Consider the following 144,179-nt stretch of genomic DNA (forward strand, 5'->3'; position numbering starts at 1 on the left):
GGCCATTCTGATGGGTGTAAGGTGAAATCTCAGGGTTGTTTTGATTTACATTTCCCTAATGGCTAGTGAAGTTGAGCATTTCTTTAAGTGCTTCTCTGCCATTCGGTATTACTCTACAGAGAATTCTCTGTTTAGCTCTGTTCCCCATTTTTTAAGTGGATTACTTGGTTTGCTGCTTTTCAGCTTCTTTAGTTCTTTATATATACTGGATATGAGTCCTCTGTCAGATAAAGGGTTAGTGAAGATTCTTTCCCAATCTGTAGGCAGTCGCTTTGTTTTGATGACGGTGTCCTTTGCTTTACAGAAACTTTTCAGTTTCATGAGGTCCCATTTATTGATTGTTGCTCTTAGAGCCTGTGCTGTTGGTGTTCTGTTCAGGAAGTTTTCCCCTGTACCAATGAGTTCTAGGGTATTCCCCACTTTTTTTCAAGCCGATTTAATGTGTCTGGTTTTATGTTGAGGTCTTTGATCCACTTGGACTTCAGTTTTGTGCAGGGTGACATGTATGGATCTATTTTCATTTTTCTACATGTAGACATCCAGTTAGACCAGCACCATTTGTTGAAGATGCTATCTTTTTTCCATTGTATGGTTTTGGGGTCTCTGTCAAAGATCAGGTGTCCATAAGTGTGTGGGTTTATTTCTGGGTCCTCTGTTCAGTTCCATTGATCCACCATTCTGTTTCTATGTGGGGCAGGGTTTTGATTTAATCTGTTCAGGAGAATAAAATCATCCAACTAGAGAATATGGAGACCACTGGACAGGTGAAAGTTCTGAAGAAAATGACAGACCACCAAAAGAAAATGTCACAAGAGAAGGAGTAAACTGGCCAACTGGTATTACTCACCTTCATGTTGCATCTTCTGCCTTCTACAGACATAAGTGAAAATTGTCTTCATGTGATTGCTAAAGAACAATCCAAAATCCCTATCTCATATAAGAAAAGCCAACTGGTAAGAAACAGAGGAAAACAGAAAAATAAGGGATGATTCTATTGTCACAAATCTCATAATCTTCTGGCATGATGTGACTTCTGTACTTACCACAAATTTCAATAATCAAGAATGTGTACAGTGTTTATAAAAGAATGAGAGGGTGAGAAAAAAAGCCAAAAAACATAAGTCTAAAATATAACCAAGTTTACATGAAAAGACCTAAGGAAAGTCTAGCATGAAAAATGTGCACTGGATCAGAGATACCTTTGATTTTCTAATTGATACAAATTAAATAAACACAGAGGTCACAACTGCTACAAGACAAACACTAAGTGACACCTAAACTGTTATATTTCTGGCCCTCCAGCTACTACTAACCTCCTTTACAGAGAGTTCTTTTGCTCTGGAAGTCTCTTGGAAAATGGAGGTGATCATAAAGATGAGCTACAGCTTGCAGTTGCTCATGTCCCCCTGTGGTTTCAGGCACAGCCCAGCCCTTTCCAACACTCACACACAAAAAATGTTGGAGAATAATTTAGTATCTGTTTTCTGTTGCATGAATTATGTCACAGGATGTGGAATCTGCCCTATCCACTTATTTAAAACCAGGCACACCTGACAAAATTCTGCATCTCAGAAATTCCTCTTGTACCCTGGAATTGAATTTCTCTAAATCATGACATTGTGACTGGTGGTAGTTGAAAGCTTAAAAATACATAAGCAAGTATTGCTGAAAGGTGACCAACACCACCTCTTTTCTTCCAGTTTCAAAACAATTTGTAAAATTTGGTACACAGAGTGTATATGAAATACAACACTCATCATTTCTAGAAATGAGACCTTCAGTTTTCCAATCTGTCCACTGCAAAACAATGCCTGTGTGTGCACACTAGATACTGATATTATAAGCACCACAACTTTCTACTGCCCAGACTGCAAAATCCTCACTTCTCTGGACAATCAACACTCAGGAAGGGTTGGAGGCCAAGGGTCTCTGCTGAGATCACCACATGGAGACCAACAGAACCACAGCCTGAACCAAAGTCTTAACTACAGTCCATCTCGTTCAAAGCAAATGAGGCTCTGTTAGCTCAGCAGCCTGCTCTTCCTGGCCTGGAGAAAATGGCCCCACACTCAGCATGACATGGCCTCTGGACTCTCTCACAGCTCTTTAGAGCTACATCAGAGGAAAATCCCAGAACAAACCCGTAAACTACCTCCCACTGTTGCTCCTGACTGCTAGGCCTGGCCAGAGTACATCATTAGCTTGAACAATAGAGCTGAGTCTCATATCAGTGGTAGCTCCTCTACCAGTGGATCAAAGATAAAATGATGAAGATATCAGAGGTATTCTAGCTTTGCCCCAGCCCCAGCCCCTAGGGGCACACAGAACCCTAGTGTTGTTTGTTACAAAATAATGGAAATCCCAATTATTCGATTTTAAAACCTGCTAGCACAGAGAGGCAGAGAAAGCACCCATCTGACCCTGATACTCACCTCACCTCCAAGAGGAAAAAGCCCCAAAAGCTCACCAGTTCAGATGACAACTCAGAGGGGATAGTCCAAAGGAACCCAAGGACAAAGGCTTTCTAGCTCAAAGCTCAAAAAGTCCAAAATCTACCACACTAAAACTCCTTCCACTTTTACACTCTATCTTAAATACATTTCAGCTGAAAGTTCCACTTAACCTTTAATTCCTGTCAGCTGGTTTCTTGCTTTGCCTCTTGACCTAGGGTTAACATTATTTAATCCTGTGCACAGAGAGCTTTTGAATTAAAGGTATGTTCTAGGGCTGACAGAACCAAACCGTAATCACCTGTTTACAATAAATTGTAAGTTCGTGGAATTAAGGATTGTGTTAGGGCTCACCCACACCAAACAAAGCACATGTTTTACAGTTCACAATCTAAGGGATCACAATGGGATCAAGTATCCTGCAATATCTTGGAAATGTTTTAAAATACAATCTTCCACTTTCCCAGGCCACCTGCTCATCTTCCAAGATACAGGTCATTTATGTTGCACATTCCATTACATGATCAGTGTCCAGTGCAGTCATCTCTACCTCATAGTTGTCCTTCAGCCAACCTTCAGTCAAAGCCAAACAGTAACAACCATTAAAGAAACAAATGACCATGAATTTGAAAACAAGAAGTAATTAATGGGAGCTAAATGAAAATGACAAATAAAACAAAAAGCATGTAGCAGGTCCTAAGTATGTTGGAGTAGAAATTTTAATACAGATGGAGGAGAGAACATAGTCAGACACAGGAACATCTGGAACAATCTAGAGTTGACATGACCTTGGGCCATGTGATAAGAGAGGATAGAGGGAAGTGGAGATCCAGAACAAAAGGTCAGGAGGGTAAATGATAAATGAAAAAGACCAGATAACCAAAATGGTTGGAATACATAAGGAAGGACAGCTGGGAGGAGTGCAGCTCAGCTCCTGGGCTAGAGACCTGGATATGATACCCATAACTTGTTACCGGTAAGGACTGAGGGATGCTGGGAGAACCTGACAGCCATGTCTGCTTTGATTGTTATGTATGCACCTTAACCATTCATCCAACATTTGAGATGTAAGAGTAAAGAGGAATGAAAAGGTTAAAATGATTTCACTATAACCTTAAAGTTATTTTTAAAAGTTGAAAATGGCCTTATGGTCCAATATTCTTCAAAGACTTCAAATAAGTATTACTCACAAATTTTTCTCAGGTTGTGCACTTTCTTTTTTTTTTTTTTACTCTTTCACAACTGAGATTTTATTGGCTTAGGAGCAGAGTACACAAGACACTTCAATTCTTAACACAAGTACCCAAACTTTGAAGTCACACGTTGTGTTCACGTACTCAAATGAAGAGCCATATACTGTGTTCACGTACCTAAATGAAGAGCCACGTATAGTCTCTTTGAACTTATTACAGTGAGGTTCAGGACTCAAATTTGACAAGTTTTCCTTAAGACCTCACATAACAATCAAATATTCATAATCCTCAATTCCACCGACCCACAATTTTATGCCACATATAGTACCTACAGCATTTTCATCTTTCACAGCACATTATCACCACTGTTAGGAAAATGGACGGCCATGACCAAAGACATTACGTTCTGACAGGGCAAGGGCCAGGGAGTGGTTTTCTTAGGAAACACGAACGAGACCGGATATAACTGAAAATATTCCAGACACAAATGCAAGACGGAGACTCCAAATTGCCGTTTAGTATGCTTTGTATTGTAGGATATAAAACTAGCCCCTCTACGGAATGTTATGGTGACCCCCGAGACAGTCACAGCCTCTCCTGATTCAGTATCCTGCTATTTTCTGGTTGTACAAAAAATAAACAACCAGCAAATGATTTAACCTCTTAAAAAATTATTTACACTTAAAAAATGGGATGAGGTGGGACTCCCCCACCTCTTAAAAATGTTTCTAGAGCTACTAAAAAGCTCGCATTTACAAAATAGCTGATAAAAATATTCCTCTGGATTATACAAGAAGGGAGGCAAGGACCACTGACAGACACGATGGATGGTTAGTCGGACTTGGTTTCTTTCTCTTCTCCTTCAGAGGCTGGACTCTGGTTCTCCGTCTCTCCATTTTCTGCAGGCAGATCTGCAGCTTGCTGGTCAGTCACTTCAGCCTGTTTGCCCTTTGCTCCCGTCTTCCCTTTTGTTTGCACTTTTTTGTCTGATGATTTATCCTTCCCCGCGGCCTTCTTCGGCTTGGCGTCCACCTTGGCTCGTGCGGGCTTGGCCGACAGCCTCGCCGAGCGGCGCTTGGGCTCCGCCTTCGCCGCTCCGTCCGCGCTCACCTTCCTCTTGGGCATCGTGGCTGTGCGGGATGGGGGACGCGCGACGCCGAGCCTGCCGCCGAGTGCTGCGCTGCCTGGCCGTCGCCGCAAGGACTGCCGCGACCCGCCGCGGGGGCGGTGGGAGACAGGTTGTGTACTTTCAAATGGGGGGAGGGAAAACATGACTGTTAGTCACTACCACAGCAATTTATCCAGAACTTCTGTGTTGTTTGAACTTGTGCAACTATAGAAATTTGCTTTCCAGAAACAAGTTCAGCAACTAATCCATATTCTTGATTCCCTTTGTGTATGACTCCCCCAAATGTTCAGTTTTCACTTTTATTGACCATCTGAAATTGATTACCTGACTCATTGCCATCTTTCCTCCTCCCCCTCCCTTTCTGTGTTGTGACTACACCAGCTTCAAAGTAGGTCAGTGAACTCAATTCTTACACAGGTCCCTCTTTATTTGTAATTGCTCACCTCCAAAAAATATCAGAGTGCTCAGTGGACATTCATTCACTGGTCTCTTTTACTTCACACTCACCAGTCAGGGTCCCCCTAAAAAGAGCTGCAGGACAATGTTCTAGGCACTGGGCAGTAGAAATAGCATTCAGTGCCCAAAGAAAGTTTCAATTACATAATTACATAACATGTGAAAAGTTGATCTATAGAAGACTTTGCTTTAAACAAAAACAAATATCAAACCACTAGAGAAAAAGGAATGAAATTCTTAATAACTGGGGATTATCAGAGAATATTAACTAATAGGAGACTAGAGCAGTGATGCATCAGCAAAGTAAAGTTTAATAATACCAAGAACTGGAATTTTTTTAAAATTTATTTATTTATTATCTATACAATGTTCTGTGTGTATCTACACTTGTATGCCAGAAGAAGGTACCAGATCTCATTATAGATGGTTGTGCCCCACCATGTGGTTTTTGGGATTGAACTCATGACCTCTGGAATAGCAGCCAGTGCTCTTCAACTCACAGTTGAAAAACCACATAGGCATACTTACTTTGAAAAAGAATAGGCCATTCTGTGGTAGAGGGAAATCCATTAATAAGATACTGTTTGACTTTGCTCCTGTATACAATGTTAGCTGCTGAGACCTGTAACCTGACAGTCACAGATTTAGCTAAATTTGAACTGACATAACAGTGTCAATGAGGATTGTACAAATGGACAGAGGACAGTCCTTTAATTAAAAATTCAATATTCACTGGATCAAGCTACCTGACCCAAATTGTACACCCACCAATGTGGTCTGTTTTCATTCACATTAATGAATTAATAAATACATATTAGGAAATTACAAATAAAAAAAACTTCACCTTGTCTCAATTTGGTGCTTCTTCATAATGCTACCCTTTCCGGCAGACTGCCTTAAACTTTAGTCTGATCAAGCAGGGAGTGGGGGTGTGTACTTTAGTCCCAGCACTTTGGAGGCAGAAGTAGGTGGACTCCATGAGTTCCAGGCCAGCCTGGTCTACAAAGTGAGTCCAGGATAGCCAAGACTACATAGACATTCCCAGTGTCAAAAAGAAATACAAAAAAAAAAAAATCAACAACAAAAAAACTCAACACCAACAGCAAAACACTCTAGTCTGTTATCTAGCTATTGCCTATCCTGTTTCTTCCTGAAGTGTACATAATAACTGTTCCTCCTATTCTGGTCTGAATACAGAAGCTCCACATGGAAATCCTTTTCCTGTTATGAAATGGAGAGTTCATTAAATGATCTATATGAGTAATTTTAAAACTGTGTTGTGCTACAGCCCTTTAAAGAATTTAGGAAGTTTCATGAAGAAGAAATATGTTCAATGCCTTGAGGAAAGACAAACTGGGATCAAGGTGACCTGAGTCAGCGTAGTTTGTCTCAGAAACATTTTTCTATGAGGCTGAAGATTCAGCTGTTCTAGAATTAATATGTATTTCCAAAAAGAAATCACTGCACACACAATTAAAAGATTAATAAAGAAAATTCCCTTTAATGACAGCATACTTTCATCACTGAATAATGCTCAAAAGGAGCCAGATGAGAACAGACTTTACATTTCACATACCCTGTCACCCTAAGTCACTCTCAGATTCAGGCCCCAGGTTATGTTTGGAACAACATATGGAACATTTGGAACAACAAATGTGGATTGGAGACTAAGTGGTCTAGCCACTTAGAGAGATGATTTACTCAGGGAGATTTACAATGCAAAAATATACCCAGGATTATTTCTTAAGTAGAAACAGCATGTGACAATGTCTTAAATGGAATACCTCAGAGAATGAGAAAGATAGGAAGAGTAGGTCAAAAAGATAAAAGCTGCAGTGGGAGGTCTGTCATTTTTACAACATCTCAAATCATTTAATTTTACCAATGAAGACTCTGGATCTTAATAATAGGATGAAAGCCAGATAGTTCAAAGAGGCAGACAAATCACCCAGTTGACAGTCTAAGGCCTAGGTCCCAGGATGAATCCCTTTCTCACAGGCCATCTAAAACAACCTCCTCATGACTAAATTTTCTCCCTTCCACTTCCAGGGTCTCTCTCTATCCTTCCTCCCAACTCCTTCTTACCATCTATGATTTTTTTCTTTATAATCTTATGTTCACTTCCAATCAACTGGATTTTTGCTCTGCATCTTGGCCTATGGTATTCTGCTTACAATATTGGAACAGAAAGCTCGTGGATTAAAGGTGTTTGTTATGGCTCAAACACACCACAACTAATTTTTTTTTCAGTAAATAACACAATCTTTGGGTTCACAGTGAGCAAATATCCTGCAACAGAGGTCTTTTACAAGCTATGTCTCATGCCAAGTAATCTTATTCAAAAGAAGAGCATCCTGTATACTTACAGGGGAAAAATAGAATGGGGAAAAAAATGAAATGGCTTCTATGAAGTCAACACTAACTATCACACAATGGGATAAACTTAGGAGGAGTCTAATACAACAATGCTGTAAGATGGGAACATAGGGTATCTCAAGAACATTACTGACCAAGCCTACAACAGCTTTGGGACTGAAAACTATAGCTCTATGGCTGGGAAGAGTTGGATTGCCAAGTTCTAAAGCAATGCCTTCCTAAAGACCCTGGTCCCTGGACCATTACCAGGACTCACAAGTAATACTTGCTTTAGAGAAGGACATCTGTGTTGTTCTCTATACATTAGGACCTTATGGAAAGTTCCCAAGACCCTAGGCTGGCTCTATCAAACTTGTTGTTGGGTTTGGAGAGATCTATGTCATTCTCCATACATGAGGGCCTCAGGTAAATCCTTGCTTGATCAGGCCAACCATCAACACAACAGAGTTTTTCCTTTTCAAAGAGTTGTCACCCTGTGTAATCTCACCTATGAGGCAGAACTATGCTATTCTTAAGTAGAAAACTGGACCTTTATGGGACAACAGGCCTTAATGTTGGTTATGACCCTGTAATGTACCCTTGAGCAGATTGTTAGAAGCCTATTCTTTGATGAGGATGCATCTTGTGGCTGGTTTTAAGTCAGTTTTCCTTTGCTATGGTTTGGAGCCACATTTCTGGATAATCCTGGTGAGCAAACATGTATGTTCCAGGATCCTAATCTCTAACAGGCCTGGTAGCATACTACTTATCTGTGGAGTGTTTTACAGGTAGTCTTCCCTCACCTAAATTCTAACTGGTGCCACTAGTTTCTCAGCAATGGTAAATCCTTTACATCATCTATTCTACTCTTCTATATCTCAGCTTATACTGGAGTGCTATCTGTCACAAGACATACCATTTACTACTATCTCAAAATTCCAAATGGATCTTACAACTGAGAACCAGACCTGACACCCCCAAAGGTTACCAGAAACTTGCCCTGAAAAAGGCCATCTAAAGGTCACCAGACCAGTGACTCCACACCAAAGTCACCAGGAACTAGGTAGGCCATGGCTCACCAATTCCAGAAACAAAGTCAGAAGATTACCTATCCAAAGAACAGCCTGAAGATAACCACAAGAAATGGGAAGGTATCTTATCTCAGGGTAGGGCATTTGTTCTGAGCAGCCCAGCAACCTTGTAATAGAACATTCAATGGCACAGAAAATACCTAACAATCCTGAAGCCTATAGATATCTCGCTCATTGTTAATTATGTTAGTTAGCCAATCACCTTGTAAAAAGTTTGCCCTTGCTGAATGTCACCCAATCCTGTAAGTGTTAAACCAGAACTTCCCGGTACTTCCTCAAACCCAAATCAAAACCCTACCATGTAGCTGCTTGCGGCTCTCCTCTCTGATTTACTGTGTTGGTGATGGTGGAGAGACCAAGCTTAAGCCCAAATAAAGTAAGTAGCACTGTTGTTGTATCTGTAATTTCTATCTTGTTTGGAAGGTAGAACCAGGAAGACTGTTAACACCTTCATTTAAGGTAGAGCATCTGCATAAAGAAACACAGTGCTTTGCTTCTCCTGATCCTTTTATTTCTTCACCTCTTCCTCCTCCTTCTTTACCTTGTATATGTGAAGCAAATGTCCTACTGCCTAGCTATATTCCTAGCTTCTGTGCCAAACAGGTAGATACAGATAGTCTTTGCACATGATAAAGACAGATGCTAAATCTCACTAAAGCTTCAAGGAAGTATCTTGTTATGGGATAAATGAAAGAGAACACAGAGAAGGCAACAGGCATAGAGGAGGCTGTCCTAGTAACAGCAGTAACAGAACAGGATAAAAAGACTTCAGGAGAAGTTTATTACAGGTGGTACAATGGCTGGCATTAACAAATAAAATGCTACATGCTCCCATCCTCTAGGTGGAAATTCTGTATTACTATCAGATTATGAAGACTTTGTTCAAGGCATTTACTCTTTAAAAGGTTATTTGCCCTTCCCCAGATAGTTTCTGCTTGTGAATTAGGTACCCAGTACTGGGCTAATTCCTGAACACACAAAAATGATTCATGCAAACACTATTCTTTCTCTATAAGCTTACAGTCTTGTGGGGTAATCCACCATAAACAAACCCATAGACCATGCATAGAAATGTATACATCACTATAAATTCCACTATGAAACCTAAAGAAAAGCAAGAGGGACCTAACCCCCCGGAACGGATAAAGAACATATGTATTCAAAGGCAGAGAGTTGAGAACATTTTAGTTCAGTAGGTGAAATGAAAGAAGGTGAATTTGTTTGGAATATACCAGGGAAGAAGAAAGGAATTATAATAATAAAAACAATAATAAAGATTAAAGAGGAAGCCAGAGGAGCTGAAGATATGGCTCAGTGATGAAAATTACCTCCTGTGGGGCTGCAGAGATGACTCAGCTGCCACAGGTCATGAGTTCAATTCCCAGCAACCACATGGTGGCTCACAAACATCTATAAGGAAATCCGGTGCCCTCTTCTGGCATTCAGGTGTACGTACAGATGGAACATTGTATATGCAATAAAAATAATTCTTAAAACAAATCAAATCATTCTCTGCTTCTTTTTTGCAGAGTTTCTAGCATGTCCATGGTGGCTGACTATCTTCTGTACCTCCTGTTTTAGGGAATGTGATGCCATATGACCTCCTGGAATATAAGGCACTCATGTGGTATGCTTATATACATGCAAGTAAAGTATCTATGCAAAAGATAAAAATACCCCCCCCCCCCCAAAAAAAAGAAGAAGAGGTCAAACACACCAGATCTCTGTGAGTTCGAGGCCATCCTGGTCTACAGAGTCAAAGTTACACAGGGAAACCCTGTCTTGAAAAGCAAAACAAAACAAACAAACAAACAAGATCATAAATCAAGTATGGTGACACATGCCTGTAAATGGAGCATCAGGAAGGTCAGGAATGATGGTCAACCTGGACTATATGAAACTGTCTCAGAAACAAAACAGCAGCAACAACAACAAAACCTCACAAGAATCTGAGTGCCTGGGATGATTTGGGACATTGACATTTTTTTTATCTTAATTCTTGGCTACATAGGAAGCTATTGAGGAGTGAGCTGTTTGAATGAAAATGACCCCTACAGTCTCATATGTTTGAAAATGTGATCCCCAGTTGATGGAACTGTTTTAGAAAAATTAGGAAGTGTGATCTTGTTGAAGAGGTGTGTCACTGTGGATGGGCTTGAGGTTTTAAAATCCCACACCGTTCTCAGTTAGCTCTTTGCCTCATACTTGTAGATCAGGATGTAAGATCACAGCCACTGCTCTCTCTGGTGCTCTGCCTGCCATTCCTGTCTGCCCACCACGGTCCCTTCCATGATGGTCATGGACTTATCCTCTGAAACCCTAGGTACCTAACCAACTGTTTCTTCTATAAGCTGTCTTGGTCATGATATCTTAGCACAGTGATAGAAAAGTAGCTAAGACAAGGGGTTTGAGAACAGGAGAGAAATGCTTTGATGTACACTTATCTCAAAGATCCTTTTGTCCTGTAAAATTAATAGAAAGATTTCAGAAACTTCAGGCCTTAGAGCGCCCCGACCCAGAAGGTCTAGCCCTCTAGGGTGGGGCGGGGGAGGGGCTTGCGCGAGGCGCGGCACAGGCTGGGTGAGCACCTCCATTGTCAAGCGCGACAGAAGCGCCGTTGCTATGGCTACAGACGCTGAAGTGAAAACGCTGAGTTCTTCCCAGGCCTGGTGGGCGGCGGTGGCTAGGGAAATGACGGGAACCCGCTTCCCCAGCGCTGTGGCGGCGGTCGTGGCACAGCTTCATTGTGGTAGGCTGAGACCAGGAGAAGCCAGGTAAGGGTGTGGGGCGGGCACTGCCTGGACTCCGCCTCCGTCCCCGGGCTCCGCCTCCCCCCTCCGCTCTGCCTCCCTACGGGCTCCCCCTCCGCCTCTCCCCCCCCCCGGCTCCGCCTCCAGCCCTGCAGCCTTCCAGTAGGCTGGGCGGGGTGTGGCTTCGAGGCTGGGTGGCGGGGAGGCTAGAAGGTTGATTCCCACGGTGGAGGAACAGCGGGTCAGGTGTCCAAGCCTGGCTAGCTATGGGCACGTGTGAGGGACCACCCGGCAGGTGGTCGCAGGGTTAGGTCTCAGCATTGCAGCAAGGGGCTGGAGGGCTAGGCGGGTCGGGAGTGCCTGCCTTTGTTCAGACAATGGCTTCTGTGCTGACTACTGGTACCCGGACCGCCCCCTTTGGCCACCAGTGATGGGAGGGCGGGAGCATACTGTGCGGAGTTCCTAGGGATACACTTGTGCCCTGCATCCTGAGGAAGAGTGATTCAGGGCCAGTCCTCCTGGAAAGGAAATACAGAGAGTCCAGTTCTGCCTCCTGCCTGCCCTGGGGCTTGTGGGGTGGGGGAGCTGGGACATTCGGGTCGAAAGAAAGCAGGGTACTTGGAAAGTCCACAGAATCCATGCACATTTCTAGGAACATTGTTTGTGGACCTATGTGCAGGCATTCCAGAATGAAGTGACTCTTCTTAAGTAAAGACAGCCACTGCAGGTGCTCTCTCTCTCTCACTTAGCTTTCACATGATTTGATTGTTCTCTTTATTCGTCAGAAAATTCTTCATAAGGGACAGTTTGGCAGATACATTGCTGTTTATACTTTGATGGACTTGCACAACCAGGAGTATGAAGGGTTCATGCCGGCTTATTTTCCTATTTGTATTTCTTTGTGTTGCTATGTGTAGATAATCAGGATGTAATAACAAGGTTACTGTAGAGCTGGGAAAGCTCTTTTATTTCAGGTTTAATCCAGTTTTACACTTGCAAGGAATTTTAGCTACCAGCCCAGCATCCTCTTGTCTCAGGAGGTGCTTAGGTTGTTTTTGGATGATTGTTAGTTTTTGGTAGCACTAGTGTACTAATGTTCTACTCTTCTCTTTTTTCATTGTTTATTCATCCCTAAGAATGGAGAAGGAACCCTTCACATTTTTTTTCTCATTATTACCTACTTGAGGTCATTTAAGAGAATCGCTTGCAGGTCGGTAGGATGGCTTAGCAGATAAAGGCTCTTGCTGGGCAAGCCTGGAGACCTGAGTTTGATCCCTGAATTCCTGAAAAGGTGGAAGGCACAGAGTTGTCATCTGACCTTCCCATGTGTTCACTAGTATTCATCCTTTACCTACATCATGAACACTCCTCCTACTCACACATACACAATAAAAAAAATAAGACTGTGGGCTGTATTTAGAGAATCTTCTTGCGGCTCCAAAATGTCATGACATTTCATTTTTCAATCTCTTACATAGTCTTATCCAGACTGCCAGTGTGGAGAATCAGCTTTGTTTTTAATCTTGTTCAGTTTTCAGTTACATTGTTCTCCTTACAACAATTTTATTTAGTTTGTTTTTTTGAAACAAATTCTCTCTACAGAGACCTGGTTGTCCTGGGCTTCCCTATGTAGACCAGGCTGGTGTTGAACCTACAGAGATCTGCCTTCCTCTGCCTCCCAAGTGCTAGAGTTAAAGACCACGTGCAGCTTTCCCAGAACAATTTTGAAACAATAACAAACTTGAAGATAGTTCCAAGTATGTACAGTTAATTGCTCTTTCACTTTGGACATTTTGAGAGGAAGCTGCTGACCTTTTGCCCTGTCACTCAGAATGGTTTAGTGTTGATTTTATACAAACAAGAACTTTGTCTTACATAATGACAGTGCATTTATCAAAATTGGTAATTCACACTGACACATTATTGCATTTAATTTGGGCTATGTTGACTATGTTATTACTCACATAATTGTCGAGGAAGTTGGTACATTTAAGTGTTGTAGTGTTTCCTTATCTCTTTAGTCTCTTTCAATATGGAATAGTTCCATCATCTTTTTCATGATCCTGTCACTTTTGATGACTGTGGGTCAGTTGGATTTTGTCTTCATTAATTTATTTATTTGTTCATTTTACATCCCACTCACAACCCCACTCCCTCCTCTCCTCCCAGTCCCACCCTAATCCCACTCACCCATTTTCCCCAGATAGCCCCCAACCAACCCACCCTGGCACATCAAGTTACATCAGTATTAAGTACCTCCTCTTTCACTGAGGCAAGACAAGGCAGCCCTGCTAGGAAAATGGGATCCAGAGGGAGGAACAGAGATAGGAGCCCAAGACAGAGAGAGCCTCTGATCTAGTTGTTAAGGGACCCACTTGAGGACAAACAGCCCATCAATTTCATATGTGAAGGGGTCCTAGGACTAGTCCAGGCATGTTCTTTTATTGGTGGTTCAGTCTCTATGAGGCCCCATGGTCCCAGGTAAGCTGACTATGTAAGTCTTGTGGTGTACTACCCCCTCCCAGCTCCCTAAATCTTTCCTCTAACTCTTCCACAAGACTCTTCAAATTCTGCCTAATGTTTGTTTGGCTGTGGGTCTCTGCAACTGTTTCCATTATCTGTTGGATGAAGCCTCTCAGATGATAGTTATGCTAGTGCCCTGTCTACAAGCATAGCAGAGTATTATTAATAGTGTCAGAAGTTGAGTCTTTTCTATGGGTTGGGTCTCAAGTTGTGCCAGTCACTGGTTGGCCATTTCCTCAATCTCTGTTCCATTTTTTATTCCTGCATATCTTGTAGGTGACAAATTTGGGTCAAGGAATTTGTGAGTTGGTTGGTGTCCCCCTCCCTCCTCTGGCTACAGAATCTGTCTACTTCAGTTTCAATATCCCTGCTGCTAGGAGTCTCAGCCAGGGTCAACCTCATATCTTCCCAGGCACCTCCAAAATTCCAGGTCTTCATCTTGTCTCAGAGATGCCTCAACACCAATTTCCCTTCTCTCTTAGCCCTCTTACACCCCATCTCCACTTTACCCACACATGATCCCCCCTCCTGTTCCTCTCTTCACCCCCCTCTCCCACCCACTTCCTCTCTCACTCCACTTCCCATGTCTGTCCCCTTCTTAGTGGGATTCAATTATGCTCTCTTCTACCCTCCATGTTACCTAGTTTCTTTAGGTCTGTGGGCTGTACCATGGTTATCTTGTGCTATATGGCTAATATCATTTGTCATTTTTATAGACTCTCTCTAAGCTCTTTGTGTTCTCATAGATCAATACATAAACTGGGACAAGGGTATCACAAAAGGATAACACACTGTGTCCTATCAGGTGGTACATATTTTGACTTTGATTACTTGTAATCAGTGTTTTCCAGGATTTTCTACTACAGATATAATACCCTGCACTCCCATGAGTGCCTTGACACTTTGTGTCTTGGTCTTCATCAGAATGTTAATGCATTTGCCATACACTTACATCAATATAAATTCATTATTTATGTATTTATGTGCCTTCTGTAGTGGACTGGACTGTTACTGTTTATTTCAGTCTGCTGGACCTAATGACAAATGATTTATAAACACAGGCTTTACTTTTCACAGTTGTGAAATCTGGAAAGTCTAAAGTTAAATTATAAGGTCTAGTTGGGGGCATGCTTGTCTACAGTCCTGTTCTCACTTTAAACTCAGTGTTTTAAAGGGCCACATGATTTTATAGGATCTCTTCAATAAGGTTATGAACCTATTTACATGGGCTTCACCTCCCAGACCTGAGCACCTCCCAAAGATCACATGCAGTTCTGTTGCTTTGGGTCTCAGGACTTCAACGTAGGAATTTTCGGAGGACATAGATATGCAGATCATTATGATGTTTAAATTGTTTTGTCATTTGACCAATGAGACTTATATATCTGGCTTCTGTATCTTTTTTCTTTTCATTTTTTAAATATTTTTATTAATTACACTTCATTCACTTTGAATCCCTCCATGCCCCCTTCCTTCTCCTCTCCCAATCCCATCCTCCCTCATCCTTCTCCACACATGTGCCTCCCCAAATCTTCTGATAGTGGAGGTCCTCCTCTTCCTCCTTCTGATCATTGTCTATCAGGGCTCATCAGGAATAGCTTCACTGTCTTCCTCTGTGGTCTGGTAAGGTTGCTTTCCTCTCAGGAGGAGGTGATCAAAGAGCAGGGCAATCAGTTCATGTCAAAGACAGTCCCTATTCCCATTACAATGGAACCCATTTGGGCACTGAACTGCCATGGGCAACATCTGTGCAGGGTTTTAGTTTATCTCCATCAATGGTCCTTTGTTGGAGTATCAGTCTCAGAAAAGACCCCTGTGCCCAGATTTTTTTTTTTTTGGTTCTCTTGCTCCCCTTGTGGAGCACCTGTCCTCTCTAGGGCTTATTATTTCCTACTTCTGTCATGAAGTGCTCTGCACTCTGTCCTAAATTTGGCTACAAGTCTCAGCATCTTCTCTGATACCCTGCAGGGTTGAGCCTTTCAGATTCCCTCTGTGGTAGGCTCCTGTCCTGTTCCCTGTTTTCTCCCTCTTCTGATGTCCATACTCTTTGTGTTTCTGAATGAGGATTCAGCATCTTAGCCAGAGTCCTCCTCCTTCATAAGTTTCTTTAGTTGTACAGATATTAGTATATTTATCCTATATTATATAGCTAATATCCACTTATGAGTGAGTATATACCCTGTGTTTCTTTCTGCTTCTGGGATACCTCAATCAGAATGATCTTTTCCAGTTTCCATCATTTGCCTGCAATTTTTATGATTTCTTTTTTTATTGATGAGTAATATTCCACTATGTATATGTACCACAATTTCTGTATCCATTCCTCAGTTGAGGGGCATCTGGGTTGTTTCCAACTTCTGACTATTACAAATAAAGCTGTTACAAACATGGTGGGACAAATGTCTTTGTTGTATACTTGAGCCTCTTTAGGATATAAGCTTAGGAGTGGTATAGCTGAATCTTGAGCAAGCACTGTTTCTAATTTTTTGTGCCACATTGATTTCCAAAGTGATTGTACAAGTTTACATTCCCACCAGGAGTGGAGGAGGGTTCCCCTTTCTCAAAATCCTCTTCAGCATGTATTGACACTTGAACTTTAGATCTTAGCTATTCTGATGGGTGTAAGGTGAAATCTCAAATTTGTTTTGATTTGAATTTCCCTGATGACTAAGGGCGTTGAGCATTTCTTTAAGTGTTTCTCTGCCATTCCTCTATTGAGAATTCTCTGTTTAACTCTGTATCCCATTTTTTAATTGGATTACTTCATCTGTTTATATATATTCTGAATATTAGCCCTCTTGTCAGATATAGTGAACATCCTTTCCCAATCTGTAGGCAGTGTCCTTTGCTTTACAGAAGCTTTTCAGCTTCATGAAGTCCAATTTATTAATTTTTGCCCTTAGAGCCTGTGCTGTTGGTGTTTTGTTACACAGCCAAGACAAAAGACCGGAGAAAGATATTTTCCTGACACAGGCAAAAAGAGCATAAGTGTCCTTTCCAAAGCAATGTTTTTCTTGAACAAAGCAAGCACCAGGATTTAACTTAGGGCATATGGATATGTTCAAATGTGGGTTCCCTACTCAGAGCCATGCTAAATTAAGTCTTATACTGAATGTTATCATAATGTAAAATCAGAGATATAAATGCACTCTTGGCTCAAAGTCATGGGGAAATATATGTAAAATTTTTAAAATGGACAGAAATGCCCCTGAGATGTTTAATTGTGACCACAAGTTCTTAACTGAAAATGAGGTAAATGAGGCCATGAAACTAGATTGCTCAGGAGGCAATGCCATCTGGTAATTATTATGTCTGATCTATGAGATGTTTCAATGCTACAGTTCTCACTTACACAAAGGACAGAGAGCACAAATACAGAAACTTCTAACATCCCTGTGTACACTATCCCTCAGGGAAAAAATCTATAACTTGAAATATAGTCTCCATTTTGAAATCATTTTGATACATATTTCTACATAGCCATGACTGTTTTAGAACTGTCTGTGGAGTTGGGCATGGTGGCAGGCACCTGTAATCCCAGAACTCAAGGAAGAAGAGGCAAACAGATTTATGTGATTTTGAGGATGGCTGGGTCTACAAAGTAAGTCCAGAACAGCCAAAGCTACACAAGAAAATTGTGTTAAAAAAACAAACAAAGAAACAGAGAACACACTCTGTGGAACGATCTGGCCTCAGTCTCAGAGAGATTAGCCTGCCACTGAATCCTAGGTTTAGGATGACAGGGATGCACTTCTTAGCCAAGCTATGATTTTTTAAATGGTCTATTCTTGAATCAATGAATTAAAGGATAAAATAAGATGTACAAAGGAACCATCTTCCTTTTAATGAGCAGCAATAATTCTTCAAATTCTACAAATAATTTCTGTCTTCTACATGTGGCTGCATTGCTTTTTTAATTTCATAATTTATAACTGGATATTAGACATATAATATAGGATAATCATACTAAAATCTGTACAGCTAAAGAAGCTAATCAAGAAGGAGCACCCTGGGTAAGACGCTCAATCTCCACTCAGAAAGGCAAACGGGATGGACATCAGAAAAGGGAGAAAACAGGGAACTGGACAGGAGCCTACTACAGAGGGCCTCTGAAAGACTGTCCAGCAGGGTATTAAAACAGATGCTGAAACTCATAACCAACCTTTGTGCAGAGTGCAGGCAATCATATGAAGGAAGGGGGAGATAGAAAGACCTGAGGGGACAGGACCTCCACAAGGAGAGTAATAGAACCAAAAACTATGGGCACAGGGATTTTTGGAGACTCGTATTCCAAACAAGGACCACGAATGGAGATAATGTAGTACCCCTGAAAGATTTAGCCCATTGCAGCTCAGTGTCCAAAAGGGTACCCTAGTAATGGGAACAAGGACTGTCTCTGACATGAACTCAGTGCCTGGCTCTTTGATCACATCTGCCTGTGGGGGGAACCAGTCCACAGAGGAAGACAATGAAGACAGTCCGGATGAGACCTGATAGACTAGGTTCAGATGGAAGGAGAGAAGTACCTCCCCTATCAGTGGACTGGGAGAGGAGCATAGAAGAGGGAGAGAGGATAGGATTGGGAGGGGATGAGGAAGGGTCTATTGCAGGGATACAAAGTGAATAAACTGTAATCAATAAAAATAAAACATTTTAAAAATGCTGGAGTGTGTTTGTGTGTACATACATGTTATGGTGTATACATGCTAGTGAGAATACAACTTACTGCTATTTATTATCTACATCGCTTATTTAAGTTCTTGACATGGAACACAAAGAGTCTTTTGGCCAGTGAACACACTGGCCCTTATTTAGGCTGAAAAATTAGTTACGTATCTGCTGGTATGTGAGTTTGCATATACAGCAGCCCGACTATAGAAACATTAGAAAAATCTGTAGCAGTAATATGGACTACTCAGGGATTGAGCTCAAATCATCAGGCTTAGCAATAACTAAATTTACCCACTGAGACAATTCTCTGACATTCACTTGCAGGTTTGAGAAAGTCTTAAGAACAAGTCTTTACTCCTAAGAAAGAACTAACACATTCTAAAACAAGACAGGAGTGTATAATTTCCATTTGCAAGTAGCATTTATTATTCAAATCATTTCATTTTCTTCCATCCTCAGATGACAATATATTCATAATCGGAATGGAAGACAATATTGTTCTGCTGTAATTTTTCAAGTAAGTTTTATGAGTCTTAATGAGCTTAGTGGGGAGGGTTTCTGGTATGCAAGAGTCAACATAAACTTGAAGATCACATAACCATGACCAAAATAGATCCTATAGAGTATCACACACTCTTCATATAACTGTCATAGCCTAAGAATGAATAGTGCATCACACACACAACATGCCTTTTTGAAATAAATCTTGTTGCTGTTACATTAACTATCACTTCTAGATAAATCTCTAAGAAGGCAATGCTTCAAGATGATGTGTCATATACTGAATATGGGAACATGTAGAAGCATGAAACTTCAAACAATATATACATACATACATACACATACTGTTAAGCATTAATTATTGATATCCAGGCAAGGCTTAAAAACAAACATCTTAAATTAATTTGTGAAAACATAAAAAAATACAAGTTCTCATAGATCCTTCCTTGAAAACTATGATCTTACACTGCCTGATATAAATAAGCAATGGACCACATAGAAGATGGGGATTCCATTCTATACATTGCAGCAGCAAAATAACTATTGCGAAGTGGAAATGCATTAGAAGATGAACAGCTGCCACAGAGGGAATATCAGAACAACCTAATAAACTTCTGTGAATGGATTTGCTACACACACAGCAAATTCAATAGCTACTCCAATGTTTCAAAATTCAGACCACAACCACAATTGGTGATCTCCTCCATTATAATGAAGTGAACATGGTAAATAATTACTTCCTCTGAGGCTCTTTTAAAAACAGATTCAAAATAGTTTCTATTCTTGGAAATGAATACATTTTTATGTCCAAAGTAATAACGCTTTTGCATAAATAAGATTGCTCTCTTCTATGAATTCTTTTCTACTTCCTGACATAAAGGTGATATATTAAGATTTAAGATATTTACAGTACTAGATACATGGCTTTGCAGTTAAGACAAGTTCATTCCCAGGACCTAGTTCAGGTTTTGGACAACTTTCTATAATTCCTGGTATGAGAAAATCAGTGGGTCTAGTCTACATGGAAACTAGAATGGACAGGCACATAAACACACAAAGAAAAACTATTATCACATAAGGGAAATTAAAACAAATTCTTAAGTATATGTTTACTCATGAATGTTTTACTTCTATAAGCATTCATTACTGAATTCAGGTGTTGGGGCAACTACAGGCTTATCTACAAATGTCTTCATCATGAATTCCTTCATGTAAGAGAAATCAAACATGTAGGTTTGAAATCAGAGAAAGGAATCATTTTCAGTTGGTGGTATCATTTGGGAATGTTTAAAAAATGTATCCCTGCTGGAGAAAGTAGGTTAATTGGGGTGGGCTTCATATTTTTCAGCTGCATACCTTCTGTAGTTCCCACTTGCTGCTTCATGCTGCAGGTGGTGGTTGTGAGCTCCAATCATCCTACTTTAGCTGCCATGTAGGACACTTGTGTTACCAAATTTATAGTGATCCCATATCCTCTCAGGTCATAAGGCAAAGTAAACACATTTGCAAGTTGCCTTAGACATTGTGTTTAGTCACAGAAAATGCACTAATACCCACACATAAATTTTATTACTGGGTGATTTATTTCATGGAATTGAACTGAATTGTCAAATGGATTATCTTATTGTTTCAATCCATATGCCTTTGGTCCATGAGATTTCAATTGGAAACAAAATAAGGATGGATGTCACAAACACATGCATACATCTTTGACAGTTGTTAGAATTTTCCTCCAAAATAATCTAGTGTAATTGAATGCAAGCTGGTGGGTCAAAGATCTTAACAAATTTTTTATTCTAATAGATGTTCTTCCGAATGCATTCTTTTAGGTTCTCAAAGACTACTGTGATATACAAAGGCTTTAAGATGTAGCCCACACAGTAAAGCTTTTACTCTTATAGAATGGTAGCATGAAGCAGAAAACCTTACCATACTGACTACATTCATGGGGTTTCCCTGCAGCATGACTTTTTCTCATGATTTCAAAGAAAACCCTATGAAAAGGATTTACCACATTGCTTATTCAGAGGGTTTCACTGTAGTGTGTGTTCTTTTATGTATTTGGAGACAACTGTATTAAGAAAAGGCTTTATCACATGAAGACATGTGTAAGGTTTCTCTATACTATCTGACCATTTGTATACTTGAAGATGACTTTGATATGCAATACTTGTAAAAGCAAATTGTATGTGGGAACATGCAAAAGCAATTTGTCCTAAGTATTTCCTTTTAGTTACCAGCCTTCAATGATTTATAAGGTGAACATTAGTTTAAGTTCATAGTCCCTAGGAAAGCTGTAAACTTCCCAATAGCTGACCGAATTTAATTACTTAACTTTTGATGCCTAAAAAATGACTGTTCCATACCATGATTTCTGGTCTCCTTACATAATGACTGACCCAAAACACAGATTCTCTTTCCTAAAACATAATAAATTTTCCTAACCACAAAAGAACAAATGGATATGATTGTTTTCATTGTAAAACCTACATTTTGCATCAGGTAACTTCCTCAATGACGTAAACAAATCCCATATCCCAAAACCATGACTGATGGAAATAATTCAGTTGCAAAACAGTAAAGATGTTCATGGTTTTCAAGCTCAGAACCTCTGTAACTTTCTGGCTCATTGGATGGGTAGGCATCACAGTTCAACATTATGTGGTCCCTAATCAAACAGAATGACAATAATTTTTTTTTCATCTGTATTGACCTCTTTGAGTTGTATTAGATTCAGTGGACAGAAGAACACAAAAGCCTTACAATATTGATTATATTCAGATTTTCTCTCCATTGTGAAACTTTAATGATGAAACTGTATGATGATGTAGAATATAGATATGTGCAAAGATCTTCCATTTTAACACATTCATAAAATTTCTCACTGTATGAATTCTTTCATGATGATGAAGATAATACAAATGTGGAATAGCTTCACCATGTAAATACACTCATAGTCTTTCTTTCTGATATGAATTCTTTCATGACGTTGAAGATGATTGTGAACAGCACGTTTTTATTAGGAGATGACAGTTATGTGAAAAGGCTTTACCACAAAGGAAACATTAATAAGTTTTCTCTCAAGTGTGAGCTCTTTTATGTATTAGGAGATGACTGTTACATACAAAGGCTTTCACACATTGATTACATCCATAAGAGTTCTCTCCAGTGTGAGTTCTTTTGTTTGTATTAGGAGACTACTGTTACATGCAAAGGCTTTACCACCTTAGTTACATTCATAAGATTTCTCTCTAGTATGTGTTCTTCATGTCATAGGAGAATACTATTATGTCAAAATGCTTTATCACATTGGTTACATTCATAAAGTTTCTATCCAGTGTGCTTCTTCTATGTACATAGAGATTATTAAGGCATGCAAACTTTTGAACACATTGTTTATATTTACAGGGTTTCACTCCAATATGTGTTCTTCTTCAAGATAAGTCTTACATGAAAAGACTTCATGACATTAGCTATATTCATAAGAATTTTCTGCAACATAGATTTTTATGCCTTCGGAGAACATTGTTATCTGCAAAGGCTTTACCACATTGGTTACATTCAAAAGGTTTCTCTCCAGTGTGAGCTCTTTTATGAACAATGAGATTAATGTTCTGTGCAAAGGCTTTACCACATTGGTTACATTCATAAGGTTTTTCTCCAGTGTGAGTTCTTTTATGTCGCAGGAGCTTATTTTTAAATGCAAAGGCTTTACCACATTGGTTACATTCATAAGGTTTCTCTCCAGTGTGCGTTCTTTTATGTATTAGACTACTGTTACGTGCAAAGTCTTTACCGCATTGGTTACATTCATAATGTTTTTCTTCAGTGTGAGTTCCTCCTTTATGTCTTAGGAGACTACTGTTAGATGCATAGGCTTTACCAAATCGGTTACATTCATGAGGTTTCTCTCCTATATGTATACTTTTATGTCTTAGGATATGACTTTTATGTGCAAAGGCATTACCATATTGGCAACATTCATAGTGATCCACACCAGTATGCATACTTTTACATGTGTGGGGACTATTGTGATGTGCAAAGACTTCATCTTGAGTATCTTCAGGGAGTTTGTCTGCACAATGATTGTTTTCATACCTGCAAATATAATTGGCACATATGACATCTTTTCCACATTCATTACACTAATGGATGTTTTTGCCACATGACTTAATTTTGCAGTTTGAATTAAAGGTAAAGAAGAATTACAGTTTGAGTTTTCATCATTATTTTTATATTTACGGTGTTCTCCTCTACTGGTTGTTTTGCTGAGCCAGCAATCAGCTAAGTACTGATGAAATCATAGTATTGTTAGTTCTATAGCTGATCACCTGTCATATATTTTGTAAACATTTGTCCTTCCTTCCTTATCTATTGGAAATAATAACGAGCTAACAAGTGATAGCAGGGCGCAAAATGGAGGACAGAACTTCTGAGTGAGAGAGGGTTGCTGCAAAGGAGAAAGCAAATGACACACTATTCACCAGCATGACAATGAGGTTAACAGATGGACATGACCATGAACAAAGAAGTAGAGCTGGCCATGCATACGGACACTGTGCTAGGTTTGTTTTAGGGAAACAAAGGGTTCAGAATCTGCCCAGTAAATTGCCTAAGCTTTAAAATATCAAAAAGCCTCTGCATCATTATTTGTACTGCTGGAAGCTCTAAGTATCCCATATAAACATAATAGGTATCAATTTTTAAACATCTACTCAAAATGTGGACTACTAAACCTTTTAGTTTTTCTGGGTGGTACATTGTTTCTTTCAATATACACATATTAAAATGACTTGTACTCATTGTGATATATAACTATTAAAAGAATAATAATAAATGACATGGTTCCATGATGCATTCACACATTTGATTTTTGTTCATCACAGACATGTGCTATAGGGATTATGATTTTTCCACAACAGCATTCTTGACTCTAAAAAAAAAAAAACTGCCCTTCTCACAAAACTTAGCAACATTACTACAATTATATGAGTAAACCCATGTTTGGATATACTTTCATCACCTATTTACTGTGAATACATTTGGCAATACATGAGCTGTAGGAGACTAAACAAATTCCAGCTTTACCTCATAGCGCTAATGAGGAAATAATTTATATATTGATCTTGCATAAGTATGATTTCCTTGCACTCGTTCTTAGAGGAGTGCCCTGTAAACATACATCAAATACCTAACATGGAGGTATGTGGTTTAGTAACATGATAGTCATCATCAATAAATACACTTAAAGGAGTTCATTTACACTGTCCCTTCTCTTTCAAAATTTCAGAACATATTAAAATTTTCTCAGAACCATATTCATATCAGATTACAATGAAAATTACCTTGTGTGTCTTTTAGGACTTTGACAATGCTCTTCTATATTATGACTTTCCCAATTGTAGCCTAAAATACAGTAACAGAAAATGTATGATTTATTATTGGAAATAAGACAAAATTTAAGTCGTGCTCTATGGTCAATCAAAGAACCATTCACCTCATTCTTCCTCATCCTCAAGAGAAATTGTAGAAGCACTTCCATAATGAATAAAGTGTTTTCCCCATATTTTAAGAAGTAAAGAAAATTCACTGTCCTACCTATAGCAGTGAGGTTCCTGTAGGTCTCCAGCATTACATCTTTGTAGAGATTCCTCTGGGAAGGATCCAGCAAAGCCCACTCCTCTCCAGTGAAGTTCACATGCACATCATTGTAGGTCAATATACTCTAAAATATCCACACACATGTACAACAGAAAGCATGATACTTAGAATACTGGCGATGTATCCTTCATTTACAATATTTTCAATTTATTCTGATGATTCTTCTACTTATTTTCTGACACACAAGTTGTAATGTAATCACCAAATCTTTTTAGAAGTAAACTTAATAGTGAGGTTCACCTCTCTAATTTCTGCATCCTTTTAGTAGGATATAGCCTTGCAAGAGAAATGTCAATTAATAGGTAAAGAGAGAGAGAGAGAGAGAGAGAGAGAGAAAGAGAGAGAGAAAACAGATCAACAGTACTGAGCCCACATGAGAGAAATAGTATAAACGATTCCTGACTCTTATAAGAATGGGCAGGCTGGCTGTATTATCTGATGAATTTAATTCCAAAAATCACCCAAGAAACTGTGGCTGGTGTATTTCACAGAGCTGGATGGTAGACAGCTCTTTGCAATAAGTTCCAGGACACTCAGGGGAACATAATACGATTCTGAATAATATACAAAAATTAATCAAACAAACAAGATAAAAAACTTAAAGATCTTTCTCAAGTTTCTACAAAGAGTTATATATTCATTTGAGTTCTGCATAAATATCTAGAAACCTGAAGTGCCTCATTTTAAACTGTAATATTAATGTGATCATTTTTAAAATGAAATGTATGTTTGAACAATTACAAAAGGATAGTGAAAACTTTAGCAATTTAATAGGCAACATGGGGGATGAAGGTATGACTCAGTGGTTAAGAACACTGTCTGTTCTTCCAGAAGACCTGGGTTAAATTCTCAGCACCCACATGACAGCTAATAGCTGTCTGTAACACAATATATTCAATTAAATACTCACAAAACAAATCTAAGCACACATCAAAGATATGCATGATGAACAAATTGGCTTTATCTCAGGGATACAGGGATGGTTCAACATATGAAAACCCATCAATGTAATCAACCATATAAACAAACTGAAAGACCAAGATCACATGATCATCTCATTAGATGAGAAAAAGCCTTTGACAAAATCCAACATTCCTTCATGTTAAAAGACTTGGGAAGATCAGGCATACAGGAGTCAGGCACATACTTAGCATAAAGAAGCAGGAAAAAGCAAGCTGATAGCCAACATCAAATCATTTGGAGAGAAACTTAAAGAAATTCCATTCATATGAGGTACAGGACAAGGATGCCTCCCCTCTCCATATCTCTTCAATGTACTCCTTAAGTCCTAGCTAAAGCAATAAGACAACTGAAGATTATCAAGGAGATACGAATTGGAAAGGAAGAATTCAAAGAATCACTATTCATAGATGATTTAGTAGTATACCTAGGTGACCCAAGAAATTTTACCAGATAATTCCTACAGTTGATATACAATTTCCAGAAAATGGCTGGGAACACAACTAACTAAAAATTTCATTAGTCCTTCTGTATACAAATTAAAAATTAGCTGATAATGAAATTTGGAAAAAATACCCTGAACAGTAGCTACAAACAACATGAAGTGAAAGACCTCTATGACTAGAGGTTGCCAGAATGTGTCACTCAGAATAGAAAACAGAACAAACAACAGGAGTGGATGAAGAGAGGGAACTGGGCAGAAGGTGGAATGTGGAGGGAAACAAATGTGGGTATCAGATGTGGGGAGAATTGTAGTAGGAGGAGAGAAGGCTGAGAACAAGAAGGGAAACTGAGGTGGTTTCTCTTTGGAGTCATTTGACAGGGAAGGTTCCTGAGAGGACCTGGGTGTGACTCTATCTGAGACTTCTAACGGAGGTACAGGGGAAAAGAGATATGGAAAATGATGTTACCACCTCTTAGCCACACAGGACTAGTGGAGAGAGGGAACAACAACTGAACCACAAAACACACGATCCAAAAATAACCCTGCCTATAAGAAGCTTATGGATAATGATGTAACAAAGACTGAGGGAAAGTCCAACCAATAATTGGGCCAACCTGAGTCCCACCTTACACTACAGAGCCAGCCAATGAAACTGTAAATGTTGCTTTGCTGAGCTTGTAGAAAAGAGCCTAAACATGCCTGTTATCTCAGAGGCTCCACCCAGCAGCCAATGGAGACAGATGCTGGAACTTGTACCTAAGCATGGGGTGGATCACTGGGGGTCTTATGGAAGTACTGGGGGAAATATGGAAGAACCTGAAGGGGATAGGAAGCCACAAGAAGACCAACAGAGACAAGTAACCGAGATCCGGGGTAGGGTTTACAGAAAATGAGACATTAACTAAGGAGCATGATGCATGTTCAAGGCATAGGTCTCTTGAAATTATCTGTACAATGGGCAGCTTGGTCAATGTGGGTTGAGTGGTAAGTGGAGGGCACTGTTTCTAATAGGAACTCTACTGCCCGCTTTTAGATAATCTCCCCCTGTCAGGCGTACCTTGCCTGGCCTTAGTGGATGAAGATATGCTCAGTCCTGATGTGACTTGATGTGATGCAATAGGGTGACACAGGGAGAGTAGGGCTCCATTTTTCTTGGGGGGGGGGAGGAAGAAGGGTGAGGGTGGACTGAGAGTAGGGGAAGGAGGGATAGCCTTTGGATGTAAAGCCAAAAAACAAAATAATTTCTTTAAAAAAATTAAAATACTTAGAGAGAGAGAGGGGGGGGGCTTGAGAGGGGATAAGGGAGGAGGCTGTAGCTGGGATACAAAACGAATATAATAAATAAAAGTAAAAAAAGAATAATATTAATACATTCTCTGAAAAATCCAGAGTGAAAACTGGCAACAGGACCTTGACCATCAAATTAGAATGGTCAAAATAAACCCCCAAAAGTGTCATCAACTCTTCATATGTCTGTCATAGCCTAAGAACACAGTCATATTACACACATATAACATGCTTTTATGAAATAAATCTCATTGTTGTGGCATTACCTATCACCTCTAGAATATTCTCTTACAAGGCAGAACTTCAGCATGATGTGCCATATAGTAACAAATGAGAACATAAAGAAGTATGTAAGTTTAAACAATACATACATACACACATACATTCTATTAAGCATTTTAACATTAACATTGGTAAAATATGTTGACAAAACAGAACACATTGGGGGTACATCTTCCATCTTTGCACATCAGAAAGCTGACACATGAGAATCAAGAATTCAAATGTAGTCTTGACTAATTACTAACATTCAAGCCAGGTATGAAAACGAACATCACCATCTAAGAAATCAGTCCCCAATTTTACCTCTACGTTAATTAATTCTTTAGATCATGATCAGTACGAGAAATATTTGAGGCCAAAATTACCACACAAATGACCTCTAGCTTACTTTTTCATGGAGGCTATTCCACTGAAATCCTATGACCTCCACTTCCTCTATATGTACTACACTCAACCTACTGAACTTCCAGGTCCTACAGGAAGAGCCAAATAAGCTTTGGATTTTGCCATCCCAAGTCCTGATATTTTACACATTCCTAAAAAAGCGAACATTCTGAGGGCTGTCAGGAGCAAAGTCACTTTGGCATAACTTTTTTTTTCTCCTAAAATGATACTGTGCTACTGTGATTGAATCCCCTAACCACAAACATCTCAGGTCATGTACTGGTTTGCTTGTTTGGTCAAGTCAGATCAAACTCCATAATTTTTGAAGCTGAGGAAACTCAAATTTCATGAAAACTTAGGCAAAGACCATGGCAATTATTGTTTCCTGCCTTGCTCTCTTGTTTCTTGATCATTTTGTGCTTAGCTAGCTTTCTTATCCAACCCTGGGCCGCTTGCTCAGGGATACTGCCACCCTCAATTTAAGAGCCTTCTATAGAAATCATCAGTCAACACAATCTCTCACCTACATAGAAAACAGCCATTTTCTCATTACTTTATTTATTTATTTTTTAGTTTATATCCTGCTTGCAGCTCTGTACATCCTCTTTTCCTGGTATCATCCTCCCACCCTCTTCCCCTACTCCTCTTCCTCTTCTTCTCAGGCAAAGGGAGCCTCCCCATACCATCTCTCCTCAACACATCAAGTTACATATGAACTAAGTGCATCCTTCCCTGAGGCCAGACAATGAAGCCCAGCTAGGGCAAAGTGATTCATAAACAAGCAGCTGTGTCCATGTCACTAGTTAGCTCCCATTTCAAAGGCTAGGTGACCAACATGAAGACATGTTGGATATGTGTAGGGTGCCTAAGTCCAGCATCAGCCATTTTATGATGGAATGCTACCAGCTGAATTTACCATGGAAAAAATAACTCAGAATTTTAAGCAGGATTATGGAGAAGTATTACACATAGAGACAAATATGACTTCTGTACTTACTTTACAATACAACAATGAAAATTGTGCACAATTTTTGTGAAAGAACACAGCAATCCAAGAACATAAGCCACAAAATATAGTCACGATTTCTTCAAGATACCTAAGGAAACTCAACCCAGAAAAATTTCAAGTAGACATGTACCTCTGATTGTATACATATAGAAATTAAATAAACAGAAATGTAATGACTCCCACAAAAATAACCCAAATTAACCCCTACACTATTCTAGATACAACTGATCTTTACTTTTAAAGTCCCCATGCTCTAGACCTCTCTCTGTAAATGGAGGTCACCAGAAAGGTGGGCTATATGGCTGTAGGTCATTCCCCCTAGTGATTTCAGGCAACCCCAGTCCTACTGATTCCCATAAACAAAGCAATGTTAAACAGTAATTTTATGTCTTGTTATTGCCATATGTATTCCAGCACAAGATGTGAAATCTGTCCTATGTAACTGCATAACACCATATACACTTGAGACACCTCTGCAGCTCAGAAACGACTTTTAACCCTGGAAGTGAGTTCCTTAAACCACAACATTGTGGCTGCTGTTATTGGAAAGATAAAAGGATGCTAATCAAATACTCATGAAGTTTCATCTACATTTCTTCCTTGACATCATTTTTTAACCTATTTGTAAAACTGAAATATTTTTCACAAAAAAAAATTAATTAGGAAACAATGTTTAAAACTTCCAGAAATCTGACCTTCATTTTTTCCAAACTGTCTTCCTACTGCACACACAATAGCCAGCTCATTATATGTCTCAAATAGGTAATTTATAAACTCTGCTGTGTACAGACTTTAACTTAAGAATTTAGAAATTTTAACCAAGAGAAAGGCAAAGTCATGCATCTGGGGAGCAATAGACTGGGATCAATGTGACCTGAGCCAATAAAGCTTGTCTCAGAAATATTTTTCCAAAAGGCTGAAAATGCAGCCATTACAGAATTAATATCCACAACCAGGAAGAATGCCACACACAATTAAATGGTTAATTAAAAGAGTTCTCTTTAATAGTAGCATGTGTCCAGTTCTAGCTAATGGTATATGAGAAGTCAGCCTAAAGCTGATTTTGTACTCCATACATGCAGTCTTCCTTAAGTCTCTTTTAGGATCCAGGTTATATATTAAACAGTTTCAATATGGGCTGGAGAGTTCAAGTCGAGCCACTGAGTCAATTGGAAGATTTACACAGCAAGAGAATTCTCAACAGTAGAATCTCAAATGGCTGAGAAACACTGTTCAGGTTCAGCATCCTTATCCTTTAAGGAAATGCAAATGGAAACTACTTTGAGCTTTAATTTTACACATGTCAGAATGGTGAAGTTTAACAGGACAAGTGACAGCTCACTCATACTGACAAAGGTGTTGGGGAAAGGGAACACTCCTTCATTGTTGGATGGAGGTCAAACAAATACAGCCAACATTGTATTTTCTCAGACAACTGAGTTGTTGTCCCAGAAGGTCATTTGGAAATGCCCAAAAGCCAAGGCTAATATTAGGACAGAGCATTGATCTCTCAAAAATAACACCAGGACCACACTGTGGAGGAAAACTTACACACAGTGCACTGAAGGTGGAGAGGTGGACCAGGGGCAGGCTGAAAGACTTCACCCCTATATTCTAGTCTCTTTAGGGTGAGACTACTGTACAGGCTACTGAAAGAGAAACGTGGACAGAAACCCAGAATAAAAACCACTCCACCTAAAATCTGTACTGCTTGCAAGATATAAAGTTGGCGTGGTGGCACCAAATATGCTTGAGTGGTGAGCTAATGTTTGGTTTAACTTGCACCCTAAGCCATGGGATGGAATCCACTCCCTTCATGGCCAGGAATGTCACAGAGACATAAATGACAAGCATTGCATGAGCATGTATCAGCACCAGGTCCTCTACTGAGGTGTTAGCTCTGTATTTTTATGGGAATCGTAACATTAGCAACGGGCATAGCTTTGACTCTCTCACCTGCTCTTGAGAATCTTTTTCCCCTATTGGGTTCCTTGCCAATCCTCAGTGTGAGGTCTGTTTGTTTATCTTTTGTATCTTGTTTGGTGTTGTTTGGCAGTCCTATCTTGGAGGCCTGTTCTTTTCTGAAAAGGATACAGAGTGGAGGGAGTGGAACCGGGGAAGAAGGGAGGTGTTGGATGTGGGAGAAGTGGAGGGAGGGAAAATTGGTCAGAATATATTGTCTGAGGGAAGAATCCTTTTCAATTAAAAGCATTAATTCAATTTTCCTACCTAAAAAAATGGAAAGAAGGGAAGCAAAGAGAAGTGAAATAGTGAAGACAAGGAAAACACTATCATGACGTAGAGTTATTGTTCTGTGTGCATAGAGGGAAAGCATCACTCAGAAGTTTAACAAGCTTATTCTTTAGTCCCATCTAGATCTATGAAATCAGAAGTTTTGCTCTCACCAATGTGAAATACATATCATGCAGGTAAAAAAATGGTAACTTTCTGCTGTTATGTGGAATTACAGGGGTCCCTGCTCACTTAATTCCAAAAGAGTACTCTTTCTTCTCTATAATAAAAACTAAAGTTTGAAACTGCAGAGGTGGCTCAGCAGGTAAGAACACTCTCTGTTCCTTCAGAACTCTTGAGTTCAATTCCCAGCAACCACATGGTGGCTCACGACCATCTATACTGTGGTCTGTTGCGCTCTTCTGGCATGCAGGCGCACATGCAGACAAAACACTAATTAAATAAATAAAATCTTTAAAAATAAACAACCAAAAACAATGTTTGAATAATATTCACAATAATAGAAATAAATGCATAATGTTATACACTATACAATATATAGTACATTAAGTATATACAAACTGATATTTTAAAATGTTAAGTATTTAAACATGTTTTCCCAATAAAAATAAAAGTGTCATCATCTAAGGTGGGTTATCTGATCAAAACAAAACTAAGAAAGGTGTTACTTGTCTAAGACTATTACATTTTTATTCAACTGTAATTTATTGTCATTCTTTCAATTCAAACAAAACAAGTCAGTTTCTTAACTCATTTTCACTTCATGCAGCATGACTCATTGGCAGAAAGCTCTTATACCATCAAAATAAACCAACTTTCTGCATTTTTATAGAATATTGTAAAAGCACATTTGCTTTTTATTTCTGTAACAACTTTTGCTCTAAAAAGGCTGATATTTGATTTTCCTTCTCCACATACCAACTAAAAAAATGTTACAAAAATTCTTTGAAAGTGCTTCACCTAGGTTGTGTTGTTTCTGCCTTTCATTTTCTATTGCGAACATTAAGGTAGACAAGATGACTGAAGGTCTCCGTCCCAATGGACAAATGGGAATGCAGCAAGATTGAAATCAGAGAGAGAGAGAGAGAGAGAGAGAGAAGTTTGTTGGTTTAACACTGCTTATGCTGTAATTATATCCTGTTTCATGACTAATACAGCACTGACTGTGAGACTTTTATAAGTATGCAATCCTTTAACTATTGCTATTGTCTTCATTTATTTGCCATACTGTCCTCCTGAGGTACCAAGGGTGACCTCAACAAATGAAGAATTAGGTTATTTTGAAAGTTATACCACCACGAATATAAATGCAATAAGCATGAGATTTCAGATACTACTTTAAAACCAATCTAGAGTACATGAAAATTTACTAAGAAGACTGTTGGGATCCATAGCAATTCTGTCATTTTATGAGCTCTGTGCAATGTAGGCACACATAAACATGGAAACAATGAGAATGTGTGAAAACATGGTTTATTGTGTTGTTTTTGGTAATGAGGGGGTGTGGGTGTAGGTAATATCTGCAAAAGCATCAGATTACATACATTAAATACTTGCATTTTACATTGACTATAAAACTACTTGATGTTACTTAATTTTAGTTCATATCCACAGGAAATCCCAAATTCTGCTATCAAAAGTTGATTTGTATGCTAATACACGATCCCATATCATATTCAAATTTATTGTTCAATTCTGTACCGTGTGTTATTTTCACTTTTTGTCTTCTCAAATTATACTTGGTGGGATAGCTTTTCTGACCATAACAATGTTTTTTGTGTCAGTAAATTCTATACTTGTCTTCGTCTTCTTTCTATAGATTGTAAATTATTTCATATCACTTTCAATTTTATGTACTAACTGTAGTTTGCTAAACAAATTATTTATATAGGATAATATTATTTACCCTTTTATACTAGAGTAAATGACACAAATGGAATGATGTATTTAAAAATAAAAAGATGTTGGCTATTTTCTCTTTCAACATGAATTCAACAGACTCTAAAGAAAATTTCTATGAATTTCTAAGAGGAAAGCTGATTCCAAAGCTATATCCCATGAAAAACGACACAGAATTCCAAATAGGATTATGAAGGAACACATGGGCAGCTGTGACCTCAGAATGTATCTCAGAGCTACAACTACCAAGAATGTGTACAACAGTTTTGACAAAATTAGGAGATGAAGAGAAAAAGCCAAAACTGTAAGCTTAAAAATATATTCAAATTTTCCTCAAAAGACCCAAGGAAACTCTGCCAGGAAAAATGTGTACTTGACCATGTATACTTTTGGTTATATGTATATAGAAATTAAATAAACACAGACTTCAAAACTCTTACAAAAGCAATTCAAACTGACCACTAACATACATTTCTGACCCACTGGCTACTGTAGATCGCTCTCGAAAAGGAGAGATCACATGCTCTGTGTTCTGGAGCTCGGTGTAGAAAAAAGTGATCAAAAAAGTGGGCTATGATTCTACAGACCCTCTTGCTTCCTTGTGGTTTCAGGCAAATCCAGCCCCACCGAAAGCCACACACAAACCAATGTGGTGAGTGTTTTCATGTTTGCTTACTCCCACATAGATTGTGCCACAAGATATGGAATCTGCCTTATTCACCTACCCAACACCATGCACACCTTAAAAACCTCTGCATCTCAGAAATTCCTTTTGTGTCATGAAGTTAAATTTCCTGAATCACACCATTGTGGTTGAAAGTAGCGAAAAGATAAAAAGATTACAAAAATTGCTGTAGAATGTACATCGCCCCCTTTCTACCAGCTTCAAAACTATTTATAAAATTTGCCACACAAAACTGAACGTGAAATACAAGGTTCAGAACGTCTAGAGAGCAGACCATCAATTTTCCAATCTGTCTTCCCAGCACACACCAAAAGCAATGTGTATGTGTGCACACTGGACAGTGATATTTTAAGAATCACTGCTTTAAACTGCCAGGGCTGCAGAGGAATTCTACCAGCCCCCCATCCACTGCCCCCAACCACCGCCAAGGAATCCACACTCAAGGGAGAGTCAGAGACCAAGGACCACTACTGAAAATCACCACATAGATCAACAGAATGACAGTTGACTGACTGGCAGTCTCAGCACCGCCATATCAGATTCTGAGAACTTAGCAGAACTGTTCCTCCTGATTTTGGGACAGTGGCCCACATACTCACCATTGCATACTTTGTGGTCTCCAGTGTCCGGGACTGACCTCAAGCTAAGATAACTACCTTAGGTAGTTAAAATTCCTTGGTTGATTGCAAACATCCTTTGCACAAACATTTAGATTAGAATCTGTCCCCTAGGAGGAGCCAAGATGGCGGCGCCGGGAGAACAGCTCATCTGAGAAGCAGGACAACACTCTCTGTGCAGAGACCAGGAGACTGAACTCGGGACCCTGAAACTACATCAATCGTGTTTCCCAGGTGAGGGGAGGCTCCCACGGGGTGGGAATCGGTCGGGTCCACTCACAGCTACCCAGCCAGAACCCGGAAGAAATCCCGGGTAACGCAGGCTTTGTGTCTCCAGGCTGGAGGCGCAAGCAGGCGTGTCCCAGTCACTTTCCCAGGCTGATCTGTGGGCACAAGGGTACCTGAGACTGGATGTCCCAGTCGCGGGGGGACCCCACGGGGAAGCAGGGTTGCGGGTCTGATCGCTGGTCACCCAGTCTTTACCCGGAAGGTCTCTGCCGCCATCACAGCCGAGATCCTGCCATGCGCAGAGAATTTAGCACTCAGCTCAGCGGTACAGACAAGCTGCGCGCCCAAGTACAACAGGTACTGGGAACCCCTGTTCAGAGAGGACCCCACAGAGAAGGAAGAAACCGTGCTGCTGGGGTCACCTAGGGAAAGTCTAGCAGACTGCAGATTGCAAACAGGTGAGTACGGCCAGTCATCACAGATCTGGGCCCAAACAGGGAGCACAGAGTGATTGGAAACTCAGCTCCCGCAGACTAGCAGGTGGGCGCACACTCCACCAGCTCAGAGGTCTGCTTCGTACCAACTATTCCTTACAGACAGAACTGAGTGCCCTAAGACACCAGAGCAGTACTCACCCGCCACAGATTAGCTCTTGGGTTCTGGGGCACAGAGCCCCAACCTCAGACCTACAAAAGTCCGGGAACCCTGAGATCAACCCCCAGATACTGCTCCAAGGGGCAACCAGTTATTCCTAACAAAACCGACCAAACCATGGGACACAAAGGTTACAGAAGCTGGTCACTAAATTTACAGCAAGAAACCCAGAAGAAGGGCAGCTGTCTCCAGGACTTCTCCCGGTGAAAGGAGAGCCCTCTTGACTAATCAGGGCCACAGTTACCACCCAGGTCTCTATGCCTAAGGTGAGCTGTAACAACTCCTGAAAAACACAGGCCATCCAGTGACTATAACCAAAAAGCTGAGAAGGCTTCCTTCAGGAAAAACCATCTTCCTGCCAAAGGGATTCTCTCCACTACAACAGTCCAGGAACAACCAGAAACTAAATTCAAACAACTAAGATAGCCCAATGGGTAGAGGACAGCGTAAAAGTCCAACCAACAAAGGCCAGAGCAATATGGCATCTCCAGAACCCAGTTATCCAGGGGCAAATAGCCCTAGAAACCCCAGCATAAATGAAATTCAAGGAGATGACCTAACATCTATGCTCACGAAGATAACAGAGGAAACAAATAAAATACGAAAAGAATTAGAGGAAGATAAAAACAAACATATCATGGCTATCCGTAAAAAAATGGAGGAAATTAAAGACAAGGAGATTATGGCCATCCATGAAGAAATATGGGAAGCTGCAGCCAAACAGTCTGTGGCCTTTAGAGAGGAAATGCTTAAATCACTGAATGAAATAAAAGAAACAGTGGATTCTTCAAACAAGCAGCTGAAGGAAATGATGGAAAAACATGAAAATACAGTCAGACAGGGGAAGGAAACCAACAAACTAGCTCAAGAACTGAAGATAGAATTGGAAAAATTAAAAAAAAACACAAATGGAAGAAATTGTAGAGAGAAAGAACTTAGGGAAGAAAGCAGGAACTACAGAGGTTAGCATAACCAATAGGATACAAGAAATGGAAGAAAGAATCTCTGGTGTGAACGATACAATGGAAGAAATAGATGTATCTGTCAAAGAAAATGTTAAATCTAAAAAATTTCTGACACAGACCGTCCAAGAAATTCAAGGCAACATAAAAAGACAAAACCTAAGAATAATAGGAATAGAGGAAAAAGAAGATTCCCTGCACCAAGGCCCAGAAAATACTTTCAACAAAATCATCGAAGAAAATTTCCCCAACTTAAAGGAGAGGCCAATAAGAATACAAGAGGCCTATAGAACACCCAATAAATTAGACCAGAAAAGAAAATCCTCCCGCCACATAATAATCAAAACTGTAAGTATACAGAACAAAGAAAAAATACTAAAAGCTGCAAGAGAAAAAGGCCAAGTAACATATAATGGCAAACCCATTAGAATCACACCTGACTTTTCAACAGAGACTATGAAAGCCAGAAGGGCCTGGAGAGATATCATGCAGACCCTAAGAGAACACAGATGTCAGCCCAGGCTACTATACCCTGCAAAACTCTCAGTCCTCATAGACGGAGAAAACAAGATATTCAACGACAAAAACAAATTTCAACAATACCTACAAACAAATCCAGCATTACAGAAGACACTGGAAGGGAAAATACAACCCAAGAAAGCTGGCTACATTCAAAAAAACACAGGAAATAAATAACCCCACTACAGTAAACCAAAAAGCAACCAAGCACACAACCGTATGACCACAGCCAACATCAAATTCAAAGAATCTAACAGCCACTGGTCATTATTCTCTCTCAATATCAATGGACTTAATTCTCCAATAAAAAGACAAAGACTAACAGAATGGATGCATAAACAAAACCCAGCAATCTGTTGTATACAAGAAACACACCTACGTCACAAAGATAGACATTACCTGAGGGTAAAAGGATGGAAGACGGCTTTTCAAGCAAATGGACGCAAGAAGCAAGCAGGAGTAGCCATTCTAATATCTGATAAAATACTCTTTCAACCAAAATTAATCAAAAGAGATGGGGAAGGACACTTCGTACTCATCAAGGGAAAATTCCACCAAGAAGACATCACAATCCTGAACATTTATGCCCCAAATACAAGGGCACCCACATTTATGAAAGAAACATTGATAAAACTTAAACCACATATAGATCCCCACATACTAATAGTGGGAGACTTCAACACCCCACTCTCAACAAAAGACAGGTCAACAAAACAGAAATTAAACGAAGAAACAATATCTCTGACAGAGGTCATGAATCAAATGGACCTAACAGACATTTACACCCAAACACAAAAGAATTTACCTTCTTCTCAGCACTTCATGGAACCTTCTCCAAAATAGACCACACAGTTGGTCACAAAGCAAGCCTCAACAAATACAGGAAGATTGAAATAACCCCTTGTATCCTGTCTGATCACCATGGAATAAAGCTGGACCTCAGTAACAACAGAAATAGCAAAAAGCCTACACATACATGGAAACTGAACGACTTGCTACTAAAAGACAGCTGGGTCAGGGAAGAAATAAAGAAAGAAATTAAAATCTTCCTAGAACTCAATGAAAATGAAGACACAACATACCCAAACTTGTGGGACACAATGAAAGCAGTGCTAAGAGGAAAGTTCACAGCAATAAGTGCCTTCAAGAAGAAATTTGAGACAGAGCATTCAAGCAACTTAATGGCTCACTTAAAAACCCTAGAAAAACAAGAAGCAGACACACCAAGAAGGAGCAGATGGCTGGAAATAATCAAACTCAGGGCTGAAATCAATCAATTAGAAACAAATAAAACAATTCAAAGAATCAATGAAACCAAGAGCTGGTTCTTTGAGAAAATCAACAAGATAGACAAACCCTTAGCAAAGCTAACTAAAAGGCAGCGAGACACCATCCAAATCAACAAAATCAGAAATGAAAAGGGGGACGTAACTACAGACACTGAGGAAATCCAAGCAATCATTAGGACTTACTTCAAAAGTCTATATGCAACAAAATTTGAAAATTTAAATGAAATGGACAATTTTCTTGATCGATTCCACTTACCAAAGCTAAATCAGGACCAGGTAAATCAATTAAATAGTCCTATATCCCCCAAGGAAATAGAAGCAGTCATCGAAAGTCTCCCATCCAAAAAAGGCCCAGGACCTTATGGTCCTGAAAAATAAGGAAATCATGAAATTCGCAGGTAAATGGTGGGATCTGGAAAGGATCATCCTGAGTGAGTTGTCCCAGAAGCAAAAAGACACACATGGTATATACTCACTCATATAGACATACAACGTAGAACAAACCCACTAAAACCTGTGCACCTAAAGAAACTAAGTAAGAGAGAGGACCCTAACTAAAATGTCCAATCCCCCATCCAGAAAGGCAAAGAGGATGGACATCAGAAGAAGAAGAAAACAGGAAACAACCTAGGAACCTACCACAGAGTGCCTCTGAAAGCCTCTGCCCTACAGACTATCTAAGCAGATGCTGAGCCTGATGGGCAACTGTTGGGCAGAATGAATGGAATTTTATGTAAGAATTGGGAAATAGTAAGAGCTGGAGAGGACAGGGTCTCCACAAGGAGAGCAACAGAACAAGAAAAATTTGAATACAGGGAACTTCCCAGAGACTCATACTCCAATCAAGGACTATTCATAGAGATAACCCAGAACCCCTGCACAGATGTAGCCCAGGGCAGTTCAGAGTCCAATTGGGTTACATAGTAATGTGAAGAGGGACTGCCTCTGACATGAACTGACTGGCCTGCTCTTTAGTCACCTCCTCCTGAGGGGAGCAGCCTTACCAGGCCATAGTAGAGGACAATGCAGCCACTTTTGATGTGAACTGATAGACTAAGATCAGAAAGGAGAGGAGAACCTCCCCTATCAGTGGACTTGGGGAGTGCCATGCATGCAGAGGGAGGAGGGAGGGTGCGATTGGGAGGGGAGGAGGGAGGGGCTTATGGGGGGATGCAGAATGAATAAAGTGTAATTGATGAAAAATTTAAAAAAAAGGAAAAAATAATTTAAGAACCTTAAATGACTTTCAAAAGTGGAGAAAAACATGGAGTTAGACAATTTACAGGGAGCACGTCTCGCCCCTTGGGGCAATGGTCTCCTGAACCTACTCATACCTCGGACACCACCACTGCTAGTTCTAGAACTGATGCAGGATGTTCCAACGAGGGGGTTAAGGCTTCTCATACTATTTCCTATAAGCCCACACCTGTTTATTTATATCCCCCATTTTTATTCATTATTAGCCAAATAGAGCCAAGTAATTGTGGTAATGATACTTGCTTTTTTGCCCAATGCTGGAATGCTAGTAAATTTACTACCTGGTTACTCACATGCCTCGCTGGGCGCCTGTGCCTGTTGATGCCCCTCACGCTATGACTCTCTTCAGACAGAAAAGGGATCTTGGAATTAACAGCCACCATTGTTACTGCCATCTCATTGGCGGCTGTTGGAGCTACCACCGTGGCATTAGCCATGAGTCATACTGTGCAGACTGCTCAGACCCTGAATAATCTTTTAGCCAATGTAGCTCATGCCTTAGATGTACAAAAAGGAATTAATGCTCAACTAAAAGGAGGCTTGATGGTGTTCGATCAGAGGATTGACCTCGTGCAGGAGCAAATTGATACCCTATGGCAAATTGCTCAACTTGGCTGTCAATGGAAGTATGCTGGACTTTAAGTCACTAGCATACAACATAAGAATTTTTCCTGTGCTGCAAATCTGTCTAAACAATTGTCGAGCTATATTTTAGGTAATTGGACTGGAAAACTCGATACTACGATGGAGCACCTGAGAGTGGCCATTGTCACGGTAAATTCTACCAGAGTGGACACAGGACTAGCCACAGGAATATCATCATGGATTGCTGCAGCCATGAATCATCTGAAGGAATGGGCGGGCATGGGAGCATTAGCAGGCCTTCTGGTGTTGGTCTCCTTGGTTTGCCTGTGGTATATATGCAAGATTAGAGTCTCACAACAGCGTAATGCAGCCATGACCATTCAGGCCTTTAGAGCCATTGAAGCAGGACAGTCTCCCCAAGTATGGTTGGCTACCATAAAAAGCTAAAATGTTATGCTCAGGATGCGAGGCTAAGCACTCCACTCAGGATCACCCGCTTTGGACCCAGAGAAGAGCATGTCTGATTGCATGCGGGTTGATGCCCCAGGTCCCGCCTCTGAGAAAAAGGTATCGGATGGGTCTGATGCTCTTTGGGTGGATGACACCTAAATGAACATCGGTACAAAGTCCCAATTTATTTCTAATATCAGAGATCAGACCTCTACTCTTGCCTGATGTGTCTTAAAAAAAAATGGGGAACTGTAGAGAGCTGTGTGATGCCGCGCCTTAAAGAGGGAGCTGGTTTCCGCCTTCCACCTTCCCGATGGTGAGTGCTCTCTGTTACGAACAACTCTACATTTGGCTAAGGCTGAGGATCTGGCTTGCTTCCATGTATGTGGACCTATCTGCATTGCCCACGTGGCATGCTGGGGTTGGCTACCCAGAGGTTATTTAAGCTGTGGGTTGGCTTTCCCCAGGGTCAGATGATTGTTCAAGGTTCCTGAATAAACTGCATTGAAAAATAAAATAAAAAAATAAATAAAATAACAAGCTTTTTCTTCAATGGTATTAGGGGAAAAAAAAATCTGTCCCCAGCAAAGAATAGTGCAAAGAATAATAATAACTGAGTCTCCGCTGATGGAGGCACCCCTCACAGTTCTCTTCAGATGCATCAGAGAAGAATCTTGGAGAAAGACTATGAGCTACCTCACACTGGTGCTGCTGATTTGTAGATCTTCCCAGAGTTCCTCATTTCATTTGGCCATCTAGCTGAGCTTCAGGACAGTAACAGCTACTTAACTGGGGTATCAGATCAAGCAACTCAGACATCTGAGTCTTTCCCAGATGGACCCTTCGACCTTAGGAGCAGACAGAGCCCTACTCTAAGAAATCTGTATTTTAGTACAATTTTCCAGTCTCCAAGACACAAGGAGACAGTTCCTCTTCAAAGTCACAGGGTCCTTTGTGTGCACATTCCAATACACAAACAACATTCAGTGCAGATATCTCTACCCCATAGCTGAGAAATCCCAAATCCAAACAGGTCAAAGTCAACAACAATTAAAGCAAAAAGTGACCATATATTTGAAAGTAAGGAGTGGTAAATGGTTAATGAATGAAAAAAAAAAAACAAGAAATAAAAAGGAAAGGACATAGATAATTCTAGATATGGTAGTGTAGAAAGTTTATTATAGATAAAAGGGACAGCACAGCCAGATGCAGGGACATCTGGGAGAGTCCAGAGGAGACATGACTGTGAGCCTTATGAGGAAAGGAAGGAGGGAGAGGGGAAAGCCAGACCAAGGGGCCAGGATAGTAAATGATAGATAAAAAAGGCCAGGTAACCAAAATGGTTGGATTATATAAGGAAGACCATCCAGGGAAAGTGGAGCTCAGCCCCTGGGCTAGAAGGCTGGGGATGCCAACCATTACCCAATCACAGGTAGAAACAGAGGGATGCTGGGAGAACCAGCAGCTGGGCCTGCTTTGCTTTGTTAAATAGATACCTCAGCCATTTGTCCCAGCATTTGAGACTTAACAGTAGGGAAGAATGAGGAGATTGAAATGATTTAACTATAATCTCCAAAATTTGTTGTAAAAAGTTAAAACAGGCTTCATGCTCCGATAGTTTTCTGGGACTAGACATGCATAGCAGAGCACACCAAGAATTATACACTCCTTTTCCTTGGGGTGCGCCATTGTTAGAATAATAACATTCCAGTTATGCTTGGCCACACCAGATTATCCAGGTCTTCTGTGTTTGTTGAATCAGTATAACTACAGAAATTTGGTTTCTAGAAATAAGTTTAGCTGCTTTTCCAGAATCTTGATTGCCTTGGTCTGTGAACTCCAAGTATTGCCAGTTTGGACATTTCCTAATCATCTAAAATTGAGTAACTGACATTTCTGTTCAAGCAGAAAAGCTCTCACCATCCTTTTTTTTCCATCCCTTTCTTTACAGTGATGACACCAGCTTCAAAGTTGGTCACTGAATTCAATTTATACATAGGTGCCTCTTTATTTGTAATTACTCACCCCATGAAACCCATGGGATGTTTGAGGAACCTCATTCACTGGTCCCTTTTTCATTTCACTTACCGGGTTAAGGTCCAGCCTGAAATGAGTTGCAAGACACTGGGCTACAAAGGCAGGATTGGGTGGTTCAAACAAGTCTTAACTACATAGCATAAAGAAAGGCCGAATTTTGGGAGACATTGCTCTAAACAGAAAATAATAAAAAAATCCATTTTTAATTAGGAATAAAATTCTTTTTAAAAAATATTTAATTTTTTCTGTGCATTAGTGTGAAGGTGTTAGATTGCTTGGAATTGGCATTCCAGCTGTGAGCTGTCACATGAGTGATGGGACTTGAAGCTGGGTCCTTTAGAAGAGGAGACAATGCTCTTAACCACTGAGCCATCTCTCCAGTCCCAGGAATCAAATTCTTAATGACTGGTAAATGTTGGAGAAGAGAAAGAAATAAGAGATTAGAGCAGTGATGCATAATGAAAGTAAAACTTACTAAGTAATACCAACAATTGACTTTTTTAGAAAGATAAATATAATTGAAAAACTACGTAGGTATACTGACTTTGAACATAAGCGGGCCCTTCTCTGGTAGAGCTAATAGCATTAATCATATACTTTTTGACCTTGATTCTACCTTCAGTGTTAGCTGCTGAGATTGGTAACCTGACATACAAAGCTACCACCAATAGATGAGTCTCAAATTTTTGAGCAGACATAGCCCTATGAAGACTGTAAATAAATGCATAGGATAGACCTTACTTGGAAATTCAATATTCACTGGCTCCATCTGACCTACCGAAATTGAACACCCACCAATCTGGTCCATTTTCACTCACATGCAAAAGTTAATAGGTGCTCGAAATTGAAAAATCACTAACCCTGTAGGGATCACGTCCCTTTTCATAGGGTGACCCCTGCAGCTGCCTGCCTTAGTCTTTGATCTAGCTATTGCCTACCCTGATTCACACAGCAATTGAACATAATAAATTTTTCTTCCTGTTCTGAACAGAAGACACAAACCATGCTCCACATGCAAATCCTTTCACTGTAACTACAATGGACAGTTTATTACTAACTCAAAGTATAAAGCTCTTTTGTGATACAGCTGTTTAACTAAATAATTTAGAAATTTTAATCAAGAGGAAAGCAAGGTCATTGTCCTAGGGGAAAACAGAGTGGGATGAAGGTGACCTCAGTCAGAAGAGCTTGCCTTGGAACATTTATCTACAAGGCTAAAGATGTAACTGTTCTAGAACTAATATCCCCTCCCCAGGAGAAATCACTGCAAACACAATTAAAAGATTAATTATGACAGCATACATTTAATGACAGCATACATTCAGCTCTGGCCAATGCTCAAAAGGAGCCAGCTGAGGACAGAATTTTGCATTACATGTATCTTGTAAACCTTAATTCACTTTTAGGTAAAGGCCTCAGGTTATGTTTTCAACAATTTAAATGGGGACTGGAGACATATAAGTCTAGCCACTTAAAAAGATGGGAGATTTACACAGTAAAAATATTTCCAGAAGTACACCAGTGCCCTCAAACAGAAGGCCATTCTTCAGGGATAGGGTCCTGAATTGAGTATGCCAGAAGAGAAGACAGGAAAAGGCAACATTGAAAAAAAATAAAACCTGGGATGGGGAGGTCTTGTACAAGCTATGTGTTAAGCCAAGTAAGCATTTTTGTCCTTCAGTTCATTTATTTAATCACTTAACAGCCAGATGGAAAATGCCATCCTCCTTTCCTCCCTGTCTCATCCCCACACCCCACCCCTCCCTACCTCTATCCTCATAGAAGCACATATCCCCTTCCCCACTTAAGTACCAACATACCCTGATGCATCAAGTCTAAATGGAACCAACTGTTCCCTTTCCCACTGAAGCTAGGCAAGTCAGTCCAGGTGGAAAGAAAGTGATCCAAACCCAGGCACAGAGTCAGAAACAGCCAGGACTCCAACTGTTAGGGGAGCTACATGATGACCAAGCTGCACATCTGCTACATATGTGGAGGGGTTCTATGTCCAGCCCATGAATACTATTTAGTTGGTGGTTCAGCCTCTGAGAGGTCCATGGCCAAGTTAGCTTCTCAAGAATAGCATCTGGTATACTACTTTCAGGGAAAATGGAAGGAAATGGTTAACTTCTGTGATGTCAGGAGAAAATATCATAAGTAGAAACAAATTCACGAGGAGTCTAATGAAACAGAGCTGCAGTAAGAGGAACACAGGGTCTCTCAAGAACATTACTAACCAAGCCTACAGTGGCCTTGGAATTGACAACCACAGCCCCATGTGGTGGGAAGAGGTGGGATCTCATGATCTGAAGCAATGCCTCCCCAAAGGCCTGGAACTCAGACCATTATGGGCTCTCTCAAACATATTCCTGGCTTTTGAGAAGGAACTCCATTTTATTCTCAATACATGGAGAACTTAGTGAAAGCTCCCAAGGCCTAGGTCCCAATCTGTTACTGGCTATGCCAAAAATGTTAATGGTAATGAGAAAGAACTATGCCATTCCCCTTATGTGAAGGCCTCATGGAATGCCTTCATTAATCAGGACAGCTGTGAACACAAACATGGCTGCTCTGACAAGAGATCACATCCAAAGACTTTCTAGATATATATGATCTGGATGGAATATAGACACATCTTTTTGCTGTACTAGGCCTAGTTTAGCAGATGAAGGCACTAAACTCCTGGAGGACAATTACATCAGGGGAATAAAAGTTACGTTAACACCTTTATGTCACCACAGGCTGTAATGTTGGTTGTGACCCTGTAAGATCGACTTGAGCAGCTTGGTAGAGGCCTGTTCTTTGATATGAGGATCGGCCTGGTAGCTGGTTGTAAATCAGAGTTGTCTCTCTCCTTTGCTAGTGTTGGGAGGCAAATTTCCAGCTCCCGCCGCTCAGCTGGCTTCTCCTCCCTGCACTCACCATGTTGCGACTTCGGACCTTGCATCAGTTCCCCTCGCAGCACCCAAGCAGCGCCGGTGGAGCTCAGAGCTCTTCACCTGGACCCAAAAAGCCGGCCCAGCGACAGGATTCTTTTCCTCCACAGAAAGGAATCCGGAAGGACACGACCCCTCTATTGACTGGCAGGTCCGGCAGGAGGCCCTGATTGGCTAGAGAGACTTGAGTGACATGTACCCCTTCCTTAGGTTTAGGCTGTCTACCTTAGGGTTAGAGTGTGCTGAAGGGACACAGCCTGTTAGTCCATGATCCTGGATTCCTGTCCAGGGCAGCACCTTCTCCAGATCTGCGGAGATTCGCAATTCATCAGCGCTAGTGCCTACACACCCAACCTCGGGACCGCCCAGCCCTCCCAACCTGGCCGCTCAGCCACTTGCTGCTCCCCTCTGTGGGAGGGGACCCTAGGCTCCCCAACTCAAGATCTCAGGGCATGCCTAAGCTTCCCCACAGCACTCAGGAGGCAGTTCTGCTTCTTCCTCCTGGTGGATCAGGCTTCCATAGCCCAACTCAACTGCAGTGAAGTTACCCATCCGTCCCACAAATGGAAGGGATCCTAGAATATTAACAAGATAATTTAATTATTTATACATTTTATAATTAAAGAACAAAATACAAATTTAGGTGACTTCTCTATTAAATTACCATGGTGTTTAAATGCTTTAGCAGTAATATACACATATATAATGTAAATATAAAACATTTGAATCACATACTCCAAGAAGCCCATTCCTAGATGATTAGCATGTCTAGAAAACATATTCAGTACAATCAAGCAATGCTGACGAAATGATTGTCTCGGAGGATGAAAACATTCTAGGCCTAGATTTGATTGTATGGAGGCTAGAAGCTTGCAGGACTAGGCTTAGGTTAGCAGATGAAGGCACTAAGCTCCTGGAGGACAATTACATCAGGGGAATAAATGTTACTTTAACACCTTTATGTCACCACAGGCTGTAATGTTGGTTGTGACCCTGTAAGATCGACTTCAGCAGCTCGGTAGAAGTCTATTCTTTGATATGAGGATTGGCCTGATAGCTGGTTGTAAATCAGAGTTGTCTCTCTCCTTTGCTAGTGTTGGGAGGCAAATTTCGGGACAAGCCCGGTCAACATGTGTATGCTAGCATGCTAATCTCTAACAGGCCTGGTTAGCATACTGTTTACCTGTGGGGTGATTTAGAGACAGTCCTCCCCGCGGCTAAATTCTATTTAGTGTCACCTACTATTTCCCAAGCATTGGAAATCCTTTACATCAATTCTACTCTTCCTCATCACAGCTTAATACTGGAGTGCTACCCAACACACGAGATGCCGTTTGCAACCCCCAAAAAACTACTTCGGAATGGATCTTACACCTAAAGGTTAAATGCTAAGAGCGGAACCTGTAGAAGACATTAGAGAAACTGGAACACTGAAGAGAAACTGAAATACTCCGAATTTGGCATGCCACCACAAGGATGATTCTGCACACAAACCCCTGCTGCAAACGCTCTGCATAGATGCGGCCCCCTCAGTGAAGTGACTCAGATGCCACCTCTGGGTCCAGCGAGCACCCAGGACCACAAGGTCTCTCCCCAGTGGCTGCTGCTCACCAGCCAGTCCCGGAAGAGACCCCGCATACCAGCTCCCGCTGCTCAGCTGCCTTCTCCTCCCTGAACTCACCATGTTGCGACTTTGTAGCTTGCCTCAGTTCCCCTCAAGCACCCAAGCAACAGAAGAGGTTGCTCACGTGGTTCACCTGGAACCACAAGAGCCTGTTCAGCAGCTGGAGCTGAACCAGCAGAAAGGTATCTGGAAGAACACGCCCCCTTTCTTGACTGGCAGGTCCGGACAGAGGCCCTGATTGGACAGAGAGTCTTGAGTGACAGGAGCCCCTTCCTTAGGGTTAGGGTGTCTCCCTTAGGGTTAGAGTGTGCAGAAGGGACACAGCCAGTTAGTCCCTGACCCTGGCTTCCAGTCCGTGCCCTCGCCTTCTCCAGATCTGCAGAGGTTCGCATTTCAGCAGTGCTAGGGCCTGTTCTCCCATAGCCTCTGTCTGCCTGCACACCCAGCCTCGGGACCGCCCAGCCCTCCCACTCTGGCTGCTCAGCCACTTGCTGCTCCCCTCTGTGGGAAGGGGCCCTAGGCTCCCCAACTCTAGAACTCAGGACATGCCTGAGCTCTCCCACAGCGTTCTGCTTCTTCTTCCTGGTGGATCAACCTTCCACAGCCCATTACTCAACTGCAGTGGAGTTACCCATCTGTTCCACAAATGGAAGGGGTCCTAGAATATTAACAATTAAGGAGAAGTTTTTAATTATTCATACATTTTATAATTAAGGAACAAAATACAAATTAAGCTGACTTCTCTATTAAATTAGCATGCTGTTTAAGTGCTTTAGCAGTAATATGCATATATGTATATAATATAAAATATAAAAGGTAGGAATCACATACTCCAAAAAGCCCATTCCTGTGAGATGATTAACATGTCTAGAGAACATATTTAGTACAATCAAACAATACTGATGAAATGATTGCAGGATTCTTAACTTAGGCTAAATCATATTCATCTTTGAAGGAATGTCAAGTTATTTATAGTTATTTACAAGTATTTCAGAGGAGTTTGTTAGATTTTATAAATGACTCTCACAGGAGTTATATACTCTTCTGAAAGAACAACAGGCATTGTATTTTATAATAAATGCAAAATGCACTCTTGGCAAAAAGTATAAAATCTACTAACAGAATTTTGATTGGGACTCTGTGTTCCTCATACATTTCATTTCTGAATGTTACGATTTTTTTAATTTTATTTTTATATTAATTAAGTTTATTCAATTTGTATCCCAGCTGTAGGCCCCTTCCTCATTCCCTCCCAATCTCACCCATGCTCCCTCATTTCCATCCATGCCCCTCTATGTCTTTTTTGAGACTGATACTCCAACCAAGGACCATGCATGGAGATAACTTAGAACCCCTGCACATGGCAACTAAGTATACAAGTGGGTTTCCTAGTAAGGGGAACAGGGTATCTCTCTGACATGTACTCAGTGGCTGGCTCTTTGATCACCTACCCCTAAGGGGAGAGCAGCCTGACCAGGCTACAGAGGAAAACAATGCAGCCAGTCCTGATGAGACCTGATAGGCTTGGGTCAGATGAAAGGAGAGGAGGACCTCCCTATTAGAGAAATTTCAAGAAACAACAATTTTCTTTTGTGGCTTCATGCTTGGTTCAGATAATTGCACCTATATTTCACCTGGTACCTGTGAAAACCTTGGGAGAAAAGCAGTTAACAGATGACAATCTCTGTGGAACACTGTCTTTAGCAGCCACATCTTCCCAAATGGGAAGGGAAACAAAACAAAACCAAAATAAAACAAAACATCTGTATTAGTAAAGATTCTCTAGATGAACAGAACTGATCGAATGAATGCACATGTGTAGAACGTGGGTTTATTAGAATGGCTCACATGCTGAAAGATTATTTAATCATACTGTGAACCCTGAGATGGTGTCCTGGAAAAATCTGTCTCTAGTTGTGGTATGCCTCAGTGCAAGCCCACACCTTTAATCCATGAACGCTTTATTAAAACAGGCTTAAATAAACTCAACCATAGGTCAAGAGGTCAACAAGGGTGAGTAGGAAGGTAGGCTGGGTGCTTTCTATGCCTTTCTGAGCTAGTAAGTTTTCACCCAGGCATCTGACTCCAGCATCTTTATTGGTGACATCAAATCTTTTGCTTAAAAACAAAACAAAACAAAAAAGCCAGTAATGGTTCAGCCAGTGTGGCTGGATGTCTCAGCTGGTCTTCAGTATATACCAGACTCCTTAAGAAGTAGGCTTTAATGCCAGTTTTAAAAAAATTAGCTTGCCAGCCAGAGGTAGGGCCAGCAGACAAAGAGAAAGAGCTACCATCTCCAATATCATATGTTACCATCAGAGACTGTGGCCAAGATTAAAGGTGGATTTTATCACATCAAAAATCTAGATTGAAGAAAGAGTTTTTCCACTTTCCCAACAGTTTGGGTTTTAGTTAATTCCAGACATATAGTCAATTTGGCTGCCTAGAAGAGCCATCATAACAGAAGAAAAAACAGAAGAGCTGAGAAAGATTTTTTTTTTTCCTGTCGCAGGCAAGGAGAACATGGAAGTCTTTTCTAAAGCATGATTTTCTTCAACAAAGGAAGCTTTGGGGTTTTACTTAGGGAATCTGGATAAGTTCAAATATAGGTTTGCCTACTTTAAAGCATGCTAAGTTAAATCCTTTTCTTAACATGGTAATAGTGTATAAGGAGAGATATTTAAATGCATCTTAGCTCAAAGTCATGCAGAAACATTTATAAAATATAAAAGTAATGGACAGAAATGCTTCTGTAATGTTCATCTTGTACCACAAGGTCTTAGATGAAAATAAGGAACACTAAAAATCGTTTGCATGCAGCCTGTACTTTCAATCATGTTGTATGATTTCACAGATATAAGTATCAAGGCCATTTTCTCATACATACAAAGATAGAGAATACAAATTCAGAAAACATCAAGGAAATCACCTATCAGCACCATGGACACTATTCTTAGAGGAACAGCTTTGTTGAACTAGTCTAACTTCACAATGAGCCTGTTTTTGCCTATGAGATGGTTGGTTCTGAGGAATGCTGCAGCTACTTTCATACAGGAGCAGAAAGAGTTCATTTTAAGTAGCCCTGGCTGCTATCTGTCTCACTGCTGTGATATCTCTGTAGAGATTACTACAATTTTAAGCGTTATTTTTATTTCATATACATGGGTGTTTGCCTCCATGTGTCTATGTTCAGTAACAACAGAAGCTAGAAGATTGCAGGAGATGGCATGGACTGGAATTAGAGCAAATGGTTAGCTACCATGTGGTTTCTGGAGATGGAAACTGTATCTTCTGTACCAATATCCATTGTTCTTAACTGCTAAACTATCTCCCTAGCTACATTTTAATTTAAAATGTATTTTTATACATTTTAATTAAAGTATATTACATTGCTTTCCCCATTTTTTGTCCTCTACTTTTTAATTTTTATTTTTATTTCATTTCATTATTTTTCCCCAAAGACTTGTGTCTGACCCTCCCCAGGCGTGACCCTGTGACCTGGTTTGTTTACACACACGTCCACCCCAGATGGTGACCAGCTCGACCCTGTCCACTCCGTCCTCCTGAGGAGACTAGGATTGAGAGAGGTGACAGGAAATGGCTCTCCCGGATGCCCCTGCTGTAGTCATGGCTATGACAAGGGATCTCTCTGTAGCTGCTTCTGGCTGTAGGTTCCCACCCAGCCCCAGGAAGGACACACCACAGCAGGTCCGGCTGTTTAGTCACTTCCTCCACCAGGTTGGGGGAAGCAGCTGCACACTCACCATATTGCAACTTTGGACCTAGCCTGAAATCCCATCACAGCACACAGCAGCTGTGCTCAGACCAGATCATACCAACCTTTAACCTCTTCTCAGCTACAGAACTGCAGCAAGGTGGTGGGAAGAACCTGCCTCTTCCTGTGACTGAAGGGAAGGAGGGTTCTGATTGGACAGTGAGTCTTGAGTGACATGAGCACCTCCCTTAGGGTTACAGTGTACTGAAATGAAAAAGTACAGTGATTCTTGGTCCAGGCTTCCATTTCAGTCTTTTTCCATATCTGCAGAGATTTGTATTTCATCATGATCTGTGCCTATCCTCTCCTTGCCTACCTTCTGTCTTCCAGTACACAGTAGGCACTTTCCCTCTTCCTCTTGGAATCAAGACAGATAGCTGTACAGTCCATTATTCAACCTGCAGGGAGTAAACAAACTTTCCCACAGGTGAAAGGGTGCCAAAAATATTAAGAATTGAGAGATTTTAAAAAATACAGAGAGATATTTGTTCTGTGTTTTCATGCTGGGGCTAAGTAAACTGCAGCTATTTTTCAATGCTAAAACCAATGATGTAGAAACAAAGGCAACAATACAAAGAATCATTGTAACTAAGAGCTGTTTGTTTTTTACTTTGTTTTTTTGAGAAAATCAACAAGATAGACAAACTTCTAGCCATAAGAAAAAGATAGACAGTATCCAAATAACCAAAATCAGAAATGAAAAGGGGGACGTAACAATAGACCCTGTGGAAATCCAAATAATTGTTAGGTCTTATTTCAAAAGACTATATTTAATAAAATTGGAAAATCTGAAGGAAATTGACATTTTTTTCCTGTGTCTCTTGTTCCTCCCCTCCCCCATTCCTTCCACCCTCCTTTCTTTAGGAACCCCGTTGAAGTCCCTTGGGTCGGGACAAGGAGCCAGAGGGCAGCAAATGAGCAAGAAGAGAGGTGTGAGAGGAAAGCTAGGAGAAAGAAGCAGGAGAGAGAGATCCTGGAACTACGTGAAGATGGACTGGATATAATATTTCACAAAAAGCAAGTATAATGTGGGGAATCTAAATGTTAGGAAACTATGAGGGTTTGGAGGTTTAGGATGCAGTAACTATTGCCCTACATTGTGTTCTAGGTTAACTAAATGAGCCCAGTCTTTGTGTGGTGATTTGTGTATACAGCTGTTTAGGATTAACAGCAAGCTTTACCAGAAGGTATATCAATAGTAAATATTAAACAACACCTACAACGTGATAGTTTGAATTCTACTTTCCCTATTGACATTCTTTTACTTATTTTTCTTTATTGCCTAAACTAACACTTGGAGCACAATACTGAAAAGGAGTGGGGGTGGTGAACATAGATGACAAGCTTCTGACCTAAATAAACTAGCCTAAACCTTTGCTCCATTAGTGATGATTTTGGATGCAGGTTTCTCACCTATAGCTTTATTGTGTTGAGAGGTGTTGCCTCTAGCCTTACAACTTTTGAAACTTTTATGATAAAGGTATTTGGATTTTTTCAAAGATTTTGTTGTTTTTTTTTGTAGACGCTATTAAGATGTTCATGTGATTTTTGTTTATACATCATTTATCATTTATGTTGTTTTTATATTTATTGACTAATGTTGTGCCATATTAGGTATAAGCAATTTGTTCATAGTGGAAATCAGAAATGAAAAATCAGAATTGAAAGGGGAGACCTAACAACAGACACTGAGGAAATGCAAACAATCATTAGGTCTTGCTATAAAAGCCTATATGGCATAAAATATGAAAATCTAAATGAAATGGACAATTTTCTTGATAGATTCCATCTTCCAAAATTAAATCAAGATCAGATAAATGGATTGAATAGTACTATATCTCCCAAGGAAACAGAATTAGTCATCACAAATCTCCCTTCCCAAATAAGAAAGCAAGCCACAGTCACCTTGATACCTAAAACCCACAAAGACCCAAAAAAAGAGAACTTCAGACCCATCTCTTTTATGAACATGCAAAAATACTCAACAAAATACTTGCAAACCAAATACAAGAACACATTAAAGATATCATCCATCATGTCCATGCTAGAGCAGTAAATGAGATCAAGGGGATACAAATCAGAAAGGAAGAAGTCAAAGTATCACTATTCACAGATGATATGATAGTATACATGAGTAGACCCACAAATTCTACCAGAGCTCTCCTATACCTGATAAACACCTTCAGCAAAATTGCTGGATATAAAATTAACTCAAAAAATTCTGAAGTCTTCCCGTATACAAAAGACAAGTGAGCTGAGAAAGAAATTGGGGCAACAACAACGTTCCAATATTCACAAATAATATAAAGTACATCGGTTTAACTCTTACCAAGAAAGGGAAAGATCTGTATGAAAAAAAAAAAAAACTTCAAGTCTCTGAAGAAAGAAATTGAAGAAGATATGAGAAGATGGAAAGATTTTCCATGCTTATGGATCAGTAAGCATAATAGCAAAAATGGTCATCCTACCAAAAGAAATCTAGAGATTAATGCAATTCCCATCAAAACATCAACACTATTCCTTACAGACCTTGAAAGAACAATTCTCAACATCATATTAAAAAAAATTGAATAGTTAAAACAACCAGTATGATAAAGAACTTCTGAAGTTATCTCCATCCCTGATCTAAAGCTATACTATAGAGCAAGAGTAATAATAACGCCATAGTACTGGCAGAGAAAAAGACTTGTGGATCAATGGAATTGAAACAGATACCCAGAAATAAACCCACGCACCTACAGACAGGCAGGACTAAGGCCAGAAATTTATACACTGAACCCCCACGGTGTGTTCTTCTCCCCATCAAGCTACTTAAGACCTCCATCCTCTGGTACTACAGCACAGAATCTCCACTTCCCCTCTCAATAGACTACCATATCAGTGTTCTGTCTGAGAGAAAAATCCTGCTTTTGGAAATGCCTGTCTGCTCTCTTTTAAGTCCATGTCAACTGCATCAATCCTGATCTAACAGACACTACAACATGCACTGAGGAAAGCAGCGAATCATTGGTTCATATTTTAAAAGTCTTCATTCAACTAAGCATTAAATGCAAAAACATTTAATGGGTAGACTTCTAGATGTATAAAATCTAACATTAAATCAAGATGAAATAAATTATTAAAACAGATACATAATAACCAAGATAGAAATGGTAATTTAAAAATCTCTCAAAAAAAAAAAAAGAGAAAAGAGAAAAGAACAGCCTAGGTCTAGAGATTCAGCATGAATTCTACAAGAGTCGCAAATAACTCACTACAATACTCCTCAAAGTAGTTCACATAAGGGAAAAGGAAAAAAACTTCCATATTTTGTTAAGACACCAGCAGTATTATCTTGATTACAAAAAAATCAATTTCTGAAAATTAATAACACAACCTAATATTGTGTTAACTAATTAATAGCTCATGTTATAAAGAACTTCTATACAGGTACTCAGTTATTCGTACAAGAGACTTACTCACTTACCTAATACATTATGACTGGAAGCCATGATTACAGACTATGTTAATATTAATGTCAAATATTATTGATTCCCATAATACTAATTATATAGTATACAAACATTCACATTTTATCTTTTATTTACCTATCAACTGAATGAAAAGTTCAATTGACTTGTTCAACAATCATCTTGACATCCTATTTGAAGTTAATCTCCAAGGCTTATAAGTGTAAGTGAGTCCTATATTAAACCTTGTTGGTTTAAAACCCATACATTACATTTATCACTAACACACTGAGATATGGTCCAGGCCCATGAGCACTGTCTATGTTCTAAAATTTATTAATGGGACCATGATTTTTGTTTCACATTGATCTTACCTTATTAATACTAAATCATCTGCGAAAGCAATTACTTTTCTGTTACTGCTGACTCAAAGACAGGCTATTTATTGTCCACAAAAGAATCTTCTTATGGTCTTTTGTCATAAATACAGATTGTATTTTAGGTGAAATGGTTGCTTGGATATGATGCCCTAATCTGTATCTTATGACATTGGACATATTCCATGAAATGATAAAAATTTTGGAACTTGATATATTTTTACACTATTTTCAATTGTATCTTACAGAATTTCATCTCACATTAGGAAAACATTTGTTGAAAGACATTCAAATTTGTCTTCAAATGAGTGCTTTCAGTATCCAAATCATGTAAGATATATACACATACACTTTGACAGAACCTTTTTCTATTTTAATTTGTACTTGCAACTATAAGATGAAAATGTTTTATTGGTTTGAGGATAGTAATTACTTACCAATAATATAAAATCCTGATGCTTCCCTTGCTTATGAGTGAGGCTTACCTGGCATGGAAGAAGCCAGTCCATGTTTCTGTCTTCTTTAGGTCCCATTTCAATTTTGCTCAGCAGCATTTTATGGAGGGCATGGGACACTGCATACACTGCATTCCGTATCGAATAGCTGGGCTCAGAAACGGTCACCACATCATTTTCTTCTGGTTTAATCTCTATAGAAATTGGGTATGTGTCATGATATATAGCATAGCAGGAGATGAGCAATCAAACCTGTCAATCCAGAATTTATGGAAGTAAAAATCTCCTGGGTAGTGGGAGGCTGTAGAAGACTAGAGATAGTTCATTAAGCCAGGGATAGCTCTTGTTTTCGAATATGAGAAGCTTCCTCTGAAAAAGTTCATCAAGTCATTCCTATTTGATAGGGACTCAAAATAAAATGTATTGGTTTGCCATGTTCTACACCTTCCTTCTGGTAGAAAATAATTTATTTACCATGTGGAAAAACTTCAGTTACTTATGTGAGTACAGAATACCTGCACTTTTACCTGTGTATGTTGGTTCAAATTCAGGAAATCAACACCAAATAGTACCCAAGTTTTAATTAGCTGTTGTTTTTCTGCAAAGCCACACAGATTTCTTTCGTTCTTTCCTTCCTTTTCTTTCTTCTCTCTCTCCTTCCTTCCCTCTTCTTCCTCCTCCACCTCTTTTTTCTCTTTGCCCATAAGTATATGCCCTCAGCCCAGCAGAGGTGGACAGATCCTTTTGTACTGAGTCCCCAGCACCCTAACAACTAAGCCCAGTGCACCTTACCTACTCAACCCCCAGCCCCCTAAAAATTATTTATAGGATCCTCCCTGCTCGTGCACCCGCAGGCCAGCAGAGGGCGCCAGAACAACCAATACAAGGTCGTGCACAGCCTCACCCCGGGCGGGGTGCACCCATCTCCCCCAGGAAGCATGCAGGCCTGGAGGGAGCAGAGGACTGTGTTCTCGTCCCGCCAACACCCTGCCTGCGGTTCTGCTCCACACACGAGCCGCTCAGGGACTCCAGGCGGATGGATGGATGGAAGGCCAGGGGTGGACAAGGGAAGGAGGCAGGGAACCCCCAAATCCCTCCTACTCCCCTTCCTCCCCGCCTCCACCCCACGTGTGAGCAGGACTATGAATTCATAACTGCTTGAGATAAGAAGATTGCGGACCTGGGAAAACCGTTCCGGGTAGCAGCGCGTCGCTGGCGGAAGTCCCGCCCCTTATGGCTTCGCTTCCAGATCCGCCCCGCAGAGAACAGAGACTTCCGGGCTCGGAGGCACCGAGGCCGCCCTACCATCTCCCTGGCCTGGGCTGTAAACACAAACCCTCTACTTACAAACAGACCTTTATCCCTTCGTTTCTCACTTCGGAGCTCTTGCTGGTCACGGAAGTCCCAATGGTCCAAGATACATCGCCTCAGAGACCCACCAGCCTGAGAACTACAAACATGGCTTCGGAGCAAGGACTTCCGGGATTGTATCGGAGAACTACAAAAATGGCGTCCACGTGGCGCAATGCATTCGGGGATTGCTCGTAGTCCCGAGTTTGATTCCTTTCCTGTCCGTTGCCTGGACCGTGGACCCTGAGTCGCCTACAAATCCCAGAATCTCATGCGCGCTGTTTCCAGCATTATAAACGCTGCGAGGCGGAGATGCGCATGGAGAGACCCACGACGGTCCCGGCTTTTGTATGTCTCTGTCCGGAGTAGGCGTGGGTTGATGACGCACTTCCGGCCTGGTTTTTTTTTTCTCTCCCGCTGGCGCGCTGGCCGGGGTCGTGAGCTGTCGTGGCCATGTTTTGGGGGAAACGGTGGCCGCGCGCCCCGCTTTCCGGGAATCTCATCGGGGTCTCGTGGCCCCGGAGGCTGCGATGGCGGTGGCCTGCGCGGTCGTGTTGGCGTTGAAAGCAGAAGCGGAGGAGGAAGAGAAGGATCCCGGGGACTGGCGGGACCCTGAAACCTCCCGGAGACGCTTCTGGCGGCTGCGCTCCGGGGACGTGTCCAGCCCGGAGGAGGCGCTGAGCCGCCGGCGGGAGCTGTGCCGCCGCTGGCTGCGGCCCGAGCGGCGCTCCGAGGAGCGGATGCTGGAGCTGCTGGTCCTCGAGCAGTTCCTCAGCCTCCTCGCGCGCCGGCTGCAGGACCCCGTGCGCCACCTGCCCCCCGAGAGCGGGGAGGAGGCAGGGGCCTGGGCGCGCGCCCTGCACCCGGCCTCCCCGCAGGTGAGGACCCCCCAAACCCCGAGACCGCAGGCGAATGAGTCTTCCCACCGCTGTGTCAAGAGCTCCGAGAGGGAAGGGCGCACTTTGGGGTGTCAGGGTTGAACAAGATCCACAGTCTAGGCCCAGGAAGGTGCAGCAGGGTTGTAGCTGGTCCCCTTGTTTCCCGATTAGCAGTGAGGAGGAGGTGGACACTGGCGCTCCCCTTGTCTCCATTCCGCACATTCAGCCTAGTCAAAGCTGCCGGGAGATGCTGCCTAGCTCAGGCTAGTCCCGAAGCCGTGTTTCAGGGGTCCCTGAGTCCAGTCGAGGTGACGTGGGTCGCTTTGTTATCCTGCCACTCGGCTCACCAGCTCCTTGCTACTCAGCAGAGAAAGCGAGCACTAACTGAGGTCTTGCGCCCCTCCAGGGCACCCCGACTTTCAAGGCCGAGGCTGAATGTCCGACCCAGGGAGAATGGCAGCAGCTGGCCGTGGATCCCCAGAACGGCTCGTGCAAAGAGAGCGCGGAGGACTAAGGGAGCACGACGGTGCCGGGTGAGTGAGGCTCCTCTCTGACGCCCTGTGGTCCGCATGGCTCTGGTGAGCCAGGGTCTCCTCCTGGATGCTGTGATAAAGCATCCTTCCCAGAATACCCCAGTTCTTGTCCTGCCTCTGGAACCCCTCTTCTTCCCAGAATCCCCCAGTTCCCATCCCCCCCCACCTCCCTCTCCCTAAGCGCCCAGGGGAACAGTTCTTATAGATTGATCTCCTGACCCCACCGAGACCTTGGGTTCTAACACTGACATTGGAGTCCCAGGCTGGGCCCATTCTCTCTCTGCTCACATTCTCCCGTTTCAGGCCTGGAGAACCAAGCTACCTGAAACCTAACCTGATCCCAAAGCAGTAGGAGGACTACAAGGGGGCACCAAGCCTGTCCAGGCCTGGGTACAAGGCGCGCCCCCCCTCCCCCTGGGGATGGACTTCGAAAGGGAAGAGAAACCACCTAAAGATGCTGTTCTGCCACCGCCACAGCCCCAGGGTGCTCCAGGAGAGTCAGGGCACACAGCCACCTCTTGCGTCCCTTGTGCGCCCAAGGAGGAAGGGCTTTGGAGAAGTGGAGAGCCAGACGCACGGCCACTTCATAAGTCCTCTGCAGAGCCAAGGAGGAGGGGCTTTGGAGAAGTGACAACCTTGAGGAGTTTGCCACCACTCCTGCCCTTGCTCAGGATCAGCCGCGCCACTTTTGTGAAGTAGCCCCCACTGGAGAACAAGTTTGCTATGGCGAGTGGATTCCAGTTCATCTCCTCTGTCTGCTACTTTGAGTCTGGAAATGACTGGTGAGCCATGCTAATCTCTCTTCCCTTTCTTCCTCTACTTCCTCCTTCATCTCTTCATCTCTGTCCTTCCCTTTCCAGCCCCCGACTCTTCTTAATTCATGTAGGAAGCATTTTCTCCTGACTGCCTTGGAGCAGTTGACTCTATGTTTGCAGAGAGGTTGTAGGTGGACTGGACCTTACTGTGGTCACAGATGTAGTCCCTGAACGTGAGCTGTACATCAGTCCCTCAGGCCAGTGTGGTGCACAGGCCTGAAATTCTAGCTTGATTTTGAGACCTGTGTGGGGTTCACAGCAATTCAGAGACAGCCTGAACTGTGTATAGGAAGCTCTTCCCTGACAGGGCAAGCCAGCCTTCAGCAGGAGCAGCTGTGCACTGTAGGGAGCCCATGAAAATACTCAAGCTTAAGTCAAAGGACAGCCTTATAACTTTAAAAGTGATGGTGCGTACATGAGTTACCTTTATAAATGTAGCTAATGTCTGTCGATTTCAGAATTGAAGTGGTTTTTATAAACATATAGATCAGTTTTATTTGGAGGGGGTTTATGGGGCAGCTTGGAAAATGCTGCTATTTTTGTCTGTGAGGACAGTGTAAACTAGGTTTTTTCCTTCCTCAGGTGGGTGAGCAAGCACATTAAGAAGCCGATTCGCTCCACAGTCTTCAGCTTGGGCTGGCACCTCAACAACATTTGGCTGGCTGCAGGGTCATGTGACTTCAAATGCAGGTGAGGATAAATGGGCACTGCCTGTTGCTCAGCACTGACAGGTACCCGTTGGGCTTCTTTATTTGCAAAGTACAGTACCCTCTGAGCAGCTCGGTGATAAAGGGAACTTCCTAGTCTAGAAAAGGAGCTGGGGCTGGGATGTGGCTCAGCAGGAGGAGAACTTGCTGAGCTTCTCTCTCCTGTATCCTTCTTCTTCCCCTTTCCCTTACTTCTCCATTCCCTCTCTCTACTCTCTCCCTTTCCTGCTCCCTTCCCCTTTCTCCTTTCTCCCTCCCCCTCCTCCCTCCTCTCTCCTCTCTCTCTCCCTTCCTCTCTACTTCTTTCTCCCTGTCTCTCTCCCCCTCTCTCCCTCTCTTTTCTCCCTTTCCCTCTCTCTCACTCCCTCTCTCCCAGTCTCTCCTTTCCTGTCTCTCTTCCTCTCTCCCTCCCTTTCTCTCCTTCTCTCTCTCTCCATCCCTCTCCCTCCCTCTCTACCTCCCTCCTTTTTCCTCTCCCTCTCCTCTGACACCAGATGGCTGTGAGTGCTGGGACTCGAACTCTGGACCTCTGGAAGAGCAGCCAGCACTCTCAACCTCTGAGCCATCCCTGAAGCCACCCTGACCTTGAACTTGTAGCCTTCTGGCCTCCACTTTCAGGTGGCTAGGGCTCCACGCAAGCATCAGTACCCAGTGTATGGCTTTGGGGATCTGGCGAGGGCCTGATGTAGTCTTACTAGCTGGGCCACATCCCAGGTGAGTGAGCCCTCCCACTCTAGGACAGGATCTTGTCGTGTGGCCCTGAGGGATTGGGAGCCTAGTGCACCCTGAGCCATCTGTCTGTGCAGGGCTTGGGAGAATGGCCTCACTCCCTCCATAGACATCATGGTCTTGCTCTTCTTTTAGCCAGGTGTCCATTTACGAGGTGGACCAACAGGACTGTCGCAAATTCTGTACCACTGGCATCAACGGGGCCATGATGATCTGGGATTTCAAGGTATGTCTCTCCAGTGGCAGTTGGCAGCGCTGGGGTGCAGCCCGGGCCATGCATGAACTATCCACTGAGCCGCCCTGCCACAGTGCCTGCTAGAATTGCTGACCCCAGAGTCCCTAAGACAAGGGGAGCACAGCCACCGGCAGTTGGGCGGGTGGTGGCTCCGAGCCACCCTCGTCCTCAGGAAAGCTTGGTGCTATGTTGAAGCCAGCAGTCCACACAGCTGTGCACAGACACAGCTTCACAGTTTACACAGTTGGCCGTGGGCTCAGTCCTAGAATGCCCAGGATTGGGAGGCTGATGCAGAGGGATTGCTCTGAGCTTGGTGCCAGCCTGAGCTAGATGATACAACCTTACCCACACACACACCAAAAAATAATGCAATGAGCCGAGAAGATAGAACATGCATGCACACACATGCACACGTGCACATGCAACAAGTGTGATAATACAAAAAGTAGTATAGGGCCTGGAGTGATGGCTCAGCAGTTAAAGAGCACTCGCCTATGCCTCAGGATTTGGTTCGAGACACCCCTTTGGCAGCTCACGACCAGGTCCATGGAACCTGATGCTCTTCCACAGACAACAGGCACACATGTGGTGTGTACAAAAATAGGTACATACATACATACATACACATAAATTAGCCGGGTGGTGTAGCACACCTGTGACCCCAGTACTCTGGAAGGCGGAGGCAGGGGCATCTCTGTGAGTTCAAGGCCAGTCTGGTCTACAGAGTAAGTCCAGGACAGCCAGGGCTGTGTAGAAAGACCCTGTCTCAAAAAAAACAAAACAGCAAAATGACATAAATACATAAATAAATCCTGAAATAAAGGTCCAGACTTAGGGACACATGTCTTTAATTCCAGGAGTCAGATGAGGATTGGTCTCCGTGGAGTTGGAGGCAGCCTGGTACAGAATTCCAGGCCAGCCAGGGCCAGGCAGTGAGGGGAAGAAGAAGTGGGAAGAAAGGGAGGAAGGAAGGAATGGAGGGAGGGAAGGAAGGAAAAAGGGAGGAAGGGAGGGAAGAAGGAAGGCTGTGCAGCCGGAAGTGATGTGAGCTCTTGGGGAAGGAGATTCCATGCCCCGAGACCGGGGAGTACAGCAGTGTGGCAGAGAGCCAAGGTCTCCAGGGCTGATAGCTCTGCTTTTTCCAGGCCCTGGAGTCATCCATTTAGGGCCTCCACAGCCACACGCACTAGGACCGGGGCTACTTAAATGAAGTAACATGTCTTGGACATAGTAATATTCACTTAATAAAATACATACTTTAAATATTCAAATTGTATGAGCAGGGACAGCAGAGAAACCAGCAAAATAGCAGCTGGTCCATTATTACAGTGAGTAATTTTATTATGGATGAGAGAGGTAAAATGTTCAGAGACACCTGGAAGAGTTTAGAACAGAGAGAAAAAGAAGCAGATTTGATATGACCAAGACTGTCTCAAAGAAAATAAAGAATATTAGGAGAAAAGTAGAGGTAGCTTAGACAGAGAAAAAGTATCCTTTCATCAATGCACAGGCTGGACCTAGGGCCCCCCCCTCACTTAAGTAGCGGGTGTGCAGCTTGGTCAACATGTGGGTCCCTTAAGAATTAGACTGAGAGCTTTCACTGACTGTTGCTTGCCCTTAGTTCCCTTTCCCCTAGCCGGGGTATCTTGACTGTCCTTATTGAGAGAGCATGCTCTTAGTCCTGCCTCATGTGATATGTCAGGGTGGGTTGGTACACATAGTAAACCTCTCTGAAGAGAATGAGGTCATGGGGGAGGGAATAATGATGGTGGGACTGTGAGGAGAGAAGGGATGGGTGCCTGTGATGAAGATATGAAATTAATTAATTAATTGGTGGAAAGAAAGACAGGGTAATTTCTAGAATATTTAGAAAATTAGGATAGTGCAGAAAGAGATGAGGCTGTTTGGGAAGGGACAGGAATCTACATGGGTGTTTTGAGGTGTATAACGAGTACATTTACTCCCCGTTCAGGCATCCCGGAAGCCATCATGGGTGTTAATATCCTGATAGGAGCCACAGGTCAGTAGAGAGCAGTATGTTCCTTTTGTCACAGCAAGAAAAATGGTTATTTTGCTGGACAAGGACTCTTTCACTAATTCTGGATGAATGCTGTTTTTGGTATGTGTGTTTGTTTGTCTGTTTTTGTTGTTGTTTGTTTCTAATCACCGAAATTCCTTTGATACTGCATGTTGAGCAGGTCCAGGACTGACATTTTTAAATAATTGCACTTCCTGGGACCTAACAAGTTTAAACTATTAGGAAAGGCTGTTTACACTCTTCACACCTATTATGTCCTTTTAAAAAGTAATGGGTTTAGTTATTACATGCCACTATAGAGATTTCCTTCTGATGTGTTTTTATTTCCCTGTACTCAAATATGTCATATTTTTAAAATCATAATTATTTGGCAGAATATCTTTATGAAGAACCTAACAGTCTGGTAGAATTTTGCTATCTTAATGAGAACTGTGTAATTACATGTATTAATGAAATTACACACTTCAAGAAAGCAAAAATTATTAGTATAACCAAATACAATCATTTTAAAGACAGGCATTCTAATTTTGAATGATTTGTCCGTGATTATTATATGTCCAAGGTATACTACATTTCTTTATTAGGAAACTTACAGAGTATCTCCCCTGTTTCAGTTACAATTCTTTGTTTCTCTAGGATTAATATATAAAATTTACTGTATGCTAATAAGCATGTGCACTCCTCTCCACTCTTCCAAGCTTTCTGACTTCTCTGTGCATGAAGCTTTCTGACAATATCTAAGTAAAGCACATTCATCTTTAAAATATTCTATGATTTTTGCATGTGTTAGATGCCAAGGTTCACAGTTTTAATGATTTTACGTGCTGCCTTTTTTCACCTGGGCCTTTAAGAGGAATTGATAATCTTTGGAGATGAATATAAATTTCATGATATTTTTACATTACTGTCTTTTAAATATTATTATTATTATGGTTTATTTCAATTTATTTAAATTGTATTGTGGCTGTGGCCCCCTCTCTTATCTCCCAATCCCACCCTCCTTCCCTCTTCTCCCCCTACACCCCTCCTCTAGTCCTCCCCTTTTATTTGACCCTATACAAGTATTCCTCCTATTTGACCCTATATAAGTGTTCCTCCTATTGTTACGCTGATATCATTACAGTTATCTATCCTTCTATCTAACATCTATCCTCTGTCGTCTATATCATATGTCTGTTACACATACATACACACACAGTTTTGAATGTTATTTCTTTGAAACAAATGTGGTTCAAATTTTTTTTAAAAAAATCAATGTCTTAAAGTCAAAATTTGAAATGCATGTGTCCCTTTGTCACATGGCTTGAGCCTTGGAATGTTGACATCACAGTGGTTTCTCCCCCTGACTACTACAGAATGTTACACTTCAGTGGTTCATCTACAAACTGCTGTAGCCATTTTGGCTAGTGCCAGGAAAGAAAAGGATAATTTTGTGCCCAGTGAAAGGTTCTCCATTCCAGGCTCCACTGTAAAGGTATTTTAAAATGATCATTATGATTTCCATGCTAGACTAATGGTTTCAGGAAGTGTTTTGTCTTGATTTCTCTAGAACCTGTGATCTAATTCTTAACAGTTGTTTCATGAAAAGCTACTCCTGTTAGCAATAGTCAGTACCATTCCCCCAAAGAAACAAAGTTATCATGACAGGTATGCTCTGAGCTATTATACAAGACAATAATATCTATGTATCTTCAAAACTATATGCCCCAGATAGGAGAGATTATTTTCTCTTTCATCTAGTTGTTTTACCTACTATGCCAACAAAGTTTTGTTGGAAAGTGCTCAGATTTCAGTCCCAACTTCTGGTTTCAAACATATATTTCTCAATATGTGAACACTGATTCTGCTAGATAAGAATGACTTTGTAGACATACTCATTTATTTTTTTTTGAGCTTTCATTTTTTTTGAATTTTATTTTTTTCTTATCAGTTATATTTTATTAACTCTGTATCCCAGCCATGTCCCGATCCCTCATTCCCTTCTAGTCCCTTCCTCCCTCCCTCATCTCCACCCCTGCCCCTTTCCAAATCCACTGATAGGGGGGGACCTCCTCCCCATTCATCTGATCCTGTTTTATCAGGTATCTTCAGGACTGGCTGCAAAGCCCTCCTCTGTGGCCTAACAGGACTGCTCCTCCCTTGGGGGGTGGGTTGTCCAAAGAGCCAGTCATTGAGTTCCTGTTAGAAATAGTCCTTGTTCCCCTCACTTTGGGAAACCAATTGGTTACTGAGCTACCACAGGCTACATCTGAGTGGAGGGTCTAAGTTGTATCCATACATGGTCCTTGGTTGAATGTCAGTCTCAGAAAAGACCCTGTGCCCAGATATATTTGGTCCTTGTGGAGCTCCTATCCTTTCCCCATCAGACTAACTCCCCTTCTTTCTTATGATTCCCTATACTCTGTCAAAGGTTTGGTCATGAGTTTTTGCTTTGAAAACACTGCTAGTTAGAGTCTTTCAGATGCGCTCAGTAGACTCCTGTCATACGTTCAATGCACCTCCCATCTGTCTTTCTAAACAAGGATTGATCATCTTACCCCATTGTCCGCTCTCTTGATTATCTTTTTTAGGTGTATAGATTTCATTATGTTTATCATAGCTTATAGGTCTATATAAGTGAGTATATACCATGTTTGTCTTTCTCCTTCTGGGATATTTCACTCAGAATGATCTTTTCTAGATCCCACCATTTGCCTGCAAATTTCATGATTTCCTCCTTTTTGATTGCTGAGTAGTATTCCATTGTGTAAAAATACCACAATTTCTGTACCCATTCCTCTATTGATGGACATCTGGGTTGTTTCCAGGTTCTGGCTATTACAAATAAAGCTGCTATAAACATGGTTAAGCAACTATCTCTTTTGTGTACTTGAGTGAACTTTGGGTATATACCTAGGAGTGGTATAGCTGGGTCTTGAGGAAGCACTATTCCTATTTGTCTCAGAAAGCGCCAGATAGCTTTCCAGAGTGGTTGTACCAGTTTACATTCCCACCAGCAGTGGAGGAGGGTTCCCCTTTCTCCACAACCTCTCCAGCATGTGTTGTCGCTTGAGTTTTTCATCTTGGCCATTCTGATGTGTGTAAGGTGATATCTCAGGGTCGTTTTGATTTGCATTTCCCTGATGGCTAATGAGGATGAGCATTTCTTTAAGTGTTTCTCTGCCATTCGATATTCCTCTGTCGAGAATTCTCTGTTTAGTTCTGTTCCGCATTTTTTAATTCGGTTACTTGGTTTGCTCTTTTTCTGCTTCTTTAGTTCTTTGTATATACTGGATATTAGTCCTCTGTCAGATAAAGGGTTAGTGAAGATTCTTTCCCAATCTGTAGGCAGTCGTTTTGTTTTGATGTCAGTGTCCTTTGCTTTACAGAAACTTTTCAGTTTCATGAGGTCCCATTTATTGATTGTTGCTGTTAGAGCCTGTGCTGTTGGTGTTCTGTTCGGGAAGTTGTCTCCTGTGCTAGTGAGGTCTAGGCTGTTCCCCACTTTTTTTTCCAATTGATTTAGAGTATCTGGTTTTATGTTGAGGTCCTTGATCCACTTTGACTTTAGTTTTGTGCAGGGTGATAAATATAGATCTATTTTCATTTTTCTGCATGTAGACATCCAGTTGGTCCAGCACCATTTGCTGAAAATGCTGTCTTTTTTCCATTGAATGGATTTGGCTTCTTTGTCAAATATCGAGTATTCATAGGTGTGTGGGTTTATTTCTGGGTCTTCTATGCGGTTCCATTGATCCTCCTTTCTGTTTCTATGCCAATACCATGCAGTTTTTATTACTGTTGCCCTGTAGTACAGCTTGAGATCAGGGATGGAGATAACCTCCAGATGATCTGTTGTTGTACAGGATCATTTTGGAGATTCTGGGTTTTTGTTTCTCCATATGAAGCTGAGAATCTTTTTTTCAAGGTCTGTAAAGAATTGAGTTGGTATTTCGATGGGAATTGCATTGAATCTGTAGATTGCTTTTGGCAGTATGGCCATTTTCACAATGTTAATCCTACCAATCCATGAGCACAGGAGATCTTTCCATCTTCTGATATCTTCTTCGATTTCTTTCTTCAGAGACTTGAAGTTTTTTTCAAACAGGTCTTTCACTTGCTTGGTAAGAGTCACACCAAGGTACTTTATGTTATTAGTGGCTATTGTGAAAGGTGTTGTTTCCCTAATTTCTTTCTCAGCCTTTTTGTTTTTGGTATATAGGAGGGCTTCTGATTTTTTTGAGTTGATTTTGTATCCTGCCACTTTGCTGAAGGTGTTTATCAGCTGAAGGAGTTCTCTGGTTGAATTTTTGGGGTCGCTCATGTATTTTTGGGATCATCTGCAAATAGTGACACTTTGACCTCTTCCTTTCCGATTTGTATCCCCTTGATCTCCTTTAGTTGTCTTATTGCTCTGGCTAGGATTTCAAGTACTATGTTGAAGAGATATGGAGACAATGGGCAGCCTTGTCTTGTCCCTGATTTCAGTGGGATTGATTTAAGTTTCTCTCCATTCAGTTTGATGTTAGCTATAGGCTTGCTGTATATTGCCTTTACTATCTTTAGGTATGTGCCTTGTATCCCTGACCTCTCCAAGACTTTAAACATGAATGGGTGTTGGACTTTGTCAAATGCTTATTTGGCATCTAAGGAGATGATCATGTGGTTTTTCTCCTTCAGTTTGTTTATGTAGTGGATTACATTGATGGATTTCCATATGTTGAACCACCCTTGTATGCCTGGGATGAAGCCTACTTGGTCATGGTGGATGATATCTTTGATATGTTCTTGGATTCGGTTTGCAAGTATTTATTGAGTATTTTTGCGTCAATGTTCATAAGAGAGATAGGCCTGAAGTTCTCTTTTTTTTTTTTTTTTTTTGTTGGATCTTTGTGTGGTTTAGGTATCAAGGTGACTGTGGCTTCATAGAATGAGTTTGGTAGTGTTCCTTCTGTTTCTATTTTGTGGAATAGCTTGAGTTGGAATAGCTTGGAGTTAGCACTTTTTTGAAGGTCTGGTAGAATTCTGCGCTGAAGCCATCTGGTCCAGGGCTTTTTTTGGAGGGGAGACTGTTAATGACTGCTTCAATTTCCTTGGGAGATATAGGGCTATTTAGTCTTTCTACCTGATCTTGACTTAGTTTTGGTAGATGGAATCTTTCAAGAAAATTGTCCGTTTCATTTAGATTTTCAAATTTTGTGGCATATAGGCTTTTGTAGTATGACCTAATAATTGTTTGGATTTCCTCAGTGTCTGTGGTTATGTCCCCATTTTCATTTCTGATTTTGCTGATTTGGATAGTTTCTCTCTGCTTTTGACATACTCATTTAATTTTAATTTTATCATGAAACTGCGTTGGCAATATTTTATAAAATACCTTTACATTATTGGTGGATACATTTGATGACAACCTTGGCTGATGTTTCTGTTCGACTGTTCAATTCACAGGGATCTTTACTCCTTCCCAAATAAAAACTATGGCTTGTCAGTACATATTCCTTGAATGAAATAAAATGATTTAGGCATAGTAGTATTTACTTAATAAAATATATACCTTAAATATTCTAACTGTATGAGCAGGAACAGTAGACAAACCAGTAAAATAGTAGCCACTCCATTATTACAGGAATTAATTTTATTATGGGTCAGAGAGGAAAAATGTTCAGAGGCACCTGGAATAGTTCATAGCACAGAGAAAAAGAAGCAGACTTGAAATGACCAAGACTGTCTAGAAGAGAATGGAGATTAGGAGAAAAGTAGAGATAGCTTAGACAGAGACAAACTTTGCTTTCATAAATGCACAGGCTGGACCTAGGTCCACCTATACATATGTAGCAGATGTGCATCTTGGTCAGCATGTTGGTCCCCTAACAATTGGACTGAGGGCTGTCTCTGACTCTGTTGCTTGCCCTTAGTTTCCTTTCCCCTAGCTGGGTTGTCTTGCCTGTCCTTAGTGAGAGAGGAAGGAAGCTTTTATTCCTACCTCATGTGATGTGTCAGGGTGGGTTGTTAAACACAGTGAGCCTCTCAGAAGAGAAAGAGGGAATGGGGGAGAGGAGAATGATGGTGGGACTGTGAGGAGAGAAGGAACGGGGCCTGGGATGAAGATGTGAAATTTATAACTAAATTAATTTGTGTAAAAAAAAAAAAAGTCAGGGTATTTCTAGACTATTCAGGAAATTAGGATAGTACAGAAAGAGATGAGGCTCTTTGGGAAGACACAAGAATCTAGACATGTGTTTTGAGATGTATAACAAGTCCATTTACTTCCCCTTCAAGGCACCTGGAGGCCACCATGGGTGTTGGTATCCTGATAGGAGCTAGATGTCAATAAAGAGCCATATGTCCCCTTTGTCGGAGCAAGGAAAATGGCTGTTTTGCTGGACCAGAACTTTTGCACAGATTCTTGATGGATGCTGTTTTTGGTATGTGTGTGTGTTTGTTTTTTTCTTGTTTCTTTCTAATCACCAGAATTCCTTCGAAAATGCATGTTGAGCAGGCCCAGGACTGGCATTTTTGGATATTTGCACTCCGTGGGACCTAAATAGTTTATACTATTAGGAAAGCCTGATTACTTTCTTTACACATATTTATTACTATTTTAAAAATAATGGGGTTAGTAACCACGTGGCACTATGGAGATTTCCTTCTGATGTGTTTTTATTTCCCATACTCAAATGTATCATTTTTAAAATCATAATTATTTGGCAGAATATCTTAATGAAGAACCTAACAGTCTGGTAGAGTTTTGCTATCTTGATTAGAAGTGTATAATTACACATATTAATGAAATTACACACTGTGCAGAAGGCAAAAATTATTACTATCAACAAAATACAATCATTTTAAAGACAGGCATTCTAATTTTGAATGATTTGTCCATGACTATTTTATGTCCAATGTAAACTACATTTCATTATTATGAAACTCTTATTTCAGTCACAATTCTTTGTTTCTCTAGGATTAATATATAAAATTTACTATATACTAGTAAGCATGTGCACTCCTCTCCACTCTTTAAAACTTTCTGACTTCTCTGTGCATGAAGCTTTCTGACCATATCTCAATAAAGCACATTCATCTTTAAAGTATTCTATGATTATTGCATGTGTTAGACTCCAAGGTTCACAGTCTTAATGATTTTGCATGCTACCTCATTTCACATGGACCTTTAACAGGTTAAAGAATTAGAAGTTGATAATCTTTGGAGATGAATATAATTTTCATGATTTTTTTTAACATTACTGACTTTTAGTATTCATTTTTATTATCATCATTACATTTTCTCAAATTCTATTGCAGTTGTGCCTCCCTCCCTCATCTCCTCCCAATCCCACTATCTTCTCTTCTCCCCGTATGCCCCTCCCATAGTGCATTGATGGGGAAGGTCCTCCTCCCCTTCTATTTTACCCTAGTCTATCAAGTTTTATACAAGTATTCCTTTTTATTTTTGCACACATGTTATTACAGTTATCTGTCCTGCTATCTAACATCAATCATCTATCTATTATCTCTATCATATATCTTTTATACACACACATGCATATGGTTGTAAAAATGTCAGTCCAAACATGTGGTTCAAGAATTGTTCAAAATCAATGTTTTAAAGTCAACAGTTTCAAAGAATGAAATGCATGTCACGTTGTCAGTTATGGCTTGAGCCTTAGAATGTTGACATCACAGTGGTTTCTCCCCCTGACTACTACAGAATGTGTACACTTCAGTAGTTCATCTCTAAACTGCTGTAGCCATTTTTGCTTAGTACCAGAAAAGAAAAGCTTAATTTGCGCCCAATGAAAGGTTCTCCATTCCAGGCTCCACTGTAAAGGTGTTTTGAAATGACTATTATGGTTCTCATGATAGACTAATGGTTTCAGGAAGCATTATGTCTTGATTCATTCAGATTATGTAAACCCAGCTTCTTGAAAAGCTACTCATATTACAATTTAGTACCATTCCCCAAAAGAAAGGAAAATACCTGAAGTACGCTTTGAGCTATAAAGGAGAAAGGTGTTTGTATATCTTCAAAACTGTATCTGATCAAGTTATGAGTGAGGACTCTTCTCTATACCATCTAATTATAGTACTCATCCTGACTACAAGTATTTGTTTTAAATTTGTGTCAGATTTCAACTTTAAAATCTCAAAAGCTCTCTGGTTTTCAGACTTTTATTGTTTCTGACATATTTTGTGTTCTTTGGCACCTAAATCTCAATATTTTGATATAGATTCAGACTAGACAAGAACTGTTTCCAAACATGTTCTTTTACTTTCAGTTCTGTTATGAAACTGAATTGGTACTATTTTTAACATACCTTTACATTACATACCTTTCATTTATGTGCATATTGAAAACCATTGACTGCTGTCTTTCTTTGACACTTTCATTCATTTCATTAAGTGCTTTCTAACTGAAATCTCTGGGGTTTCTGTATACATTCCTTAATATTAGCAGAGTAATGGTCACTTTTACAGATATATTTTAAATATTCAATTATATGATCTGGATAACAGGAAAAAAACACCAAATCTTAGATGATTACAGGAAAGAATTTCATTATGGATAAAAGAGGAAAAATGTTCAGAGGATTCTAGAAAAGTTCAGACCAGAGAGGAGAAAAATATACTTCATGTGACCAAGCTGTCTGGGAGAAAAGAAAGAATATTAAGATAGAAAAGTGGAGATAACTCAGACAAGTAAAGTAACTGATTTCATAAAGAGATAGAGAGTAATCCTAGAATATTTTGGGAGTTAGCAGAGTGTAGGCTTGTTTGGGAAGTGACAGGAATACATGTGTGAGTTCTGAAATGTATAACAAGTACTTTTACTCCCCTTCACTTGACCTGGAGGCCAGCATTATTGCTGATATCCTCATATCACAGGTTAGTGGAGTGCCGTATGTCCCTTTTGCCAGAGGCAAGGAAAATGACTTCTCTTGTTGTATAAGAACTGTCTGAAAAATTCTTGATGAATATTGTTTGTTATCTGGTGTGTTTGTTATTTTTGTTGTGTTTGTTTGTAACCCCATAAGTCTTTCTATACTCCATCTTGAGATGGACAAAGATGGCCATTTTTGGATATATGTGCTCCCTACTGACTAGTTTAAACCATTAGAAAAACCTGATTATTTTCTTCATGTCTATTTACATTCACTTACAAAGTAATGGATTTATTTAGTTATGGTGTTTCAGTGCCAATACATAGATGTATATCAGTATTTTTTTACTGCATTCCAATGATTCAGCCATTTGAAAGAATTATTGAGTAGAAAATCCTTATAAAATAAAATAAAATCTTTATATAAAGTATACAATTTGGTAGAATTTTTCTATCTCAGTACTCTAAAATTATACATATTAAACTACACAGTTTAGAGAAGGTACAGTTTACTATCAACAAAATTCAATCATTTAAAGAAATAGGCATTCTAATTTTACATGATCTGTTCATGATTATCATTTGTCTAAGGTATACTATATATTTAATCATGAGATTTACCGAGTATCTTCCAGGTTGTTTCAGTTACAATTTTATGTGTCTTTAGCCTTTACTATATACTAATAAGCAAGTATCCTCCTCTATAGACATCAGTGCTGTCTGACTTTCTTGTGCATGAAGCTTTCTGACTATCTCAGTAAAGCACATTCTCTTGTAAAACCTATGATTTTTACATCTGTTAGACTCTAAAGTTCACAGGGCTAATGACATCTCCATGCTGCCTTTTTCAGGTGGAACTTTGATAGGTTAAAAGCATTAGGAATTAATAAATGGGGATAAATATACATTTCACCATGTTTTGTACCAAGTATTTTGCCTCTTATTACACACATATTACATTAGAGTGAACAATGACATCCATGTTGCTACTCCAGTGACCAATTTTTAGGGGTCACCTACTTTGGCCTTCATTTAATGTTTGGCATCAATCTGTCTTTTTTTTGTGAATCACTCCAGTATTTGAGTATTTCTTTTTCTCTCCAATATGATGCTTTGCAATGTGCTTCCTGCTTTTATTTTTAAATCATGAATAATATTTGCAAACCTCATGAATAATGGATAGTCTTTATTACTCAAATTTTAAAAATGATTTTAGTTGAAATACAACTACTTTATTCACCCCCTTCTTCACTCTGAACAAGTGGTTCTCAACTTGTTGGTCCTGAACCTTTTGGAGATGACATATTTGATATCTTCCTATCAAAGACTTAGAACATAACATAACAGTAACAAAATTACAGTTATAAAATATCAATGAAATAATTTTATAATAATAAACCATAATAACCATAAAATATTATGGTTGTATTCTATGACATGAGTGACAGTATTAAAGTGTTAACCATTGATCTATATCCTACCAGCTATATTTCTTCCAACTTGAGTCTTCTCATGACTCTCAAGTTGATCACTTCTGGGGGACAAAAAAAAGCCTATTTCTCCAATCCATTCCCAATACTTCTCTTCCTAAGTGGCCTCTTCCTTTCTATTACATTTTAAGTATGTTTGTAGCTCAACAGAATCCTGCTTTGGGAATTGAGCCTGTGTTTTAAAACTATGCACCCTTTGAAATATAGTATGGATATCAGTCTTGTAATTATCTACTGAATATCTGTTCTGTTCGGTCGAGATCTATCCCAGGAGAATCCATATTGACCCACATGGATGCCTATGAGGAGTTCACCTCCGATGGAATATACTGAACCTTGCTATGCCAAGGCCACATGAAACTCAGAAAAGACAAAAGAAGAAAAAAAAAACTACATCTCTCCTTGTTCAATGATGTTTTGGTTGTGCCTAATAAACTGTGAGTATGTCCCTCATGCCTGCCATACTATTAGAGGCTACACTTTGATTAGGCTGTACTATACAGAAATAAAATAGTTTTTTATTTATGTTTTGCTTTATAATTCATTATTTCCCCATTTTATTTCTTATTACACATCATCCCATGTTCTTACTTGGTCTCTTTTAAAATCATAGCTTATTTTTTAATTAATTGTTGTTATACAAATATACATATATTAAGGTACATACACAGACACATTTGCATTGTCACATATGAGCATGGAGGTGTTTCCTGGGACCACATCACATATAATCTCCAGAGGCCATAATCATAGGCTTCATATTATTTTGAAAGGTATAAAATTGGTCCTGACCTCATCAAGTACATATTTTAAGGGGCATTCTCATAAGTATGTAAATAGATTTTAGGACAAACATCAATAAAACAGTCTACTCAGTTTGGGGGGTAAATTTTCTGGACATCAATGAGTAATATTCCTGAAGATCTACTTAATAAATTGTGAGAAAAATGAAGTGAAGGAGAGAGTTTTTCTATACATTATGGAGACAACCAAATGCATCCAATTTTCTCTCAACCCTGAGAGAAAACTCTCAACGCTCAACATTTTTCTTTTTCTGTAAGTTCCCACCCTAGAAAATGGTGACTTGGTGTCTGACCAATGCAGGCCTAAAATAAGTGAATGGCCTAGCTGTCTGTCCAATCTATCCATCTTTCTTGTCATTTCTACTCAGCTCCCCTTTACTCTGCAGTTTGAAATCCTTATTTTATTTTAAAAGATATTAATCAACTTATTTGAAATAAAAAAATACTTATAATTTTCCATTGATTTGTGAAACAGGTGAATTTCACTTTGACTTTTGAGGATAATGGAAACTAAAATGGGTGGTTTTCTTAAAATCTGTTCCCCTTACCTTTGGTTGAATTGCAAAAGCAGTTAAAACTGTTTTGAGATTATCATTTATATTATGAAAAGAGAATTATCAAGGTGATGAGATGATTGTCATTTTTTCCATTTTCAGTGCAGATTATTTCTATTCAGAAATATTACAATTAGAAGTTACAGGTTTTATTAAGTATTACTTCTGGGAGGGGGATCTAAGATTGCGGCAACCAGCATGCACCATATCTGAGGTGCACAGGATCTGAAACTCCGAAATTGGTGAGTGGAGTTGCTGATGAACCTAGAAAAATGACATCAAGGCTTCCAGGGAGAAAGGGGACTAACTGTGAACTGAGACAATTTAAATTCATGTCACCTGCGAACTCCTGGGACTTCACCAGGAACTTCTCTGCCGACTTCTCCTGGGGACTCAATTCCTAGGTGTTTCCCCTTATCCACCTCCCTACTCTCTCCTTGGCAGAGGCAGCAGAGGTGGCCCACAGTGCCCACCACAGAGCATAGTGTCCAGCCCACAGTGCTGGCTGCTCTTAGCAAAGGAACCTGGCTCAGGATGTGGGACAGAGAATACTCAACCCCCACCACCACCAGGCACTACTCTGGGACTGGCTGCCATTATCCTTCCCTCGCAGAGGGGGAGGCTATGGAGGGAGCCTGCAGCATTTGCCACAGAGCACAGTGTCCAGCCCCCAGTGCCGCGGCTCCTAGCACAGCCCACAGTGCTGGCAGGCACCAAGTTCTGTGGCTACCAACACCACTGAGCTGACTATTAACCTACATTCACATTTGCCCCACCAGGATCAAATCTGAGAGTAGAGAACAAGGGGAACCCCTCTGCTTTCAGATCGGCCCTGCTAGACAGTGAATGTGCCTTCAAGTGAGTACTTGCAGAGCCCCAAATCAAGGGACCCTTTATGCAAGCAGCCAGACATCAGATCCCTACCACCCATGCCCCTATTGTGGGCAACATAGTGATTCTTGGGATAGTGTTCTCAACATTGAAACCTCTGCTCTCCAGGTCTACCAGTGAATTCCAGGCAAACAATTCCTGGAGCCCAGATAGAATTGTATACCAGTGGCCTGTAGGCCTCTGAGGTAGTCAGAGAATCTGTGCCTAAGCACTGCACCCACTAACAGCACCTGTGAATAGCGGCAGCATCACATTCCTCCCTTAGGTATAGCAGAAAGACCAATGCACACTCTCAAACCAGTGGACTTCTCTCATCTTCCTCAAAAAAAAAAAAAAACACAAAAAAATTGACCCAGTCTGAAGTACAGACTCCAGGAATAAACAGTGAGGGTTGCAGATAAGCAGATGGTCAGAGGCTGGGGTGAGAACACACACAACAAAAAGCATGACATCATGGCTTCACCAGCAACCCCAAAATCAATGGACATTTCAGTTTATCAGAAACACAAGAAAACAACTTTAAAACTATGTTTATCCAGTTATTAGAGGCACATAAAGAGGAGATAAATCTTTCAGAGAAATAGACACACAAATAGAGGCACATAGGAAGGAAATGGACAAAGCTCTCAAAGAAATACAGGCAAACAAGTAGAGGCACAATTAGTGACATACAAAAAGGAAACAAACAAAAATAGAAGCCATCATAGAAAGGTAGGAATCCACATTCAAACAGATAAAGGAAACGGTATAAAACATGAAAACAGAATTAGAGTCAATAAAGAAAACACAAAGGAAATCCTGGAGCTGGAGAACTTAGAGAAAAGAACAGGAACCACAAAGGTAAGCATCACCAATAGAATACAAGAGGTGGAAGAGAGAATCTCATCTGTTGAAGATACATTTGCAGAAATTGATACGTCTCTCAAAGAAAAAGTAAAATCAGAAAAGTTCCAAACACAAAAAGTACAAGAAATCAGCATGACAAAATCTAATAATAGGAATAGATGAAAAAGAAGATACCAGGCTCCAAGATCCAGAAAATATTTTCAAGAAAAATTTTCCAACTTAGAGATGTCCATAAATATCCAAGAGGCATACAAAAAAACAAATAGACTAGACAAGAAAAGAAACTGCTCATGTCACATCATAGTCAAAACACTAAACCTACAAAACAAAGAAAAAATATTAAAAGCAACCAGAGAAAAAGGGCAAATAACATATAAAGGTAGACCTATCAGAACTACACCAGATTTCTCAACAGAAACTATGAAAGCGAGAAGGGCCTGGGCAAGTGTCATGGAGACTCTACGAGATCACAAATGTCAACCCAGACTAATATACCCTGCAAAGCTTTCAATCAACATAGATGGAGAAAACAAAATATTCCATGACAAAACTAAATTTATGCAATATCTACACAGCAAACCAGCCCCACAGAAAATACTAAAAGGAAAACTCCAATCCAATGAAAACAACACCCAAGAAAACATAGGATATAGATGAGCACAAAACAAAAAATCAAAAGAATAGAAGTAATGAAACACAGTAACACCCCCAATCCCAAAACAAAAGAAATTCACATTCATTGGTCACTATTAACTATCAACAAAAGTGTACTCAACTCGTCAATAAAAAGACAGAGATTAACAAAATGGTTGCAGAAACAGGATTGAACATTCTGCTGCATCCAAAAAACACACCTCTGCAGCAAACATAAACACTATCTCTGAGTAAAAGGGCTGGAAAAAAGGTTTTTTAAGCAAATGGACCCAGAAACAACCTAGGGTAACTATCTAATAAAATAGACTTTAAACCAAAATTAATCAAAAAAGATGAGGGGTACTACATTCTCATCAAAGGAAAAAATCTACCAAGACGACATCACAATTCTGAACATCTATGCCCCAAATACAAGACCGCCTACATTTGTAAATGAATGAAATATTATTAAAGCATAAATCACACATTGATTTCAACACTTTAATAGTCAGAGACTTAAACATTCTATTGTCACCAAGGGAAAGATCATCTAGAGAGAAAACAAATGGGGGAAATAAAGGCACTTACAGAGGTCCTAAAGCAAATGGACCTAATACATGTCCACAGAACTATTCATCCAAATTCAAAAGAGCACCTCATGGGACCTTCTCCAAAATAGACCATATAGTTGGTCACAAAGCAAGCCCAAACAGATACAAGAAGATTGAAATAATCCCTTGTATTCTATCTGACCAATATGGACTAAAGCTGGACCTCAACAACAATGAAAGTAGCAAAAAGCCTACTCACTCATGGAAACTGAACAACTCAATGACAGCTGGGTTAGGAAGAAATAAATTAAAGACTTCATAGAATTCAATGAAAAGGTACAACATACCCAAATTTATGGGACACAAAGCAGTGTTAAGAGGAAAATTCATAGCACTAAGTGCCTTCAAGAAGAAATTTGTAGATATACCACAATTTGTGCAACCATTTCTCCACTGAGGGGCAACTGGGCTTTTTCCAGCTTCTTACAAATAAGGCTGCTACAAACATGGTTGAGCAAATGTTCTTATTGTGTACTTGAGCCTCTTGGGTATATGCCTAGCTGGGTCTTGAGGAAGCGCTATTCCTAGTTGTCTGAGAAAGCGCCAGATTGCTTTCCAGAGTGGTTATACAAGTTTACATTCCCACCAGCAGTGGAGGAGGGTTCCCCTTTCTCCACAACCTCTCCAGCATGTGTTGGAGAGGTTGTGTTTTTTAATCTTAGTTAAAAACTTAATCTTGAGTTTTTAATCTTAGCCATTCTGATGGGTGTAAGGTGAAATCTTAGGGTTTTTATTTGCATTTCCCTGATGGCTAATGAGGGTGAGCATTTCTTTAAGTGTTTCTCTGCCATTTGATATTTTTCTATTGAGAATTCTCTGTTTAGCTCTGTACTCCATTTTTAACTGGATTACTTGATATTTATGCTGTTTAACTCTTTAGTTCTTTATATATACTGGATATTAGTCCTCTGTAGGCTGTCGTTTTGTTTTGACAACAGTGTCCTTTGCTTTACAGAAGCTTTTCAGTTTCATGAGGTCCCATTTATTGATTGTTGCTCTTAGAGAAATTGTGGTATATCTAAACAATGGAATATTACTAAGCAATAAAAAAACAGGAAAATCATGAAATTTGCAGGTAAATGGTGGGATCTGGAAAAGATCATCCTGAGTGAGTTATCCCAGAAGCAGAAAGATGCACATGGTATATACTCACTCATATAGACATATAGTATAGGATAAACCTACTAAAATCTGTACACCTAAAGAAACTAATCAAGAGGGAGGACTCTTGCTAAAATGTTCAATTCCTATCCAGAAAGGCAAAGAGTATGGACATCAGAAGAAGGAGAAAAGACGGAACAAGTCCGGAGCCTGACACAGAAGACCTCTGAAAGGCACTGCCCTGCAGACTATCAATGCAAATGCTGGGACTTATGGCCAAACTTTGGGCAGAGTGCAGGGAATCTTAGGAATGAAGTGGGAAACAGTAAGATCTGGAGAGGACAGGAACTCCACAAGCAGAGCAACAGAACCAAAAAATCTGAGCATGGGTCTTTCCTGAGACTGATACTACAACAAAGGCTATGCATGGAGATAACCTAATACCTCTGCACAGATGTAGCCCATGGCAGTTCAGTATCCAAGTGGGTTCCATTGTAAGAGGAACAGGGACTGGCTCTGACAAGAATTAATTGGCCTGCTTTTTAGTTACCTCCCCCTGAGGGGGAAGCAGCATTACCAAGCCACAGAAGAAGGCAACGCAGCCACTCCTGATGAGACCTGATTGACTAGGATCAGAAGGAAGGAAAAGAAGACCTCCCCTATCAGTGGACTTGGGGAGGGGCATGCATGCAGAGGGTAGAGGAAGGGAGGGATTGGGATGAGAGGAGGGAGGAAACCACAGGGGGGGATACAAAGTGAATAAAATGTAATTAATAAAGAATAAAAAAATGTTGAAAAAAAAATTGTAACATCTCATACAAGCTACTTAATGGCTCAATCGAAAGCCCTAGAAAAAAAGAAGCAGATATACTCAAGAGGAGCAGATGGCTGGAAATAATCAAACTCAGGGCTGAAATCAATAAAATAGAATCAAGTAAAATTATTCAAAGAATCATTGAAACCAAGAGCTGGTTCTTTGAGAATATCAACAAGATAGACAAACCATTAGCCAAACTAAAAGGCAGAAACTAGCCAAATCAGCCAAATCAGAAATGAAAAGGGGGCCATAACTACAGACACTGAGGAAATTGAAACAATGATTATATCTTACTACAAAAGCCTATATGCCACAAATTTGAAAATCTAAAGAAAATGAACATTTTCTTGATAGAGTCCATTTACCAAAATTAAGTCAAGATCAGGTAGAAAGATTGAATGCTCTTCTATCCTCCAAGGAAATTGAAGCAGTCATCAACAGTATCCTTTGCAAAAATAGCCCTGGGCCAGATGATTTCAGCACAGAATTCTACCAGATCTTCAAAGAAGTGCTAACTCCAATTCTCTTCAAACCATTCTACAAAACAGAAACAGAAGGAACATTACCAAACTCATTCTTTGAAGCCACAGTCACCTTGATACCTAAACCAGACAAAGAACCAACAAAAAAGAGAACTTAAGACCTATCTCTCTTACGAACATGGATGCAAAAATAATCAACAAAATACTTGCAAACCAAATACAAGAACACATAGAAGATATCATCTACTATGACCAAGTAGGCTTCATCCCAAGAATGCAGGGGTGGTTCAATATATGGAAATACATCAATGTGGTCTGCCATATAAAGAAACTGAAAGAGAAATACCACATGGTCATCTCCTTAAATGCCAAAAATATTTGACAAAATCCAGCACCCATTTATGCTTTAAGTCTTGGGGAGATCAGTGATACAAGACACATACCTAAATATAATAAAGTCAATCTACAGCAAGCCTTTAGCCAACATCAAACTAAACAGAGAGAAACTTAAATCAATCCCACTGAAATCAAGGACGAGGCAAGGCTGCCCACTCTCTCCATATCTTTTTAACATAGTACTTGCAGTCCTAGCTAGAGCACTAAGAAAACTAAAGGAGATCAAGGGGATACAAATAGGAAAGGAAGAAGTCAAAGTATCACTGTTTGCAGATGATAGGTTAGTATACATGAGCGACCCCAAAAATTCAACCAGAGAACTCCTTCAGCTGATAAACATCTTCAACAAAGTGTCTGGATACAAAATTAAGAAAAAAATCAGTACCCACCTGTATAGGAAAGACAAAAGGGCTGAGAAAGAAATTAGGAAAACAACACCCTTCACAATAGCCACTAATAACAAAGTATCTTGGTGTGATTCTAACCAAGCAAGTGAAAGATCTATTTGAAAAATACACTTCAAGTTTCTGAAGTAAGACATAGAAGAAGATATCAGAAGATGGAAAGATCTCCATGCTCATGGATTGGTAGAATTAATAGAGAAAATCGACATCCTGCCCAAAGCAATCTATACATTCAATGCAATTCCCATCAAAATACCAACACAATCCTTTACAGACCTTGAAAGAATAATTCCCTACCTCATATGGAAAAAAAAAAAACAGAATTAAAAAACAAAACAAAATGATCCTGTACAACAACAGATCGTATCTGGAGGTATCACTCTTCCTGATCTCAAGCCCTACTACAGAGCAATAATAATAAAAACTGCATGGTACGGGCAGAGAAACAGAATGATGGTTCAGTGGATTCGGATAAGAAGATCCAGAAATAAATCCACACTGCTATGGATACTTGATTTTTGACAAAGAAGCCAAAACCATAAAATAAAAAAATAACAGCATGTTCAACAAATGGTGCTGGTCTAATTGCATGTCTACATGTAGAAAAAATGCAAATAGATCCATATTTATCAGCATGCACAAAACTAAAGTCCAAGTGGATCAAAGACCTCAACATAAAACTAGACATACTAAATCAGTCAGAGGAAATAGTGGGGAAGAGCCTCATTGGCACAGGAGACAACTTTCTGAACAGAACACCAAAAGCACAAGGTCTAAGATCAATAATCAATAAATGGGACCTCATGAACCTGAAAAGCTTCTGTAAACAAAACAGCCTACAGACTGTGAAAGGATTTTCACAAACCCTGTATCTGACAGGGTTCTAATATCCAGAATATATAAAGAACTCAAGAAATTAAATAGAAAAATATCAAGTAGTCCAATTAAAAATGGGGTACAGAGAATTCTCTGTAGAGGAAAATAGAATGGCAGAGAAACACTTATAGAAATGCTCAACGTCCTTAGTCATCATGGAGATGCAAATCAAAATGACCATGATATTTTGCCTTACATCCATCAGAATGGCTAAGATAAAAAACTCAAGTGACAATACATGCTGGGGAGGATGTAGAGAAAAGAGAACCCTCCTCCATTGCTCGTGGGAATGTAAACTTGTACAACCACTTTGGAAATCAATCTAGCCCTTTCTCAGAAAATTAGGAATAGTGTGTCCTCAAGATCCAGCTACACTACTCCTAGGCATGTATTCAAAAGATGCTTAAGTACAGAATAAAGACATTTGTTCAACCATGTCCATAGCAACTTTATTCGTAATAGCCAGAACCTGGAAACAACCCATATTTGGTAAATTTACACAATGGAACACCACTCAGCAATTAAAAACAAGGAAATCATGAAATTTGCAGGCACATGGTGGGATCTAGAAAAGATCATCCTGATTGAGGTATCTCAGAAACAGAAAGACACGCACAGTATATGCTCATTTATAAATGGATACTAGACATATAATATAGGATAAACCTACACAAATCTGTATACCTAAAGAAACCAAGCAAGGAGGAGGACCCTGGTAGGGATGATCAATCATTACTCAAAAATACAAAAAGGATGGACTTTGGAAGGAAAAAACAGGAAATAGACAGGAGCCTACCACAAAGGGCCTCTGAAAGACTCTACCCAGCAGTGTATCAAAGCAGATGCTGAAACTCATAACCAAACTTTGGGCAGGGTGCAGGAAATCTTATGAAAGAAGAGGGAGTGAGTAAGACCTGGAGAGGACAGGAGCTCCACAAGGAGAACAACAGTACCAAAATATCTGGGCACAGGAGTCTTTTCTGAGATCGATCCTCCAACCAAGCACCTTTCCTGGATATTACCTAGAACCCCTGCTTAGATGTAGCACATGGTAGCTCAGTATCCAAGTGTGTTCCTTAGTAATGGGAACAGGGACTGTCTCTGACATGAACTCTGTGGCTGGCTCTTTGACCACCTCCCCCCCCAGGGGGTAACATTCTTGCCAGGCCACATAGGAGGACAATTCAGCCAGTCAGTCTTGATGAGACCTGATAAGCTAGGGACAGATGGAAGATGAGGAGGACCTTGCCTATCAGCGAACTTGGAGAGGGGCTTGGGAGAAGAGGGAGGGAGGGTGGAATTGGGGGGAATGAGGGAGGGGGCTACAGCTGAGATATAAAGTGAATAAACTGTAATTAATATAAAAATAAAAAATTAAAAAGTAAACAAAAAATCTTATTCCTCCTGCAGTTTTAATACATACTTTTGCTCACTTTAACATCTGGGTTAAAAAAATCATGTTTCAGGAGCTAGAGTATATTTTTGATTTGCTCCTGAGGTTAAAGTTTGTCATTTTTGTATTATTCAATTGGGCTTGCCACATTTGTTAGTTACTTGATCTATCTCAATACAAATTTTAAGACTTTTCTGTTATTTTGTGTTCCTAATAGTTTAGCTATAATATATTATTAAAATCCACAAGCAGCCAATCTCTCTCTCTCTCTCTCTCTCTCTCTCTCTCTCTCTCTCTCTCTCTCTGTGTGTGTGTGTGTGTGTGTGTGTGTGTGTGTGTGTTGGCAGGGTTCCAGTGTGCATGGTAGGATCTGGGACAGGATGCAGAATCTCTATTTTCTTTATGCCTTGGGTTGCCAGGCAAGTGAGCAGGAAGGATGGTTGGAAGGAAAATAAATAGGAGAGGGGACCCAGGATTTCTTCTCTAGGATTAGGGATTGATTATACTGTTGCTAAGGAGGAAAGCTAAAACTGAACACTTTTTTTTTCTCTGACTGAAAATGTAAAAAGTGGCTTTTAGCCAAAACTGCAAGGGTTTGTTAAAAAGGGCCCTCCAATCTGAAATTAGCTCCTGTGCAGGAAGAGGCCTTTGTGGAAGCCTTCTCAGTTACATCCTGACATAGACATGCACAGTGAGAGTTGAGAATTCCAAAGTATCTCATATTCTTCTATGTTGACTAGGCATTGGTTTCTTTGTTAATTACTATCTGTGGCAGGAAGAAGCTTCTCTGATGAGGGTTGAGTGATGAATTATTTTACAGATATAGCAGTGTGTCATTAAGAATCTTTTTATTGCTACATTAATTTAATAGGTTAATGGTAGTAACCTAATGGTTTCATCTATGGCTTATGATTTATCTGCTCTCTGGTTTGTGGCCTCAATGATGGTATGACAGCATGGGATCCATCTTATTGAGTGGGCATAAAATCCAATTTAAAAAGTGATTGGTTACTTCTGTAACATTTGTGCCCAATTGCACCCGTGGGCATAACTTTCAGGCTGGTCATTATTGTAGCTTACATAGTTCACATCTGAGTGAGACTAACTATTACTTTTTCATCCAGTATTGGGCACAGAACCTTTCTGTAAAAGCAACTTTTTTTGACATGTTTTCTTTGTTGTCTGAGAACTTAATTGCCTTCTTTGCTAAACTAGGCCTACTCCTGGAAACTTATAGCTTCCATACAATCTAACCAAGGCCTAAAATGTTTTCAGCCTCTGAGATTTACTGCTATATAAGCTCATCATTTCTTGTTCTCTCTGAGCTCTGGACTGGATGGCTCAACTCAGCTTTTCTGGCTCTAAATCCCCTCCCAGCAGACTCATTCAATTGGGCTTTTCTCTTGGCCTCTGAGTTGCTCTAGTTGGGCCTCAAACTAACTTCAGCAATTTGCTCTAATATCCTGGCTCCTTCTCATTCTCTGGATCATTCTGTCTTCCCCTGAGTTTTGTCTCTGTAAACTGTCTCTATTACCACCTCTGCTTCTGCCTCTCCTTCTCCCTCTGCTCCTCTCCTTCTCTTTGTCTCTCTCCCTCTCCCTGGAGTTTTTAGATGTTATATACCAAATGAACCTAACAGATATTTATAAAACATTTTACACCCACATTCACCCACTCACCAAAACACACACACACTCACACACGCAGACACACACCCTTTTCTCTGCACCTCTGGGAACATTTACTTAAATTGAAGACATACTCAGACTCAAAACAAATCAGAACAGGTATAAGAAAATTGAAATAATTCCCTGTATCCTGTCATACCATCCCAAATTAAAGCTGGGTATCAACAATAACAGAAACAACAGACAGCTTACAAAGTCGTGGAAACAGAACAGCTCTCTACTAAATGAAAAAATTGGTCATATCAGAAATAAAGAAAGAAATAAAAGACTTCCTAGAATTCAATAAAAATTAATACACAGCATATTCAACCATTTGGGACCCAATGACAGTGGTACTAAGGTGAAACTTTATAGCACTAAGTGCCTATATTTTTTTTAAAGGAAACTGGAGTGATCTCATACCAGTAACTTAACAGGATATCTGAAAGCTCTAAAGCAAAAAGAAGCAATCACATCCAAGAATAGTGGAAGACAAGAAATGACCAAACTCAAGGCTGAAATCAACCACATAGAGACAAAGAGAACAAAACAACAAATACAAGAGCTAATGTCAAGAATCTTCATATTATACCACAAAATAAAAACAGAAGGAACATTGCCCAATTCATTTTATAAAGCTATAGTTGCCAGGCATAGTGGTGAACACTTGTAATCCCAATATTCCAGGAGACAGAGGCAGGTAGGTCTCTGTGAGTTTGAAGTCAACAAGTCCAGGACAGCCAAGATTATACAGAGAAACTCTGTCTTGAACACAGTTAGGAATTAGTCTCCAAATGATATTCCTATCTGCCACTGATACCTCAAGATCCATTGGGTCTTGCTTGATCATATAATTTAAGTGGTTGGTAAGCTTGAATAACAGCCTGGATCTGGTGAAGAGGCTTTTCCTTTTCCGGGCCTCACACTAATATAGCACCTTTTTAAGTCATTTGGAATATAAGCCAGAATAGCACACCCAAGGGAAGAAACTACTGTCTTCAGATACCAATTAGGCTTCCCAGATGATGTCCTTCTTTCTTGGTGGTGTGAGCGGCCAAGCGCAATAAATCACCTTTCACTTATGAAGGAATAAGTGTGCTTGACCCACACCATTGGACTCCTAACAACTTCAGTGAGCTAGTCTCTTGTTTTTAGTTGGATTTATTTCCAACCTGTGACACGCATACATATTACTAATGATCCAAAGTGTTTGCTACCTCCTGCTTACATGATCCATTTTGCACAATGCCATCACTATAGTAGACCAATGGATAGTTCATGGAAAAGACAGATTACAAAGATCCTTAATAATCAAATATTGATACAGACCCAAAGAATTACAATATCCTTGAGGCAAAACTGTAAAAGTATACTGCTTACCTTCCCAACTAAAAGCAAATTGTTACCGATGGTCCTTGTGTACATGTACTGAAAACAAGGCATTTCTTACATCAAAAGCTGCACACCATCTATCATGTGTTAATTTGCTCAAGGAAGGACACAGCATCAGTTCAGCAGCTATAATAAGAGTCACTACCTGATACTTGTTGCTTAGAGTAAAACAGTGGCTGATAAATGCATTGGCTGTTTGAGTTAAAGATAACATGCTGCTATGTTACTTATGCCTAGACACCCTAAAAGGCCCTAAGAGCTCCCCTACACTAAATCCAAGCCAAGGACCTTCAATATTTTTGTCTAGCTACAGTACACTTGGAACAAACACTTAAAACAAAATCTATGATGTTTACTAGCCAAATAATTTAATGCTGTATTCTCTTGCTTCCTACACCTGGTTACCAGGTTATTACTTGGTTAAGGTTTTTTGACTAAAAAGCCATCCTTAGGAAAACACTGGCATCATAGTCTGGCTCCTAAATCCAGATTATGGCCTAGACTGGTCAGTTTTTGTTTTATTTTGCTTTGTTTTGCTTTAAAACAGTGGGAGAGAATGTAAAGGTAGTTGGGAACAGAGGTGGGGAAGAATATAGGGGAAGTTGAAGGAAAAGAATATGATTAAAAGACATTGAATGAAGCTCTCAAAGATTTTTTGAAAGAGATGTGTATTTATATTTTCAGTGTAACTTTTCTTGTAGAATATTGCAACTAAAACATCTTACATAGGTTGTACAATTTGAATTATCACAATAGTTCATATTTTCATCAAAAATCATTGATCAAATTACATATACTTGGTTAGTCTCAAAATAGCTCAAAACAAATTGATGGAACCAACCAGATGTGGATGGAGATGATCCCATGAGAATCAGCAAGATGAATTTGCTGTTCTGTCACTGACTTACTCATCTCCTTTACATGATATGGAACTCTGTATAGACAGAGAAAGCTCACTGGGTGTACTGAATCAGGACCAGTAGATTAAGCAATATCTTCATCTTGGTTTTATTCATAATGAAAGTTAAAGAGCCCAGTGTTCTTAAGACACCACTTTCCTGAAGTGTATATCAGAACTCCTTGAAGGAAAGTCACACTCCATTTCTGATTGCATCCATTGACACAACCTTCAGAGAAATGGGCTTTTCTGGTTGAACAAATGGTCTTCTGCTTAATTTCAGAGGTATCTGCAAAAGTGGTAGAAAAATATTAAGAAGCAATAAGTGAGCCAAAACAACTCCAGAAAAAATTTAAAAAAAATTCAGCATAATAAGGCTTTGCAAAAACATATAAGCTACATTTATCATCATATATTTTGACCTCATATTCCTGAAACATGCTTTGGGTAAAAAGTTGATTGATAATCTTTTTGTTTCAGGCCCAAGAAAAGTCATGTTGATTTATATTATTTCTGTTCTGTGTAGATTTAAAGTAAAACAGGTAAGCTTAACGTTTTTATCCTAATTTTTATTTAATGTGTCATACTATTGTTTAAGTATTGAAAAGCTACTTTTGGTTTGTTGAAACTTACAGGGTAATCCTGAGAGGATACATTTCAAATCTATAAACAGTCCTCAGCTCTTAGGTCATATGTCAGCACTACAGTTGAGCCACTAAGGGCACATCTTCAGGAGACACTGACAGTGGTGGTTTTGCTAGCATCTATTCGTGGCTTCAAAGGATAGAATGAATGGAACCTGGGGAAAGCATCAATTGCAGGAAAAGGAAGGTAAACAAAGTTGTCGTGGAGATTAAGAAATGTCAAGTTTCAGATCACTGGAGCTTGCCAGAGCACCTGCCCCTTGTCAGGTGTGCCATGGGCTCTCAAAGCTGGACCCTTGCTTTGTCTTTCTAAATCATTGTTCATGATTTAAATGCTTTAGTGATGAATTACTAAAATGAGGGAATTTGTGTGTAGATAAAGGTATACAACTACGTTAAGTCACAAATAAAAGAATAAACACTTCCATGCCTCCTCTATTTGTTCAGAAGTAAAACTAACAGAAAAAAAGAGCCATACTCCAAATGAACAAGTCCTGTAAAGTGTAGCCATCCCTTCACATGAAACAAAAACAAGTTGTTCAGAAAAATATAAACATTCTCTAAATGCCTTACCTTACACTATTAAAACTTTTAGTACTATACTTAAGTCTTCCATGGAGGCATACAAAAAAGATGTGCATATAAATATATATACCAAATATACATTTTAATTTTTAATTAATGTTTTTATGAAACATATTATAACCATAAGCCATATTTTAAACCTTTTAACAAAAGCTTTCAATGTTCAAATTCCCTTAAAAGAACAACTTGGAGTTTGTGGAAAGAATAATTTGAGGTGATACATAAAAGAGAGGGGGTATCCTTCAATACAGAGAAAATAAACATAACCAAACTGGACGTTTTAATGACAAAGGATTACCATAGATGAGGACAACAGCTTGAAGAAGCCAAAAGTAAAACAGAAAGTAAATGAGGACAGAAAACTAAGGGGAAGATTAATTAGGGGAGTGAAGGAGAACTTGAACTGTGCAAACAGAATAAGGAGGAAAAAAAATACATTGTTTCTTGAAATATGGCAACTACCTGTCTTCTGGAGCAGAGCTCTTGAGAAATCATGTAGAATCAGCTCAATGTCCTCCCTAAGGATAGAGTTCATCATAACCACCAACATTTTTAAGGTTTATATTTTATGTATAGGAGTGTTTACCTACACATTTGCATCTATAGCACATGTGCACTTTCAAAAGATACCAGAGGAGGACATCAGAACCCCTGGAACCGGGGTGACAATTGGTTTTTAGCTATGACGTGAGTGCTAGAAACTGACCCCAGGTACTTTGAAAGAAAAGCAAGTGCTCTTAACCACTGAGGCATCTCATGAGACCCAGAAATTCTATTTTGAGATATTGATTCTCAAATTGGCATCACGTGGGAAATCAGAGATGAGCTTTTGAAGCCACACTATGGGTGAGTTGTTGTGGGATTTCAGAATGACCAACCATCATGAGTTTCTGTTTTTACTTTTGAGACTGGGTGTCACATAGCCCATGCTGGCTTCAAATTTACTAAGTGGCCAAGGATTCTTTGAAATTCTATCCTCTACCCTCTAGTGCAGTGATAATAGGTATGCAACACCAAAGCTAGTTCATGTATTTCTGCCATCTGAGAAATATCTAGACACCATATATGAGTTTTAAAGCTCCTCGTTGATTCTAATGAACAGCTAGAGGTTGAAAGGACTGCAAGAATAGGCCTTGTGTGAGATCTGGGAGAAGAGTTAACCATTCAACAAACACTGAAAAAAAAATGACCATTGTGCTGCCTGGTGACACATAACACCCAATTTCCAATGGACATGACAAGAACTTCAATAAAATGCATATAATTCTGTCACATTGGCCTGCACTGACTCTTTATAATGCTACAGTTGCATTCTATATAGACACAGAACAAAACGCCTCTTAACTAATTTCTGGATAGAAATAGCTCATTTGGCCAGAAAAGGAAGTATTAAACCTCAAAGAAAAGCATATTTGTTTTTATACACAAAACTCCAGTTAGAAAAGTGCCTCCTGTAAAACTTCATTTATACAGATGGTTTTCTCTCTCACCTGTGTTTCCTTACAAGGCTCAAAGGAGAAGTTCTTCAGAACTTTAGCGATAGCAAGTTTCATAATCATGAGTGCAAACCTCATGCCAATGCAGTTTCTGGGTCCATATCCAAAGGGCAGGTATAGATAAGAATCAATGCTGCCTTTGTCCTTGCTGAACCTGAAGACACAACAGTAGGTGACAAGTTAAAAAAAGAATAAAATCACAAGGGCTACATATGTGAACTTGCCTTTTGACATCTATCCAGCAACATACAGACAGACAGTTTGGGATAGGTTCTGTGAAGTTCTTCTTGTAGGTATTTGCCTCTGAGAATTGTACACTAAATGTCCTTTCCATTCCACTTGCCTTATCAGAGTCCCCATACAGTTGAGATGAGACAAATGTTATTCGAAATAAATGAATCTTATGTGTCCACTAGTTTAATTGTGGTGATATGGGTAGATAGAAGAACCATTTTCTGATTATAGTGGCCGTCCAACTTTGAGAGGAAATTTATGTCTGGTATTGTAAATCTGGCTAGTGAGGTCACAGATACTAGAGGAGAGCCTACTACTATTGCTTTGCTCAGAAGACATGGTATCAGACTGCCTTCTAAATATATAAGTTTAGATACAAAAATTAGGGTTGATACTAGCCTTTGTCAAAAGAGCTTCTGTTTGCAGTGGGAGACAGTTAACATAGAATCTCATGACTGCTCAAAGTGTTGAGAATAAGAGATGGTGGAGTGCTTAACCTAACCTCCTCCAAGGCTCAGGGAACATCACAGAAAGGGATCAGAAGGAACTTGAGAGCCACAACATGAAATAGGTGCTGTGAAATACTATCATCTGGACATGGCATGCCATTGCACTCATGAACTAACAGATAACTACAGAAGATTAGACCTCTCAATAATCCATCACAGATGGGAAAGAGAGTTCATGGTACTCCACATCCTTATGAAACTACTGCCATTTAATAGATGCTGAAGGAGGGAGAAGTTTTTCTTCAGTAATGTAGCCATGGGTGAGTTGCCCATTCTCCAGTAAACAGCTCCTACACTTACACTTATTCAAGCAACCATACTTAATTTTATGAGTCACAAGAAAACTAAAAGATATAGAAGCAGGAGAATTATTGAGGATAAGCTGGGATTCAACATGAGTAGGAGAGAAAAGTGACAGGATAATGTAAAGTGAAAATGATCAAAATACATTATACATTCACCCAATTCTCAAAGAACAAAAATAATAAAAGAAAAAGAATAAACAAGGAAATGCACCTTTAAACACTAAAAATTCATTCAGGATAATGGGGCATTCCAAGTCTGGAAAGCACACATCATTTAGATTGAAAGAAAAGTGGGTTCCTGCCTCACACTTAAGTTGTTCATTTATTGCTTAAATAATGAGAAAAAAGCATTCTGTATTTAGGTTGTCATATTTTCTATCCATCTCATGTCCCCTCTCCTCTCTTTCTTCCCTTTCTGCCATTCTCATCACAGAATGCAGATGGATTCAAAATCATACCTAGACCATCTTCTTACAAGAGACACCATAGTGTGTAAGACCAACATAGTTTAGAGTGGGTTCCCACTCCTGGAATTCTGGTACCTTTCAGGGTGGAATTCCTGAGGCTCTGGCCAGTGCTGTGGATCATGGTGAAGAGCATAAGATGATATCACCACTAATGACCCTTTAGGAATAAACACACCATCAATTTCAACATCTTTTTTACAGACCCTCTGAATTCTATTAACAACTGGGTATAATCTGAGGGTTTCTTTTAACACCATATCCAGGTACTCCATGTCCATCATGATCTCATAGCTGGGAGGTGCCTAGGTAGAAAGAAAAAGATTTGTGCTGAGATTTTAGATTAACTTTACTCAGTCTACATTGTACTGGTAAGTTCTCTGCACCTCCAGAGCAAAGCCCAGCATCTCAGAGTGCCTTTGTTAGCATTTACAACACATCTAAATGGTTTTAAAATTGTTTTATTATGTGTGTCTACGTGTTTTGAGTACATATATGCCCCACATGGGTACAGTGCCCACAGAAGCCAAACAGGGCATCTGATGTCCCATGACTAGGGTTTGACAGATTTGGCAGTTGCCATTTGGGTGCTGGGACTCAAATATGGATGGAACCTCTGGAAGAGCAGCCCAGTGCTCTTAACCATTGTGCTATCCCCCAGCCCCTTACACAGCAGTTTATATAACTATCATGTGGGGCTGGGTGGATGTCTCAAGTAGTGAAGTGTCTGCTACACAACCCTAGGGACCTGGGTTCAGACATATATCATTAATAAAGCCATACACAGTGGCACACATCTATTACTCAAGCAGTTGGGGGACAGAGACAGGGCCTGGTGCTCACTGGCCAGAAACCCTAGCCAAATTGATAAGTTTCAGGTATAGTGAGAGAGAGAGCCTGTCTCGAAAAACATGTTGAAGAATAATTTTAAAAAATATCCCCTTTAGGTCTGTGACCTAAACGCACACACACACACACACATACACACCACTCACACTTACACACACACACCATTGCATGTGATGAAAAGCTGTCTTTGTTGAGCCTTCCCCTTTCCCCTCCTACTGCAAGGACCAACCAGTCACCTTATTGGGCAGAGCCGTGTCGATCTCCACTTGCAGTTTCTTCTGGACATCAGGGTGAGTGGACAGTAAATGCAGGACAAAGGAAAGTGTGGTGCTGATGCTGTCATAGCCAGCAGAAATAAAGATAATTGACTGTGCTAAGATCTCCATGTCAGTCAGTTCTGGAAGTTATATATATATATATATATATATATATATATATATATATATATATATATCAGATAAGTCAGATCAAGGTGGACAATCACAGATAGAATGAGGGAGGGGAAACCAAACAAGGCTCCAGTTTTCCTAAAGGAAAACATGGAGAAGCTGTTTAGTCACCCTGACTGAGTCTTATCACTGTGACAACCATGTGACACATGCAGAGATGTGGGAGAGCACTTCAGCCAGGTTGTCCCGAGGTGTGTGCTATGTTCCTCATTGTCACCAGTGGGCAACTTCAGGACATGGGATTTCTTCTTTTTAACCCCACAAGGAGAGCAACAGACCAGCAAATCTGAACACAAAAATTCCCAGAGACCCATACTCCAACCAAATACCAGGCATGGAGATATCCTAGAACCCCTGTATAGATGTAATACATGGCAGTTTAGTGTCTAAGTGGGTTACATAGGAATGGGAAGAGGGACTGCCTTTGACATAATATGATTGGCCTGCTCTTTGATCATCTCATCCTGAAGGGAGAGTCTTACAGGCCACAGAAGGTGACAATGCAGCCACTCTTGATGTGATCTGATAGACTAAGATCAGAAGGAATGAGAGGAGGACCTCCCCTATCAGTGGACTTGGGGAGGGGCATGCATGAAGAAGAGGGAGGGAGGGTGGGACTGGGAGGGGAGGAGGGAGGGGCTTATGGGAAGATACAAAGTGAATAAAGTGTAATTAATAATAATAATAATAATAATAAAACAAAAAATATTTATTTCATTTATGTATATTTGTATGTGTTGTGTGTATATTTGTATGTATATTTGAGGGATATGTCTGGGAGGTGTGCCCATGGAAGCCAGAAAAGGGCATTTGAAACCTTTGAGAAGGATTTGTAGAAAGTTGTGAAGAGTCAAAGGTAGGTACAGGAAACAGAACTCCAGTCCTTTGCTTGAGTTTAAGATTTTTTAACATTTTTATTTATGTGTGCTTACACACGTATGTACAAGTGCCCATGTAAGCCAGAAGATGGTATTGAAGACCATGGAGCTAGATTTATAGGCAGTTGTAAATCTTCTGCTATGGTTCTCTGATTCTGTTGTTGGTAAATTCTTTCTCCTAAGTAGTTGCTTCTATGCTGAAACAGGATTATAAGCCCACAACCAGTCACTATTTTCAAAATTAATACTTATTTTAGCAATCAAAAATGAAACAGAATGGCTGAGGATATGTAGCTCAGTAGGTGGACTGCCCTGGATTTAATCCCCAGCACAGACTTTTAATCTCAGAAGTTAAAAGTCATGCCTTCTCAGGCACATCATGAATGTGAGGTCAACCTCACCTTCAAACAGGGCCACGTAAAAACTGTTTATGAAGGAAGAGGAGGTTCAAAAGAAAGGAGTTAAAGTCAGTTGATCACATGAAAGGCTTTCAAGTAGACAAACTGGGAGAAATATACGTAAAAAATCAGTGACTTTGAAAAGTAAAATCATGCTGTTATATATGCAAGCAAGTGTATGCACTAGAAATAAGCAAAGAGGTAACAATGCAAGGCACATGGAAAAAAAAGTCTGGAATTGGAATGATGTCATTTTGCAACCATGATAGTAATGATGGTTTTAAATTTGAAAATAAACACAAATGAGAAATTAGAAAGCTGGCTCAATGGGTAAGAACACTGATTGCACAAACTTGAGGACCTTGAATCTTCTGTCCCCATGTGAAAAACCAGGTGTGGCAGCACACCACTGTCATCCCAATGCTGTGTATCATTGGGAATTACTGTCTGCCAGCCTAGCTCCAGGTTTAATGAGATGAAATAAGGCAACGTGGCTTGGTGCCTTCTCTGTTATCTGCACACACGACTAGGGTCTTGCACATGTGTACATACTCATGAACATACATGCATGTGCCACACAAAGAAGATTAAAATAATTAGTGTGTAAAAGAATGGATAGAGGCAGCAAGTTTGTGCAAAGAGGCTTTCTTCAGAAGCTACTTATTCATCAGGAAAAGGAAAAGTAAATCTCTACCATAGATTAAGGTACAGAACACATGCACATCAGGGGCTCCCAGAATGCATCAGTGCTGTTTGTGTACATGCCTTCTGTCTGGATGCTTAGCCTCAGATGTCTAGGCTGAGTTCCAAGTCAGGGTGGGAGAAAAGACAGAAACAGCACCTGTGCTGACCTGGATAACACAGAGACAGCTCAGGTCTTCCATTGTGACTACTCCCTTCATGTTTGGAACAAAGTTATGCCCATGTGCTTCCAGAAAATTCCATTTAGAGAATAGCCATGTCTGCCTTTCAGCAACTTGACAGAAACATTCCTCTACCTACAGAAGCCTCCTTGCATATTTTCTGAGCGGCATGCCCACTCCCCAAGAGCTTCCCTGTGCATAGACCAGGAAGTCCTTGGTTACCTTTGTGAAACTCTGTGTCTTTGGCATTCTTGTGAGCGTTCATCATCAGCTGGAGAAAATCCACTCGGTGCTGGAAGCAGAAAGAGTATTTACACATGTAGGTCAACTGATGAGGTAGGAGATGGATCGAGAGTACAGAAGCTTAATTCTCTCCTTTCTGAGTATGTGACTCCCTTACACTCACAAGCATAGTTAGTGTCCCTTGAGTCATCAAAGACCAAACTCACAAGTGACTAAACCAGGAAGCAATCCAGCCACCGTACAACTACTTTTACAATAAATTACAAATAGGTGCAGTTTTAAACAGTGGATTTTATACTTTGCAAATGATTTTGAATGACAGGAAAATAATCAATTTTATTTGTTATTAGAGAACTTCACACATGTACACAATGGGATATCGTCATATCCACCCCATTCTTTCTTCGATCCAATTCCTTCTATATCCTATGTAACAATTTTTCCTTCCTTAATAACCCACTGAGTCCAACTAGTGCTGCCCATATGTGCAGGACTGTGGGGACATCCACTGCTACAAGGGAATCCTTCCAGTGCCCACAGCCTCCATCCACAGCTATTAACTGCCAATAGTCACTCAGCAAGGAGCAGAACTTGGAGAGTTCCCCTCTGATATATGTTAGAGTTTTATGATCTTGATTTTGTGCAGGTCTTCTGCTGTGACTAATTCTTTTAATTTTTTTTAATTCTTATGCCTATCACTCTAGTTTTTTTTTTTTTTTTTTTTTTTTGAAATTACTAAGGGTTATTTCCTGGCTTATTCTCAATCAAATATTTAAAACTCCAACTGCTCCTCCCCCAGAAAATATAAATATTCTGTCTCTGTCTAATGGACTCTTTTCTATCTACCTTTACTGATAGATGAAGGGAAATACACAGCTCATATGCTCACTGCTCAACATGTTTTCAAACTGTAGACCTCCCGTGAGAGCCACTTTTTACCTTCTTGTTTGAATCCAGGCGATTTTCCTTCATTTTGTCCACAAATTTTTTGAAAAAATGCTAATGAATCCTTTGAGAACATGGATATATTTAGCATCTCATATATTGGGTTGAGGAATGGAAAGAGTACTAGAAAGAAAAAAAAAAGTTTTAATGGACATGCATGGTTCATCTAGAGAAGTCAAAACACAATACAAATAAGCCAGTGTCTCAGCCACAATCTGTTTTCCCTTTGATCTTGTTCTCACACTGTGACTGTGATTACATTGTGTCACCTCCACACTGCTCCTTCTGCAGTTTGTATCAGCCAGAGCTTCAAATCTGCCTCTTGTATTGAACTCTGTTCCTGTAGTCCTTGTAGACTCAGACAGAAAAGCTGGGGGCTTTTGAGATAAAGGATATTGCAGGCAAGTGTGAAAACCTCAGCTTGATCCCTGGATCCCACACTGTGGAAGGACACAACCACAAGCAATGTGAACATGTATAGACACACACACAAACACATACATACATACACACACACACAAATAAGGACAGCTGATGATACACAGAGAAATCCTATCTCAAGACATAAAAAGACAAGCTCAAAAACAGGTGACCACAACCCAGAAAGAAAGAAAATCACATAATGTCCCTCATTTCCCAGTTCTAGCCTATAATGAATAAATGTAAATATGTGAACAGGTATAAGTGTGGCTATCATATAATACTTACAAGGAGACCAAGAGGAGAATAGTAAATGGTGAGGAAGGATGGAATGTAGGCAAAAGGACACACGATCTGTGTGTGGAAATGTAATTAACAAGGAAAAGCATTAAAGCCCTAAATGAAGCAACATGTTAAATGGATCCAGAATATATATATATATATATATATATATACATATATGTACATTAAGATACATAAACATACACACACACACACACATATATATATGGCCACTGTACACTGGCTGAAGATATGCCACAGAAGTTAGCACTGGCTACTTTTGAAGAGAACCCAGGCTTCATTCCCAGCCTCCACATGACTGCTCTCTAAGGAGAAGGAGGTGGGTGAATGAAAAGAAGGGTTATGTGAGAAGACAGAGACAGCAAAGAGAGATGGGGGCTGTAATCAAAATGTAAAGTGAATATATAAATAAAAATTTAAAAATAAAATATTTCTACACAAAAAAATTAAAAATAGGGTTACCTTTTATCTAAGCAATGATGATTCTTAATATATACCATGAAACATAAAAAAGTAACTATACCCTTCTATGCATATGTTAATAGCAATAAAATTCATGGCAAACATGTGAAACTAACTTCATGTCTATCAATAGATACAGCGCAATTTTTGCTCAGGGGTACAGCAGGTAGTGATGTTTGTTTCATTTACTATTGCACTATATAAAAGATGCCTGCCACAGAGACCACAATCTATGATCCCATTGACGTGAAGTGCCAAGGATATGTAAATATACAGAAAGTGAACAGGTGTTGCTTAGGTCGAGGTGGCTTAGGTCTAGGTGAAGGATGATGGTCAAAAGAGCCAACAGAGCCAACAATGTACTATACAGTCCTCATTGGCAAGGGGCCGTGTGGTCCTTCAGTCAATGCAGATTTCCAAGTGATCAAAGTTTGGAGAATCAGTGACTGCTGACTGCTCAGCCTTAAATGGAGTAACTGTATCAACACCCCACCCTTCAAGGCTCAAGGAACATTCTGAAAGAAGGTGTGGAAAGAAAGAGACAGCAATGGGCATGTGCAGTGCCATATCCCAGATGTGGCATGGTCCACTCAAGGACCAAACACCTACATAAAATCAGGCCAATAATACTGTTCCCCATCCTAGCATGCAGTGACTGGGTGCACTGGGTTACCAAAACACAGAAAGGGACGTGAAATAAGGAGGAGAGCATGCTGGGGTGTCTGAGGGAAGTGGGAGGGAAGAGTTATGGGTGGGTCTAATCAAGATATGTTGTATTCCTATATGACACAGTCAAAGAATAAAGAAAAGCATTCTAAAGCAAAGCCAGGAGTGCTGGTGCATACTTTAGTCCTCAGGAGGTAGAAGCAGGAGGATCACTATGAGTTCAAAGCCAGTCTGGTCTACACAGAAATTTCCAGGCCAGCTAGAGATACACAGTAAGACCCTGTCTCAAGATAAAATAAAGTTATAAAACAAACATAATTGGCTACATGTCTTTGAATGCACTAAAAGCATTGAATTGTGCTTTTAAGAAAACGGATTACATGGCAACTGAATTACATTCCAGTAGAGAAGCTAGTTTGTGGGGAAGTGTGAAAGAGAAGGGCAGAAGTGACAAATGCAGCCACAGATAAGACTAATGGAGCAAAAGATAGAATTTTCTACATACCTACTGACAAGAACAATGGATTAAAAAAAATCAAATCTTAAGAGATTCTTGGCTTTCTCCACAAAAGGATCATTTGGGTTGTTGAGGGAATCAACGTTCACTCCAAATGATGTGCTGGTGACCACATCCATGTTGTAGGCCCCAAACACTCTGAGGAGGCAGAGACATGGGAATTTAAGACAAGCAGCATGAAGCCTGAAATGGTTCATAGTTTTGGGACAAGAGAAACAAAGCCACCTCAGTATTGACCAAGTGCCTTCCCATCCTGCCCACCATCTACCCTTGTGGCTTTCAGACCATCATGATTCTTCTTTTCAAACTGTGTATTTATCTAATATATATATTAGATACATATAATATACACATACATGTAATCTATGTATAGTATCTAAAGGTAGAGTATATGCAGCTAGGCCATGTGAGATACACAAGGAAAAAGACTCTCTGATGAAGTTATCCTCCCAGATAACCTCCCAGAACCACCTTGGATGCACCACCACTTACTCTTTAATAGGGACAGGCTTGCCTTTCTCTGCCTCTCCTCTCAAGTATTTTACCAAAATATCTCCATACTGTTCAATAATGGGGAACATCTGAGCACAAAGCACAAAAGCATCCATAGTTAGGTTTGGAGAGTCAGGTCACACAAAGATTTCAATCATAAGTCCTTTCAGTCACCTCTTTGAGTTTTCCACTGGTGAAGGTGGGAGACAGCAAGGCTCGGATTCTCTTCCACTCGTCATCCTCAGAGAAGAAGACAGCTTTTTTCATAATCCCCACTGGGCCAAAATTCTACAGTCAAAAAAAAAATGGTTTTGTGTAAGTATGGAACTCACCATGGTTGCAAAAGTACTGAGCAGATAGCACCATATTACAATTTGTTACACTGCTTACTGTTATACTGTTTACTATGGACTGAACTGAATGTTGGATGCAAAAGAAAAAAAAGTTTAAAATTTCAGCACTTCCTCACAGCCTATAAGAAATCCAGAGCTCACCAGGTAACCTGTTGTGGTTTCGAGCCTGTATATCCCAGGATTCTTTTAAACGCAAATCTCTCTATAAATTTAAATTAGGTCCAATGTTAGGGAAAAAATAGGAGCAATAAGGAGCATGTGCCTCAGAGTTGTGAAGATGGCAAATGGCTTGGACACAGAAAGAAAGTGAACTTTGCATCACAGAGGTTCTCCAGTTCTGTCTTTATAACATAAACAGTGTGTGTGTGTGTGTGTGTGTGCACATGTAAGTGCTGGTGTACCTGCCCATGTGTGGTCCTGTGAAGACCAGAGGTCTATGATCTTCCTCTATAATTCTCTACAGCACTTTTCTCAGGCAGGGTCTGTCACTGAATCTTGAAGGTTCTGGTTTGGTTGGAATAAGGTGACAAGCAAGCCCTTAGGATCTACCTGTTCCTATGCACAGTTCTGGATTCACACTTGCATGCTGCTCTGCCTTTTATGTGTATACTGGGGATCCACACTCAGGCCCTTTTCCCATTGATGGTGCCAGTAACACTTAAAAGATTTGATGTATGAGTTTTTAACAATTTGTTTTACTATTTTATGCATGCATGTATGTATGTATGTGTGTGAGTGTGTGTGTGAGTGCATGTACATGTGTGTAGTGTATTCAGAGGACAGAGGAAGGATTTGGATCTGGTAAAGCTGACAATACAGTTGGTTGTGAGCTGCTGGATATGTAGACAACCAAGCTCCCATCCTCATTCAGAGCTTTCAGCAACTAAAACATCACTCTAGCTTCTGGATGGTTTGATTGATGGATCAGTTGTTTTTGTTTAGAAATAATGCTATAGAAATCCCTTTTCCTTAATTCTTTATACAGTGATAAAGAGACAAAAAGAAAATTTTCCCTAATAGGAACTTTCTTCTATCTTTCATATTTATATATATTTTTAATTTTTTATTTAACTTTTATTAATTACACTTTATTCATTTTGTATCCCCCCATGTGCCCCTCCCTCCTCCCCTCCCAGCCCCCCTCCCCCCCTTTCTGCATGCATGCCCCTCCCCAAGTCTACTGATAGGGGAGGTCCTCCTCTCCTTCTTTCTGATCTTAGTCTATCAGTTCTCATCAGAAGTGGCTGCATTGTCAGGGTTCTAGGTTATCTCCATGAATAGTCCTTGATTGGAGTATGAGTCTCTGTGAAGTTCCCTGTGTTCAAATTTTCTTGTTCTGTTGCTCTCCTTGTGGAGTTCCTGGTATCTCCAGCTCTTACTATTTCCCACTTCTTACATAAAATTCCATTCACACTGCCCGACGGTTGGCCATCAGGCTCAGCATCTGCTTTGACAGTCTGCAAGGCAGAGGCTTTCAGAGGCCCTCTGTGGCAGGTTATATTTTATGCTAATGTGGAGTCCTCAACACACCCTTAAACTACAGTACTCAGCACTAAAGGAAGAAAGGAAAACAGCTTGACATGATGAAGGGCAGCTGCAAACAAGGCCTTCAGCGAACTTCACCAAATGACCAAAGACTAAATGAGGTCCAATAAGCTATCTCAAAAGGTAAAGGTGATTGCTGCCAAGCCCAACAACCTGAGTTTGATACCCAGGACCCACAGTGTGGAAGGAGAGAACCAACAGGTTTCCCCAGATAAAACAGTTAGATAGCCATGGTTTCAGAGAGAGGCCATGCATGGGAAGAGCCTAGATCCCCTCTTCAGAGGAAGCCCATTGGGGCTTCAGTTTCCAAGTGGGTTCTCTGGAAAGGAGTACAGGGGCTGACTCTGATGTGAACTCAATGGCCTGCTCCTTGATCACCTATCCATGGAGGAAGATGATCCAGCGAGCCTTGGTGTGTCCTGATAGACTAGGGTCAGAGAGAAAGAAAGGAGGTCCTCCCCTATCAGCGGACTAGGGAAAGAGCATGGGGGAGAAGCAAGGGGGTGCAGGGACTGGGAGGAGATGAGGGATGGGGCTACAGCAGGAATACAAAGTGAATAAATTGTAATGAATAAATATATAAATAAAATTATATTAAAAAAGAGAAGTGGGGACATTGAAGTAAATAGTATCCTGCATAGAAAAATTAACAAAAATAAAACCATAGATTTGAGATCAAATCTCAAGAGCAAATCTATGTGCATGTGATAGGTAAACAGTCATGAGATTTGACACCTAAGAGCACAGTCCATGAGAAGGAAAATGGATAAAAAAAGGCAAAGAGAAGACAGGCTGTACACAACAGCTAATGGGCTCTAGAGGGAGCTGTGTGGTCAAGGAGGTTCTCTGTATTCTGAATGTTTGACACCACAAAAATCAATACCATACAGACATAAAAAAGGACTTGTAAATGGGAAATGTAAATTACTCTAGATGACAAGTGTCCACCTACAACTAGATTACAATGCCATAGTATATTTAAACTTACTCAACACATTCCTATTAGCAATACTAATACCTAGACCCTGCTTGTACATTATTATGGAAGCCACTTGAATCTGTATTTATTTCATTTTTAAGTAAGTAAAATATAAAGGTTTAAATTATGAAAAGGGGAGGTTGTGGAGATGACTCAACAGTTAAGGGTGCTTCCTGTTCTTCTGGAGGATACAGATTTGGTTCCCAGCACCCCTGTCAGGCAACTCACAACTGTCTGCAACACCAGCTCCAGGGTATGTCATACCTTCTGCTGGCCTCCACAGGAACCTACACACATGGCATTCGCTCACATATCCATACATATGTAACTGTAGGCATAAGGTTGTTGTGTAATTCAAATGCTGACTTCTGTACTCCCCCATATCTGGTTGCCATCCTTGTTCTGAGAATCTCCTGTCTCAGTGCTATATAAACACTGCTCCCAATGGTCTTCTGATATGTCAAGGAAGAAGCTTACAGCTCATTGCTGAGCATGGGAGAAAACGGGGCAAGACTTCTACTAGCCAGGGAAGGAGGATTTAGAAAAGGAAGTAGGGGATGCAGTCACAGAGTAGGTTGAAGAGACATGAATAGAAAAAGCCGGAACAAGAAAAGCTAAATGCAAGTACATCTGTGATGTACACTGGGAGGAAGCCAAATTAGCTTAGAGGGTTAGAAATAAATTAATAACTTCTTAGCTATTGCATTGTGAAGCTTATTACTAAACAAATATAAAAGAGTGAATTATTTGTGTGATGTCTATATTTAGAGAGAAACTAAGAGTAACAAATACAGCTTTATAAAATTAACATTAACATATACACATAAATAAATAAAATAACAAAATAACCATAAATAAAATAACAAAAATGATCATTTAAATTTTTTTTAATTAAAAAAAGAAGTTACGTACCCGCCGGTTTGTGAAGGCAGAATAGCATTCTTTCACTAGCACATTCCGGATCATCTCTGTGTCTGTGATGGCAAATAGAGGTGTTGGACCTTCAAACAGCCTATGCAAGGAAAACAGCTGATTAACCCAAAGTCAGGCTCTGAAGTGAGAGCTACACACAGACTTTGATTTTAATGGAGCATGACCCTCACTCTGGTTATACAACACACTGTCACAGGAGTTCCCAGGGCAATTCCCAGATTCTGACCTGGGACACAATGAAGTCTTTGTAAAATGTCATTCAAGACACAGTGAGTCACTTAAAGACAAAACAATTCTGAAAGACATAACTAGAAAAAAGAGGTGGGAATTTGATAAGTCTAAATGTCCATGTGTGAGAGTTGCCTATGCCATTTTCTGTGATTTTTGAATAGATAAAATACTGTGAGGAGCTGGAGAGAAGGTACCACAGTTAAAAGCACACACTTCCCTTGTAGAGGATCTTAATTTGGTTCCTAACACTCATATTGGGTAGCTCACAACCCCCTATAACTAGAGCTCCAGGAAAATCCAGTGTTTATGGCCTCCAAGTTCATTTGTACTCATGTGCAGAGACACATATGCACATGTATAATTAATAGTAATAAAAAGATATGTTTAAATATAAAACATTAATTAATAATAATTTAAAATAAAAATTACTATTAAATTAATATTAACAAATTTGTAACAAATAATTAATTATTTATTAATATGTACTATTAATAACCATAGTTATTAATAAACAATTGTTTATTTTTATTAATAATTATTTATTTTCCCTGGCAATTTTATTAATAATTAATTTTTTATTTTATTATTTATCGATAACATATATTTATATTATATATATAAATATATAATATAAATATATATTTATATTAATGCATATTAACATTTTATTAATAACTATTTATTTTTTATTTTTTATAATTATTTATTTTTATTAATACCTTTTTATTAAATTTTAAAAAATATTTATTTTATTATTAATTGATAACATATATTTATATTATATAGATATATATGAATATATATTTATAGTAATGCATATTAACATTTTATTAATAATTATTTATTTTTATTAATAACTCTTATCAACATTTTATTGCTAATTAATTATTTATTTCATTAGCCATTAATGATGTGTCAATAAATATAGTTATTAATGACTAAATAATGCTAATAATTATTTATTTATTAATATGTTGTTAATTATTAAGAAATAATTGATAATATATTGATATTGAAATAATATTAATATTAATATTCCTCCATTGCTGGTGGGAGTGTAAACTTGTACATTCATTTTGGAAAGTAATCTGGAGGTTCCTCAAAAAATCATGAATAGCTCTATCTCAAGATCCAGGTATACCACTCCTAGGTAGATACCCAAAACATGCTCTACCATTCAATCAGGACATCTGTTCAACTATGATCATAGCCGATTTATTCTTAATAGCCAGTATCTGGAGACAACCCAGATATCTCTCAAGTGAAGAATGGATAAAGAAACTGTGGTACATTTACACAATAGAATACTGTTTGGCTATTAAAAACAATGGTATTATGGAATTTGCAGGCAAAATGTAGAACTAGAAAAGGTCAACCTGAGTAAAGTAACTGAGAAGCAGAAAGACACTCATGGTGTGTACTCAATTATAAGTGGATATTAGCCATATAGTACAGCATAACCATACCACAATTCACAGACCCAAAGGAGATAAGTAACAGGGAGGACCCAAAGAAGGGTGCTTAAATCACACTCAGAAGGAAATAGAAGAGATATCAGAAGTGGTTAAAGAAAAGGAACAAGATAGGAGAGGGAGCATAGAGAGAAATGAAAGCAAAGATCAGACCTTGGGAGAGCAGAAGCAGGAGGACAGAGAGAAAATAAACAGAGTGGGGACATCTCTTTGACAAGCAGGAGACCTATGACAACCTAGTGGCTTCTGGGAGGATATGGGGATGATCTGGCTGAGACACCTAGCAGCAGGGGTTATGGAGACTGAAGAGGACATCCTCTTACTAGATAGGACCCCTTGTAGAAAGGGGAACACCATGTAACCCACAAAAACTTTGACTCCAAATTTACTCTACCTACAAGATGTGCAAGGATAAAGATAGAGCAGAGATTGAGGGAATCTACAACCAATGCCTGGAACTATCAATGATACTCTGCTGTGATCACAAATAAGTGCCCAGCATAGCTGTCTCTGAGAGTCTCCACCCAGCAGCAGATAGAAACAGATGCTAAGACTCACAGCCAAGCCCTGGGTAAGGCACAGGGAGTCTTGTGAAAAAGTGGGGTGTGTGTGTGCAGAGATAGAAGTATCTGGAGAGGACAGGAACTCCACAAGAAGACCAAGAGAGCCAGCTAAACAGAGCCCAGAGCATCTGTGGAGACTGAAGCACCAATGAAAGACCATGCATAACTAGGCACCCTATACAAATATAGCGAAGGCATCACGTGGGTTTCCTAGTAAGGGAGTAATTCCTTTCTATGGATTATATTGCCTGCTTTTTGATCACTTCTGTTTGGTGGGGCTGTCTCAACAGGCCACAGGGGAAGAGAATGAGCTCAGTCCTTATGAAACTTGATGTGCTGGCGAGGGTTGGTAGGGGGCACTCCTTTACTGAAGAGTAGGGTAGGGGAATGGGGTGGGGAAAGGAGGGAGAGTGGGATCAGGAATAGGGAAGGGAAAGGCTACAATTGGGATGTAAAAAGAAGAAATTAGTTAATTAATTAAAATAAATAAATGAAAAATTTAATGACGCACCTACATCAAATTCTCCAAGGCTCATATAATGTTTGGAAGACAAGGCAGAAAGAACATGAGAGTGAGGAAGTAGAGAGGAGAGCAGCCAAATGCTGACTTCTATATTCTTGAACTCACTGAAGCTGGGGTTACTCCACAAGGCCTGTGGATGATTTTACAGTCTTCATTCTAGCAGGAAGTTTAAGGTCCTGACACTGCCTGAGTATTGACACACAGCTAGTTCCTGGAGGGAAAGCACAATGGCCCAGTGATACAGGCCCCTGATGAGGTCCATTCAGTCGCTGGAATTTACATGCAGGAATGAGGGAACTGACTGTCACAGTTGCCATTTGACCTTTATGTGTATACCACAGAACACATGTGTCACACTGACGAATAAATCAGTATAATAAAAAACATCGAAAAGAAAATAGTTGCTGAGGGAAGACAAGGTATCATCTTCAGTGATGGACCATTGGTGAGTTGCTCATGGTCATGTAAATAACCTCTCACTCACTCATGATTCTGTAAGTCCAATTAAATTCACTGGTATGCACACACACACACACAAAAACTAATTTTTAAAATAAGCAAAATGTTTGCTATAAAAAACCATAGTAGGTCCAGGCATGGTGGCACATGTCTCTAATCTCAGCACTTAGAAGGGTGACTCTGACTGATCTCCAAACTCAAGGAAAGCCTAGTCTACATAGTGAGTTTCAGGATAGCCAGGGCTACATAAAGAGATCTTTGTTGTGGTTAGTCTAAAAATATTTATTAACCCACTATCACTGTCAATAAAAGACACAGACAACTGATAGATTTTAGAATAGCCTTATATCACCTGGGGCAAAGTAGATAGTAACCTTCTAAACAACCTTTACTTCCAAGCCTCAACCCAGGCTGCCTTCCACCCATGATTCCATAAACACTTGCATATTCTCTCATTTGTATCATTTCTTCCATCCATACCAACATGTGCTTCTTTAAAGCTAAGCCATGATAGCTCTCTGCTTTCTTCCTCTACCTCTTCCAGTACCTGTCTTTCTACCCAACATACTTCTGTGCCCGAAGCCCAAGAACCTTAGCCCATCTACCTCTTTCTTCCCTGCCTGGGTATAGGCATACTAATCATCCAGTAATAGATAATTGAAGAATATTCCTTAACATCCCATGGTTACAGGAGATAGTTAAACATTATAACAATGTCCATAGCGGGGCAGTAACCAGATCTCAAGGCACTGAAATAGCATTTGAATACATAACACATGACTAGTCCCCAACAGACACTGTTAGATAGATAGATAGATAGATAGATAGATAGATAGATAGATAGATGATAGATAAGTTATTAGGTCAGAGAAAAATGAAAAATCACTATCAATTGCCAACAAGCAATAATATTGCAAGGAGAAGTTCATACAGGGCCATTGGACAGACAGCAAAGCCTGCAGTTTGCATTGAATGATATGGTCTTTATGGGCTATATCAACTTAGTAGAGCCCTATGTTCAGACCTGTGGTTCCAAAGAATGGATAAGAAGAGATGAAGAGGCAGGTAGAGCCAGAGCCTCTTCCCACAGGTTTATGTCTCACAGCTTGATGACATTTGCTCCAAGGTTCTCACTAAACTTCCAGCATCAATGACAGAAAACGACTGCTGCTACTCGCTTTGCTGCTTTGTAGAAAGAACCATTAATGCCAGAGATTCGAGAAAGAAAGGTGTGGTTTTAAATACATTGTCTCTCCAAAGTCGATTTAATTCAACAGGACACAATGATGTACAGTCATAAAAATCCTAGCTGGTGCTGATGAGATTGGTCAACAGATAAAAAGCAGTTGTACCACGTCAGATGGACTGAGTTAAATCACCTGAAGGTACAAAAATTACTTCCACAATTGTCATCTGACCTACATATGTGCCTGATGGCATATGTCCCCCTTGGTTTGAAGTAAAATATCACAACAAAGTCTCTAACATGTTTTTTGAAAGCAATAATGGGATGACACAGATAAGGCCTTGGCAAATGATTTATGCTCTAGCATTAAAAAAAATAAAACTTCTGCACATGTAAAGTCAACAATAAAGTGAAAGTGTGGGCTTCTAAAGAGAAGTGAGTGGATGTGGCAAGGAGATAGTATTACAAATTTTCAGAGCGCTGAATGTATTTCATGTAATGAAAAGGAAGTTTCAGAAGAGGTTAGGACATTGGATAAAACAGCAAAACCTGTTAAAGAAAAACAGTGTGCAATGTTCTCAAGTTAATTAGAATTATGAGCAGTGACATTTAATGACATGTGAAAGCACCTTCACAAAAGAGATGTCCATTACTACAGTTCTAGGCTGGTATTGTCCTTGCACAAGTAGGGCACCTTCTCCTAAAAAGAGTTGACTTGATGGAACTTTCCAGAATACTCACCCCCATATTTTTCCATACTTTTTATAGCATTCCGCATCATATTTCCATATACCCTGGAAAGACAAACAGTATGAAATCCATTATTGTCCTATATGCCCTGACTCTTGTGCAGCCAGAGCACAAAAACCTCAAATCCCATGAAATCAGGTTTATTGTCTCTGACAGAGAAAAGTTCTTCTTCAGAGATGATTGAAGTATCACCAGCAAGATGTCTCAGTGGGAAAATAAAGAGTGATAGAGCAGCACATCTTTCTGTGGCCTCTGCATGCACACTCATAGACACAATCACATACACAGACACAAGATACATACAACACACACATGGACATAAATTTGATGGTGATGATGATGAAAATTATAATGAAATTGTTTAAAGAATGTACAAGATAAGCATAGAACGTTAAGAAGAAACCTGAGCCAACAGCAACACAAGCTGTTGCCACATGTCCTTTTGATGTGAGTTCAGGAACATCTATCTGGAACAATGACCATGGAGCAGGTAAGTCACAAATTATCCACCTAGAATTAAAGTCTACATGGTATATACTCACTTATAAGTGCATATTACACATATAATGTAGGATAATCATACTAAAGTCTGTACAACTACGGAAGCTAATCAAGGAGGATGACCCTGGATATGATGCTCAATCTTCATTCAGAAAGGCAACTGGGACAGACATCAGAAGACGGGAAACAGGGAATATGACAGGAGCCTACCAGAGAGGGCCTCTGAGATACTCTACCCAGCAGGATATCAAAGCATATGCTGAGAATCATAGCCAAATTTTGGGCAGAGTTCAGGGAATCTTAGGAAAGAAGGGGGAGATACAAAGACATGGAGGGGCCAGGAGCTCCACAAGGAGAGCAACAGAACCAAAAAATGTGGGGTCTTTTGTGAGACTGGTACTCCAAACAAGGACCATGCATGGACATAACCTAGAACCCCTGTGCAGATGTAGCCCATGCCAGCTCAGTGTCCTAGAGGGTTCCCCAGTAATAAGAAGAGAGAGTGTCTCTGACATGAACTCATGGGCTGGCTCTTTGATCACCTTCTCCTGAGGGGGAGGCAGCTTATGAGGCCACAGAAGAAGACAATGAAGCCAGTCCTGATGAGACCTGATAGAATAGGGTCAGATGGAAGGGGAGGAGGACCTCCCCTATCATTGGACTGGGAGAGGGGCATAGGAGAAAAGAGGGAGGGAGGGTGGGATTGGGAGGAAATGGGAGAGGGGGCTACAGCTGGGATATAAAGTGAATAAACTGCAATTATTAAAAATAAATTAAAAATTAATAAAAGTCTGCATGGAACATTGAATTTTCATTCATTTCCCAGTAATTTTGTTTAATCATTCTTTCTCTAGTGGTTTTGCCTTTAATGAATCTTTAAAAGGAATAGGAGAAAAAGATTTCACTTTATAGTTAAGTATTTGAGGTGACTGACAGCCATCATCCTGTCTCAGATATTCGCAACTCAGACTCATGCATAGGATTCTGCTGTTAAAGAAAGAGAAGCAAGAAAATTTGAACACAGGGAACTTCCCAGAGACTCATATTCCAACCAAGGATTATTCATGGAGATAACCTAGAACCCCTGCACAGATGTAGCCCATGGCAGTTCAGTGTCCAAGTGGGTTACATAGTAATGGGAAGAGGGACTGCCCTCTGACATAATCTGACTGGCCTGCTCTTTGATCACCTCCCCCTGGGGGGGAGCAGCCTTACCAGGCCACAGTAGAGGACAATGCAGCCACTTTTGATGTGAACTGACAGACTAAGATCAGAAAGGAGAGGAGAACCTTACCTATCAGTGGACTTGGGGAGTGACATGCATGCAGAAAGAGGAGGGAGGGTGGGATCAGGAGGGGAGGAGGTAGGGGCCTATGGGGGGATAAAAAATGAATAAAGTGTAATTAATAAAAAAATTTTAAAAAAAAGAAAGAGAAGCAGCTGTAGTTATATTTCAGAGGCAGAGCATGTTGCCTAGCATACTTAAGATCCTGGATATCATTCTCAGGACTGCAAAAACAAAACAGAAGCTAAAATTTTGTCATTGGAAGCTGGAGATATGGCTCAGCAGTTAAAAGAGGGTCTGTGTTCCCAGTACTGATTTCCAGATTCTTACATGCAGCTCTAACTCTGGCTCCAGGGAACACCGCCCCCTTTTCTGTCTCCTGTAAGTACTACACTCACATGCACAAACCTGCACACATCCAAACACAGAATCTTACTATATGAAGCAATCATTACCCAGAACCCATAGTGAAGCAAAATACTCTAGTTACTTTGGTTCTCAAGAAGATCCCAAGCATGCCATGAATAGTAAATGCTGGGGCTAGAACCATAGAAATAAGTTCAGAGGTTCAATGACTATGCAGAAAACTCCAGTATATGAAAAGTCCCCCAAAATTGTGTATATTGGCCTGTTATAAGTGGATGCTTCTGAAATAGTCAACCAAAAGAAAAAAATGTTGAACATAGCCCTGGTACAAAGAGGAGATTTTAAATCTAGTGCATACTTCAGTGTCCTAGAAGTTGGAAACCCTCTCAAGATTTTTTCCAAATAAGTGCAACAGTACCTTCTCAGAATCTACACTGGGTAAGAAACAAACTCTTCTTTGATTGTTCACAAAGTCAGAATATCAAGACTGAATGAGTTGGAGATCTTGGCACTTCTGATGTAGAAGTTTCAGGGTTTTTTTGAAAATTCAAATGTGTCATGTGATGTTTTGCTACAGGCTGTCTTGTGAGAGGGCATATGATGTCTTGCTACAAGCTGTCTCATGCAAGGGGCATGACTGTCCACCTGAAAACACCTGTGTGTGAACTCTGAGGAGAGGATATATATAAAATCCCACAGACAGCGAAATAAGATTCTTTGTATCTACATCACTTCGCTAGTCTTCTGTCTTCAACACTTGACTTCCCAGAGACAAACATTCCAGAGAACTTCCTGGGGAAATCCAAATGAGGCTTGCAGCTCTCACTGACTTGCTATGATCTTCTGAATCATGCTGATCTGTGTTGTAGTTTGGTGTTGGCCTTTGGACTGGACTGCTGGTTTCAGGTCAATGAAGAGTGGACTTGCTCCAAGGAAATACTTCTAAAATGTCTACAACTCCTTATTACTAATAACCTTCTTTTCTTTTCCTACCTCTGGTCAGTGGGTAGAAGAGAGCCCAAAGTGTTGAAGAACCTTAAGTAAAGTAGATTTGTTGAAAAATCTAAGCCTAAACACTTCACTTACTGTGAATTTGAATCTCAATAAACTGACAATAGGGCCAGAGAGATGGCTCCAAATGAGAAGCACTTGACACCAAGCCTGATAACCTGAGTTCTGTCCCTAGGACTAAGATGCCTGTACACACAGTATAATAACTTCTCTCTCTCTCTCTCTCTCTCTCTCTCTCTCTCTCTCTCTCTCTCTCTCTCTCACACACACACACACACACTCCAATTGTTAATTTGGCAATAGAGCCCTAGGAGACACACAGAAATTCTCTAGAACTATGAGAACACATAGTATGAAGGCCTGAAGTCTCAAAGTTTTCTCTAAAAGAGCACTTAATAGAATGAGCCAGAATTGTCAATCAAGAGAAACCATATGAAAAGCTCAATCAATACCCACCTTGTAGTAATTCAGTACAGTTCCTAAAAAGGGCAGAGGTGTGGGCCCAGGAATTCCCTGTTTCTTAAAAACACCATGTGTACGAGTCCCAAACCTATAAGGAGAAAGAGAGCCTTGTGACCACACACAAGAGAAACATGATCATAACCAAAACAATAAAACAAATCAACAACATGGCTGCCCCTCCAATTTGCAGAGTTTAGGGAATGGTGAAGGAACCTGTGTGCATGGCATCACACTGTTCATTTCTGTGCCTACTGAGTTCTTGTGGATCTAGGATTAACACAAAAGTCAATCAGGCCATATCAGGTGTAAACCTTATCAGTAAACCTCACCAAGAGGGAATAGAAGAAGGGTAGAGGTGGGGGTAGAGGTACGCAGAATATCTGCATAACATCAGTATGAACTGTGAGATTTAATATCACTGGAGCTATTGTTCAGTAGTAAAGGCATTGCCTACTAGATATAGGCTCTGGCTTGATTCCCCATACCACCAAAAACTTAAAATGCAAAATTAATTCAGTTGTCATTTCATTTGGGACCTTCAAGATGATGATACCACAGGTAGAGACACTGGCTGCCAGTACTGATAATCTGAGTTGGATATCCAGGATTCACACAATACGAGGGAACTGAGTCTGCAAAGTTGTCCTCTGAACTACGCATGTACACACACACACACACACACACACATACACATACACACACACACACTGTAATAGTGATGCCCCTAACCAAAATGAATAAAAACACAAAATTTTATAATGTTTATACAAGACTTCATTTCAACTTCTGCTATTACTTTTTAAATTTTTATTCTAGTGCCTGTGGAGGGTGTTGGATACCCTGGAACTACAGTTAGTGGTGACAGCCAGCTCCTTGTTGATGTTCAGACCTGGGTCCTCTAAAACAACAGCCAGTACTCTTAGTCACTGAGTCATTGTCTTTCCAGCCCCAGCTTCCAAAACCAGTTGTGACCTTCCATACAAAATAGGTCTGAGTATTACCCCAATCACTAGGACATGGTCTGGGGAGGAACTTTGGAGGTTACTCACCAGTAGAGGAGCATGAGACTAATTGCCAGGAGGACCCAGGTTTCCGGGGAGAAAGCTGAAATCAGATCCATCTTTGCTTGTCTGTCAGCAAATTACTCCTATGTGCTCTCCCTCATGCTTTGCATGCTACCTTTTGCAGGGCTTCCTTTCTGCCCAACTGTGCTGTAGTGAGCACAGCCTTCAATGTTATATAATGGGAAGATGGGTGGGGCAGGGCTCCAACCAGTAGATGGCTCAGCTTTGTTTCATCTGGACTTTGGTATCCTCTCCAACTTGAATGTTTGTAAAAGTTTATTCACAGCCTATTTTGACCTCCTTTGAGTTCATATTCTGTGCAGCAATCAATAAACAACTGTGTCATGTAAGTGAGACCAAATGCTCTTCCTTTCCATAAAAATTCAACCAAATTTATTGATATGAAATCCTTTTCACCAAGGCTCTCCTCATCCAAGAATACCTGAAATAAAGCCAAAGTAGTGTCAACCACAGATCTTTACAGAATGTCTTTGTCTACCCATGACAGATACTTTGTCATTTATCAAAACTTAACTCAGGAAAATGTGGCAGTCTGTCTGAGTCTGCCTGGACCTGGACCCCTAACAATAAATTAACTCCCACACATGGTCATCTTCTTCACTCTAGACCACAGTGAGGGTCTTCTTGTATATCCCCCTTGACAGACTGTGAGGCTACTCTGGACGTGGTCACCACTAGGCAATAGCATAGTCATTCAGACACACTTGTCAAGTGGGGTCAGGTCTCATGGACGAGTCAGTGGGCACAGTTTAGTGTGGGTCATGATTTATGGATGTTAGGAATGAGATTCATGGCTGCAAGTGACTCCTGACAGCTACGGGTCACAACAGAAGACTTACAAAAAGCTACTATGAAGCTTATAAACCATTTTGTTCAGTTGCTAATATATTGTAGAGAAGGTGTTTTTTTTTTTTTTTGGAGTGATGAAATGTTCTAAAAGGGACCAACTGTTCACCTTCTTTAGCTTTATCAATGCTTCATATTGAGAAACATATGTTTGAAACCAGAAAGTTATTGGGTTTTGGCCTAAAATCTGAGCAGTTTCCAGGAAATCTTTGTTGGCATACTGGGTAAAACAACTAGATGAAACAGAAATTAATCTCTCATAACCTGGGCAGATAATTTTGAAGATATGCACATATCAATCTCTTAAACAGTTCAGAGCATACCTCTCTGACATGATAACTTTGTTTCCTGGGGAAAATGGTATTGACTGTTGTTATCAGAAGTAACTTTTCATAAAGCAACTATTAAGAATTAGTCCACATGTTCTAGAGAAATAAAGACAGAACATTTCCTGAAACCATTAGTCTACCATGGGAATCATAATAGTCATTTTAAATACCTTTACAGTTGAGCCTGGAATAGAGAACTTTCACTGGGCACAAAATTATCCTTTTCTTTCCTGGTACTAACCAAAATGGCTACAGCAGTTTGTAGATGAACCACTGAAGTGTAAACATTCTGTAGTAATCAGGGGAGAAACCACTGTAATGTCACCATTCCAAGGCTCAAGCCATAACTGACAAAGTGACATATGCATTTCATTTCCTTAACACTTTTAAATTCAACAAGTTCTTTTGAACAATTTTTGCACTAAAAGTGTTTTATTAAATTTACGTTTTTACATAGCATTTACATATATATGATAGCTATATAATATGATACATATGATTTTTAGATATTGATTAAAATCAGCAGTAATGTGCACCTCCAAACTACAGTGTACTATCAAAAACAGACATCCAATGACAATATTATGTTGCTTACTGTTTTGTAAGGACAAATAGCCTAGTCTTATCCATTTATTTTTGGGGACATGATAACCAGCAGAGGTCATTTCATAGCAAATAACCTCATGGATATGACGTTTAGGAGAAAACACATGTGAGAAGAATCCAGACAGTGAATAAGACATTTCCTTACTCTCTTCCTCTCTTGATGCAAAGATTACAAATAATTTCAGTAAAACATCAATCTCTCTAAATGGTAGCGCTTCCAATGACAGAATATCTTCAATACAGACCTTGTCTCTTAAAAAGTGACACTACCTACCATCACTGCAATACTTGAGACTAAACTTACAGCAAATTATCTCATGAGCATCAGCCTTTTCCAACCAAAGAACCAGGATATAAGTCTTTATACAGTGAACAGTAAGACATTCCCACTACTATAAGGATCCTTTATATTATTCTTCAACAAAAACACCAACTGACACCCCAATTTGAGCACTGTTTTAATGGCACTATAGTATTTTCCAATTCTTCTTTTTTTTGTTGTCTTGTTTGGTTTCTTTGCTCATTTTGTTTTTAAGATATATATTCCGGAATATATGGAATATTCAGCATATTTATTTTTTCTAATAAATATAACTGAAAATTAGTTTAATATTTCATATTGTTGCATAGTATTTGAGGTTCAGGCATAAGAGTAAGGATGTATATGGTTATCAAATATGGTGCTTCTTTTAAAAACCATTTTACTAATAATAGATATATGGTTGCTTCAAGTCTGGAAATACAATGGTTAAAATAATTTGTAATAAGAATTTTTAAAGGGCATGAGAGTTTAATTTCTCAACTATATAACAATGAAGATGATGATTGGTTTACATATGATAAAAATCTTTCTCTTTAGTGTCCCAACCCGTGGGACTTCAACAGGTTCCTAAATGGGGGGGGGGGTGTTGGAAAGAATGAAGTAAGACAAAGAGACACAAAGAATGAGGCTAAGTCTGTTTGTCTGATCAAAGCCTCGTTTATTTGAAAATTTTACACAACTATATAGGGAGAAGGCAGGAAAAGGGGAAGGCTAATTTACTGCTGCAGAAGATAGCAAGAGTGCTTTATGGTTTGAGATACCTCCTGCAAGATACCTCAAGAATGGTTCCTTAAGATATCTCAAGGATGTTCCAAGGTGTTCTCACATAAATCTATCACCCATGACCTAGGGTCCTTGTGCAGCTGTTGGTAACTTTTCCACTAAATGGCATTGGCTCCACTAAATGGCTTTGGCTCACTAATTGGCTTTGGCTTCAGTAAATAGCTTTGGCTCCCAGCATCTCCTCCCTTCTTAAACAATTTAACAGGCTAGCAGGTAGGTTTTGAACATGAGGTCTTTTGCAGATGGTGGGCATTAACCAGAGGGGGGAAGTAGTGACCTGATCCTCCCAAGGCATTTTGCAGCCTTTTCGGGTGTCTCTTTGGGGAGGAGAGGAAGACCCCATCAACACCTGAGGGCATCCCCAGCAGGTTGTGGTTAGGGGTAATCAGACACCAACCTCTATGCAATCAGGTTTGCTTCTCAGGGGACTCAGAAGGGGGCAATTGGGCCCTCCCCCTGCAGTACTTTGTCTTGCACCCCTTATAGGTACCCAGGCTACATCAGGCAAGCATTTATCTGAGTATGCTGTTCTCATGAGAGCCAAATGCAAGTAGTGAAGACCCATGTGATAGACTGTCAGCAGTCTTCCTTGGGCTCAGCTAAGCCTCTGTCAGCCAAATCAAGTCTGTGATAATGAACTTGTATAGGTTTAGATGCCAAGGAGTCAATTTGTTGTTTTACAAAGCTAGTAAGTCTTTTAATGGCCCATGGGTCAAAAGATATGAGGAGAAGGAAACCCACCATGGGTCCCACAATTGAAGGAAGGAAGGTGGTGAGCCAGGGAGAGGTTGAAAACCAATTATAAAACCAACTCTCCTCTTGTTCTCTCTGTCTCTTTCTCTCTTCTAGGCCTTCCCTAATCTTATCCATGCTGTCCCTTACAATCCCAGTATAATCTGCATAAAAGCAGCACTCTTCCTTCAGTGAAGCACAGAGTCCCCCTTTCTGAAGGAAAAGCAAGTCTAGCCCTCTTCTATTTTGTAGGACAACTTCAGACAGTGAGACGAGGGATTTCTCCAAGTTGGTGATGCCAATCTCCAGTCTCTCAACATCCTTGTCAATTGTCCAGCAAAGGTCAGAGTAATGCTTGTTGGAGAGAACGAGAGAGGTTATACCCATCCCAGAACCCACAGCTCCGAGGCCAAGGAGGACAGTTAGTGTAATAGCTGTTATGGCCTCTCTTTTTGTTCTAAGCAATGCATGGTCATTAATGGGGTCCCAAAACTGAGCAAAATCTTCCCCAGAATAATAAGTCAGGCAGGGAATTAATTAGACAAGGACACAGATGGTAGTAAGATTGCTTTTGAGGGGTGGGGTGTGTATACAGGGAATAAGGCCATCACTGCAAGTCCACCAGCTGTTGTTGCCTGGGAGGATATAATTGGGAAAGGGGTTTGATGGTGTAATGGTTACATTACAAAGATGTCTGTGTTTCTGAAGAATACTATTGCCTATGCATAACTCAAGGCCAGAAACAGAAGTCAACGTCAATCTAGCCTCAGCCTGTTGTGACCATCTGCATTTAGAATGGTCAGAAGAGTAGAAGATTTCCTCAGTGACAGCAATGCCTTCATAAAAGGGTGGGGCAGAATCATACCAAAGCCAACAGGACTCAGTAAGTTCAGGGTGTGTATGATTCAGGGCTAAAAAGGTATGATTAACAAGGTCTAAATTAATATGGCGTGTATCAATCCCATCTTCAATCAAGGAGGGGATAGGCTTATCAGCAAAGGAAGGAGTCGGGGAGGCAGGGACATTTTGCTTAGGCTCTGTCCGTGCAGGAAAATTATTTTTCTTGGGTTCTATCTGTGTGGGAGGGGCAAGGACAGGATTGGGTCCAATAGCTACGGGTGGAATAGCTGATTCTTTCCTTAGGGTGAGGTAAATGATAACTCCTGGACTGTTCACACCTACCTGCATGCTCACACCTACCTGCACACTCACACCTCCTTGCACACTCACACTTCCCTGCAGGCTCACACCTCCTACCACACTCACACCTACAAGCACGCTCACACCTACCTGCATGCTCACACCTCCCTGCATGCTCACACCTCCAACCATGCTCTCTCTGTCTCTCTCTCTGTATCTCTGTATCTCTGTATCTCTGTCTCTCTCTGTGTCTGTCTCTCTGTGTCTGTCTGTCCTTGTCTCTGTTTCTCTGTCTCTATCTCTCTCTCTGTGTCTCTCTGTCTCTGTCTCTTTCTCTGTCTCTGTATCGCTCTGTCTCCGTCTCTCTGTCTCTGTCTCTCTGTCTCTGTCTCTCTGTCTCTCTCTGTATCTCTGTCTCTGTCTCTCTCTCTCTCTGTCTCTCTCTGTCTCGGTCTCTCTGTGCCTCTGTCTCTGTCTCTCTGTCTGTCTCCATCCCTGTATCTGTGTTTGTCTCTGTATCTCTCTGTCTCTGTTGGTCTCAGTCTGTCTCTATCTCTGTCTCTCTGTGTCAATGTCTTTGTCTCTATCTCTGTCTCTGCCTCTCTGTCTCTCTCTGTGTCTGTCTCTCTGTCTCTTTCTCTCTGACTCTGTCTCTCTGACTTTGTGTCTGTCTCTGTCTCTCTGTGTCTCTGTCTCTGTGTCTCTGTCTCTATCTCTCTGTCTCTGTCTCTCTCAGTCTCTCTGTCTCTGTCCCTGTCTCTCTGCCTCTCTCTATATCTCTGTCTCTGTATCTCTGTCTCTGTCTCTGTCTCTGTCTCTCTCTCTGTATATCTCCATCTCTGTCCCTGTGTGTGTCTCTGTCTCTCTCTGTCTCTGTCTCTCTTTATCTCTGTCTCTGTCTCTCTGTGTCTGTCTGTCCCTGACTCTGTCTCTCTGATTGTCTGTCTCTGTCTCTCTCTGTCTCTTTGTCTTTGTCTTTCTGTCTCTGTCTGTGTCTATCTCTGTGTCTCTTTCTGTCCCTGTGTCTGTCTCTCTCTGTCCCTGTCTCTCTATCTCTCTCAGTCTCTCTATCTCTGTATGTCTGTGTCTGTCTCTATCTGTGTATCTGTGTCTGTGTCTCTGTCTCTCTGTCTCCGTCTTTCTGCATGTCTCCATCTCTGTCTCTGTGTGTGTCTCTGTCTGTCTCTGACTCTCTCTGTGTCTCTGTCTCTGTCTCTATCTCTGTCTCTGTCTCTTTGTGTGTCTGTCTCTCTGTCTGTCTCTGTCTCTGTGTCTCTGTGTCTCTGTTTCTGTCTCTGTCAGTCTCTGTCTCTGTCTGTTTCTGTCCCTGTCTCTGTCTCTCTCACTGTCTCTCTGTCTTGGTCGCTCCTTGTCCGTGAACCTCAAGCATTTAAGCTCATTTAAATATATTTGAATGTGTTTGATTATATTTAAATACACGGATATTTAAATAAATTTGAATGTATTTAAATACATTACCAGATGTGCTGGAATGAGCTGTGGAGCTCAAAGGATGCCCTTCCAGGCCAGTCCCTCCCAGCTCCTCAGATGTCACCTCCTGGAGGTTGGCCTGATGGTAAGTGCTCTCCCTCTGGGTAACCTGCCTGAGGGGTCACACAGGGGTCCTTGTCCTACGACCTGGGTCACATGACACTGCCGGGAGGATGGCAAACATGTTATTAGTATGTTATAATGATAATGATGTGTTATCAGCTTCTTCCCTCTGGGCTCCGTCCACACAGGGTCAAGTCCATTGTCAAGACCGATGGACTTGACCCTGTGTGCAAATCCTTCAGCCCTCTGTGCACTCATTCATTAATTCATTCATTCATTCACTCATTAATTCTCCTCCTCCTTCTCTTCCTTCTTCTTCTCTTTCTCCTCCTCCTTCTCCCCCTCCTCCTTCTCTTCCTTCTTTTCGTTCTCCATCTCCTCCTCCTTCTCCTCCTCTTCCTCTTTCTCCTCCTTCTCCTCCTTCTCTTCATCCTTTTCCTTCTCCTCCTCCTCCTTCTCCTCCTCCTTTTCTTCCTCCTTTTCCTTCTCCTTCTCCTTTTCCTCCTTCTCTTCCTCCTTTTCCTTCTCCATCTCCTCCTCCTCTTTCTCCTCCTCTTCTTCCTTCTCATCCTTCTATTCGTCCTTTTCCTTCTCCTCCTCCTCCTCCTTCTCCTCCTTCCTCTCCCTTCTCCTCCTTCTCCTCCTCCTCCTTCTCCTCCTCCTCCTTCTCCTCCTCCTCCTTCTCTTCCTCCTCCTCCTTCTCCTCCTCCTTCTCTTTCTTCTCTTCCTCCTCCTCCTCCTCCTCCTCCTCCTAGGCCTCCAGGATCCAGGAAGCATCTTAAAGTCTTGGGGAGACAGTTGAAAGGTCCGACCCCCCGTCCTCACCTCCACCCCGGAGTGTGTCTGACTGTGACCCTCTCCTCACCTCCCTGCCCCCCTCACAGCGTTCTTCGCCCACAAGGTGGAACACGAGAGCAAGACCCACAAAGGCAGGAGCTTCCAGAGGACCGGGACGCTGGCCTTCGAATGCGTCTACACCTCCAAGTGAGTCCAAACCCGGTGGGGGCTGCCGGCTGGGAGAGGGAGGAGAGGGGAGGGGAGAGGAGGTCGGTGATTCGGTTCCTGCAGCATTCTGGAGCTCTGGGAGGCCAGAACGCTGGTTCACAGAGCGAATCCGGGACTTGGCCGGGCCACACGGAGAGACCCTGTCTCGAAATAACTCACAAGCAATGCGGCAGCCTGGGAATTCTTTCTCTCTTTCTTTCCTTCCTTCTCTCCCTCCTTCCTTCCTTCCCTTCCTCCCTCCTTCCTTCCCACCTTCTTTCCCTCCCTTCCCTTCCCCTTCCTTCTTCCTTCCCTCCCACATTCCCTCTTTCCTTCCCTTCCTTCTTCTCTCCTTCCTCCCTTCCTCCCTCCCTCCTCTCCTTCTTCATTCCCTCCCTCCTCCCTTCCTTCCCTCCCTCCTTCCTTCCTTCCTTCCCTCCCTCCCTCCCTCCCTCCCTCCCTCCTTCCTTCCTTCCTTTCTTTCTTCCTTCCTTCCTTCCCTCCCTCCCGCCTTCCTTCCTTCCTCCCTCCTTCCTTCCTTCCATATCAAAAAGGGGAAGGCCAAAGGTAGCCCAAACAAATGTAAAAATCCAGGTACAAGATGCCTAGCATATCCTTAAATGCTAAAGGTGAAAGGGAGTTTATATAAAGTTTGGATACAAAGGCCCATCCCGTGTAAAAAAAAAAAAAGGGCAAGCCAAAAAATAGCCACAACCAATGTAAAACCAAAGTACGAGATGCCTAGGGTATGCTTAAATGCTAAAGGTAAGAGGGAGTTTAAATAAAGTTTGGCTATTAAGGCATAACTCGCCATTCTATATAAAAAGGGGGACAGGAAAAATAGCTACAACGTATATAAAAATCTAGGCCTGAACCTTTAAACAGGTACAAGATGCCTAGGGTCTGCTTAAACTCTATATTAAAAAGGAGTTTATATAAAGTTTACCTAAAACATGCCTTTTCTGTTGCTCAAGGCAACCAGCTTGTCTCTCTAATGGGAGACCTCTCAGGAGATAGGTAGCAGCTTGGCCTAATGCAACACTTACCCAAGACTCCAAAAAAGATACTTTGATTTATCCAACCTTGTTTTTATTTCAACGTGATAATGATTGTATGTTCAATAATAATGGTAACTTATATTGCTGATCCCTTTACATGGAAACAACTCTCACCCTGACTGAGACATAAAAAATAATGTCTCCAGTCAAAACATCAATCATACATGGCCAATAAATCCTTGGCTATAATATCTTCAAAAATTTCATTATGCCATTATTTAAATTGGCGTAGATAAAATTGGCTTACAGTCTAGTTTCATCCTGCACATTTCATACATTCATAATTTTAGAACTGTATGATGTTTGTGAGAAATTATATGTGTTCAGAACAAAAGGACTGGGCACTGGAGATGCTGGATAAAATCTGACAGAATCCTCTTTCCAGTATGCTGAGACCTTAACATATCTATTCCAGCATCTTGCATGTTCCAGCATTCTGCTTGTTCCTGCCTCAACTGCTTCAATTGCTGTTTCTCATCAATATTTCAATATTATTTGGTGATATTTGACAAAAAAATGGGCTTCTTCTTCAGACTATGTTATCTGAACTGAAATTTCTAGGCTAGGTGTATGAGCGAACATACCTGTAGGGTAAGCAGTCAGGAGGCAGAGGCAGGAGGATCACATTGCCAGACACATTTTCAAGAAGGAATTTATGGTATTAATTTGTTGGTGGTCCCATCATTATTTCATTCATTCTTCCTTCCTTCCTTTCTTCCGATCTATTTATTTATTTATTTATTTATTCATCCACCCATTTATTTATTTATTTATTTATTCATTCATTCATTATACAGTGTTCAGCCTACATGTACACCTGCAAGCCACCAGAGGGCACCAGATCTCACTATAGATGGTTGTGAGCCACCATGTGGTTGCTGAAATTTGAACTCAGGACCTTTGGAAGAACAACCAATGTTCTTGTCATATGAGCCCAACCCTGGTCCTACTTTGTTTTAGCTCATGTTCCATAAATTTTCTTAAACATAAAAGACATTAAGAAATGTCTTAATGATTCTTTACTGTGGTCACACATAAGTTTGAACAAATACTGCTGAGTTCATCTCAAGAGCTCACGTCACCATGTGGTGAATTAAATTTATCATTGTGTTTTCAGGATGATAACTATTTCTTACCTATGACCACTAGGAAGCTGTAAGCTGCCTTAGCTGATCAAACTGGATGGATGAGTAAACAGCAGCTTTTAAGCCAGCCTTGAACTTGTGATCCTCCTGTCTCAGCCTTCTGAATGCTAGGGTTCCAGGGTTGGGCTGCTAAAGTGAGAACAATGAAGCAAATGATACATTTATCTGTTTGCGTGGGGGGGGGAATTATCACATTTTTACATTTCCAAACTTTATATGCATGACCTATCTCCCACTTTTAATAAAATATTAAAATGTGTCACTCTGTCATGTAGCCTTGACAACCCACAAATATGCCCTTGATTTTTTCTGTTGCCATCTGTTGCTGCTCAGGGGGCTAACTGGTTAGTCTGGTTTGTGGCCCCTTGGAGAAAACTAACTTTAAAATTTATTATTAGTATAATTTAAAGAGGTAGTGAGTGTTCTTTTTGGAGGGAGGGGAACTTTATTGATGATCCATAGTGTATTATTTTTTTCTTTGAAAATTTATTATTTGTAGAGTATGCTGCCTGCATACCAGAAAAAGGTGCCAGATCTCACTATAGATGTTTGTGAGCCACCACATGGGTGCTGGAAATCAAACTCAGGACCTTTGGAAGAGAAGCCTGCACTCTTAAGCTATGTGATGTCTCTCCAGCCCCGTCATTTATTATTATTTTATTTTTTTAAATTTTTACTGATTCATTGTACATCCCTGTCATAGACCCCTCCCTTCTCTCCTCCTGGTTCTACACTCCCTGTTTCCCCTATCACCCCTCACCTGGCTCCTCAGAGAAGGGGATCACCCTTCCCCTGTGTCCACCCACCCATGCCACCATATCAAGTCGCATCAGGACTCAGTGCATCCTCTTCCCCTGTGGCACGGCAAGGTAGCCCCAACAGGGGAATGTGATAGAAAGCTAGCTTGTGAGTCAGGGTGCATTCATATGTATGTTGGTCCCGCTGTGTTTAAAAAACCTTGTTACCCTCGTGTCCTTCATCCCCTCTGGTGCTTACACTCTGCAAACAGAGTTCCTTGAGCCCTTGAGAAGGAATTGCTGGAGACATCTCATTTAGGGTGGAATGGTCTAAGGCCTCTCACTGTGAATCAATTGGTTTTGGGACTCTGTATTTGTTCCCATCTGCTGCAGGAAGTTTTCTATGATGGCCGAGCAAGGCACCGATCTGTGAGTATGGCTGCTCCTTTAGCACAACTATAGCATTTACATTTCTCTGATGTCCCTGGCCTGTGTAGACTCAGGCTCCTGGCCACCCAAGCCATGTTGGATCAAGGTTCCTTTTCATGGAGTGAGATTCCTGAAACTCAACCAGATATTAATTGGTCACTTGCATGAAATTTGTGCCACAAGCACACCAGCAAAACTTGTACCCAGGTTACCATTGGAGAGTGAAGGGTGTATGGGTGAGTTGGTGTGTACTTTCCTCTTTAGGTGGACTGTGGTGAATGTTAAGGGGAATGTGAGCACCCACAAGCATGCATGCCATGTCTTCAATATCTTATATATTGTTGAAAAAGCAGGCAGTTGAGAATAACTATAAAGTTATGCTCCAAGAATCTGACATTTGGTGGAAATTAAACTTTCAGGAATTAGCATGGCACCTCTTCATTTTCCTAGTTCCATTGTATCCTGTTATTTTCAGGTATTTCAGACCAAACAAAAAACATCTGTTCAGGCTGGAAATGGACTGTAGTTTCCAGGTTAGATATAGCAGTAGCATAAAATTAGGTCAGTGGTGAACTATACTTATCTGTATGCATTATTAAAAACATTTAGATTGCAACATGTTTATTGATAGTAATTACTATCATATAATAAACATCATGAATAGACTTACATGTATTATAGGGATTTTATGTAGATAATTCACAATATGATTGCCGAAAACTCTCTCAAAAATTTACTGTTATTTCATCAACTTACTTCTTTTATATTTATCCTCCTTCATAATTAGAGTACCTCCCTGGTTTATCCCAATCAGATCAATTGTACCTGCCATTGTATTGTGTCCCTACCATGCTTTCTTGTTTCTACAGTCATTCCATGATGAATACTCACAAACCAACATTTGGAGCTAGATGCCCAAGAGTAGAGAATGAAAGATATTTGTCTTCTGGATATGAGTTACCTAAATTATATTTTTCTTACTTACATCTATTTATATGTATGATATTTATCATGTTAAACATACTTATGAGTTTCCATATCCTACCTATTGTGAACAGAATAGCAGAGCACCAAGGGCAAGGCCATGGTGGCTGTGGAGGTCTTCCACAATGAAGGCGACTGAGCAAGTATTTGTAGAGTGGGATGTCGAGTCATTTTTATGTATGTCAAGGAAAAGAGAGCAGGGTCAGGCATCAGATTCATATTTCTGTTTAGAAAATTCTCTACTCTGATTTCTGGGATGGTTCAAGCTGTTTAATAGACATCCCACCCCTTTACAGAGATTGATTTTCATGCCTGTTCTGTAGAAGAATCTCATATACCACCCAAATCTTCTTAAACTCCCAAAAATAACAAAGAGAACAAGTATTTAGTTCATGTACTATTTATATCAATTACTATCATATAATTACATTTAGAATATGTATACTGTCCACACATTAATAAGTAACATGCATAACTTACTAAAATATGTTTTTAACAGCAGTTTCTATTCTGAAATAAATGTCTGTGATTGAGAGTCAAAGTGAGGGGCTCTTATTTTTCTTTAAATACACATTTCAGAAAAAGTTACTTTAAAGTAGGTAAATGATTTAATTTTAGTATGCTAATGGGTTTCATTAGAGAACTAATACATCAAAATGATCAATTTTTATTTGCTAGTTTTTGTTTTTCAAATGTCTCAAAGAGTTTTTATTAGGTCTTAGGAAAATAATGTAGCACTTTGGGAAAAAGATGCACACCAACAGCCCTGCACTGGAGGCCAGGATGGAGAAGACCTCCACAGCCACCATGGCCTTGCCCTTGGTGCTCTGGTAGACAGGGATGAAAGTGACCCAGACACTAAGGAACACCAGCATGCTGAATGTCAGGAACTTGGCCTCATTGAATGTGTCAGGCAGGTTCCTCACTAGGAAAGCCACAGTGAAGCTCCCTAGGGCCAGGGTTCCTAAGTATGCCAGCACACAGTAGAAAGCAGTAGCTGAGCCCTTGTTGCATAAAATGATGACATGAGCATGTTCAGAGTGTATATCTGTGTCAATATAGGGAGGAGAGGTTCCCAGCCAGACTCCAGAGAGAATAAGTTGAATCAGGACACAGATGGGGATGACAGCATTATAGATGCCTGAGACAAACAACCTTCTCATTGTTCTCCCAGGTTTCACGATCCTAAAGGCCAGAATTACAGTTATAGTTTTTGCCAAAACAGTGGAAATAGCCAACGTGAATACAAGTGCAAATGTTATTTGTTGCAGTATGCAGGAGACAGTGTTTGGGCGTCCAATGAAGAAAAAGGAGCAGAGGAAGCAGAAGAGGATGGAGATGAGCAGGATATAGCTGAGAGTCTTGTTATTGGCCTTAACAATGGCTGATTCTCGGTGTTTAAGGAAGATCCCCAAAACTATAACTGTGCTTACAGAGAAGAACAGAGCTGTGCAGGCCAGAGCCATGCCCAGAGGATCCTCAAAGGATAGGAATGTCACTGCCTTGGGTAAACACTGGTTTCTCTCAGGGTTTGGGTAGTCTTGACTTAGGCAAGCACTACACTCTTGCTGATCTGTGCGGAGTAAGTGAATCAACATTTCAGTTTATACATGTATTTACACATTGCACATTTAATTCATAAGAGTTCTTTTCAATGATTTGTATAGCCTGGCATATTCGGCTTCATGATAGTGCCAAAATCATGAACTCTTTATGAATCCCAATCTATTGTTTTTCTTGATACTTAATAATAAGTTTTGTTTAAAGAATTTATTACTATTTGTCTAAGGCAATTAAAGTGAAATCTATATTACTCATATTCAGAGAAAGTAAAACTGTCAAGTAATCCTTCAGCCGCTTTTTAAATTAAGTGATTTAAATTACTAAGTATAGTATTTTGATCACATCAGTGTATCCAAATGCACTTCCCTGATTACACCATCATGGGTTCTTCTCATTTTTCTTGCTACTCACAGTTTCAGTAGATATTTATTACCCTGCTTCTACATATTTTTTCCAAGGTACCATGTGAAGAAGTTAGATCCCACATCCATGGCCTATGAAACAATTCTCATTTGGTGGTAAGCATACAAAACTTGCATCAACAAATTGCAGCTCTAAGCTCAGATCAACCTGTACCTATCTCAGCTGTAGAAGTTGCAGATACATTTCTAAATTCTTTGGCATTCTTTGACTCAGTACAGAACTCTTTGTCTTTTCATTATAATTCCAGAGTAATCCTAGGAATTGTTCTAATTTCCACACTTGTTTTTCTGGTCATCTCCAAAAGACTAAAAAAAGCCCTATATGTCACAGAGGTCTATAAATCTTTAAATCATTACATCATAAAGGGGAAAATGGCACAGTAAGATTCACTGGAGTTGGTGACAGTCATTTACTTTGCTTGATGTAATTCCAGCAAAGCTGAGCAGATTGTTAAAATCACTGTTATTCTAACTTTTTAGATATTTTTTTCTGTGTGTTTCCTTACTAGTGGTTTTCTGCGCTATGATTCCATTTGTTTTTTTCTACAAAAATTTATGTCTGAGTCTTTTTATGAAAATCCAAAACTTAACTTTATGTGTACACTGTTTGTAAATTTTCTTTCTGCCTGGGACATCATTAAGCACAGATAAGCATATTAGATATGAGGCCATTATTTCAGAAGTTTTCTTGGGGTATCTTCCCCTAAACAGTATTTTGGTGCAGAGTAAACAAGGCATTATGCAAACCCTGAGAGGCCAGGAGATTCAGTTATAGATTTAAGACTTCCTTTCATTTTAGGTTTAGAGCTCCCTGAAAATATAGTTTAAAAATAGGAGGTCATAGAGGATACACCCCTGATGGAATAAAACTCAGTAAATAGGACAGATTGACTAAAATAAACTTTTTCTACTTAATAGCATGATGATGATGCATATAGTAAAAAGAGTTATTTATTAGTATTTGCTATTCATACAAAGACCTGTTAAAGTATTTTCTGTTTTTCTGGACTGCACTCATACTACAAACAATGCCAGTCTAAAAGCAAACTGTCATACATTAAATATGTTTTCTTTGCAGGAGACCTTTTTTTTTTGATTTCTTAAAGTAGAGTCATGGGCTTATAATACTATCTTTTCTGTTTGTATTTTTTAATTGTTGCTGAACTTGTAACCCTGGATAAGTAATGAAAAAAATCAAACACCTACTCTGTACCACTTGTATAATCATTAGTCTGTGTTTGAACTGTGAAACTTGTATAAATACAGAAGGACCTTTTTGATAGTAAATCAGAGCTACAGAAATGTCTGAATTTTAAATGTCAATTGAGATTCCCTTGACCACTGAACCTGACTCACTCCCTTCCCTTACTGACCCCTCATATAGTATATATGCTGTGGAGAACCCTGCTTGCAAACATACTCCAACTCTCTTTTTCATGTTGAGGATGGCCTCACAGAAAGGTTCCTGGTACAGGCTTACAGAGAATGAACTGCCAACAAGAAAGCATTCATGGGACAGATATGTGCTCTCTGCACATATGTAGTAGTTGTGCAACTTGGTCCTCATGTGGGACTTCTAAGAGCACATGTGTAACCATTGTGCAGATTGGTCTTCATGGGGGGGCACCTATCAGAAAGATCAAAGCTCTCTCTGACTCTTTTGCCTGCCATTGGATTCCTTTTTGATAATTAGACTGCCTTGTGTAGTCTCAATAGCAGAAGTTGTGCATAGTCTTATTGCAAATTTATATGGCAAGGCTGGTTTTATATCCAAGGGAGGCTTCTTTTTTTCTGAAAAGAAAGAGAGGAAGGGCACATGGGTTGGCAGGTGAGGTGACAGAGAGGGACTAGGAGGAAAAGTGTGATTAGATGCTGCAGTAGTACATAAACAAATTAATTAATAATCCATTAAAAAGAAATAGTAAGATTGTAATAGAAATGAATGAAACAGAAACAAAGAAAATGCAAGTGTTAACTAAAGGAAGAGTTGGTTCATTCTGAAGATAAACAAAATTGACAGACTCTTGTCTCAAGTAAATCAAAGAAAGAAATAGAGGACTCAAATTAGTAGAATCAGAAGTGACGGAAAAACATTGCTACAGAATCCAAAGAAATTCAGAATATTCTACGGGAACATTTAAATATATATATATATATATATATATATATATATATATATATATATATATATATATATATCAGAATGCTTAAAATGCACATGAAATGGGTAAGTTTTATGCCCAAGCAACCATGATTCAAACATGAATTCAACTTTTATTCAACAGCCTAAATAGACCTAAACAGACTCATGAGGAAATTCAACGCTCACAAAAGCATCTTACCAAAAAAGAAATTAAGGAAGGCTGAAAGATTACAAAAGGAGACTCCAATATGTTGGAGACCAGAATGCACCATAACTGAAGGGTAGAGGATCGGAGTCCCAAAGACCATCGAGCAGGTCCAGGGGTAGCAAACTATGGTGCAGTCAGCCCTTCTACATACTCCAGTGAGTTTGGACTCCCAGGGTCTCTCAGCTGTAGCAACCAGACCTCAGATTCCTCCTGCTCCCCTGAGGTCAACATCAGGATTACTGGAACAGCATCCCATCCACCAAGCCACAGTTCCTTTGGTCAACCTGTGGACCTCAGGAAAACAAGAGAAACACAGGGATCCCAGATCCAATATGGCAGAGCAGAGAGGAATCTGCATACAAGGAACACAGTTTTAGGCAGGCCTATAAGCTGCAGCCCAGCTTTCTTCTGATTAGCCCCCACTGTTGTCACCTTGGCCTGGAGCCCTTTGGGGCATCTGCATATGCTCAGTATTCATGACCAGTAGCAGTACCTGCACCCCAAACATCGGGGCTCCCGTGCATGCACACTCCCTGACCTTCAATTCACATGCCCCCATCTGTTTTTTTTTTTGCTCACTACATGGCCTGTTCACTGCCCTTCAAGACACTGGCATCTGAATTGCCAGCACCCATTCTTGAGCCACTGCACATTCCTCATCTTCCTGAACACTACACTAGACTCCAAAGACAGGCTGGTCCAGTCTTTGGTGCAGGTTCCAGGAACAAACAGCTAAGGCTACAGAAAACCACATGGCAAAAGTCTAGCATAAAATAACAGTCAACAAAAATCAGGACACCATGGCTCCACCAACCCCCCCCCAAAAAAACAATGTATATACTAATGTAGCTGTAACACAAGAAAATGACCTTAAATCTATGCTTATTCAAATATTTGTGGCATATGAAGAGGAAAACAACTAATCTCTCAAAGAAATACAGGCAAATACAACAAAAGAGAGGCCATCATAGACAGGAAACCACAATCAAACAGGTGAAGGAAATACAATTATCCATGACCTTAGAAAATTAGAATTAATTAAGAAACCACAAACAAAGAAAACTGGGGATGGAACACTTAGAAAAGTGATCGAGTACCATAGAGATAAGCATCACCAACAGAATACAAGAAATTGGGGAAAGAATCTCAGGCGTTGAAGATGTAGTTGAAGTAACTGGTAAATCTCTCAAAGAAAAGAAAAAGTATAGTTTCTGATGCAAAACATTCAAGACATCCAGGACACCGTGAAAAGATGAAACCTAAGAATAATAGCAATAAAATAAACAGATGATTCCAGGCTCCAAGGTCCAGAAGCTATTTTCAATAAAATCATAGAAGTTTCACCAACCTTAAGAAAGAGATAGCTTTAAACATAAGAGCAGCTTACAGAACACCACATATTCTAGACCAGACAAGAAAATACTTGTGCAACATAATAATCAAAACACTAAATCTACCCAATGAAAAAAAATAAAAGCAGCAAGGAAAAAGGCCAAATAAGATATAAAGGCAGACCGATCAGAATCACACCAGACTTCCCAAAAGAGACTATGAAAGCCAGAAGGGCCTCAGTGGATGTCATGCAGACACTAGGAGACCACAGATGCCAGCAAAAGTGACCCAGCAAAAGTTACAGTCAACACAAATGGAGTAAACAAGATGTTCCATGACAAAACTAAATTTAAACAATATCTTTGCAGCATCCAGACCTAGAGAAGCTACTAGAAAGAAAACACCAACCAATGAGATAATCTAAACCCAAGAAGCACAGGATATAGATGACATCACAACAAAAAAATCAAGAAAACACAAGTACACAAACATACCATCAGCACCAATTCCACAATAACAAGAACTAACATTCATTGGATTTTAATATCTACCAACATCAATAGACTAAACACTACAAGAAAAAGACATATTCTAACAGAATGGTTACAGAAACAGGATTCAACATTCTGCTACAAACATGAAACACTTCAGCCATAAAGATAGACACTAACTTGAAGTAAAGTGCTAGAAAAAAAGATTTTCCAATCAAATAGGCTGAAGGAGCAAGTGGCAGTAGCATCCTAATATCTAATCAAATAGATTTTTAAAAAATATTAATTAAAAAAGATTGGGAAGGATACTTCAAATTCATCGAAGAAAAATCCACCATTAGGACATCAATATCTTGAAAAACTATGCCCCATATACAAGGGCACCTGCACTGTAAAAGAAACATTCAAGCTGAAATCACACATCAGTCCCAACTTAGTAATAGTGGGAGACTTCACCACCACACTCTCACCAATTGACATATCATTGAAACAGAAGCTAAATAGTGATAGTGAAGATTACAGAGGTCATGAATCAAATGGATCTAAGGGATTTCTACAGAAATTTTCACCTAGACACAAACAAATATGCTTTCTTCTCTGCACATCACGGATCCTTCTCCAAAACTGACCACAAAGTCAGGAACAAAGCAAATCTCAAAAGATACAAGAAGACTGACATAACCCTTGAATCCAATCACACTACCATGTTCTAGAGCTGGACCTCAGCTATGACAAAAAGAGCAAAACACCTGCACATATATCAAACCTGAACAACTCTCTACTCAATGACAGGTGTGTCGTGGAAGAAATAAAGAAAGAAATTAAAGATGTTCAAGAATTAATTGAAAATGAAGGTGCAACATACCGAAACTCCTATGACAAAATGAATGCTGTGCTAAGAGGAAAGTTCATAGTTCTTCATAAAGGAACTTGAGACATCTCATACATGCAATTTAATGACACACCTGAAAGATCCAGAAAAGATACAAAAGATACAGACACACCCAAGAGGAGTAGATGGCTTTAAATAATCAACCTCAGTGCTGAAATCAATATACTAAAAACAAAATGATTCAAAGAATCAACAAAACCATGAGCTGGTTCTTAGAGAAAATCAATAAAATAGACAATCTCTTAGCTAAAGTAACTAAAAGGTAGAAAGACACTATCGAAACAACATAAAAAATGAAACATGTATGTAAGGACACACACCAAGAAAATTAAAAGAAAAGTCTTACCTCAAAAGTCTATATGTCACAAAAATTTTAAATCTATATGGAATACACAATTTTCTTAATAGAGTCCACTTGCCAAAGTTAAATCAAGATCAGGTAAATAAATTAAATAGTCCTATCTCTCCTAAGATAATAGACGCTGTAATAAAAAAATCCCCATCAAAAAAGCCCAGGTCCAGATGGTTTCGGCAAAGAATTCTACCAGACATTCAAAGAAGAGGAAATACCAATATTCTTCAAACTATTCCACAAAATAGAAACAGAAGGAACATCACCAACCTCATTGTATGAGGCCACAGTCACGTTGATACCTAAACCACACAAAGATCCTACAAAGAAATGAACTTCAGACCAATATTGCTTATGATCATTGGTGCAAAACTACTCAGTAAAATTCTTGAAAACTGAATCCAAGAATACAACAAAAATATTATCCACCATAACCAAATAGGCTTCATCCCAGACATGCTGGGGTGGTTCAGTCTACAGAAATCTATCAATGTAATCCACCACATAAACAAACTGAAGAGAAAAAAAAGACATGATCATTTCCCTACATGCCAAAAAACATCTGACAAAATCCAACACCCATTAATGTTAAAAATTTAGGAGAGATCAAGAATAGAAGGCACATACCTAAACATAGGAAAAACAATATGCAGCAAGCCTATAGCCAACATCAAACTAAACAGAGAGGAACTTAAATCTATCCCACTGAAATCAGGCACGAGGCACGACTGCCTGCTCTCTTGATATCTCTTCAACATAGTATGTGAAGTCATATATCACACTGCAAGGAATTTAACCTATGGTAGCACTAGATCTCAGAATATAACGAATATTTAATCTTTCAACATTTTAGTGTTTTCAATAAATCATAAAATGTTTTGTTTGTTATCCAGTTGTCTAACGGTTGGCCTTTTTGAATATGATAAAAAAATAGTAGATTCTCATCGTTATATTAATGTATTTTCATTTTGACTTTTTACTTTCTTATGAAAATTTTCATTTTAAAAAGAACATAATTATCTCACTATACCTCTTCTTGTTCTTTGCCAAGAACATCTTCTTGAGCCACTTTATGTCTATTCTCTCTCAAATTCATGGCCTCTTGTTTATTATATGTTTAGTTGTGTGTGTGTTTGTTTGTATTAAAAATAAAACATGCACATGCCATATGAAGTTACTTGTCTATGTTAACACACATTTGACCATAACCCTAAACAGGCAACCATATTTTTATTTACATCAACTTTCTTTTTCTACTATTGTTGATACTGAAGATGACAAATGTAAGTGTTGTAAATGCAGTTCAATTTCTCATGCATTCAAGAAACAATCACACATGTACTTTTCCTGGAGTTATCTTCAGGCAAAAATCATTAGGTTTGTTTATTGCAGAAATAAAAATCAATTCTGGACCAGTGGAGATCTCGCAATTAATGGGGAACCTATACCATGGAGATAGCCATGTCATGCACCAAAAGGCAGGGTTTTTTTTTTTTTTTAGTAGTTTTCATATGACACAATAGCAAGAGAATTGCCACTCAAATCTTCACACATTTTGTGGCATCAGCAGTGATTACTAATGGATTCAGGGATGAGGGAAAGAGACATGGAGAACAGCATTGCATTATGACACCATAGTCAGTTTGTAACTTTCCCCTTCTACATTCCCAAGCAGTTGAGGATAGGTGTTATTTTTCTACCTGTCTGGTTGGAAATGTGCCACTCCGGACAAAATACACAAGAAAAACAGCAAATGGGTCTTTCTTCTTGTAGAACTTTCCAGAATCCTGGACCACAGCTCTGTGTACATACAGATTGAGGAGTCTGAAGGCAACACAGAAAAACCGGTCATAATATTGAACATTAATTTAAAATACTTTAGGCTAAACAACTTAAATGTACATACTCTATGTAAAGTGTATGTATTTTTTGTGTGTGTTTAAGTTTTTTATAATTTTTTTATTTTTTTATATTAATCACAAGCTCAGTATCCAAGTGGGTTACCCTAGCAAAGGGAACAGTGACTATCTCTGACATGAACTCAATGACTGGCTTTTTGACCTCCCCCTTCCCTCTGAGGGAGGAGCAGCCTTGGTAGGTGACAGACGAGGACATTGCAGCCAGTCCTGAAGATACCTGAAAAGCTAAGGTCAGATGGAAGTGGAAGAGGACTTCTCCTATCAGTGGACTTGGAAAGGGGCAAAGAGGAGATGAGGGAGGGACAGTGGGATTGAGAGGGAATGAGGGAGGGTTTATGACTGTGATACAAATTAAATTATATGTATTTAAGGGGAACTCCGAGGTTATCATATGTGAGTGTAGAATGGAGATTTGAAGTTAGCTCACTTCCTATTATTAAGTGTTCAACAACCATTTATGGTGATCAAACTGTGACTCACTTCTGCCTCACCTATGTGAAATGTATAAGGCATCCACATATTCTCGCCTCTGAGGCAGCAACTCAGAACTCATTTATTGTATGAATTATGGAAGGGTTGGATTGTCAGACAGAAAACCCAACACTCTCGCCTCATCTGTTTCTACCTTTACATTTCCAGTCATGTATTAAAACCCACACACTCTGATTCAGCTGAAAAAGGAAGCTCAATTTTCTCATGAAAGATTGTTTGGCCATTGGTGAATTATAATATATTTCTGTGATGTTTACCCATGACTCCCAGTGGTAGGAATTATACTGTACCTTTCCTTTCAAACGTTAGAGACATCATCACATAGGATTTTTACCAATTGCATTCTTAGTTAATCACAATAACTACTAAACTAATACAGTTTTAGTTCATTATATTTTAGAAATTGTGTAGGACAGGAAATATTTCTATCTTTCCTTAGACATCTCATCTGCCTTGATTTGGATTCAGTTTCTGTCTCATAAATATGTCTATATTAACAGTATTATGCTTGTAGATAACTGGCTCAGCAGTTAAGAGTGCACATCGCTCTTGCATAGAAATATGAGTTCAGTTCCAAACATACGTATTGGGCAGCTCATATACATTGGTTCCAGAAATGTCTTTTATCAAAATCCATAATTATGTCTTGTTTATGCTACCTCAAAATCTTGTAAAACTATTGATATGCTTGTGTTGGAGTTGTGTGAATGGAAGGATGCATTGAGCTTCAGCTTGCCTGTATAATTAACATATGTGACTATATAGATAAGTTTGTATCCATGTGTGTGTTATCATGTGTGTGTGTTTACATGTGGTAACACCCACAAACATGCCTATATATAACCATGAACACTCATTCATTCATTCATTGCATCATCAATGAACACAAGCATTCAGGTTCAATTCATCTAATTCTAGCTAAGGAATTAGCTGACATTATGTGTGCGTCTGTAGGTGTACTTATTTGTGTATGTAGACATTATATATATTTGAAATACTGGTTTATTTCAGATTTAAAGTCATCATACAGAAATAAAGGGATTACTAAGTATGTAATACTCTTGCCACATAAGCATGAAAGTCTGAATTTAATCATGATGAAGGGATGAAAAGAAAGTTTGGGTGCAAAAAATATGCCTGTAATCCAAGCTTTATGATCATGAAGACAGAGAGAGTACATAGGTAATACTGTCCACTGAGCAGAGCAAAATCAGAAAGTAAGGGTTTCAGAAAGATATCCTATTTAAAAAGAAAGTGGACAGCAACTGAGGAAGATAATCACAGTTAACTGTGGCCTTAACCAGCACATGTGTTCATATGCATGAATACCCACAAACAAACTCACAGTCACAACAGAGCTAAGAGCTTGAAATTTCACAACAGGAACTCAATGACTGGCTCTTTGGTCTCCCCACCCCCGAAGGGAGGAGCAGCCCTGTTAGGCCACAGAGGAGGGCTTTGCAGTCAGTCCTGAAGATACCTGATAAAACAGGATCAGATGAATGGGGAGGAGGTCCCCCCTATCAGTGGACTTGGAAAGGGGCACAGTGGAGATGAGGGAGGGAGGGAGGGACTGGGAGGGAATGAGGGATTGGGACATGGCTGGGATACAGAGTTAATAAAATGTAACTGATAAAAAAAATAATAATAATAAAAGAAATTTCACAATATATATTACACAATCAAGTTTATAATTCTTTACAAATAATTCCCTTTATATTAAATGCTGAAAATTTTTCCAACCTGATTAAAATTGCTTGGCCATTGAATCAGAACTTCATTGATGAAAAAGCCTTGGTCTTGTGGACTCTTGAAGACAAATTCTCCCACTTTAAGTATTAATGAATTTTGCTTACTATATGCAATAAAGTTTTGTATATCATATGTTTCCATGACATTCTTGTTCTCATCAAAGCTTATTTCATCTCCAGCAGCATTTGTCACTTTAATTTTCCTCAAAAATGGATGCAGCTGAAGAGAGACAAAATTTTATATGAGTGGCCCACACAGATTACTGGTTGACCTTTAAGAGAAATTCATTTTCCCTCTCTCTGATATGGGTTTCTTTTTAAAGGTGCTTAGTTTGTTTAGGAGTCTCCCCAGTTGTATAGCAAGATTAAAATTATTCCCCTTTGAAGTAATGCTAGAGTTACTAAACACAAGTAGAAATATCATTTATGAGAGAGAAGATAGTATAGTGTGTAACGTGTCCTTAGTTGGGAAAAAGGTCCTGTGTCTTTCTCCAGCACCAGAAAAAAATATTTCCATTTAAAAGATGGATATTTGAAGAGGATTCAAAATGGTGGTGCCCAGTCCACATGGTTTCTGAGTGCTAGAACTCTAGTGACTCCACAGCAAGTAAGAGGCTGTGCTGTGGACCCCAAAACACCAATGTCTATGCTTCTCAGCTTTAACGTACACTAGAAGGAAAACTCCAAGCAAATAAAGTTAACCACACCCAAGAAAACAAATAAGATATAAAAAAACACCATTGCTGCAAAACCAAAAGGAGAGAAACACAGAAACTCACTACAACCATAAAAATCAAAATTACCAGCACTAGCAAACATTAGTTATTAATATCACTCAACATCAATGGATTCAATTCCTCAAAAAAAAAAAAAAAAAAAAAACACAGACTAACAGAATAGATGCATAAGTAGGACTGCTGCAAACAAGAAACACATCTTAACAAAAAAAGAGGACATTACCTCAGAGTGAAGGGCTGGAAATAGCTTTTTCAAGGAAATGGACCCAAGAAGCAAATTGAAAGAAGCCATCCTGATATCTAATAAAAATAAACTTTTAACTGAATTTACTCAAAAGATATGGGAAAGGATGCATATCATAGTAAAATGATACATATCATATAAAAAATCCACCAAGATGATGTTTCAATTCTGAATATTTTGCTTCAAACACAAGGGCACCTACATTTGTAGAAGAAGCATTACTAAAGCTTAAATAATACACTTATATGTCCACAGTAATAGTGGGAGACTCCAAAACACGGCACTAACCAAAGGACAAATCATGAAAACAGAAACTAGATAGAGAAACAATCAAACTAACTAATGATCAAATCAAATGGATTCAACAGATATCTACAGAATTTTCACCCAGACAAAAAAGGATATACCATCTTCTCAGCACATCACAGAAACTTCTTCAAGATTGCCCATTAACTTGGTCAGAAAGCAAGCCTCAACAAGTATAAGAAATTTGTAATAACACCTTGTATCTTATCAGACCACCATGGATTAAAGCTAGAGTTCAATAACAATGGAAACAATAGAAAACCTATAAAACTAATAGAAACTGAATGACTCAGTAATCATTGGGTCAGGGAAGAAATAAAGAAAGAAAATATAGATCTTCTAGAATTCAGTGAAAATGAAGAGACAACATACCTAAACTTCTGGGACACAATGAAAGCAGTGCTAAGGAGAAGGAAGGTTCATAGCATTAAGTGCCTTTCTAAAAAGAATTACGGAATTCTCATAGCAGCAATTTAAAAGTACATGTAAAAGCTCTAGAACAGACTGAAGTAAACATCTAAGAGGAGTAGACAAGAGGAAATAATCAAACTCATAGCTGAAGTTAGTGTCAAAGAAAAAAAAATGGGAACAATACAAAGAATCAGTGAAACCAAGAGCTGTTTTTTTTGAACATCAACAAGATAGACAAAGCTCTAGAGAAGCTAACAAAAAGGGAGAGAGATAGTATCCCAATAAACAAAATCAGTTATGAAAAGGGAGTGTAAAGAATCATTAGGTCTTATTTCAAAAGACTGTATTCTACAAGTTTGGAAAATCAAAAGGAAATGGAAGATTTTCCTGATATATGTCACTTGCCAACATTAAATTAAGATAAGGTAAGCAGTTTAAACAGTCCTATAACCTCTAAGAAAATAGAAGCTGTCATCAGAGGTCTCCCAACCAAAAAATCCCAGAGCCAGATGGTTGTAGCATGGAATTCTACCAGACTTCCAAAGAGGACCTCATTCCAACACTCCTGAAACTATTCCACAAAATATAACAGAAGGAATATTGCCAAATTCATTCTATGAGGCTACAGTTACTCTAATACCTTAAACCACACAAAGACCCAACAAAAAAGAAAATTTCAGAGCCATTTCCCTTACAGACTTATATGGAAAAGTACTCAATAAAATACTAGAAAACCAAACCAGGATCACATCAAATACATCATCCACCATGATCAAGTAAACATCATCACAGGAATGTGGGGATGATTCAACACATTTAAATCCATCTCTGTAATTCACTGGAAGAAAAAAATAAACATGTTTATCTCATTAGATGCAAAAAAAAAAATGCCTTTGATAAAATCAAGCACCACTTCATGATAAAAGTTCTGTAAAGATCAGGGTTACAAGGCCCATACATAGACATAATAAAGGTAATATACAGCAAGCAGATAGCCAAAATCAAATTAAATGGGGAAAAATTCAAAGCAATTATACTAAAATCAGGGACAAGACAAGGCTGCCCACTCTCTCTATGTATCTTCAATGTAGTACTTGAAGTTATAGCTAGAACAGTAATATAACTAAAAGAGATCAGGGGGTCCAAATTGGAAAGGAAGAAGTAAAAACATCCCTATTTACAGATGATGTACTATTATATATAAGTGACCCCAAAAGTTCTACCAGAAAACTTATACAGCTGATAAACCACTTCAGAAAAGTGGTTGCTTTAAAATTAACTCAAAAGATCAGTAGTGGCCTGAATACAAATGAGAAATTGGCTGATAAGAAAATTGGGGAAATAGCATCCTTCAGAACAGCCAGAAATAATATCTTGGTGGAACTCTCCCCAAGCAAGAGAAAGACTTCTGTTACAGGAACTTCAAGTCTCTGAAAAAAGAAACTGAAAAGATATCAAAAGATGGAAAGAGCTCCCATGCTCATGGCTCGGTAAAATTAACATAGCAAAAATGACCATATTAGCAAAAGCAATCTATATATTTAATATAATTCCTATCCAAAAAACAACACAATTCATCACAGACCTTGAAAGAACAATTCACAATATTATATTGAAAATAAAAAAAAATAATAATAACCCAGCATTTCTGTGCAATAAAAGAACTTCAGGCCACAGAGGAAGACAATGCAGTCAGTCTCGATGAGACCTGATATGCTAGGGACAAAGGGAAGGGAAAAATGACCCCCCATCAGTGGGCTTGAGGAGGGACATAAGAGGAGATGAGGGAGGGAGTGTGGTGCTGTGACAACACATGCTGACAAGGACGTGGAGAAAAATAACCCTCCTCTATTTTTCATGGGAGTACAAATTTGGACCACTATTTTGCAAATCAATCTGGTGCTTTCTCAGAAAATTGGGAACAGTTCTACCTCAAGAACCATCTATAATCTTCCTGGACATATAACAAAGATACTTCACCATAAATGGACATTTGCTCAACTGTATACATTAAGCTTTATTTGTAATAGAAAGAATCTGAGAACAAATAGGTGTTCCTCTACCAAAGAATGGGTAAAGAAAATATGGTACATTTACACTACTCAGCTATTAAAATCAAACAAATCATGAAATTTGTAGGCAATTGGGTGGAAATAGGAATGATCATCCTGAGTGAGGTAACCCATGGCCAGAAAGACACATATGCTATGTATTCCCTTATAAGTGGATATTAGCCATATAATAACCACACTACTAATCATGGACCTAAAGAAACTAAGTAACAAGAAGGGCTCAAGGTAGGACCTTCTTAAATCTCACTCAGATGGGGAAATTAAATGGACAGTGAAAGAGGAAATATAGAGGGAATTGGACAGGAGAGGTTGTGTGGAGTGAGATGAGGGAAAGCAGATATGAGGAGAATTGGGCGGCAAGGTTTAAGGGCCTGGAGACAAAGGGTGAAAGAAGGTTGGGGAAATCATTGAGACAAACTGTTGAGATGGGTCAGGCTACAGGCTACAGGGAGGATATGGGGATGTCTCTAGCTGAGCCTTCCATCAGTGTGGGAGTTGAGAGTGTAGAAAGCCCCCTTCTAGCCAGGAAGGACCTATAGTGGTGGGAAGGAAATACCAATTTACCTGAAAACCTCCCAAACAAAATTTATCTTAACTCCACGGTGGACAAAGACAAAGATACAGTAGGTCTGATGGAATGAAAAATTAATACCTGCCCCAATGTGACACCCACCCCATGGGAGATAGCCAATCCTTGACAACATTAATGATATGTGCTATGTTTAGGGACAGGAGCCTAACTTAACATTTCTCTAAGAGCCTCCTCACCCTTAGCAGTTAATCGAATCACATGCTGAGACTCACAGTCCAGCATCTCACAGAGCTTGAAGAGTCTCATGTAAGAGTGGTTGGGAAGGATAGAAGGAACCCAAGTGGACTAGAATGCTGCAAGAATACAGAGTAAAGTGACCTACATCCACCGGGGCTTTATACTTGGAATGAAACTAGGTGCAATACATATATGTAAATGATGGGATGTTGGATCTTCATGTGGGTCCCTTAGTAAGTTGAGCAGTTGTACCTTAGTAAGTTGTGAGTAGCCATGTATGTGCTAACAACGACACTTGGGTCCTCTGCATGTGCAGCAAGTACATGTAACACTGAGTCATCCTCCAGTATGATTCAATTACATATCTAACTTAATACAATGGGTAAACAGTTCAGCTACTGAGACATGATATTGTGTTACCTAATTAACAATGTGTGTTATAAAGGTTGCTTAGGTGCTAAGTTATTTGTACACAGGACATACTAACTTAGATAATATCACATCTCTAGAAAGCTATATTCACAAACTGTGTCAGTGTTTATGCCAAATATTATTGTTTTACATGATACTCTAAATTACACAGTGCACTCTATGTTCAGAATTCATTTTATTTATTTTTGAATGGATTTAAAGTCCAATTGACTTGTCCAACAAACTTCTTCATGGCACCCTATTTGAATGTGACCATCAAGGCTCATGTATATAAATGAATCCCATGTTTATATCTTGTCGGTTTAAAACCCAAACACATCCATCTACCACTAATACACAGAGATAGTGCCTAAGCTTATGAGCACTGTGTTCTAACATTTAATAATAGAAACACAGTCTTGGTTTTTCCTTCATTTTAAGTAATTAAGAATGAAGAAATTATAAAAGCCATTACTTTTCAGTTACTTATGTCACTTGCACAGGCTATTAATTTTATGGTCTTCTGTCATTAAATATAGATTGAATTTTACGTGAAATAGCAGCTTTGGATATGGTCATTATATCTAAAGCTTATTTCAATGGGTATATTCCAAGAAAATATAAATTTTGATTATTGAACTTGCTATATTTTGACATTAATCACATATTTATATTCAGAATTTCATGTTAGGTTAGGAAACATTTGTTTAAACACATTCTAATTTAATGTCTTCAAATCTGTGCTTTCAGTTCCAAAATCATGTCAGATAATTGTAGACATATATAGATATACTATGACAAACCCTTTTGCATTTTAAAATATTCTTTTAATTATAAGAAGAAAATGCTTTCTTGGTTAACCACAATAAATTGCTTACCAATAATATGTGATCCTGGTGATTCCCTTGCTTATGAATGAGGCTTACCTGCCATGGTAGAATCTCACCCTTGTTTCTGTCATCCATAGGTCCCATTTCAGTTTTGGTCAACAGCATTTTATGGAGGGCATGGGCCACTGCATATACTGCATTCCATATAGAATAGCTGGGCTCAGAAGTAGTCATCACATCATTTATTTCATCCCCAGTCTTTAGGGAAATATTTGCTGGACAGGGTTTAAATTTTTCACATAGAAAACCAAGAGGTGAACAATCAAAATTGTCAACCCAGAATTTAGAGAAGTAAGAATCTCCTGGGTACTGGGAGGGTGTAAGTGCCTCAAGAAAGTGCTTGAAGCCAGGGATACTTCTCCTCTTTGAAAACGAGAAGCTTCCTCTGAAAGCATATATCCAAAAATTCCTGTCATTGAATGTAGATTCTAAATATGTCAGGTGTTGCTTTGCCATGATCCACACCTTTCTTCTTAAAAATTTTTTAATGTATGGGAGAGAGATCACCAAGTCATCCATATTACCATAGAATAAAATCACATTTACTTGTATATGTTGGTACAAGTTCAGCAATCCATAATCATATATTATTCTATATTTTGAGTTATCAGACAGTTTTTCTGTAAAAGCCATACAGATATCTTCTGATCCAATCTTTACTGTCAGGTCTGAGAGAAACTCCCTTCCTATCCCATCATCAGACACAATGACCCCCAGCCACTTCCAGCCAAAGTGGAGCAATAAAGAGATCAACCCTTGGGTTAGAGCTCTGTCTTTAGGAGACATCTGATAAAGGGTTGGGAATGTATCTTTGTCACTTAGCATGGAATCAAAGGGACCATATGTGACCTGAAGAAGCAAAGGGAAAAAAAAGGTGATTATAAGTTTTATGTATTTGGAATCATCATCACCTGGAGGGAAGAAGTGAGTTCGTACTTTGCATATGAGAATCAAAGAACTGCTTATTGGTGAAGAGGATGTCTTCTCTGAGATTAGCTTGTCTATCTGATCACATGATGGAATATGTCTTTTTTTTCCTAATACTATGATCTCCAACATTACTCAGATATCTGAAGTAAACAATATTCTGTTCACTGTCTTTGAAAGACATGATAGATCTCCCTTGTTGCAATACAATGAAACAGAGTATCTGATGTAGTGAAAGACTGCAGAAAACATTACCATGTACTTTCTGGTCACATAACACCATATTTCTCAGAACCATCAGCTTTAGGAAAGCAAATACAGAAAGAGACTAACAAAGTTTTTAGAGATTCATTTACCTAAGTTAAAATGGTGCAGGTTGTGAAGATCTGAAATCACATTGCCAGGGGTTATTGCATCATCCCTGTCTAATGATAGATTTGACTGAGACAAAACTCTGAAACAGATGTAAACTATTGTGTGTTTCATTTTTTTTAACATTAGGATAAAATACATTTACAAATTATTTAACTGAGTGATAACAATCAGAGTTACACTATGGGTTTTATAATCTTGATTATTCCTGACCCTTGTGCTCACAGAGTATTTTCTTTGCATGTAGTAATGCCTGCTGATGGATGCCTTTATTCAGTGTATCCTGGAAAGAGTCAATTGTGGCAATCTATTTAAGTGTTTGGTCTCTGTGGGTGCTATTCTGAGATCTACTTTCCTGCATGAGATCGTTAATTCCTTGATTTAACATCAGATTTTCATCAGTGATGACCTTGAAGATTGTTCTAAATTTAGTTACATGTCCCAGACTTTCTTTTTTTCATACATCAGTATTGACAACTGCAGGAATTCTGAGATGGTTATATGCTTTCTTTGGTACTTAGGTATCTTTGTTGTACAATTTGACTTATGACAAAATGCAGCCTGAGTATCCACAGTACATCTTCCAGTGTTTGACAATAGAGTCATGGTTTCCACTAAGTGATCTGCTTAGAAATTTTCAGAATGTACTGAGCATGATTTTTACCACACTCTTTCTACTGTTAACCATTGCCATATGAAAGTAATATATTCACTTCTCTTTTAAATCTGCCTATCCTAAACATAAAACACTTCTCTGTTTTCTTTTGTTTGTGTTGTTTTGTCAGGTTTGACCTGTGATTGTGCACAAAAAAATACTTCCCTAACTTACTTGTGGGACTTTGTAGAGCTCTGAAAGTGTTCCAATTGCAGCAGAAAATTCTGACTTGGTTCCTGAAATGATTTCTAGAGCTTTGTGTTGTGTTTTGCATTTGTAGTTAGGAACATACTCTCTTATTCCAGACATCAACATCAAAAGGCCCTCTAAGGTTCTTTTGTTAGAATTAAAGGCATTGTAGACATGAAAACCCAAGGTCACATTGGGAAGCAGTTGTGTGTCCTTATTGATCTGACCAATGGCAAAGTATAAGGTCAGCAAATATAGATAGTTTCTCCATTTTGGTCTAAACAGAAGAACAGAATGATGAGTGTAGTCAGTCCATTTTTTTTCAGAAACTCTTTATCAAATTCAGGAACCTAGAAGTGTTAAACCTTGACTTTTACTGTGACATGTACAGCTTTTGTGAATAAGCCCCTGATGAATCAGGAACACCATGGAATGGCTCCTAAACTCTCAGAAATTGAACTATAACTAATAATGGTTTCCTTGCTGTAGATTTTGTGGATAAAGTGTCAATTTTTATGTCCTGTGACTGCTGACTATATAGGTGCTTATGATGTTTTCCTTTATGGAAGCATTGGGATACGGAAGAGTCACTAAGGTGTTCACTAGGAATGTGAATAAGAGCTTCATATTCTTTTGTTTTGCAATTATTCATTTTCGTACTCACTTACAAAAATTGTAACAACTTTGTATGCACTCTTAGTGTTAAAGTGTTGCACTGAAGGATGGATAGACGTCCAGGCATCTAGGCACACTGACCCCTTTTGTACAAAGAAGAGCATCAGTCTCAGTGCCCACAGGATGTCCTGGAACCATCTGTAGCTCTAGGACATGAGATCCCTTTTGGAATTTAAGACCACCAGGCACACATGTTGTATTCACACAAGAAGGCAAGCACTCAAGTACATGAAATAAAAATAAATACACCTGTGTAAAATAGTGTTTGGGGAATGACTTCAGAAATG

At 39.8% G+C, this 144,179-nt stretch overlaps 3 protein-coding genes, 1 long non-coding RNA gene and 1 pseudogene across 8 annotated transcripts in view; 1 reads left to right on the top strand and 4 right to left on the bottom strand.

Annotated features, from left to right (window-relative positions):
* Nucleotides 1–3,669: 3,669 nt before the first annotated feature.
* Nucleotides 3,670–4,876, bottom strand: LOC132651269 (non-histone chromosomal protein HMG-14-like). Its single transcript, XM_060376504.1, has one exon. The coding sequence runs from the start codon at nt 4,766–4,768 to the stop codon at nt 4,475–4,477; it is 294 nt and encodes a 97-aa protein (XP_060232487.1). The 5' UTR covers nt 4,769–4,876; the 3' UTR covers nt 3,670–4,474.
* A 17,238-nt stretch (nt 4,877–22,114) lies between these two features.
* Nucleotides 22,115–56,998, bottom strand: LOC132651286 (zinc finger protein 120-like). 5 transcript variants are annotated; one of them, XM_060376519.1, is made up of 5 exons: nt 56,554–56,998; nt 55,229–55,392; nt 24,718–24,844; nt 24,465–24,525; nt 22,115–23,217 (listed from the first exon to the last, which is right to left on the bottom strand). In XM_060376519.1, the coding sequence occupies exons 2-5, from the start codon at nt 55,295–55,297 to the stop codon at nt 22,599–22,601; spliced, it is 876 nt and encodes a 291-aa protein (XP_060232502.1). In that variant the 5' UTR covers nt 55,298–55,392; nt 56,554–56,998; the 3' UTR covers nt 22,115–22,598. The 5 variants fall into 5 exon arrangements, with proteins under 5 accessions (XP_060232502.1, XP_060232501.1, XP_060232503.1 ...); XM_060376518.1 differs by having other exon boundaries at nt 56,546–56,998; XM_060376520.1 differs by lacking the exon at nt 56,554–56,998 and adding an exon at nt 56,379–56,537.
* Nucleotides 56,999–58,265: 1,267 nt separating this feature from the next.
* On the top strand, nt 58,266–73,355 carry LOC110540089 (uncharacterized). The gene is made up of 6 exons (XR_009589048.1): nt 58,266–58,741; nt 59,357–59,464; nt 60,346–60,436; nt 62,418–62,465; nt 68,742–68,887; nt 73,091–73,355. It is a non-coding gene; the product is annotated as an uncharacterized LOC110540089 (long non-coding RNA).
* A 13,325-nt stretch (nt 73,356–86,680) lies between these two features.
* Nucleotides 86,681–112,136, bottom strand: LOC132651280 (cytochrome P450 3A11-like; annotated as a pseudogene).
* A 12,018-nt stretch (nt 112,137–124,154) lies between these two features.
* LOC132651257 (vomeronasal type-2 receptor 116-like) overlaps nt 124,155–144,179 on the bottom strand; it is a 26,028-nt gene continuing 6,003 nt past the window's right edge. Inside the window, exons 2-6 of the mRNA XM_060376496.1 lie at nt 143,203–143,494; nt 141,111–141,923; nt 135,227–135,454; nt 132,773–132,896; nt 124,155–125,242 (exon numbers count right to left, since the gene is read on the bottom strand). Coding sequence (XP_060232479.1) covers nt 124,344–125,242; nt 132,773–132,896; nt 135,227–135,454; nt 141,111–141,923; nt 143,203–143,494 — 2,356 coding nt within the window. The 3' untranslated portion in view covers nt 124,155–124,343. The remainder of the gene's footprint in view (nt 125,243–132,772; nt 132,897–135,226; nt 135,455–141,110; nt 141,924–143,202; nt 143,495–144,179) is intronic.

Source organism: Meriones unguiculatus (assembly GCF_030254825.1).
Source record: "Meriones unguiculatus strain TT.TT164.6M chromosome 13 unlocalized genomic scaffold, Bangor_MerUng_6.1 Chr13_unordered_Scaffold_44, whole genome shotgun sequence".
NCBI lineage: Eukaryota > Metazoa > Chordata > Mammalia > Rodentia > Muridae > Meriones > Meriones unguiculatus.

Coding starts and splice junctions, on each gene's coding strand:
- LOC132651269 (XM_060376504.1), bottom strand. CDS start 4,768: ATGCCCAAGAGGAAGGTGAGCGCGGACGGAGCGGCGAAGGCGGAGCCC.
- LOC132651286 (XM_060376519.1), bottom strand. CDS start 55,297: ATGCTGCTGAGCAAAATTGAAATGGGACCTAAAGAAGACAGAAACATG. Junction 24,845..55,228: donor ACTGGCTTCTTCCATGCCAG/GTAAGCCTCACT, acceptor TGGATATTTTAG/AGTATATTGACCTACAATGA. Junction 23,218..24,464: donor AGTCCTAAAAGACACACAAG/GTAATTTTCATT, acceptor TTATATTTGCAG/GTATGAAAACAATCATTGTG.